This window comes from Sorex fumeus, unplaced genomic scaffold, assembly GCF_029834395.1.
Source record: "Sorex fumeus unplaced genomic scaffold, SorFum_2.1 ptg000061l, whole genome shotgun sequence".
NCBI classification, from domain to species: domain Eukaryota; kingdom Metazoa; phylum Chordata; class Mammalia; order Eulipotyphla; family Soricidae; genus Sorex; species Sorex fumeus.
The window spans coordinates 47,063,995-47,191,729 of NW_026606118.1; the positions used below are offsets into that span (position 1 = coordinate 47,063,995).

At 37.6% G+C, this 127,735-nt stretch overlaps 1 pseudogene; it reads right to left on the reverse strand.

Annotated features, from left to right (window-relative positions):
• Positions 1–23,503: 23,503 nt before the first annotated feature.
• Positions 23,504–121,691, reverse strand: LOC130034385 (presenilins-associated rhomboid-like protein, mitochondrial; annotated as a pseudogene).
• Positions 121,692–127,735: the final 6,044 nt, after the last annotated feature.

Consider the following 127,735-nt stretch of genomic DNA (forward strand, 5'->3'; position numbering starts at 1 on the left):
GATAATTTTATTAAAATATGGTAATAGCAGCACTACCATGTATATCTTGAAAATTTATGTAACTGGAGACAGGAGTAAAAAAAAGTCATCTGCAAATATTCAGTATTTCTCGCAAAATTTGCATTGACGCTTATTTATTTTCCAAAGCCATCCCTTCTCCTAGTCACAGCCATCTGGTTTCCTTCTACATTTTGCTATCTCAGTAAAGTGAAAGGAACAAACTGATCTGCCAGGAGCAAATCAATTTCTCATTATCCTTAATGTGTGAAGATGAGTCTAGTGACAGTGATCAGAGTCTTTGTCTACTGATATGGTGGAGAACTTGTGTTTACATAACAGAAAGTATCTTTATATAGAAGAGAATAAATGGTCATGCATGGCTGTGGGATGCTGTTTTAATACGGAAAAGTACTCTTTTCAACAAATAAACAGCATTTCTCTAAGAATAGGGAGTTGTGCCTTTTCTGAGAACAGGAAAGGATTTGACAGAGGTGCCCATTTATCACACTTTTCAGAACTCTTTGAAAGAATCTATTTAAGACAATTAGGAAAATACAAGCCAGGAGGGTAAAAATAAGGTTAAGATATAGAAAAATATGGAGGCTAGCCTAACACATTATTCCCTTACTCCATTCAAATGCTAGTGCTTATCTGATATACCAGCTATTATTCAAGATACTGTTGCTAGTGTATAAAGCATAAGTTATCTTGTTACAGAATATTCCTTCTAGTGGAGGACAACATTCAACCAGAAAAGATGCTAGTGGTAATTGTCCTGTGAAAATTTTAAATAGGTACTATAATTAAACATGACTGGGAAGCTTCTTATTTTGATAGGAAATAATTTTCTGAAGAAGTGACAGAGTGGAGTTTAAATACATAAATAATACAACTTTATAAGGTCTTATACAAATTAGAATTGTGTTTAAGGAATAGGAAGGAAACTATAAAAATGCAAAGAAATTTTTGGATTTGGAATGATAAAAATGTTGGAGAATGTGCTCCTGGCTAGTTGCTAGTGGGTAGATGAGCACAGATGTAGTGAGAAAAGTTCTCAGGAAGATCTCCAGGTATTCTGTAGGCAAAGTAAAATTTTGATTTTTGTTCTATGACCGTAAAAACCATGTTCAACAAGTTGGAGATGAAAGTAATGTGATTTATGCTGAAAAACATATAGAGGATGGGTTTCTGGGAAATGGCTATATTAGCAAAAAGAACCTTTAGAGTGCTGCATGATTACCTGTTATATACTTGATCTGTATGCAAATTATATATAACACATACACACACATGCACACACACATGTGCACACATAGAGTGATTTTTGGGCCACACCTTCTGGCAGTGCTCAGGTAGGGCTGAAGGTACCATATTTGGTACTGAAGCCAGCATTGTGCAAGGTATCTTAAACCCTGTTCTATCTTTTCACATTAAAAATATTTTAATGTGCATTTAAAAAAATATTATGCTGTTAAGTAAGAAGTTGGAAAATGACAATGCTGTCTTTATCAATATATCAACATTATAAAAAGAATTACCAAAACTGTGATGTCTACCCAAATATATTCTGCTATGTGTGATACAGGTATCTATGGTTGTTCTTTGCAGCAGACATGAATAATTCACTCTATTGGTCTATAATATGCATGCCTATGTTACCAGTTCGCTTAAAGTTTCCAATTTACTGTATTTCTTAGATGCTTTATAAATTTCCATTTCTTTCTTTGCCTGAGGCTGTTAAAGTTTTTAGTGATGCATTCAGTGATTTTAAGGATGCCAGCTTTATTTCTATTCTTTTTTCTGAAGTTCATATTGTATAGCCTCAGGAAACTGTGCCCAGCTGTAAAAAAAGGTATAGACTATTACATTTCTTTTTGTAATTCTCAGTGAGACTTCTAATTTTTCAAGAATACCTACTGAGACGTGTCTTTGATCAAGATACATGGACACCTGAGGTCTTAAAAGCATAACACATCTGTAAACATATCTGTAAACGAGAGTCATAAAAATGCTTCATGTATTGTTATGGTTATATAATAATTATAAAAGATGAAAGATATTTTAAGGTTTTTCTGTTCTGTTTATCACTAGAAATCAGTCAGCATTTAATCTTCACCAGCTATGATAATAAGTTAATACTAAATATTTCCTGGGCTGGAGCAATAGCACAGCAGGTAGGGCATTTTCCTTACATGCTGCCCATGCAGCTGACCCGAATTCAATTCCTCGGCCCCTCTCGGAGAGCCCAGCAAGCTACTGAGAGTATTTCACCCTCATGGCAAAGCCTGGCAAGCTACCCATGACGTATTCGATATGCCAAACACTGTAACAACAAGTCTCACGATGGAGACGTTACTGGGCCCGCTCAAGCAAATCAATGAACAATGGGAGGACAGTGCTACAGTGAATATTCCCTATGTACCAGTTACCGGAATAATTCTAATAATTCTTATTTAACTTCCGAACAATGTGTCTCTAATCACTATTCTAATCCCCTGTGTCTTAAAGTATTCATAATCTCTGAAAGTAATAGGTAAATAAAGGTATCTTCTACTTTTAAAAGCTCAAGTCAGACCACTTCACTTCTAGATTAACCTTAGTACTTGTTTTTGTAATAGAAAGGAAACCAAAGGAAAGTGTTTCCTCTGGCCTAGAGAGATAGTACAGTGAATAAGACCTTGGGTATTCATTGTGACCAACCTGGGTTCACTGCCGAGAACTCCATGTCCCCATAAGAAACCCTGATACCCACCAGGAGCAAAACCTGAGCACAGAATCAGAAGTAAGCCCTGTGAACATCCAGGTCTGGTCCCCAAACAAACAAAAATTGTTGCTTCTATGACAAACCCAAATCAACATCGGTCTGTAGTGTCAGTTTCAAAGCGAACTGACCCCTCCAGTCAGAACGGCCTTACACAGGCTGTGTCTTAACCACAGCATTTCTGATTTTATTATTTGTGAGTGTTAGGTTTTATGTGTTATTTGTTATGATTTATAAGAAAACTTATAATTGTACTGTGGTATGCAAATATTTTTGCACAATGTAAATTTGAATTGTGAACCTTTTTCTTTTTTCCATGTGGGGGGGTTTCACATTGACAAATTCAGCCCTCAGTTTAGGGATATAGGAAGCTGCCACTTGGAATACCTTGCGTTGTCCAAGGGTCACTGTTCTTCAACAATTTTCTATTACAAGGGTCTGAGCTTGAACTTGACATAAGGCAGTGAAACTGCTCTGCCCACACAAGCTCCTTTGTCTTCCCGGAGAGAGGCTCCCTCCCAGATTTTTATTCATTCTTGACTAAAATCTAACCCATTCTTGGGGTAGGAGAGAAGGAATATAGAAAGTCAGGCATTGCCTATAAGAGAAAAACATTGTTTGTAGTTTGAAATGATCAGAAATTTTCCCTTTTATCCCTATCTAGAAGAAAAAATGAAAGGGGGATTACATACTTTTCTCCAACATAGCTAACGTTGACTTCTTCCAACTCAAACAAGACAGGGCACTTATTCATAGATTAGAGCAGGGGTTATATTAAAACTCTGGCTACTAAAATATAGTATAAAATATAACAGATTATATTTAAAATCAAATAAAACAAGTACTCTCTGGTCCTTTTGAACCAGGGAATGCTTTTAGGAGTGGTAACTAGTCTTGGATGAGGGACTAGCAGTGGATGAAGGTGAAAGAAATAAATTTAACATTTAATTGGAAAAATGTGACGCCTAAATTGTCATCAAATGTGAGAAGATATCTAGGTAGTGAAAGGTGAGGACATTCCCAATAATGAGAGATCATAAGAAAAGTAATTTTTAGTAACTTAAAAGAGTTCATAACAGGAAAGAGGACAAATGGCAAATTAGAAGATTGAATGTGGAAACCATAACAGAACTTATATGATATGCCAAATTTTTGAATTTCTATCTCCTTCTGTAGCATATAGAAGAGAACCACTACTTCTTTATAATTATTCTCGCAGAAGGTTTTTTTTTAAATTTCGGAGGATGTTGTTCTTTGGGTCACACTTGCCGATACTCAGGGGTTACTCCTGGCTCTATACTGGTGAGCTTGGGGGCAGTATCAGATGATGGGGAAAGAACCTGAGCTGACCGTTTGCAAGGAAAGCCCCCTACCCACTGCATTATCTTTAGGTCCGTCTGACAGAAGTTTTGAGAATATTTTAGCGTTGGAATTATAGATAGGGTGTCAAAAATGGCTCAGAAGCTTTGGTTGATATTAATGGATATGTGATTATGGATAACTTCTGACACTTTTTGAAAGCTCTATTTATGCCACTCAGTTTTATGAAAGCACTAGCTGAAAGATATCCTTAGGGATTGAATGTTACACAAAATTATGGGATAAAATGCACTCAGGGTCTGTTTTCAGCAGCTTCTATGGAGGTCCTAGTGTCCTATGCTGTGAGAACAGTGCTACCAGCACCTGTTTGGAGCTGCACTCAGTACCAAGTGGAAATTGTCAAAGATGGTGTTTAAGAAACTTCAGCATCCTATGACCAATAACTGACAAATGAAGAGTTTATGTAATTGCAAGAGGGAAGGATATAATTGGAAACTTATTACCATATTAAATAACCCAAAAGTGAGGTCATCAAGGAACTGAAGGTAAAGCACTTGTGTTGATAGTTTCTCTATGACTAACAACATAGCAATGATTGCAGGAAGAGTGTAGCTTTAATTTTTCAAGGGCACGTGGATTTAAGGAGTTTTCAGAAATTTTGATTGCCGCCACAAAAATTTATGATCTAAAAATGTGTGAGGCATGATGTACAAGCATATTGTCTTGTGAAAATCTTCTGTCTTAACTGCATAAGCCACAGTTGATGGTCAGCCTTCACTGAAGTAGGCAAACATAGAAGATAAGAAGATACAGATGTTAATGATCTGCATGCCTGGATGGATTTAGACATTAATGGAATGTTAATAAATTCACTTCTTCCTCCCTCATTCTCTGCCCCAGTTTTCTTCTCTTTTCGTTTTTCTGTTTTTGTTTTGGGGTCACAGCTGGAGGTATTCAGGGCTTACTCCTGGCTCTTGCTCAGGGTTCATTCCTGAAGGGTTGAGGCCCATATGGGGTGGTGAGGATCAATCCCAGGTTGGCCATGTGCAAAGCAAATACTTTACCCACTGTACTATTGCTTCGGTCTCTCTTCCGCAATGTTTTGTATCTCCTACCCCACCCCCCCACCCCGCCCATTTGACAATTTAGTCTTACATCCCAGTCTATCACCACATTTCGGCCTTCCAATGTGTTCAATGTCTACACAATTTTGTTAAGTGCAGCTGCACTAGACACATTATTTCTGCATGACATGAATTATACAGTGATCCTGCCACCCCTGCTTTTAGTATATAAGAATATTAATTTAGATTTTAGACATTATTTCATATGATTTGTTAGGTTATTTTTTTGAGTCTGGGGACACTGAAATTTTTTTTATATAAATTAATGGCAATTACGTCTTAGGTTTATATGTGCTATTTCAATTTTTAAAAAGATTCCAAGGAATGTTCTACTTTTAGATAGCTAGAGAAATTAGACAAAGCTGAATTTAAAATCATAGGCAAATTTTCCCGTGTAAAATATCCTGCATATGTACTGTAGCACTGTCTTCCTGTTGTTCATCGATTTGCTCGAGCGGGCCCAGTAATGTCTCCATCCTGAGACTTGTTGTTATTGTGTTTGGCATATTGAATACATCACAGGTAGCTTGCTAGGCTTTGCCTTGCAGGCAAGATACTCTCAGTAGCTTGCCGGGTTGCATACAAAAAAAAACTTTTTTGTTTTCGCTTTTGGACCACACCTGGCAGTACTCAAGACTTAATCCTGGTTCTGTGCAGTGATTACTCAGAACAGTGCTCAGAAGACCATCTGTGATGCCAGGGATAGATCAGCGGCATGCAAAGCAGGTAGTTTACCAGCTATACTATCTCTACAACCCATGAACAGTTTTATAATAAGAAAAGTGTTTTTTGCTCTCATTGGAGAAAGAGTCCTTTGTTTGCAATAAGAACCATAGTACATTGAAATGGAAATATGTTAGGAATCAACCAGGCCTGATATGATCATTTTGAAATATACTCAAATATTAAATCATTATTTAATTTATTTAAATTATGTATTTATTTAAATAGATACATACAAATACATAATAGTAGTTATAAATTATAGTTTAACAAAATGGAAACTATTTATTTGATCATAGTAGTAATAAATAGCTGGAGCGATAGCACAGCGGTAGGGTGTTTGCCTTGCACGCAGCCAACATGGCCTACCCGAGTTCGATTCCTCCTCCCCTCTCGGAGAGCCCATCAAGCTATCAAGAGTATCTCGCCCACAAGGCAAAGCCTGGAAAGCTACCCGTGATGTATTCGATATGCCAAACACAGTAATAACAAGTCTCATGATGGAGACGTTACTGGGCCCACTTGAACAAATTGATGAACAATGGGAGGACAGTGATACAGTAATAAAGAAGTAAATTAGCTTAAACAAAATGAAAATATTGAGCACATTTATGAGGAAATAATCTTGAGAAGGAAGTAGATAAAGAATACCAAATGGTGTCGCCTTCTCCTCTCTGGAAAGAAAGATGGCGGCCGCATGGGAGCCTTGTGGACAGCAGGTATGAGCCGGGGGACTGGGGGCGACTAAAACCTCATGGGAAGGGGGGCGTTTCGGTCCGCCCTTCACGCCCTACCGAGGCCACCAGTTGCCCCCCACTAGCGGCTCTCCAGCACGGCCACGACTCCAGAGCACAGAAACCAATTTCTTAACTATCTGACTTTCAGTAGAAATACTTCCAGGGTCAATAAGTAAAATAGCAGAAATCCAAAACCAACATTTAATTCTTGAACCCAGCTGTAGAAAGCAAATCACTTCACAATGCTTTTTCAGCATGTCTGATTTGGGGGGGGGGGTAAACTCTAAATAATAGTGGTGAATCTTTTATTGAAACAATGAATCTAATCAAAGCAGATAGAGTGTTAACTAGAATTCATCTGCCCCACAGGGACTGGGAGGGGTGGGGGTGGGGTTTTATTGGGGTTCTTCATGGTAAAAAATAAGTATTGGTAAAGGGAAATGTGTTTGATATTTGCATGACTGAGACCTAAACCTGAAAGCTTTGTAACCTTTCCCACGGTGATTCAATAAATAAATAAATAAATTTTTTAAAAAAAGAATACCAAATGGTATACTGATTTTGATATTCCTATGAAATATGCAACTAGAATATACAATAAGCATTTGAATACATTTATCTGGAGTGTCTCATAGAGAGGGCTAGATTGAAATATATCATTGAATTATGTAAGTATGCACTGTGATTAAATCCATGAAGTTGTATATAAAAAGATAGTGGCTTAACTTACATGATGGCTCATCCTAAGATACTTTGTTAACCAAATATATATTTTTTCAATAGCTTTTATCTTAAATATTGCTCATATTCTTGGGTTACATTCTTTACTCATTTTCTTCTTTGCACTAAAGAGTTTTACTTTTAGTGGCTTCCCGGGGAGTATGGCAAAAGGCAACAGTGAACAGAGAGGCCCCTTCTGCAGACACAGGTATACACATGAGTGCCTACTCGAGACAGGACACCTGCATTTTTAGAAGTGGCAGCAGTGGGACTTGAACTACAATCTCAGGATCTGCACCAATTCATCCCCTCTCCACACACACACACCAGTGGTGGGTGGGGGGGCATGCTTCCCCAGGTGGATCACATGAGTGGCCATCTGTTAATTTCCCCTTTCATAGTGCATTGGACCCATATCTCACACATGGCACACAAGTCACACAGGAGAACCAAAGAGGAAGGCAATGTCCTTGAAGGGGAAAGTGAAGACCACCATCTACTGAACTCACTTAGAATCTTCCCTTGCAGTTCACTGGTAGTGAACTGAAAGGATCCACCTCCAGACCATCACGGCATCATGGGGAAACAGCACAGATGCCCACCATGAGGAGTGGATGAAGAAAAGAGCCCTGAAATCTCAACAAGAAATACCCACATATGTAATCTCTCTGATAAAGAATTCAGAGACAAACTTGTGAGGATACTTAATGAGGTCAAAGAAGCAGTGGGGCAGACAACCAGTAAAATACATGAGGAAATGAGAGCAGAAATAAGGAAACTACAAACACAAATGTCACTAATAAAAATAATTGGTAGATGAAATGAAAAATTCAGTGGGTTCCCTCAACAGTAGAATGACAATAGATGAAGATAGAATCAGTGAGCTCAAAGATGAGCTGCAGAAAGCATCCAGGCAACAACAGAAGATGAAAAGAGACTTTAAAATAGCTCAAGGGTGGGTAAGAGACTTATGGGATAAAAAAAAAGAGGAATAATGTAAGAATCATCAGAGTACCAGAGGGACAAAGAGGCAACCCCAATGAGGTAGGGACAGTTAAAGTCATCTAACTGAAAAGCTCCCTGAACTGATGAATGCAGGCATCCAGATCCAAGAAGCCTAAAGGGTACCAGATTAAAGAAACCCCACTGAAAAGACTCCAAGGCATATCATAACCAGAATAACAAATACCATAGATAGAGATAGAATACTGCAAGCAGTAAGATTGAAGAAGGAAATTACATACAAAAGAGCATCCCTTAGATTTACAGCAGACTTACCAGATGAAATCCTCAGGCTGGAAGACAGTGATGGAATATACTGAAAAAAACTCAATGAAATAAATGCCTCACCAAGAATACTTTACCCAGTAACACTCTCATTGAGATTAGAAGCAACAGTGCACGAATACAGCTCAGGAACTTCATAGACTGAAGACCAGCTATAAAAGAAAGACTGAAGGGGCCACTGTAAAACAATACAAACCCCACATACACAACAAACTTTTACAGAAAGATGGCATAAAAACCCATAACAATAATCTCTCTTAATGTTAATGGTCTAAATGTACCAATTGAGAGTCACAGAGTGTCAAAATGGATTTAAAAACTAAACTCTACTTTCTGCTGCCTACAAGAAACACATTTGAACAGTCAGTGCAAATATAGACTCAAAGTCAAAGGCTGGAAAACAATTCATCATGCTAACAACTTCTTCAAAAAATCCGGAGTGGCCAAACTCATATCTAAAACATAGATTTCAGGCTGAAAAATAATAACCAAGGCATATGTATATCAGGCAGAAATTTACTCCTAAACATATGCACACCCAATGAGGGGCCAGAAAAATACTTAAAACAACTACTAATAGATTTCAAGGAGGATGTTGGTTGCAACACAATAGTAGTCAGAAACTTCAACACCACCCTATCACCTCTTGATAGATCAATGAGACTAAAACTCAGCAAGAAAGTACTGGGTCTGAAGGAAGAAATGGAAGAGAGAGGGCTAGTAGATGCATACAGGACTTTTAATCCCCCCAAAGCCCAATACACATTCTTCTTCAACGCACATGGGAAATTTTTCAAGATACACTGCATGATGACCACAAAATAAACCTCAATAAAATCAAGAAGATAGATACTGTATCAACTGTTTCTTTTCAGATTAGGAAGTACTTAAAATAGAAGTTAATTACACACAAAAATGGAGATTCAAAACAAACATTTGGAAATTAAATAGCTCATTGCTGAACAACCAGTGAGTTAAAGTAGACATCAAAGAAAGAATAAGAGAATCCCTGGAAATAAACGAAAATAAGGACACGAGCAACCAGAACTCTTGGGACACAGCTAACTCAGAATTAAGAGGAAAGTTTATAGCTCTACAAGCATTCATCAGGAAGGAAGAAAGACCCCACATAAATAATTTGACTTCACAGCTTAAGATCTTATAAAATGACCAACGAAAGGAGCCTAGACTAGGCAGAAGGAAAGAAATAATAAAACTTAGAGCAAAATCAATGAGCTGGAATAAAAAAAATCCAAAAGATCAATAAAACTAAGAGTTGGTTCTTTGAAAAAATAACCAAGATCCATAAACCACTAGCAAAACTCACAAAGAAAGTAAAAGAACCCTAATAAACCGAGTCAGAAGTGAAAAGTGGTCATCACAACATAAACCAGAGAAATTCGAAAGATTACTTCGAGAGTCTGTATTCCATGAAACAAGAGAACGTAGAAGAAATGTATAAATTTCTGGATTCTTATAACCTCTCATCTGGGAGGAGCAGCCATGAGTACTGGAGGGTGGTCGATGAGGAGATTATCTGGTGGCGGCAGAGTATGGCTTATGGGTGTGAACCCTGGATAAACGGAGACTGGGGGAAGCAGGCAGAGGATCTCTGCTCCTGGGTCCCATTGAGTCCAGAGTCCATGGTCACAAAGTTCTGCATTACTTGGGTTCCGTGGGACTTCACTCCTGCGAGAGGCTTGGCCGAGCATCCGGAAAGTGGCCTGGAGCGTGGCTGCAGTTGGGTAGTGGAGATTGGTTGCTGGGGCTGGGTCCCTTGGGGTGGGGAGGGCCCTTGCCCGCCTCCCTCTGAGGCGCCTCAAGTAAAAACAGCATAACCATGCCAATGGATTCTGCGCCAGGCTGTTTTCACTGTTTTCGTCATGGGACACTTCCTACCCATTGTTCATAATTATCACACCATGTTTGATGAAGCTCAGACAGTAGGTAACAGATCATAAAAAGAAATATGTATATATATACATATATATCACTTAATCACTTAACTTCCCATTAGTCGTCGATTTGCTCGAGCGGGCGCCAGTAACGTCTCCATTTGTCCCTGTCGCGTGCTAGTGTAGCCCAATGGCATCTCTTCGCTCCGAGAACATGGAGGGCCTCAAACCGATCGTTCATGATCTTGACAAAGAAGTCTGACCATCTGGTAGGTGGGCGGCCACGCGGTCTCTTGACATCCCGTGGAATCCAATCAGTAACAGCTCTAGTCCAACGGTCGTCTTTAAATCTCATTACGTGACCAGCCCATCTGATTTTCGACACCTTGGCATATGAGACAGCGTCCCTGATCCTTGATCGTTGACGGATGTCAGAACTCCGGATTCGTTCTCTCATTTGAGTGAAACGTGATATTCCAAGCATAGCTCTTTCTATTCTTCTTTGGGAGACCTGAATGGCTTTCTCATCTTGTTTGCGTAGGGCCCAGGTCTGTGAGGCATATGTTAATGCAGGAAGAACAGTGGAATCAAAGAGATGTGCCCGGAGCCGGAGGTTCTTCGTCCTCTTAGCTATTTCTTCGACGTTCTTGAAGGCGTTCCAAGCCGCTCTCTTCCTCCTGCGCAGCTCGGGTGCCAGGTCATTTCTCATGTTGACCTCTCGACCTAGGTACACATAGCTGTTGCATTCGGAGATGGTCGTTCCATTGAGAGCAAATGGGGCGTCAGGAACAAGGCTGTTTCTCATAAACATTGTCTTCGTAAGATTCAGCTGTAGTCCTACCTTTCCACACTCACTTTTTACATATATATTTATATGTATATATGTATATACATGTATGTATATATGTATATACATGTATTATACATTATAATGTATAATACATTATAATGTATAATTATAATTATACAGAGTGCCTGGCAAGCTTCCTAGAGTATACCACCCACACTGGCAGAGCCTGGCAAGCTACGTGTGTCATATTCAATATGCCAAAATCAGTAACTATAATGGGGTCTTATTCCCCTGACCCTGAAAGAGCCTCCAATCATTGGGAAAGATGAGTAAGGAAAGACTGCTAAAATCTCAGGGCTGCGATGAATAGATATGTTACTGGCACCTGCTTGAGTAAATTCACAAACACCAGTATGTACCACAGTGATACGGTGGTACAGTGATATAAGCTCTGAGGGCTCAACCAAGAAGATTTGGAACACCTGAACAGACCTATAACTATGGAGGAAATTGAAGTGGTAATTCCAAACCTTTAAAGACAACCTATTGCCAGTTCTTTTCAAGGTTTTCCAGGAAATTGAAGAAAGAAACACTCCCAAACAGTTCCTATGAGGCATATATCACCATGATACAAAAAGCAGACAGAGAAATTCCCCCAAAACAAAATTACAGGCCAATACTCCTGATGAATACAGATGCAAAGATCCTCAACAAAACATTAACAAATAGAATCTAATGACACTTCAAAAAGATCATACACCATCGCCAAGTAGGGAATGCAAGGATGGTTTAACATTGACAAGTCAATTAATATAATTCATCATATCAGTATAAGTAAAAATAAAAACGATATGATCATATCAATAGATGCAGAGAAAGCATTTGACAAGATCCAATTTCACTTTTTATAGTGAAAACTCAACAAAATGGAAGTTGAAGGACCTTTCTTCAGTATAGTCAAACCATCTACCACAAGCCCATGGCAAGAATTATTCTAAGTAGGAAAAAACTAAAAGTCTTCCTTCTAAGATGAGGGACAAGACACAGCTGCTCACTCGTGCCACTTCTTTTCAATATAGTACTGGAAGTACTTACCAAAGAAGTGAGGGAAGAAAAAGCCATTAAGGGCATTCAGATAGGAAAAGAAGAATTAAAGCTCTCACTATTTGCAGATAACATGATACTATACTTAGAGAATCCTAAAGTCTCTATACCAAGAAGCTCCTAGAAACAATAGATTTTTATTGTAGAGTGGCAGGTTATAAAATCAATATCCAGAAGTCTATGCTTTCCTATTAACAAAAAAAATGAAATATAAGAAAGTAATATAATAAAAGCAATTCCTTTCATAATTGTGTGTCAGAAAACCAAATAATGCAGAATCAACTTAATGAAGGAGATAAAGCACCTATGCAAAAAATTTACAAAATCCTGCTTCAAGAAATAAAAGATGATATGAGGAAATGGAGAGACATGCCCTGATCATGGATTGGGAGAAACAACATTGTCAAAATGGCAATATTCCCCAAAGCATTATACAAATTCAATGTGGTCCCTATAAGGATACCTATGAGAATTTCAAAGAAAATGATCAGACACTCCAGAAATTAATATGAAACAATAAATCCTCATGAATAGCTAAAGCAATCTTTGGGAAAACGAAGATGGGAGGTATCAACTTACCTAACATAAAACTGTACTACAAAGCGGTAATAATTAAAACAGCATGGTATTGAAATAAAAACAGAACAATGGAATAGAATTGAATATTCTGACATATACCGTCAAATATATTATCATTCAATCTTTGATACAGGAGTAAGAAATATAAAATGGAGCGAGAAAAGCCTAACGAGTGCTGCTGGGAAAACTGGACAGCTACATTTAAAAAAGAAATGAAGTCAGACCTCTATTGACTCCATACACAAAAGCTAGATAAAAATGGGTTAAAGACCTCAACATCTAACCTGTATCCTTTAGGTGCATGAAAAGAAAGTAAGCAAAACTCTCCATGGCATTGAATCTAAAAGTATATTCAAAGATGAAAAGCCATTGACCAATCAAGTGAAAGTGAAGATCAACAAATGGGACTAATTAAACTAAGAAGCTTTTGTGCCTCAAAAGAAGCAGTAATCATGATATAAAGATAGCCTATGGTGTGGGAAATGTTATTCTACCAATATCCATCTGATAAGGGGTTAATATCAAAGATATACAAGGCACTGGTAGAACTTGACAAGAAACAATTATCCAACCCCATCAAAAAATGGGCAGAAGGAATTTATTCAAAGAAGAAATTCAAATGTTCAAACAGCACAAGAAAAAATGCTCTTCTTCACTGATCATTAGGGAGATGCAATCAAAACAACGATGAAATATTGTCTCATACCACAGAGACTAGCGCGTCTCCAAAAGAAGAACAACCAGTGCTGGTGTGGGGTGAAAGGGACTCTAATTTATTGCTGGTGGAAATGCAGATTAGCCTAGCCTTTTTAAAAAAATACTATCTTCAAGAAACTAGAAATTGAGCTCCCATTTGACCCACAATACCACTTTTGGCAATATACCCTGGGGCCCAAAAACACACCATAGAAACACCATCTGAATGCCTATGTTCATTGCAACACTATTCACAGTAGCCAGAATCTGGAAATAACCTAGTGCTCAAGAACAGACAAACAGATAAAACAAAACAAAACAAACAAACAAACAAAAACTATGCCACATCTACACAATGGAATACTACATGGCTGTGAGGAAAAATGAAGTCATGTTACTTTCCATGTTCCTCCTACAAATGGATGGACATATGTTAAGGGGCCAAAGATATCAGTGGGACTTCCAAATGTTAAGTGGCCACTGAGCTCAGCTTCTGACTGTCATACACAGAGACAGGACAGAGTTTTCAAGATTTTATTCACATACAAAACACACTGATACAGGGGACTCTGTGCTGAGTGCACTCATACAAGGGATTCAGAGCTGATGGTTCACACTCCTAACAGACGTGGAACCCTGATTGCTATCTGGGAGAGGTTTTTAAGCCCTATGTCCTATGTGCCAGGGCGCATGCCTGGGTGCATTCTCACAACATTGAGCAAGCAAGCAGAAGATACAGAAGCAAAACAGAGCAGTTAACACATTTTGTTACATTTACTTGAATTATCCTTGATATCTGTGGTCAGATGTCTGGGCATTTAATATAATAAAAGCAATTCCTTTCATAATTGTGTGTCAGAAAACCAAATAATGCAGAATCAACTTAATGAAGGAGATAAAGCACCTATGCAATTTGGGGTCTGGCATGTGTTTCTTACTTGGTTGTAAACTCATGACCCTGAGGCACAAAATGGAGTCTGGCTTTCCAAAACGGAATTCCAGTGGTCCTGTTTCTTTCACACGGAGAGTATCATGCTGCGTGAAATAAGTCAGAATGAGAGGGACAGACAGAATGCATTCATTTGGGGTATATTAAAAAAATAATATAAGACTAATATCCAAGGCCAGGGAAAACAAGGGCTAGGAAGATGGCCAATGGTTGGAATTTATCACAAGTGTGTGTGGGTGTCTGAGGGTAGATAAGATGGGGAAGAGTCCAGTATAATAATAATCACTGTCACTGTCACTGTCCTCCCGTTCATCTATTTGCTTGAGCGAGCCCAGTAACATTGTGAGACTTGTAGTTACTGTCTTTGGCATAGTGAATACATCATGGGGAGTTTGCCAGGCTTTGTTGTGTGGACAAGATACTCTCTGTAGCTTGCCAGTCTCTCCGAGAGGGGCAGAGGAATCAAACTCGGGTCGGCCTGGTCAGCCACAGCAAATGCCTTACCTGCTGTGCTATCGCTCCAGCCCTGGTTGGAAATGATTACACTGGGACAAGAACTGAATGTTAAAAGTAGGTAAATGTATATATGTGATGACATTTTGGTATCTGTGTTGCAAATTACAATAACCCAAAGAGGGAAGAGAGAGAAGAGAGAGAGAGAGAGAGAGACAGAGAGAGACAGAGACAGAGACAGAGACAGAGACAGAGATAGAGAGAGAGATGCATGCCATAGAGGTAGGCACTGGTGTGGTGGTGCAGGTGGGAGGGAAACTGGAGACACTGTACACTGGTAGAGAGGTGGGTGTGGAACACTGCATGACTGAAAACTAATGAACAGCTTTATATGGTTCTACCTTACAGTGATTTAATAATTAAAAAAAAGTCTTACTCTTTTTTAGCTCTGAAAATAAGGTTTTCTCTTTTTAATTTCTCTTAGATCAAACCTGAGGAAAATAAATTTTATTTTCTAGAATTCCTTGGTATGCATTTCCTGACATATTTTTGTTTGTTTGTTTTGTTTTGGGATCTCACCCAGTGGTGCTCAGGGCTTAATCCTGACTCTGCCTGTGCTCAGAGATCACTTCTGACTATGCTCAGGAGATCATTATGTGATGCTGAAGATCAAACCTGGGTCAGATGCATGCAAGAAAAATGCCCGACCCCTTGTACTATCACTCAGGCCCTTTTGATGCCTCATGTTGACAATAGCTTTCAGGTTCTCATTTTTTACCGTTGTGATGTGAAACTGAGCATAAACTTCTCTAAATACCCTCTTTAGATACGTGAGAGCAATTCTCCCTCGAGAACTAATCTGCAGAAAATTGTTTGCCACAGTTTTGAACACTGAATAAATTTTATGAGCACACATAATAGAAATTTCTAAATTTATTATTTTTGTTTATTATTGCACACTGAGAACATCAAACTCATAACAAGGAAAAATTTAAACATAGGGTGAGAGAAGAGAAATTATATACATGTTTACTTAGAACACCTAGAGAGAAGAAATTTAACAATAATGTCTTGGAATAATGTTTTTAATAGTTCAAAACAAACAAAACAAGATTTTTTTTGCCACCAGTTTCTCTCAATCTTAGCAGTGGCATATAATATGTGTGTTTAGAGCAATATCAATCTTTACATCAATTTTCTATGCTTGGACCTATTTCCTACCCAGATTGCATAGGTCAAGGATACTACATTACTAAGTTTGATAAAGATCAAACTTATTAATACAGTGATAAAAATTAGAGTTCCAAGATCTACAATGTCTTTTTGTGGCATTCACATTATAAAAAAAGTCATGTTTCTTCTTTATCTTATTTCTTCAATTTCTGCATAGGTGAGGGGAATTCAATATATTTTCCATAAAGGGGAGGCTCCAACATAAACTACTATTATAAAGACAAATGGCACCTCACTTCTCATTTCAATCATGGTGAGTGGCAAGACAATATACACATGTGGGATTACTGAATGTTGGGAATATTGGAGAGATATGGCAATATGGCATAGGGAATTAAAAGATACATATACACAGGTCCCTTGAGAAATTTTTACATCTTCCCATGGTCTACACAGAGTCTATGGCATAAACAGAAACCCCCTAATTGGTATGGTTGTCTGGATTGCCAGGGAATGTCAGAGCATTTTGACATTTCCTGGCAATTGGATTTCTCATTCTTTAGAGTTTTCTTTTTAAGTTCCTGGTCAGCTTGTTGTTGATTGAATGAAAATTGTCATTCAATCAGCTTCAAAGTTGGCCAATTGTCACTGATCTTTTGCAACAGAGTCTGTTGGCATTGGTTAAACTGTGATTCAGGGCAAAAAAAGAAAATCAGTTTTTGCACTTTCCAGGAAATATCAGACAGGTAAAGCAATAACACATAATTGGGAATTATCTCTAACCACATCCATCCTATAGAAGTTTCCAAGTATTGATTCAAACATAATTACAGGGTTTATAACTTCAAGGGTAACATATAAACTGTGAAGGAGGAATAGTAGTTCTGAAAATTTAAACATCATCATATTTTTTGATTTAGCATTAAACTGTTTTTCATGGTTAAACACTCTTGAGATTGTCACATATATTTCCAAAGTAAAACAACAAAACAAAACAAAAAAACTAAAAAAATTTACCTGTCTTTTATAGAGGAAAGGTTTTATTCAGCTACCCTTGCTTTTGATCCTACATGAGTAATAACTAATTCTTTAGTACAATTAGTCCAGCAACATTTTTTATTACCATGGAAAAGGAAATAATGGCTATGAGAAACAAGAAGCTATCTTTTCCTTAATAATGTCTGCTCTAAGATTGATACTTAAAATAGCTGCTTGTTTTACTTTACATGAACATTGTTCAGTTAGGAGGAGTTCAGACTTGCTTTTCAGATGTTATATTATCTGTAAGTAAAGTGTTGGCAGGGAATCAAATGAACTTCTAATTGCAAGTTCTATGTTGGCATATATATGATCAGTGACTGTGCAGTCATAGTCCTAAGAGCTATGTGACTGTTTTTTTAAGACATTCATTGAAACAGAACTTAAAAATAAAAGCTGCAACTTAGTTTGTTTTACCAGCAAAAATTATGTAAGATAGAATTTTTTTTTAATACCGAAAAGCTTAATTATAAAATATGGGATGTGGATGTAGAAAGTTACCTTTTTCTACCTATGGGGGAAAAAACAAATTTTGAAAGTAAAAAGTAAAGGTACATTTTGGTACTATGGAGACATTTTAGTGACACTTTGATTTCTGAAAATATCAAAAAATTCTGCACAGACCAAAGGATTCACTTGGTTCCAACAATGAAGGATTACTAGCAGGAGCCTCAAGATCTGAGAATCAAGAAAGCTATAGAGAAGCAGCAGACAGGGTCTGTGAGGACAAAGAATCCACATATTTTTGCTAGGAAATACATATCTGACCCTGAGTCTGTATTTATGGATTACTCTTGGCAGTGCTTGGGGGACCATGTGTAGTACCAGGGATTGAGTCCTCACTGGCTGTGGTAAAGCAAGCACCCTACTCAGTGTTCTTGTTCTGACCCAAACTTGATCACTTGATCACTTGACATCCTGTTACTCATCGATTTGCTTGAGAGGGCACCATTAACATCTCCATTCATCCCTGTCTTGTACTAGTGTAGCCTAATGGCATCTGCAAGCTCCAGGAACACGAAGAGACTCAAACTGATCATAAGGGTCTTGAGGAAGAAGTCTGACCATCTCATAGGTGGGCGGCCACTCGATATTTTGATGTCCCTTGGAATCCAGTCAGTAACAGCTCTAGTCCAGCGGTCATCTTTAAATCTCATTATGTGTCCAGCCCATCTGATTTTTGATGCCTTGGCAAACAAGACAGCGTCCCTGATTGTTGATTGTTGACGGAGGTTGGAACTCCGGATTCTTTCTCTCATTTGAGTGAAGCGGGTTACTCCAAGCATAGTTCTTTCAATTCCTCTTTGGGAGACCCAAATAGAGTTCTCATGCTGTTTTCGTAGGGCCCAGGTCTCTGAAGTGTATGTTAATGCAGGAAGAACAGTGGAATTGAAGAGATGTGCCCCATGCCAGAGGTTCTTCATCTTATTAACTATTTCTTTGATGCTCTTGAAGGCATTTGAAGCCACTCTCTTGATACTGTGCAACTCAGGTGCCAAGTCATTCGTCAAGTTGACTCCTTGACCTAGGTACACAGAACTGTTGCATTCGGAGATATTTGTTCATTGAAAGTGAATGGAATGTCAGGAATGAAACTGTTTCTCATAAACATTGTCTTAATAAGATTTAGCTGTAGTCTGACCTTTCCACACTCATGGTTGAAGTTGGCCAGCATTTGTGCCGCTTGGCTAATATTTGGTGTTATTAGAACAATGTCATCAGCAAAGCGGAGGTGGTGCAGTTGCTGACCATCTATCTTCACTCCCATTCCTTCCTATTCTAGTTGTCGCATGAAGTTCTCGAGAGTGGCACTGAAGAGTTTCGGTGAAATGGTATCGCCCGCCTGAACCCCTTTCTTGATGTCAATGATCACTTCCCTGTAGAACAGTGAGATCCTGGTAGTGAATCCCTAATACAGCTCAAGGAGAATCCTGATGTATTGACATTGAACGCCCTGTTTGGCTAGGGCGTCGATGACTGCTTCTGTCTCAACAGAATCAAAGGCCTTCTTTAAACCAATGAACTTTAGACGGAGCTGCATCTTGAACTCCCGAGAAACCTCAATGAGCCTGGTTATCATGTGGATATGATTGATTGTGCTGAATCCTTTGCGGAACCCAGCTTACTTGTATGGTTGCCCTTCATCTAATGTTCTGTCAATCCTGTTCAGGATGACTTGAGTGAGCAGCTTGTAGATGACAGACAATAGGCAGATTGGGTGATAGTTGCCAATATTGTGGATGTCTCCCTTCTTGTAGAGTAGTACAGTCCTACTGGTTTTACATTGTGACGGAAACTTGCATTCAGACAGGTAGCATGTGAAGAGCCGAGTCAGTGATTGATCAGTACCAACAGCAAATTCTTCAGGTGTTCAGGTCTGACCTTGTCTGGGCCTGGTGCTGTTCGCTTGCAACCACGTTGGCGAATAAGCTCAAGAGTTTTCAAACACAGGCGTTTTTTTTTGTGGCTATTTCTCTCTAGGCGTTCTTCACACAATCATGGAGGTGCTGAACCAGTCGATTGTATTCCTCGTCAATGTTGTCAATGACAGCATCTTTCCATGTTGCCATAATAGTGCCAAAGAGCTCCAAGTTGGTGGTTGTCCTGGGAGTTCTCTTCTTAAACTTGGCAGGGCTTTCTCTATGCTCTGTGAAGTAGAATTTTGCATGAAGGAGACAGTGGTCTGATCCCATTTTGAATTGTGGGACAACAGCGACATTGGTCAGGCAATACTGTGGATTGAATATGATGTGGTCAAATTTGTTATGGAACTGTTCACCGGGAGATGCCCAAGTCCAATGTTAGATTCAGTTTTCTGGAACTGTGAGTTACCATGGATGGTCTTGGTCAACATGATGAACTCAGACAGTCTCTCACCCTGTTCATTCCATTCTAGGCCATGGGTCCCAATGTGGAGCTCTTCAGCTGATCTTCTTGGTCCTATCTTGGCATTAAAATTACGGACAATGATCTTGTAGAAGGTGTAGTCTTCTTTATAGAACTTCTCCAGCTCCATGTAGAACTTCTCAATTTCTCCATCATAATTGGATGTTGGTGCGTAGATAACTGAAGATAGAAACTGCTGGCAGTGAGCCACATCTATTCAAGTATAATCATCTGATTCGGGTTGTTAGGCATTTGAATGAATCAATGCTTATGGCCAAGTTTGTGATGACAAGGACACCGGCACCACCGATGCCTCTTTTTTCACATGTTCCAAGGAACGCTTATTCTTCTCCAGTGTCGAAAACGGCATGACCTCCACTACCTTCACTACAGCCACCGCCACGCTCCAGGACACTTTCCGGACCACAGGGCCACACGACACATCATAAAACACTTAATACCCATCTTGAAGGTTTGCAGCACTGTATTTGATAGGGTTCAAATATGGTTTGAACCATGGGAACACTTGCAAGGGTGATTAGAGGCCTAAAAGTCTCTATCCCTCTCGGAGAGCATAGCAAGCTACCAAGAGTATCCTGCCTGCATGGCAGAGCCTGGAAAGCTATCCGTGGCATATTCAATGTGCCAAAACCAGTAATTACAATGGGTCTCATTCCCCTGACCCTGAAAGAGCTACCAATATGGCAGTGTTAAGAAGGATGAGAAAGGAGAGGATGATAAAATCTTAAGGCTGCACTAGGCTGCCAAAATGAAGAAGGACAAAAATGACTGTCTGTACTTTCAGTGCATGTATGCTGACATCAAATGCTTCCATCGAGGACCTGATAGTACAAGCGCAAAAGATCAAGCACGACATCATTTGTCTGACCGAGACCAGAGGACATTATCACATCACGCCATTTTCGACACTGGCCCACACAGTAAATATTTTTGATCAACTATCCATTTTTTGACAAAATGGCATGTTGGATTTCGGAAGGGAGAATGTTGGGAACAACATATCCATCCTGTGGAACTTGGTATGTCAGCAAGTGGACATGGCTATCGAAGAGATTTGAGTAGAAGTCATGGATAATCTTCTCCATTGCCATTCTGGAGGATGTGATGGATCCATCAGGACGTCAGAGGGCAGTCATCTTGGTCTTGTAGTTGACGAAGGACAGGCAGGCGTTACGAATACTTTTCCCGGCTTCTGCCGCATCTACCAGCACTTCTGCTCTTCTCTCCTTGAGGTCTTCCTTGATCACATCTCTGCACTGCTTTGCGAGCTTGGATGTTAGCTTGCGGTTGCCTGAGGAATGCGCCAAACCACATTGGCGAATAAGCTCAAGAGTTTTCGAAGACAGGCATTTTTTTGTTGCTATCTCTCTCTTGGTGTTCCTCACACAATCATGGAGGTGCTGAACCAGTCGATCGTATTCCTCGTCAATGTTGTCAACAATGGCATCTTCCCATGTTGCCGCAATAGTGCCAAAGAGCTCCCAGTTGGTGGTCATTCTGGGACTTCTCTTTTTAATCTTTGCATTTCGTCAGTAAAGAAACGAACAGTACCCGGCCCAGACAAGGTCAGACCTGAACACCTGAAGAACCTGCCATCAGTACTCATCAATACACTGGCTCAGCACTTCACACGCTATCTGTCTGAATGCAAGTTTCCATCCCGATGGAAAACCAGCAGGACCATACTACTTTTCAAGAAGGGAGACATCCATGACATTGGCAACTATCGCCTGATCTGCCTATTGTCTGTCATCTACAAGTTGTTCACTAGAGTCATCCTAAATAGGATTGGCAGAACACTAGATGAAGGACAATCATGTGAGCAAGCCGGATTCCACAAAGGATTCAGCACCATTGACCATATCCACACGATAACCAAGCTCATTGAGGTTTCTCGGGAGTTCAAGATGCCGCTCTGTTTAACGTTCATTGATTTAAAGAAGGCCTTTGATTCTGTTGAGACGGAAGTGGTCATTGAAGCCCTAGCCAATCAGGGCATTCAAGCCCAATACATCAAGATCCTCCATGAGCTGTATTGCGGATTCACTATCAGGATCTCACCATTCTACAAAGAAGTGATCATTGATGTCAAGAGAAGGGTTCGGCAGGGTGATACCATTTCACTGAAACTCTTCAGTGCCACCCTCGAGAACATCATGTGATGACTGGAATGGGAAGGAATGGGAGTGAAGATAGATGGTCGGCAACGACACCACCTCCGCTTTGCTGATGACATTGTTTTAATAACACCAAACATCAGCCAAGCGGCACAAATGCTGGCCCACTTTGACCGTGGAAAGGTAGGACTACAGCTGAATCTTAAGAAGACAATGTTTATGAGAAACAGCCTCGTTCCTGATGCCCCATTTGCTCTCAGTGGAATGACCATCTCCGAATGCAACAGCTATGTGTACCTAGGTCGAGAAGTCAACATGACAAATGACCTGGCACCTGAGCTGCGCAGGAGGAAGAAAGTGGCTTGGAAAGCCTTCAAGAACATCGAAGAAATAGCTAAGAGGACAAAGAACCTCCGGCTCTGGGCACATCTCTTTGATTCCGCTGTTCTTCCTGCATTAACATATGCCTCAGAGACCTGGGCCCTATGTAAACAGGATGAGAATGCTATTCAGGTCTCCCAAAGAGGAATTGAAAGAGCTATGCTTGGAATATTACGTTTCACTCAAATGAGAGAAAGAGTCCAGAGTTCCGACCTCCATCGACGATCAAGAATCAGGGACGCTGTCTTGTTTGCCAAGGTGTCAAAAATCAGATGGGCTGGTCACGTAATGAGATTTAATGACAACCGCTGGACTAGAGCTGTTACCGACTGGATCCCACGAGATGTCAAAAGACCGCATGGCCGCCCACCTACCAGATGGTCAGACTTCTTCATCAAGATCATGAATGATCGGTTTGAGGCTCTTCATGTTCCCAGAGCGAACAGATGCCATTGGGCTACACTAGCACATGACAGGGACAAATGGAGACGTTACTGGTGCCCGCTCGAGCAAATTGATGACTAACGGGAAGTTAAATGATTAAGTGATTAAGTGATCTATTTTCTATTTTTAATTTTCTATCAAAAAGTTTTTATTATGTTTAAATAGCTATAGGAGATAATTTACATCATATTAGAAATGAATAAAAATATGATTTTAATGTTTCCTTTAAAAACTACACTTAATTAGCTTAAAACAAGTCATAATTTTTTACATACTATACTACATACTATATATAAACGTTTATTTCACAATTTTGCCATAATTTGCTTTCTAGTAAGATACGTACTGGGGACACAGTTTATAATAGTAGGAGGATGAATTCCCAGACCAGAAAAGTGTTGTAGGGTGTAATACACTGCCATGAACTGCTCCTGCCTCAAAGTGTTCTCTATGCTGGAGGAGAAGCTCCGCAAAACATAAATGTTGGCTACCATGTGGAACAACGAGAAATGGCTGAACGTGGACAGCAGCACTGGGAACAAAGAACCTTTAAAGCAGGATTGGAAGGAAGGTGGATGTGACCATTGTTTGCTGTCAGGAAGACACTCTCCATAAACAGAACACAAGGACGTTTGCAGGTGTGATTACCTCCATTCTGAAGTCTCCTTTTTGCAGTCTTATGCTGTTGAGCCAATCGGCTTTTATACCATCAAAATAACACTGAACTCTGGAATTCAGTGATTCATATTGCTAAATAGCAGCTGATCCAAAGGCATAGCTTAGAGATAGAGACGCTTGACAGTGCCATCACAGGCTCATAAAGAAACCAGAGGAAGCTAAGCCTAGGTTTCGGTTCCAGAATTCCTGGAATTAAGCGCAGATACCTGGAATTGAGTCATGATTTCCCTGAAGTGAGCGAGCCATGGTGAGGTCAACTAAGGGTGACCAATCAGATGCAGCCCCGCCTCCCCATATAATCCTTATGTAGCTCTTATGTAACCCTTTGTAAAAACTCTGAGGGAGGCAAGGGGGGGGGTAGCTCTTATGTAACCCTTTGTAAAAACTCTGAGGGAGGCAAGGGGGGTGGCCCCGATGGCTCTTCCCCTGTCCGTCCAGGTTCTGGGAAACTTGGGCCACCCTCCAGCCAGGGTGGCCCAGGCCATGGGGCAGACTATGGATGAAACGAGGGCCAAGCTTTTTGATTGATCAGATGTCATTTATTCCATTCTTATCCCTGCTCTCTCCTGTCTCTCCTCTGCTTCCCCCCAGGCCCTGATATGGAACCCTTTCTCTCTCTTGCTCTGACTCTGGATCTGATCTAGATCTTCTCCCCCTCCAGCCCAGTCTTACAGTCTAGTTAAATCCCCACACCACGAAGGGCTGGGCTTACACATAGGTGTGGTCACAATCACTAGGGGTAAAGTTCTTTTTCTCAGGGGATGCTGCTTCTAGGACAGATTCTCTTTCAGCAGGATGACCCACCCAAAGGCGGAATCCCATGGGTGTGTTTCTCCTTTCCGTGTCCAAGAAACATATAAGCATTCATAATATTAATCATTTTGTATGGACACAGTAAGAGATGCATTTAAGCTTATAGAATTACTCTCCTGGGGTCATCTCAATCTCAGACTACAATGCTTAGGCCAGATTACTCTTTCCTATCCCTAGCAGGGTCCTAGTCTCGTCGTTACTTTTGAATCATGACAGAATTTATCATGATCAAGCTCTTAACTTATAGTTAAGAATTGTGGCACTTTGGCCAGGCCCACCTCAATGCCAGGGTAGCACATAGCTTACCGCTTGCCCTGATTCCATCCAGTTCTTTGTCGGGACTCTGCTTTTGGGGGAGCTAGGAAGTGAGGGCAATTGAGGCTTAAGTTGAGAAAGCAGATGCCTGGGAATGAATAATAGTCAAAGCCAATTAAATCTCAAGTTACAAAAGCATAATATTAATTGTCTTCTTGTGTCTATACAAAAGGACATTGCCTTAAAGCAAACTATTCAAAAGACATAAGGAGAGGAGAAAGGCGATATTAACTTATAATATAAGTTCAGTATCCTAGAAAGATCTGACCTTAAAAATTAACAGAATCTTGGTGAATATCCTTTCCCATTCTGTAGGCTGTCTTTGTATTTTGGTCAATGTTTCTTTTGAGGTGCAGAAGCTTCTTAGTTTAAGATAGTCCCATTTGTCTGTCTCTGTTTTCACTTGCTCGGCCAGTGGCGTGACATCTTTGAAGATACCATTAGCTTCAATATCATGGAGAGTTTTGCCGACTTTGTCTTCAATAAACATTATGGATTCTGGTCTGATGTTGAGGTCATAAATCCATTTTGATCTTACTTTTGTGCATGGTGTGAGGCAGAGATCTGAGCCCACTTTTTTGCATGTAGCCATCCAATTTTGCCAGCACAGTTTGTTGAAGAGGCTTTCCCTGCTCCATTTCACTTTTCTTGCCCCCTTATCAAAAATTAGATGATTATATGTTTGGGAGGAAATGTCAGTATATTCAACTCTGTTCCATTGGTCTGCAGCTCTGCTTTTGTTCCAGTACCATGCTGTTTTAATTATTACTGCCTTGTAGTAGAGTTTGAAGTTAGGGAGGTTGATTCCTCCCATTTTCTTTTTCCCAAGAATTGCTTTAGCTATTCGTGGGGGCTTATTGTTCCATATAAATTTCAGGAGTGTTCAAGGATATACAAGGTACTGGTTAAACTCCACAAGAAGAAATCACCCAACCCCATCAAAAAATGGGGTGAGGAAATGAACAGAAACTTTCGCAAAGAAGAAATCCGAATGGCAAAAAGGCACATGAGAAAATGCTCTACATCACTAATCATCAGAGAGATGCAGATCAAAACCACAATGAGATATCATTTCACACCACAGAGACTGGCCCACATCCACAAGAACAAAAGCAACCGTTGCTGGCGTGGATGTGGCGAGAAAGGGACACTCCTTCACTGTTGGTGGGAATGCCGACTGGTCCAACCCTTTTGGAAAACAGTATGGACGATTCTCAAAAAATTAGAATTTGATCTGCCATTTGACCCAGCTATAGCACTCCTGGGAATATATCCAAGAGAGGCAAAAAGGTATAGTCGAAGTGACATCTGCAATTGTTTGTTCATTGCAGCACTCTTTACAATAGCCAGAATCTGGAAAAAACCTGAGTGCCCAAGAACAGATGACTGGTTAAAGAAACTCTGGTACATTTACACAATGGAGTACTATGTAGCTGTTAGAAAAGATGAAGTTATGAAATTTACATACAAGTGGTACTACATGGAAAGTATCATGTTAAGCGAAATGAGTCAGAAAGAGAGGGATAGACACAGAAAGATTGCATTCATCTGGGGAACATAAAGCAACAAAAAGGGAGAGTAACACCCAGAAATGGCTGAGATTAGTACCAGGAATTTTGCTCCATGAATGGAAGGCCAGCCACAGGCTCTAGGTGAAAAGGAAGCTCAGATAGAGAAGAGAGTACCAAATGAAGGGTGTTGTGAGGGTCCTCCCAGGGTGGGAGAAGCATGCTAAAAGTAGTCGATAGGCCAAACATGATTGCCACTCAAAGCCTCTCTTGCAAAACACAGTACCCAAAAGAAGAGAGAGAGAACAAGGGGGAATACCCTGCCACAGAGGCAGGATGGGACGGGGGGGGGATGAGGGTTGGGGGGGGATGCTGGGACCCATGGGGATGGATGACGGGCACTGGTGAAGGGATGGGCACTTGATCATTGTATAACTGAAACCCAAGCACAAAATTTGTAAGCCTATAACTGTACCTCATGGTTTTTCACTAATAAAAAAAGGAAAAAAAATTAACAGAATCTGATTAGGGGAAAAAACTGATTAACAGGTTGGGGAATTGGTTACAGATAAACAAAAGAATGGGAGTGACTTGGGAGCACTTTGATTGGTGTGACCTGATAAACCTAAGCTCTTTGTGGCAAGGGAGGAAGGACAAAGCAATGCTATCCTACAACCCTTATGTAACTCCAACTTATAACCAATCAGCTAAGTACAAGTAATGAAAATTCCCTCAGACTGCAGCCAAAAGGATGGTCCTTGGAAAGTTCCTATTATATAATGCTATGGTATAAAAGCCTCTCAGTTTTGAAACTTGGGACCACTCATTCCAAGAAGGCTGCCACTATGTCGGTGAGCCAGAGAGGACCCTAGCTTGAGCTAGCCAATAAAGACCCTTTGCTTATTGAATCGCATCTTGTCTTTGTGTGATTCCTTTGGGGAGATCTTGGCCTGGTTTAACACAGCCAGTGAATCAACAGTGGGGCAAAAAAAAGGCTTTATGAGAGTCCTTAAGGATAGGTGAAGGATTAAAGTCTGCTTCTTTGACAGAAGGAATCCAAGCACTTCTCTTATATGCTGACTCATTTGTTTCTGAGTCTGTCTTCAAGATTCAATCTTCCTAGGGACTTTTCTGAACCCACATTTTTACTGAATGAAATAGTTGAGCCTGTGTTCCAGCAATCATAGTGAGGCCAGGGACTCAGTGAGCTTGTGGGCTCCCCAGAGGAGTCCACTCCTGATCACAGTCCTGGCCTCTCTGCACCCAGCCCTGATTCATTTCTCAAGTACATGAAAAAATCATTGAGCAGTAAAAACTTTTAAATTCTTCCTCATCGTTTTGCAATTATTATTTCCATTTTACTTATTTTATAGAATTTTATTTACTATATACATTTAAGTTTTATGATAAGAGGTATTTCACTCATCACTTATATGTCTCCATAGTAAATACATATTTTATTATGTATATAATTTATTGGCTGGAGCGATAGCACAGTGGTAGGGTGTTTGCCTTGCAAGCAGCAGGCTCAGCCGAGCTGAGTTCGATTCATCTGCCCCTCTCAGAGAGCAAGCTACCAAGAGTATCTCACCTGCATGGTAAAGCCTGGCAAACTACCTGTGACGTATTCAATATGCCAAACTTGGTAACAAGTCTCACAATGGAGAAGTTACTGGGCCTGCTCAAACTAACCAATAAGCAATGGGAGAACAGTGCTACAGTGCTATGTAATTTATAGATATACACATAATCTTGTGTGACTTCAAGATTTCTTTGTAAGATAAGCATACATCTTAAATACTTTTCTCAGTTTAGTCAAGTAGTAAACAATTGACAAGATTGTGAGTTCACAAAATGTTGGGGTGTGTCAATGAGGGAGTTCTGTTGTGGAGAGTGGCCTCCTGGGCTTCCCAAAAGAGAGACAGAGATGAGGAACCATAGACTATTGGTAAAAATGGCCCATTTAATGCAGAGCTACTACCATACTTAAAAGAACACCTGAAGGGGTTTGAGGTATAGTACCCATGTTGATGTGATTGATCATTTGCAGAGATAAATTGTTTCAGTGGAGGCAATTCTCTTGGGGAGATTAACTCAATATAGATGTCCCAGAGACAATCTATATTGCTTTTCCTTTTCCCTTAAATTGTACAGATTAAACAACTAATGTTTCTTCTTATTAAACACTTGCAGTTATTTGGGTAAACACAGTAAGAGATACAGATTCTAAAATTTACTTCTCTGAACTTCGAGAGCAAGCAAGGTTTTTACCATGAACCACAGACTTAGTCCTCAGTCAAATTCAGCTCCATGGAGGTCCTGTCTCTTAAGTCATACAGCTTGTATCAAGACTATGCATATATGCTTTTTAGACTTTTTAGTCCCGTTTCGATGCTGGGGTAGCTTTGCCACTTGCACGGGGTCCATCCCAGTCTCACAACGCGACCTCCCTTTTTGGGGTGATAGGAACTACAGCAATCAAAGCCTGAGTCAAGTAATTATGCTGGATGCCCAGGAATAAATATATTTTGGAGTCAATCAACTCCCAAATATTAGGAGCATAGCATTAGTGGTCTTTCTCTGTATAAGCAAAGAACATTGTTCTGTGGAAAAATATGAAAAGTCCATAGGGGACATAGAAAAGCAGGTACAGAAAATTCACTTCAAATATGAAGTTTAGAGTCACTTAAGTTTTGGCTTATAAGTAACCAAGACTGACTTGGGGAATTGTGATAATGAAGGAGGTAAAACACAAAGGAAATGTTAATAATAAACGAATGGGATTAGGAATGCTTGCAAGATCATAGTAAGTTTCTCTCGGAGGAGGAAAAGAGACAATTAACTGATGAAGTCTAAAACACTTAGGCTTAATATTCAGCACAAAATGATAGAAAAATATTAGATTTCTTTGTAAAAATAAATAGAATATATAGGTGTATCCTTTAAATTGGTTAAATTAAGGTTTGTTTTCTATTAATTTACATATTCAGAGATTAGTATTAACAACTGTTAGGGTAAGACAGTAGTAACAGAGTTTATTTCTATTTTTTGTTGTATAAATATAGGTGCCAGAAAATTTTATATATGTAAGCAGATGGCAACAAGGAATCTTTTCTAATAGTAACATCAGTCAGCTCTTTGTACTTCTGATTCAAAAACCAAAAGTCCCTTGGCAATCCTCTCCACTGAGATAGGTATACAGCTGGAAAAGATGGGGAATGAATCAGAGAATTTTACATGTCATGTAAAAAAAATGTTTCCTTGTGTAGATAGTGAAAAGCTGCATTCTGTTATTCCCTTAGGCAAATAAGTGTGTGCTTATGTAAGAATCAGTTACTGTTGTACTGGTCTTCTAAAATGTCAATAACGTGTCATCTTCTTTTTCATTCCTTCCCTCCTTAGATCAGCTTTTGTTTGCAAGCCCACATGTGAAGCCTGGCATGTTTCTGCCAAAGGAGTTAATGACTTGGGTGGTAGAGTTAATACAAGGGTCAAAGCTGTTTTCTTGTGTGAAGCTGGCCCTGGTTCATTTCTCTGCACCACATATGTCACTTGGGTATCACTATGGGTTACTCCTGACATTGTGTAGAAATCAGGACACTTCTGTATAGATTGGGCTTGAAACTGCCTGAGACTTGAATCAATTCCTTGAACTCGTCCCTCCAAGTTCATCATACTTACACAGCCTCAATCATAAATTCTCATGCATCTCAACATAAATTTCATACATTTTGTTAGTGGTGATAACAATGGCTGCTTTTGGATCTTGGGTTTACTCACATCCCTTTCTGATCATACCTAATTTTATTTTGTGGAGTGTTTCCTGGCCAGCTCTCCCAACTTTCCCTTCCCCAGTTTTTAAATTCTATATTTCTTGGTCATTCCATCAAGTCAAATTCATCGAGTTGACATTTTTAACTTTCTCCTCTCTTGATAGCTTCTTCGCCCTCATTCTAACTTGAATTTCAAAGTCAACCACAGTCATTCCATTGCTTTCATATTCAATTCCCTTACTTTTTATTTCTTTGCGGTTCTTGGGTTACATAAGCCCAGTGGTCCTCAGGACATACTCCTGGCTCAGACTTCTGGAATTGCTCCTGTAAATCTGGGGAAACTGAACCCAGGAAATTGAACATCTTCAAGGGAAATGCCCTAGATGCTGTACCATTGTTCCAGCTCCTAAATTCCCTTACCTTCTCTTCATTTATTGCTAGTCAAAAACGCAACCTAAGGTTAAATTGAATGCTACCTACTTTGCACTTGCCTTCATGCAACTAACTGTGGCTGGAAGAAATCACATGACCACAGAGACAACTTCTCAGTTTTAAAGTATTTTTATAAGCTCACTGATGGGCTCTTTAAGTCTCAGGCAACTCTTTCATATTTCCAATTTTTTGACTCAACTCTCTTTAGTAACTTCTCAATTTTTTTGATGGGAAAGGCTTTGGGTCACATTCTGCAGTGCTAAGAGGTTACAACTGACTCAGACTTTGGGGTGACTTCTAGAAATACTCAAGTACTCAGATCAAACATGGAGTAGTCACATGGCAGGCAAGTACCTTAACTCCTATAATATATTCCCAGATATTTCCCATATTTTGTTTTTTAACTTCTCTGTAGTTTTTACTTTCAGCTGATCCTAGCCTCCCCTCAGCTGACTCCCCTCATTCAGTCTTAATGTAGCCATCACTCTCAGTTGGTCACAGATAATTTTTCTCCCTACATCACTCAGAAAATATGAGAGCATATCCTATTCTCTGCATAAACACTCTCTGCCTTCCTGTCTATGATCCTACAGGTTAAAATATTCATGCTCCTTATTTTTATTTCTATTTTTTTTTTTTGCTTTTTGGGTCATACCCGGTGATGCACAAGGGTTACTCCTTCCTGGCTCTGCATTCAGGGATTACCCCTGGTGGTGTTCAGGGGGACCAGATGCGGCGAATTAAACCCGGGTAGGCTGTGTGCAAGGCAAACGCCCTACCCACTGTGCTATTGCTCCAGCCCTCATGCTCCATTTTTAAACCAGTCATTATATTGTATGCTGAGATTTAATCCCTTATATCTGAGAACATCAGTTGAGTAATTCTTTTCTCTTTGTCCAATAATTAATGAACTACCTAGTAGTAGATTATTCCCCTCATTATGAAAATGTGCTGCCATGTTAAAAATAACCCGTTAACCTTACTTCTCCTGACAGAAATTGCTCATGAACTAGAAGTACATAGGTTTTCTATTCTTTTAGCATAACAAGGCAATCTGCAACTGAGAACTTTCCCATCGTTTTTCCTTAAATCTCCCTTCTTTAAATTTTAAGTTTTCTATAGCAACCTATTTTAAATGATTTATTATGTCAATCATTATTTTATCAATTATAGCAACCTTTTGTTACTCTGTCACACAACTTTGTTTATTCATTCTGTATTATATAATATTCTTCACTGTTATATGTTGCTTATATAATCATGTATTGGTCTTTGTTTTCCTTCTAAAATATAACCTTCTGTGGGTTTGTTATAGTATTTATCTGTTATGTGACATTTGCAAAGATAGTGTTTCTCGTCTTTTAAAAATGTATCACATGTGGAGTCTCTTAAGATATATATATATATTTTATCATCTCCAACTTATAAAGTTTTAATACCATGGTATATACTATAGCCCTTTGAAGGTTTCTAAATTAGATAATACATAAGGAATTTTACCTCTCCCAAGTGCAAGTTCTGTCTCTTTGGGAAATGCACTGTTGAGCATATGAGTTCTAGAAGAATTTTTATCTGACATGTGCTTCTTGTATAATATGTATTATATATTTACACGTACTCATCATCTAAATTTATTTGAAAAATATTTCCTAGAAGAAAAAAATCACATTACTAAGTAAATACTCAGAAATTTTAGCATTAAATAACTATTAAACAATTTATATCTATCTTCTATAAAGTACTAATGTGTGGTGGCAGGGATGCCAGTAGCGGTAGAGAGATTTTGTAAGAAAGACCTGTATATAAGTAATTAAGTGTATGAGTGTAGTATAGGATTGGATATTTATAATAGAGGCTTAACATAAATCTGGGGGACTAAGGAGAAGTGGTTTACTGAAATGGATAAGGAAATATTCAGTGAAAGAAAAAACAAATGTAAAGAAATCTGTCACTGTCACTGTCCTCCCATTGTTCATCAATTTTGCTTGAGCGGGCCCAGTAACATTGTGAGACTTGTTACTGTGTTTGGCATTCAAATACATCACGGGCTGGAGCGATAGCACAGCGGTAGGGCGTTTGCCTTACACGCGGCCAACATGGCCGACCCGAGTTTGATTCCTCCGCCCCTCTCGGAGAGCCCGGCAAGCTACCGAGAGTGATATGCCAGACACAGTAGCAACAAAGTCTCCAATGGAGACGTTACTGGGTCCGCTCGAGCAAATCGACGATCAACGGGAGGGCCTTTACCTTTTACCTTTACATCACGGGTAGCTTGCCAGGCTTTGCTGGGCGAGCGAGATACTCTCGGTAGCTTGCCGGGCTTTCCGAGAGGGGGACGAATTGAACTCGGGTCAGCCATGTCGGCTGGGTGCAAGGCAAATGCCCTACCCTCTGTGCTATTGCTCCAACCATAAAGAAATCTATATATAAAAAAAAAAGAAAAAAATTTTCTTGACAAGAAAGAATCTGGCAAATCTAACACACTGGCCTGAGAAAATGCAAAAGTAAATAATCCTTGGAAAGTAAATAGAGTGCTTTGTGTACAATGCAAAAATTTTCTTTTGAAGTTATTTAATTGGCATCAGAGAATTTTTGAAAGCCAAACTACACAGGGATTCAAAAAATGTAAGAAAAAATTATCACTCTAGCTTTTATAGCTTGTTTTAGAATAAAAAGATCTGTCACTTTCTGGCATTTCATATGTAGTCTTCCACATTGCCACCAAGTTTGTTTACCTAAAATGCACAACCAACTATGGCAGTTCTCTGTTTAAAGGGATCCATTGACACATATCAGGGTCTATACTAGTTCCTGAGTTAAAAGGAGATTCTTATTCTCCTCAAATAGGTATTTTCTTATATACCGGCTTTTATCTCATTATTGCATACATTAAACTCTGCTTGCCAGGAAATTCTAATTTCTTGTAAGATGCAAGAAATTAAAACAAATTGGAATTTGTCAAAGACCACCAAATTTTCAAATTTTGACTACTATTACTTTAAAGATATCTGAGTACCAGTGTAAGAAGTAAAATCTTATAGAATTTGGAAAATGAGGATATTCTGAACAGAAATACTTTTATTCTTTTTACATGCAAGTGATTATCATCTTGTCATATGCATAAAACTAATCTATTTCCAATCAGTAGACATATATTTACATTTTAATGAATTGTCAGTGTCACTGTCCTCCCATTGTTCATCAATTCGCTCGAATGGGCACCAGTAACATTGTGAGACTTGTTACTGTTTTTGGCATATCGAATACATCACAGGGAGCTTGCCAGGCTTTGTTCTGTGGGCGAGATACTCTCCGTAGCTTGCTGGGCTCTCCGAGAGGGGCGGAGGAATCAAACTCTGATTGGCCATGTCAGTCACGTGCCAGGCAAACTCCCTACCCACTGTGCTAGATTTCAAAAATTATTTTTATTGAGGTATCATGTTGCTAGTCAATCATGAATTGCTAGTCACTCAGTAGATTTCATTTACTTTTATTAGGAAAATTGCAGAAAGTCTGCAGACTAATAAATATGATAAAAGGCTACCTTATCAGATTTTTACTTCTGCAAATGTTAATGAATATTCCATTAAAAATCACTGGGAGTGCACATCTTATGTTCCATATATTTGAAATTTTCTAGATGCCTAAGCAATATAATACGATCCATTTGAATTTCTCTATAGTGAAACCATCTGGTATGGATAAGTACCAGAATTTTACAATTATTCATGAATCTATTATACACTGGCAGTTCTTTTACTGCAGGGAAAAATAATACCGCAGATAAGATATTGCTAAATCTGTAAATTGCTCTGACTGCAGATAGATATTAATAGCACTGTAGCACTGTCCTCCTGTTGTTCATCGATTTGCTCGAGTGGGCACCAGTAATGTCTCACAACAAATTGTGAGACTTGTTGTTACTGTTTTTGGCATATTGAATACGTCACGGGGATGCCAGTCTTCGATTCAGATATTAATATTTCTATTAAAATGACATATTAGTTATTAGTTTCTATATTCTTTTGGGGGCAGGAGTTTGAGCAACACCAGACAGTGTTTAGGTCTTACTCCTTTCTCAGTGCTCAGAGATCTGTGCACAGGATCACTCCTGATGGTCTTTAGGGGAACTTAAGCAGTGCTGAAAATCAAACTGGGCTCAATCTTTGGCCAAGCAAGCATCCTAATTCCTTTGCTATCTCTTTGACCCCTACTATCAACACTCTTACAGTGTTTTTATAAATGAATTGCTAGCAAAAGCATCCAGAAATTTCTTGAAGTTTCTACATATTTTATTTTATAAAATAGCCATTATATTGCAGCAGGACATGTTTATGTGTTTTGGCAAAAGTCAATATATGATTTTTGGTGTTTTTTTGGCCAATTTGTCAATTTTCAGAACTTACTCTTGGCATTAATCTTAGGGATCACTCTTGGTGGGGTTTGGACCATATATGGTGTTGGCGAACAAACCTGGGTTGGGTATGTGCAAGGCAGCCCACTGTATTATCACTTCGGCCCCAAAGTTAATATTTATATTTAGCTAATGGTGCCACTTCCAGAAAATTATTGAAGGATTAAGTGGATTTTCAGACTTTTATTATTTTATTACAATAATTTTCACAAATTGAAGGGATAAAGTGTCAGATATTATATATAGTTGGAACAATATACACATATGTCCTGCCTTCCAAAATCTGACACACCATTTCGTCAGTAAAGAAGCAAAGAGCACCCGGCCCAGACAAGGTCAGACCTGAACACCTGAAGAACCTGCTTTCAGTTCTCATCAATACACTGGCTAGGCTCTTCACATGCTACCTGTCTGAATGCAAGGTTCTGTCCCAGTGGAAAAAAAGCAGGACTGTACTACTGTACAAGAAGGGAGACATCCACAACATTGGCAACTATTGCCTGATCTGCCTGTTGTTTATCGTCTACAAGCTGTTCACTCGCGTCACCCTAAACAGGATTAGCAGAACACTAGATGAAGGACAACCATGCAAGCAAGCAGGGTTTCGAAAAGGATCCAGAAAGATCGACCATATCTACATGATAACCAAGCTCATTGAGGTTTCTCGGGAGTTCAAGATGCTGCTCTGTCTAATGTTCATTGATTTAAAGAAGGCCTTTGATTCTGTTGAGACGGAAGCAGTCATCAAAGTCCTAGCCAAGCAGGGCTTTCAAACTAAATACATCAGGATCCTCCATGAGCTGTATTACAGATTCACTAACAGTATCTCGCCATTCTACAGTGAAGTGATCATTGATGTCAATAGAGTGGTTCAGCAGGGCGATACCATTTCACCGAAACTCTTCAGTGCCACCCTCAAGAATGTCATGTGACAACTAGAATGGGAAGGAATGGGAGTGAAGATAGACAGTCGGCAACTGCACCACCTCCGCTTTGCTGATGACATGGTTCTAATGACACCAAACATTAGCCAAGCAGCACGAATGCTGGCCGACTTTGACCGTGAGTGTGGAAAGGTCGGACTACAGCTGAATCTCACAAAGACAATGTTTATGAGAAACGGTCTCATTCCTGACGTTCCATTCAATCTCAACAGAATGAATATCTCCAAATGCAACAGTTATGTGTACCTAGGTCAAGAAGTCAATTGATGAATGGCCTGGCACCTGAGTTGTGCAGGAGGAAGAGAGCGGCTTGGAACACCATCAAGAGTGTCGAAGAAATAGCTAAGAGGACAAAGAACCTCCAGCTCAGGGCACATCTCTTCAATTCCACTGTTCTTCCTGCATTAACATATGCCTCAGAGACCTGGGCCCTACGAAAACAGGATGAGAGCGCAATTTGGATCTCCCAAAGAGGAATCGAAAGAGCTATGCTTGATGTATCACGCTTCACTCAAGTGAGAGGAAGAATCCAGAGTTCCGACCTCTGTCGATGATCCAGAATCAGGGACATTGTCTCATTTGCCAAGGTGTGAAAAATAAGATGGGCTGGAGATGCAATGCAATTTGGAGATGACCACAGGAACAGAGCCATTACCAACTGGATTCCACCAGATGTTAAAATATCTCATGGTCGCCCACCTACGAGATGGTCAGACTTCTTCGTCAAGACCCTGAATGATCAGTGTGAGGCTCTTTGTGTTCCTGGAGCGAGCAGACAGCATTGGGCTACACTAGCACATGACAGGGATGAATGGAGATGTTACTGGTGCACGCTTGAGCAAATCGATGAGTAATAGGATGTCACGTGATCAAGTGATTCTTCCTATTTTCTTAATTTTTAAATTTGAAATAACTTCAAAATAATTTCTCAATTTTCACTGACCAGTGAATTCATTGCTTTTAGTGCAAATTCTTCATTGTATGTTATTAATGTTGTCAGAGTAATATTTATTTATTGATTGATTGATCATTTAATTTATTACATATTAAGTCCCCATGATTTTCATAGTTATTAGTTGTTTCAGACACACAATGTTCCAACATCAATCCCACCACTAGTGCCTTCTTCCCTGTACCAATTTCTCTAAGTTCCCTCTGATACCCTGAATCTGCCTTCTTGACAGGCACTTTTAAAAATTTGATTATTGTAATTTGGATTTTGTATTTACAGTATTGTCGGCTTTGTAATTTAGATATATGTGTATATCTCACCTCTGCACTACCAATATGCTTGTTCAAGACCTCTAACCCTTGATCCTCCCATCCCTCTCTTCTTACAAAATATCTCTCTTGGTTTCTTTCCTTCCCTTTCCTCATTTCTGTGCTCAAGGGACAAGGGTAGTTTGAGCATCCCTGCTTTAAGATCATGTGTTCCTATTTCCTGTTACATACTCATTTACTGGTATAATATATCTTGTTATATATGACAGATAAGCAAGATCATACTGTCATTGTTCTTCTTCATATGCTTAACTTTGCTTGAGATCCTCCAGTTCTATCCAAGATTCAGTGAATTTCATAATTTCATCGTTCTTTTCAGCTCCATAGTATTCCATTGTGAAATATGAACCACTCATTTTCTATCCCCTTATTGACGGGCACATAGTCTTAACATTAATTCAGTAAATTTTTCTTGAACTTAGAAAACATGCCCAAAGTTCTTTCAGCCACAGCGAGAATTACATCAAACAAAGAGCTGCATCTCATTGTTACTTATCACTTCATCTGCTGGCTCTTTGGACTTCCATTTGCTTAAAGCTTGACAGATGTCTCTAAGAAAATAATTTCTCAAATCAGGTGGTAAAAATTTCAAACTTCCATATGTTCTTAAAACACACATTTAATAAACATTTATGGAACATATTTAATGTTCTGTCTCCAGCATTAGAAAAGAAAACAAAATTAAAAAGCAAATAAAAGAAAAAATATTCTTACGAAATTTTTGTGCAACTGAAAATTATGTATATGTAAACAAACAGTAAAGTAACAAAATAATGTGTTAGAATACAGAAGGGTAGCTTGTATTTTAGTAGAATGTTGGAAGGACTAATGAATTCTTAGGTGATTTGAAGTATGTTTTTCAGAGAAAGGTTTTTTTCAACCAGATCTTAAAAAATGATTCAATATCTGCTCTTAGCAAACATAAGATTCATTTTGTATATTTGGAAAAATAGAACCTTATTGGGAAAAAATTATATACCCTGAACAATGTGATCATTTTTGATAATATAGGAAGCATAGTAAGCATGATATAACAACAGATTTTTATTTTTGCTACAAAGTAAACAATAATTGGTTGGATCCCAAGATTATAAAATACAAGTTTCCTAACACCTTATATATTTAAATATTTAAAAATAAACATGAGAGTATTTGGAAACTCTGGTATAATTATTTCTACACTTTTATTGGCACTTGATATGTGCTCAGATGAGAACCATGACCTAGACATACATTTTAATTCATGACTTTTTCTTTGTGAACCCTTAATCTCATTCTTCTAAATTATTCAATATTACCTCTCTCATCTTTATCATATATAAATGATCAATTTGAAGCTTCTTATTTACACACATATACTTGGGATTTATTAAACTCCAAATATTAATCAGTCATCATATTCTTCCATAAACTTTATTATGGGTAAGATTCTGTGTTATGAATTTGAATATATAAAGAATATAATGATATTTTAATGATTCCTGGGAGAGTTAGAATGAAGTCAGGGATGAAGTCAGGGTATATACACACATATATGGATACATGTGCCAGACACAGTAACAACAAAAAGTCTCCAATGGAGACGTTACTGGGCCCGCTCGAGTATATATATATACACACATATATATATTGTGTGTGAATATATGGGCTGGAGTGATAGCACAGTGGGTAGGGTGTTTGCCTTTATACGGCCAACCCGGGTTCAGTTCCTCTATCCCTCTCAGAGAGCTCAGCAAGCTACCGAGGGTATTCCATCCACTTGGCAGAGCCTGGCAAGCTCCTCATGGCATATTTGATATGCCAAAAACAGTAACAACAAGTCTCACAATGGAGATGTTACTGGTGCCCACTTGAGCAAATCGATGAACAATTGGAGGACAGTGCTACGGTGCTATATACGTACACACAATGTTTATATCATATTTCCTCTAAAAAAGCAATTATGATAAATGAAGCGGGCAGACTATAAGTACTTTAGAATTTAAGGGAATAAGAATCCATAAAAACTGAGAAAATAAGGTGATGATACATTTAAAGTAGCATGTATGGTAGCTTGGAGGTGAGGTGTGCATGTAGAGTGCCTACATATCATGTAAGCACTACATTTTTTAAATAGAAATTAATGAGAGAGAAAGCAACATCCCATTCTTGACTTGTCCCTCCTCCTTTTACTTTATCCTTTAAGGTAAAGGTCTTTGATTTGGATAAACAATTTCCTTAGCCTATTTACTTAAGCATAGTCACGGTCCTCCCGTTGTTCATCAATTTGCTCGAGCGGGCCCAGTAACGTCTCCATTGGAGACTTTGTTGTTACTGTGTTAGGCATATTGAATATGCCACGGGTAGCTTGCCAGGCTCTGCCGTGCAGGCGAGATACTCTCCGTAGCTTGCCGGGCTCTTCGAGAGGGGCGGAGGAATAGAACTCAGGTCGGCTGTATTGCGTGCGTGCAAGGCAAACGCCCTACCGCTGTGCTATCGCTCCAGCCCTACTTAAGTATACTCTTGCATTTTGCCAATATATTTATTATGATGTTCAACAAATATACTTCTATTCTATGGTTATATTATTGTCTTTTAGTATGAGTTTATTGAAGAGGATTCTTTTTTGAATTTTGGGCCACACCCAGTATTGCTCAGGACGTACTCCTGATCATAGAGGACCATACGTGGTGCTGCGGATCAAACCCAGGTCAGTCACATGCAAGGCAGGTGCCCTACCCATTGTGCTTAGGAGAACTAAATAATTAAAAATTAATTACCGAGTGATACTGTGGAAACCTATGTCAAGCCTGAAAGCCGAATTTGACTATACTTCACTAGATATCTTTGCATTTAGTTTAGTAGACTCTGACATGGGAATTATTTCACTTGAATTTATGACACAATACAAAGAGAATAGCACGGTATAATTCAGAAGATGACAAATGCTACTATTTAATGTTGATAAATAAAAACAATGAATACTGAGTCTTCGTATCTTTCCCCTATTTTGTTTGGTAATGCAAAAAAATTGAAAACATATTTTAGTAAAAATTTAATTAAATAAAATGAAAAGCTATGAAATACCAAATATAATGGAATAATAATATGGAATCATTGCATAAATATGTTCCATTAAAACAACAGACTATAGAACAAGACTATTGTAACAAATATTCACAATCATTTTTCATTTTGTTTGAAAGTAATCAAAACTGAAGAACAAAACTGCACATCTAAAAAAGTGCAAAAGAAAATTGGAAAATTAGTATTAAACTAAATACAAGATGTAGAATGTCTATATCATGCTTTGACACTCATATACTCACTGGAGATTTGATATTGTTTGAGTTTAATATACAATTTAAAATATTTATCATTTATATGTTTATATAACTCATTTATATTCCATTCAAAATATAAGTATGTATTCATATGGTTGGAAAAAGAAATTACAGAGATCATATAGAAGATGTCTTCCCTTCAAAGATAATAAAATTTTCAGGAAACCCTGAAAATTAAAATAACCTGGCTGAAAACAATAAGCTGATTTGAATCAAAACAATATGGTAGTTTTAATTCCATATGGAGTTAGCACAACACAATCTCTCTCCTTATCATACATTATTTCTGATGGTAATGTTCTGACCCCAACTCTCTAACACTCAAAATCAAATTGTATTTTATTTTCTTCAAGAAAGCCTTACCTGATTAAATAAAAGAGCATAAAGAACCCTAAATATGTTCAGGTTGCTGTGAAGGATAATTTTCCTCAAGTCTTTTGGCTCCAGTAGGCCAGCATATTACTTTGAATATGTCCAGGAGGCTACATAGTCCTTGGAATATTTAGCCAATCTTCTCTTATTTTCTCAGTTCTTATGGGTTTTGTTTCCTTAAGGTTGCCCAAGAGACAATGAAAAGATAAACTTTATGCACATATGAAATCACTTACACCGAATAAAGGAATTTATCATTTGGCCATTTCTGTAAATTCATAAAGTCACTAGAAAAAAAGAAATAAATTTTAGAGGGCAAGCAGAATGAAAAAATTAACAATTTATTTATTTTTAAGTGTTTTTTTTTAAAAAGTTTTGGAGTTTTTGTTTATTTGGGTCACACTAAGTTGTATTTACAGATTTTTCTCTGGCTCTGTGCTCAGGGATCATTCTTGAATTGATCAGGGCATCAAATTCTGTGCAGAGAATCAAACCCTTATCAAAATCTTGCAAAGCAAGAGAGCCATTACAGCTGTACTATTTCTCTGGCTGGAATTTGCGATTTAAAGACAAAAACTTGCAGATTTTATCTATCTATGCATCTAAATAGAAGCTGGAAGCCAAAGTATGAAGTGATATGACTCTAAGACTGTCATTGTTCTCTAGGAACAGCATAGTGACTAGCTTTCTATTTTAAGGGAGATAAAAAGGCAATACCGTCATTCTTGGATTACCTATCCTTTAATTTTTTATTTTTTAAATATTTTATAAGGTAGTTCACAATATTTTATTACATTTAATATTCACACACCAGTCCCATCACCATACACCTTCTCACCACCATATTTCAGGTGTTTCCATTCTGTACCTCAGTGCCTGACCCAAAGCAGAACCAAAATAATATAATATTTCCCTCGAATGTTGGTTGCCTTCTACTTTGAATTCCATCAAAAGTGGTGTGGTATTCTTGGGGTATTGGGTAGGGTGTGTCCTGGAAAGTGTCACGGGTACTCGGTCCAGGAAAATGTTCACTCATGGGTGAGGCTCAGCCCAAGTGTGTGGAGAGTGGCTAGGAGCATAGTGGTAGTTGAGTTCTGGAGGTTTTTAGCTGCTGGGGCTGGGTCCCTCGGGATGGGGAGGGGTCTCACACTTCCCCCCTCTGGGGCACCCCGAGTGAAACAGCCTGGTATGGGGTCTGGTGGCATGGTTATGCTGAATGTCATGTTATGCTACCTTCTGGGAGAGAAGGACATTCGATCTGATGGGGGCTTATGACTAGATTACCTGGCACCAGCCAGAGGTAGCTAATGGGCGTGACTGCTGAGTTGCTGGAGATGGGGTGGGGATGGAGGGGAAGAGTTAAAATATGAGTGAATTGATATAAAATACAATAATAAAGAAAACTAGGAAGGAAATCACAAATTCAGTTAACACAAATAAAATTGGCAATGAAAGGTGTAGAAACAAAAATTGCACCAATGAATTGAAACTCAGATAACTGAATTAATTCATTGAAAAGTCAGTTTACATTCCCAGCTAAAAAAGTGACTAATAAATAATCTTAAACTTTCAGGATTTAATGAAAATACAAATTTTGTCAATGCAATAATATATTAATCTTTAAAGGTGAGAAAGTTTTTAGATTCTTAGGAATTTTGTTTAAGTTAGAAAATATGCCAAAATTAACCATGAAGAATAAACCAGTGGAAAATGTATATAAATAATTTTAAGGAAATTACTGTGGGGAGGGTTTTTGTAAGTGCAAACACAACATAAATAGGACATTAAAGAATACCATTAAAGATAAATAACTACTAAAAGTTGAAACAACTGTATGATGAACAACTTTGTAAATGATTGTGTTTTTAATAAAAATCAATAAAAATAAATTACTAAAGAGGCAACATCTAATTTATTAATTTTTTGCAACATCTAATTTAAAAAGTTTGATAAACATTTGTAAACATATGCTTTATTTCAATTTGTCATGCATTAAAAATAATAACAGTTTCTAGAAAGGATCAGCTGCTTCAAATGCCTGGGCCAGTATAAGGTCACGAGTTGAATCCACAGTACCTTTGCCTGAGGTATGGTGATAGTGACTACTTCACTGTCTGGGGTCCCCAGAAGGAAGGTCAATGAATGAATATTGATTATACCTAATGCTGGTGGAGGGATTTGTCAGTTATTCTAGGACACACTTGATGGGAAAGAAAATTGAAATGTTTTAGAGTGCTACATGAAATCTAAAAAATGTTCCTAAAAAGTAGATTCCCTTTAGCCAAAGATTTTTTTCTCTAGTCTTATTGAAAGAAAATAATTGGGAAATTACTTGTATGAAGATAAACATCACAGCTTGGTTTCCAGTAATAAATAATTAGAAACAAATGGTTAGCAAACAAAGACTGGTTATTTTAGTGTCATATAATGAAAATGAACAGACACAAACATTCACTATATGATACCTAAACTTCATACAGAATTATTGCGTATCTTTTGCTATAATTTTATATTATCTGTTATTTGATGAATATGATTTTGTTAAACTGCCATGATACATTGTAAGCTGTAGAGCAATGAGATTATTCAGGTTTCCACTATAATAACATTGATCATATGCATTTTATGTATTGTCTTTCCACATCAGTCTTCCCTGTATTAGAATGTTGTGCAGGATTTAGGCATGAAATTGTATTTATTTATATGGAAATGTGATTAGTGTTTAAATGTATGTGTCTTCCATTTTATCTCTATGTTCACCTATGTGTCATGGTGCATTTGAGTTGCTTTAGCAACAACAAAGATTTATTTCTCACAGATCTAGAGGCTAGGAAACCTACTTCCAAAGTGATGAAGGTGCTGACAGATTCAGGGTCTGTGGAGAGACTGCTTCCTAGTTCAAAGCCAGCTGTTCTTTCACCGTGTCCTCACATTGATGGTAGCGAGTAGGGAGAAGCAAGTTTTGTGGGTCCATAGGGAAAGAACATGAATAAAATACAGGAGGGCACCATTCTCATGACTGAATTATCTGTCACAATCTGGCCTCCAAATACAATTCATTGGGAATTAGACATCAGTACACTAAATTTAGGAATGTACAAAATTTGACCTATAGCAGATTTCTAGTCTGTGAATCTATTAGTCAATTATGTTTTTGTGTATGTGTGTGTGTATGCACTTATATGTATATACTTATATCTCAAAAGTATGAGTATGAGCTTTAATACATATGTATGAGCTTTAATACAAAATATTACCAGTGATTGATGACTACCTGGAGGTGGTAGTCATAAATATTTTTATTTCTGAATATTTCTTTACTTTACTTTTGATTAATGAAAATAGTTCTTATCTTATATATTTAAAACTGACAGGAAGAGCTAAAATATTTGAAATGTATAAAAACATACATTTTCTGAAAGTATATAAAAACATTAATAGTAGTAGAAATCTGGTTAGTTTCACTTAAATTTTTGTCTTTTAATTGTAAAATTCTACATAGTTTGATATACTATCATGTTACATAATGAAAATACCTTTCAAATTACCCTGTACTACTCAACACACAGCATTTATTAGGCATCATTAAGTTTGTTTATATAGAACCAAAGAAAAAATTTGTTGTAAACTCCTGATAATTATCACCTTACCAGGCATTTTCATAAATTCTAAGAATTATTATTATGATAAAACAAATATGATTCAGACAGAGTAAATAAGTACTGACCTGAATTTATAAATACTGACACTTTGTATAATTTTTTACCTAATAAAATAAATGATATAAGCTCATTTTTACATATTTAAATAAAATCATTTTGCTTTAAACCGTTCACAAACCCTACATTAACTGTAAAATACAAGATTTTAGTAAGAATATCCCAGAATTAATTATTGTCTTTCAAGTTTCCAAGGGCTGGGTCTATTCCTTTGAATACCTAATGCTCCTAATATTTACTAAAAAACCCCACTGAATTCTTCTTTCATGAGTATTTATTGTATAAATCTTTGGAGATTTTGACATAAATCTTCTAGGATGCAAGTATTCAAAGAGCAGCAGAACAATGATTTCATTAATATCTCCCAGTACCCTGAGAAGTAAATGGCAAGTCTGACCTGTGAGATGGATTCCTGAGCACTTTCATTATGTCTGTGGCAGACACCAAGGGAGGTTGCCAGCATTTAGTGAGATGGAATTAAAAAGTGAAAGTCACTAAAGTGACTGGATGTCACAAAATGAAACTTTTTGTGACTGCTTCCGTGATAAAACAAGAATAAATGAATACTGGAATCAGAGACAAACAACTTTTAATGAAAATGAAAAGAAGGATCACTTGATCACTTGACTTCCCATTACTCATTGATTTGCTTGAGCGGGCGCCAGTAACATCTCCATTCGTCCCTGTCGTGTGCTACTGTAGCCCAATGGCATCTGTTCATTCTAGGAACACGAAGAGCCTCAAATCGATCGTTCAGGGTCTTGATGAGGAAGTCTGACCATCTCGTAGGTGGGCGGCCACATGGTCTTTTGATGTCCCGTGGAATTCAGTTGGTAATGGCTCTAGTCCAGCGGTCATTTCCAAATCTCATTATGTGTTCAGCCCATCTGATTTTCAATGCCTTGGCAAACGAGACAGCATCCCTGATTATTGATTGTCGACAGAGGTCGGATCTCCAGATTCTTTCTCTCATTTGAGTGAAACATGCTACTCCAAGCATAGCTCTTTCGATTCCTCTTTGGGAGACCCAAATAGAGTTCTCATCCTGTTTTCATAGGGCCCAGGCCACTGAGGCTTATGTTAATGCAGCAAGAACAGTGGAATTGAAGAGATGTGCCCGGAGACAGAGGTTCTTCATCCTCTTAGCTATTTCTTCAGCGCTCTTGAAGGTGTTCCAAGCTACGAGTCGGCAACTACACCACCTCCGCTTCGCTGCTGACATCGTTCTAATAACACCAAACATTAGCCAAGCGGCACAAATGCTGGCTGACTTTGACTGTGAGTGTGGAAAGGTCGGACTCCAGCTGAATCTCACGAAGACTGTTTATGAGAAACAGTCTCGTTCCTGATGCTCCATTCGCTCTCAACGGAATGACCATCTCCGAATGCAACAGTTATGTGAACCTAGGTCGAGAAGTCAACAAGACGAAATACCCGGCACCTGAGTTGTGCAGGAGGAGGAAAAGAAGGAAAAAACAAAAAACAAAAAAAGATACGTTGGGCTGAAGTGGTAGTAAAGCAGGTAGTAAAGCGGGTGCTTGCCCCAAGTGACCAACCGGGGTTTGATCCTGACACCTGATATGTTCCCTTTAGCCCTGATAGGGATGATCCCTGAGCCAGGAGTAAGCCCCAAGTACCACAGACTGTTGCCCCAAATCAAAACAAAAAATAATATCCTACTGTTTCTAGGATAACATTGGTTTGTCCTTTCTCCCTTGCCACAGGGAGCTTAGGTTTATTGGGTTACTCCCATTTCTTTGTTTATTGGAATATGGCTCTAAAGAGTTTTAGGCTTAACATTGGTTTGTCCTTTATCTATGGCCACAGGGAGTTTAGGTTTACTGAGTAAACCTAAACATTGTGATTTACTCATCACAATGCTCCCAAGGCACTCCCACTCCTTTGCTTTATCTGTAGCCTCTTTCTTTGCTCTATTTCCCCCACTGGTCAATCACCTGTATCCCTTATCAGATTCTGTTAACTTGTAAGGCCAGATCCTTCTAAGGACACTCTACTTGTATTCGTAAGTGAAATATTGCCTTTATCTTCTCCTTATGTTCTTTGCATAGTACTTCAGAGCAATATTCTTTTTGTATAGACGCAGGAAGACAGCTAATGCTATGCTTTAGTAACTTGGTAGTTAATTGACTACTAATAATATTCACTCCTGGGCATCTGCTTTCTTGACGTAAGCCTCAGTTGTCCTTAGTTCCTAGCACCCCCAAAGCAGGGTCCTGACGACGGGAACTGGATTAACCCAGAGCAAGTTGTGAGCTACTCTGGCATCAAAATCGGCCAGGTCATAGCAGCCTTAATACTTAATACTTAATTATAAGTTAAGAGTATGATCATGTCAACACCAGGAGGATTACTCCATAGCTTAGAGGCCAGACGGGTATTCTAGGGGAAAGGACAGTTCAGATAGAGAAGGGAGCACCAAATGGAGGGTGTTTGGAGGATCCTCCCAGGAGGGGAGATGCAGGTTGAAAGTAGACTGGACTGAACATGTTTGCCACTCAATGCCTCTTTTGCTGATCACAACACCCAAAAGGAGAGAGAGAACAAAAGGGAATGCCCTCCCACAGTGGCAGGGGGGGATGCGGGGGAGGGATATTATCCTGGTGGTGGAAAATGGGCACTGGTGGAGGGATGGGTATTTGATCATGGTATGACCGAAATCCAAGCACAAAAATTTGTAAATCCACAACTGTACCTCATGGTGTTTCACTAATAAAAAATGAATTAAAAAAAAGAGTATAGTAAAGTAAGTAAAGGCCCTCCCGTTGATCGTCGATTTGCTCGAGCGGGCCCAGTAACGTCTCCATTGGAGACTTTGTTGTTACTGTGTCTGGCATATCGAATACTCTCAGTAGCTTGCCGGGCTCTCCGAGAGGGGCGGAGGAATCGAACTCGGGTCGGCCATGTTGGCCGCTTGTAAGGCGAACGCCCTACCCGCTGTGCTATCACTCCAGCCCAGTATGATCATGGACAAATTCTGTCATGATCCAAGGAGTAAGAACTAGATTAGGACCCTGGGAGGGTTAGGAAAGACTAATCTGGCCTGAGCACTGTAGTCTGAGTTCTATAGCAAGATACCCATCAGGAGAGTCATTCTATAAGCTTAACGTATCTCTTTCTGTGTCCATACAAAATTACTAATATTATTAAAGAGTAGAGTTAAGATGAATGTTTATATGGTTGCTGCTCAAAGGGAAGGAGAAACGCACCCATAGATGGTATTTTGCCCATAGGCGGGTCCTCTTGCTGAATGAGAATCTGTCCTAGAAGAAGTTTCCTCTGAGGGAAGGATTTTACATCTGTTGATTGCGTGACCACATCTATGTGTAATTGTTACCCCAATACTTCATGATTTGAGATATAACTAAGTCTGTGACAGTGGGCAAAGGGGGATGAAGAAGAGGAATGGAGATGAGATTGAAATAAACTTCAATTGATACCAAACAGCCTGACCTTGTTCCCTCCTTCGTCCACCCATTGCTATAAGCCATGCCAGGGTGTGGGAAGTGGCGCGAAACCACCGGAGGAGGTGAAAGAGAGAGCAGCAACTTTCGTATTTGTTTGTTGAATACACAATTGTTAGAAGCAAACATTCAATAGTATATTTAGTATTTGTGATGATTTCTAGGAAATAAAGTTTTCAGTTTGTCTCTAACAAAAGGGAAAAAATGAAAAAGGTTTGAACACATAAATAACATTTTCTTACTGAAGGAAGGCAAATTGACATGTGATGTGTTAGAGAAGAGATTAAAACAATCCATGATGTGTTGTATGATAGAAAATCAATATCTGTAATAAGTTTAAAGTCTGAGAAAGGTTATAAAAAGATGGAGACTTTATAATTTTAGACTTGACAAAAGGTCAAATGAATATAAATAACTTTAAAGGGCAACTGTAGTTACTGAATTCAACAATGAATTCTGAAGTGAATAATGTTGAAAAGGTTCAGATGAGTTGGGAAGATTAGTTTTGGTATGTGTTGTTTTGGGGCCACAACCAGTGGTGCTCAGAGCTTACTCTCTCTCTCTCTCTCTCTCTCTCTCTCTCTCTCTCTCTCTCTAAGTTTTACAAATTTTACTAATCTACTAATTTTCTAATCAAATTCCAGTTTGGAATTTGGATAAAAACGTGTACCTAGCAGATCATTTCTGTCTCTCTCAACACATTCACTTTATTTTATTATTTCTATATTATTTTTTATTTACTTTTTATCGAGTCACTGTGAGATAGACCCTTACAAAGCTGTTCATGACTAGATTTCAACCATACAGTATTCCAACATCCAACCTCCACCAATGTACATTTCTCCGCACCAGTGTCCCCAGGTTCACGCGCATCACCCCTCTCTTGACTCTTCTCTCAGGGATCACTCATAGCAGTCTGGGGGAGACCGTCTTTGGTGCCAAGTATTGAACGTAGGTTAGCTATGTGTTAATCCATGCCACCATGCCTGCCCAGAGGAGAAACGGTGTTGGTCCCTTCCGCTTTTTTCCCTCTGGAAAGAAAGATGGCAGCATTAATCACTTTTTATCAGAGTCAGAGTTTCAAAAAATTGATTTGCCAGTTTCATCAACTTTGTATCAAACTTTTAGTTTTCTTTTCTTTTCTTTTCTTTTTTAATTCTATTGTAGGAGTATTGCTATTTATTCAGCCATTGATTAGGCTGATTCAATTGGGCATGAATTCCACCTTACCTTTTTTTTTTTCATTTTATAAATGTATTTATTGAAACACCATCTGTCAGTTACAAAGCTTTCAGGTTTAAGTCTCGATCATACAATTATGAAACACCCGTCAATTTACCAGTGCCCATTTTCCACCACCAAAAACCACAGTATGTCCCCCATCTCACACCCTCCCTCTACCTGTAGGGCAGATGATTTCCACATTACTCTCTCTCTCTACTTTCATTACTAGTTTTCTTTTTACTTAGAGTCTAGAGTTTCAAAAAGTTTATTTTGTCAGTTTTTATGAACTTGGCTTCTCTGAAGACTCAAATTCTTTCTGTCCCCTACTTGTTCCCCTAATAGCTCTTTCTTTAATTTTAGAAGGACATTTTTGCAATTTAGAATTCTTGTCTGATAGTTGTTTTCTCTCAGGACATTGACTATACCATTATCTTGCCTCTGGACTTCAGGTTTTTTCTAATGAGAAGACATTTAGTAATCTTACTGAGGACCTGTTTTACATGATGTTATTTTTATCTTGCTTTCAATATTCTATCTGAAATTTAAGTTTGACTATTATGTGTTTTCTCATGCATATCATTGTATTATTTGAGTACATATCTTTGTTGTTTTCTGAATTTATTGTAGATCAATATTTTTCATCAAGTTGGAAATGTACTGCTTTATTTTCTTCAAATATCTTTTCCTTTTAATATTCTTTTATGTTGGACTCAAATGTATGTTGGTAATATGTTGGAATGCTTGATAGTGTTCAGATGCCTTCAGGGCTATATTCATTTTTCTTCATTAATTTTTTCTGTCCTTCAGATTGTTCTAAAATGACTCATCTTCTTAGTTATTGATTACTTTGTCAACTCAGATGTGCTGTTGAAACCTGATAGTGATTTTCATTTTAACTATAAACATTTTTCAATTCCCTAATTGGTCGTTTTGTTCTTTTTAGATATTCCTTATCTTTAATGGGATTAGCCTAAATATTATTTTTTAGGAATTTATTTAATAGCTCACTTAATGTTTTTATCTGATGCTCCCTATGTCTGGGGTCCTTCAAAAACACTTTCTTTTAAATGATTTTTATCTTGTTTCTACTACATGTGGTCAACTCTTTTATTTAACTGTCTCTTATTTTTGCTTAAAAATGTTTTAGATATCATAGTGTGGAAATTCTGGAAACCTTATTTTCCCTTCTCCTTACAGTTGGCTATTATGGTTATTTTTGTTGTTGTTGCTACAGCTGCTATATATTTGTTTTTTATTTTCCCAGACTAACTTTGATACATCTTCTATTTTTTGTATGCATCTTGTATTACTTGGTTGCTGAATATGCACTAAATTTGATTAATCACCTATTTATTAATCAGATAGTTCATCATATTCTTTGAATGATGATCAAAGAATCTTTGTAAAAAAGCTCTGTATGATTTTATTAAAATATCTCTTCTGCACTTAAGTGGCTTTAGACTTTGACTTTTCTTCTTTCTTATTCAGGGCCTCAAGAGCAGACCCTATAACTTAATTCAGACCCTCTCTCCTGACAAGCATTTAATCCTGCACATATGCTGAGTTTATATTGCCAAGTATATGTTAGAACTTCATCTTGTCCTACAGACCTACCCTTTATGTTTTGACCAAACTCGAATTTATCCCAACCTCTTTTGCAGACTTTGGTATTTGAAATGTTATTGCTCTTTTTAATTTTTTCCCAACAAAATTCCTGGAAATGGGATTATTTTATGGAGTAAACTCACTGAGGGTTAAATCACAACATCCCACAGAACTTTTCTCCAAGAGGTTGATTGTTAAGTTAGGAAGTAGCAATGTTGTGGGGGAAAAAACATCGTTAGAAGTTCCAAACTCATCTGCGTCCTTACATGGCTGTGACATTGCTACTACTCACAATCCAGTAGTTGCAAGGTTACAGATTTTCAAGGCAAGTTTGGAATTAGGGAGTGAGATAGCATAGCTCAAAATAGAATGCCATGAATACTTTTGGTCTCCCTGATTTTTAGTAGATTCTCCTGTGATTATTGCATACCACTAGTTAATTCTCAGAATTCCACAACTTCATCTTGACATGGTTTTGTTAGGGTGTTTGTAACTTGTATATATGGACTTCAGAGGTTCTCACTGTACCATTCTGGAAGAAAATAATGCAGTTTCTCAGTACTCATTAAAAATTGAAATAAACATATATCCTCTTCTCAGGGAAAGAAAGAATCATAGAGACCTTTTTTCACTCAGAAGTACAATCTCAGAATTTTGTTCAAAATTGTTTTCATTACTATCCTGGCATATTTTGAAGTACTATAGCAACCAATTCTTTTTTAATGACTGAAGAAAGAAATGTCTTTGATAGTTCCTTAGAAAATCCACCTAAGTTCCCAGAAAACAATTTCTTGAGTCACTGTCACTGTTCTCCCATTTTCATCGATTTGCTTGAGTGGGCTCAGTAATGTCTCCATTGTGACACTTGTACTGTGTTTGGCATATCGAATATGCCACAGGTGGCTTGACAGGCTTTGCCAGGCTGGCAAGATACTCTCGGTAGCTTGCCAGGCTCTCTGAGAGGGGCGGAGGAATCGAACCTGGGTCGGCCTGGTTGGTCGCGTGCAAGGCAAACCCCCCCCTCCGCTGTGCTATCGCTCCAGCCTAATTTCTTGAGTACATGAGAAAAAAAATACTATTTATAGAGGTAAAAATCTTCATCTTTGGAAATTAGATTTTCAGATTCAAATCTTGAGCAATGCAAGGCTCTCTTACTAACTGTATGAATTTAACCAGTGTATATGCATTCTTTGTCCCTAAAGAACTCTCATTAATGTAATATTCTTGTAATATGTTTGCCTTTTACAGTTTTTAGAGGGTTTAATGAATATTTTATGTATCTAGATTATTGCCTGGCATATATAAAACTGTATAAACATATTTTACTTAAAACTTAAATGGAATAATGATATGCAGGGTTCATAACTGTACACACATTTTTCTATATAGTTATGTAGAATCAGACAAATGCTTTTGGTTAGTCATTCTTTTACCACTCATGATTGAGGATATGTACTTACCCTCTTGTAACCAATTTTAAACCATTATGTGGCTTAAAATAAATGAAATAGTGATGGAATCATTTATGTATTCATTGTGAAACAGAAAGAAATGACTTTACTTCCTGTTAAATTTCGCATAATAAGCTGGGTTTATTTTTCTCTGCTTTGAACTAAAACTTTAAAAGAACTATCCGAAAAACTTCACGTAAGTATGTGCTGCTATTTTTATAGCTGCAGACTGGTATATAAAGAAAATCTTGTCAATGAAAGAATATTTGTATAAACTAACCCTTTATTAAACCAGTTAGCAGAAATCGTTTGACTTACCAGTTTAGTGATTAGAGACCTACAAATTTAAAATTTTGGACACGTTTAACTCATCAGTCTAACAAAGATGAATTAATTGTGCAATCGGGTTTGTAATAAACAATAGAAAAATCTTAACATCATAGTGTTCAAGATAAAATTCTGACAATCAAAATGCTCAACAATATTCTTATTGGAGTTGGGGTTGCAGTTGAGAAGCAGAGCCTATGTCTTCACTGTGTGAAGCCCTGGGTTTGATTCCTGGCAACACATGTGCGTACACACAATGTTCTTCGATTTTCTATTGACTATAATTTTTATGGATTCCTCAGTTATAGTCAAATGTAAAGCAGAAAAAATTTAGTGGAGTGTACAAAATCCTTGAATAACTTCCACTATGTTTATTTCTTTCCCTTTTAATTATAGGAATTTTGCAGATGTTAAGCCAGATGGGTCTTGTGCTTGAAAAAACTGGTATCTTAGAAAAGTATATAATTAGTTTGTAAGCAGTGTTTTCTCTCAATTACTCTTTTCAGTTACAGAGCAAAAGCTGGGGGTCCATTTTTAGTTTTACTGTGTCATGTGTACTGGTTTAGAAAAAAGCCTAATTTTCTTACTTAAAAACAGCTTTCACATTATCCATATTATGTTTAAGAAAAAAAATCAATTTGTCAAATATATAGCTAAAGAAAAAAAGTTGACCTGGACGTATTTTCATGAATTATTTTTGTAAGAAAAAAAATAGGTCTTATGCTACTTACATGTGCTAGATCCTTTCTTACATAATCTACTCTTAATAATAACAAAAGTTGCATCAGTTATTAATAAGTTTTGAGATGAAATAAAGTAACAGTAGTAATTATTTTGATATTTACTATGAGCCTAATAAGTAAAATTTAAAGTACCGTTAGTTAAAAAAGTAATATTCTTGTGATTAAGATTTATGAATGTTAGGAATCCTCGATACCTTTAGCTTTTAAAAATATTTTTATAGTTTAAAGCGATCTCAAGTTTTTTCTTTGATTATTTCTTTGATTAGTTTCATGTAAAATTGACAGTGACTTATAACAGTTTCATTGATGATCAGTATAAAACTTTTGTTTTGATAACTCTTTTGTTTGAGGACTCTAGAGAGGGAGCAATAGCAACTTGGCCGACCTGAGTTCGATTCCTCCACCCCTCTTGGAGAGCCCTGCAAGCTATCCTACGCACAGGCAAAGCTATGCAAGCTACCTGTGATGTATGTGATATGCGAAACACAGTAGCAACAAGTCTCAAAACAGAGACTTTACTGGGCCAGCTCAAGCAAATCAATGAACAGTGGGAGGACAGTGCTAAGTGCTACAAATAAGAAAGAAAATATGAGGTCGATTCTCATCTTTCTAAATGAGTGGGCAGTATTTCATTTTAATTTTGAGCTTCTTGGGCTGGAGCGATAGCACAGTGGTAGGGCGTTCGCCTTACAAGCGGCCAACATGGCCAACCCGAGTTCGATTCCTCCGCCCCTCTCGGAGAGCCCGGCCAGCTACCGAGAGTATTCGATATGCCAGACACAGTAACAACAAAGTCTCCAATGGAGACGTTACTGGGCCCGCTTGAGCAAATCGACGATCAACGGGAGGGCCTTTACCTTTACCTTTACCTTTGGCTTGGGGGCTGCATCCTGCAGTGATCATGGCTTACTCCTGGCCCTGCCCCCAAGAATCACTGCTGGAGGGCTCCAGGGCAGCAGGGTGAACCCAGATGGGCGGTGTAAAGGGTGAGCACCCTATCCACTGCGCTATATCCTTGACCTCTCAGCTGTTAATATTTTAAAAATGTGTTGCAGTGTCTTTAGGCATTTTCTTTTGTGGTCAATTGGTCTCAAATAATTTTCTTCTCTGCAGGTGCCTAATATTTTCCTTTATACTAAAATTTTTCATTTGTGATAGATTTTTGTTACTAATATAACTTAAGATACATATTTTTAAGTTTTCCCCTTTCTTGTGCTGGATCAGTCCCAGGGATTCACACATGTCAGGCATGCATTTTACCACCAAGTAACATCCTGATCCTAATATGCAATTTTTATAGAAATAACAATCTATTCTGTACTTTATTAATAACCATATTTTCCCTCAGGGATTTGTACACCAGCCATATACCTCATGTGCTTATGCTTTGGATAGAGGTGTCTATAAATAACATTTTTTTTGTTTTTCTTTATTTTCCTTTTACCTCATAACCATAACAAACTAGTCTTAAGATTTACTACTAGATTTCATATGTGTGTTACAATTTTAATTATTATATTTCAAAATTTCTGGAAACCTCAATATTAAATATGAAATCTAAGGAAATAACAATGATAATAAATTATTATATAAATTCTTCAATATATTAAATATCAATAATAAAATATTAATTCTGGCCCCAATGAAATAAAAAATTTATAAAATAAAAATATTGCCACATTTAAAACATAACCAAAATAAAATGCTCTTTAAAGAGGCATAATTATGGAATTGACTTAGGTGAAAAAGGTAAAAATGATTGTCTGGAGTACAGAAGATAGGGCACTTGTTTTAAACAGGGCAGATCCAGGTTTGATCCCAGGCACCCCAAGCATGTTCAGGAATAATTCCTGAGTACAGAACCAGGAATAACCCCTGAGTATCACTAGGTGTGCTCCCCCCAAATTAAAAGGTAAAATTCTCTAACCTGAACAAATGAAATAAAATATATTTGACACGTATATAGATCTTCAAAGATTCATGCTGTAACACCATGCTTGTGAATATCTGTGGAATAAAAATCTTAACAAGAAAGAATAATAGATTATAGCTTTCCAAAGTTGATAGACATCTACAGATTTATAAAGACCAATGAAGTCTAAGGGGAAAAAATTTAGAGTTGTCACCTAGACTTGTCACAATCACACTGTGAAAATCCAGAGACTAAGGTTTGAAATCCAAACTAGAACTGAATCTTGAAAACAGCAAAAGAAAAAGAAAAACTCTTTACATATTGGAGAGTATCAGAGTAATTAATGCTTGACTTTTCATGACAAACAACAAAAAAACAAAGCAGTGGGAGACATATTTAAAATGCAGAAAAGTATGCAAAATAATACTCCCTTTGATGTCCACAAGGTAATCATCGAAACATTTTATTATATAAAAAATAAAATTAAGTTTGGTAATGGAACTGGGCTTGTAAATCAGTTAATTTTAAAGTTATATATATAAATATAAATACATATAATATAAAACCCAGTGAGTTCATATAATCACAGAGTCCTTTCTTAAAAAGTGGAAACAGAAGAAGCAGAATGTGGCACTATGAGAAGTCAGTCTACCATTTCCATCTTCAAAAATGGTAGGCTTAGTGATGTAGAGCATTTTCTCATGTGCCTTTTTGCCATTCAGATTTCTTCTTTGAGAAAGTTTCTGTTCATTTCGTCACCCCACTTTTTGATGAGGTTGAATGTTTTCTTCTTGTGGAGTTCAACCAGTGCTTTGCATATCCTTCATATCAACCCCTTGTCGAATGGGTATTTGGAGAATTTCCCATTCTGTAGACTGTCTTTGTATTTTGGTCACTGTATCTTTTGAGTGGAAGAAGCTTCTTAGTTTAAGATAGTCCCATTTGTCTATCTCTGTTTTCACTTGCTTGTCCAGTGGCGTGTCATCTTTGAAGATATCGTTAGCTACAATGCCATGGAGAGTTTTGCCAACCTTGTCTTTAATGTACTTTATGAATTCTGGTCTGATGTTGAGGTTTTTAGTCTATTTTGATCTTACTTTTGTACATGGTGTTAGGCAGAGATCTGAGCCCATTGTTTTGCACGTAGCTGTTCAGTTTTGCCAGCACAATTTGTTAAAGAGGCTTTCCTTGCTCCACTTCACATTTCTTGCTCCCTTATCAAAGATTAACTGATCATATATTTGGGGAGAGGGTGTCAGTATATTCAACCCTGTTCCATTGGTCTGCGGCTCTGCCTTTGCTACAATACCGTGCAGTTTTAATTATTACTGCCTTGTCGTAGAGTTTGAAGTTGGGGAGGTCGATTCCTCCCATTTTCTTTTTCCCAATAATTGATTTAGCTATTCGTGGGTACTTATTATTCCATGTGAATTTCAGGAGTGTTTGCTCCATTTCTTCAAAGAATATCAACAATGAGATATCATCTCACACCACAGAGACTGGCCCACATCCAAAAGAACAAAAGCAATCGGAGTTAGCGCAGATGTGGTGGGAAAGGGACCCTCTTCTCCTTCGCTGCTGGTGGGAATGCTGACTGGTTCATCCCTTTTGGAAAACAGTATGGAAGATTCTCAAAAAATTAGAAATTGAGCTCCCATTTGACCCAGCAATACCACTCCTGGGAATCTATCCTGGAGAGGTCAAAAAGTATAGTCGAAATGACATCTGCACTTGTTTGTTCATTGCTGCACTGCTCACAATAGCCAAAATTTGGAAAAAACCTGAGTGCTAGCGAACAGATGACTGGTTAAAGAAACTTTGTTACATCTACACAATAGAATACTATGTAGTTATTAGAAAAGATGAAGTCATGAAATTTACATACAAGTGGTTCTACATGGAAAGTATCATGCTAAGTGATATGAGCCAGAAAGAGAGGGACAGACATAGAAAGACTGGGGAATATAAAATAATACAAAGTAATCTGGGGAATATAAAGTAACAGAATGGGAGTCGAACACCCAAGAATATTTGAGATAAGTAGCAGGAGGTCTGCTCCACGGCTTGGAAGCCATCAGCACATGCTGGGGCAAAAGGCAACTCAGATAGAGAAGGGGACACCGAGTAAAGGATATTTGGAGGACTTGGGATGCGAGATGCATGCTGAAAGTAGACTATAGACTGAACACGATGGCTTCTCAATATCTCTATTGCAAACTACTAGACCCTGAAGGAAAGAGTGAGCAAAAAGGAATGCTCTGCCACAGAGGCGGGGTGGAGTGGGGGGTCAAAGGGCTACTGGGTTCATTAGTGGTGGAGAATGGGCACTAATGTAGGGATGGGTACTTGATCATATTATAACTGAAACCTAAGCACAGAAGTTTGTAATTCTACAACTGTATCTCATGGTGTTTCACTAATAAAAAAAAGGTAGGCTTTTTTTTTGAGGTTTTGATAATGACAGAAAGGAATGGATTATCATTTAGAACCTCCAGAAGAAATCAGCCTATCAACTTAATTTCTGGGGATATTGCACAGCGGGTAGGGCGTTTGCCTTGCACGCAGCCAACATGGCCGACCCGAGTTCAATTCCTCCACCCCTCTCGGAGAGCCCGGCAAGCTACCGAGAGTATTCGATATGCCAGATACAGTAACAACAAAGTCTCCAATGGAGACGTTACTGGGTCCGCTCGAGCAAATCGATGATCAACGGGAGGGCCTTTACTTTTACTTTACTTTATTTAACCCATGAGAAATTTAACACCCACATAGAGATGTGTTAAAATTCTTAGCAGCCTGTGTGTGGTAGTGAGGAAATGAGAATGGCCCTCTGGGTATCTACTGACCAATGGATTAGAGAATAGAGTGTGCATTATCTTTTGAGCTATAATCAGGTTCAGTTGTGTTGGTGGGGAAACAACACTGATGTATTTACCTGTGAGTGAGAATGTATGACAGATAAATTTCACAAGCAATGCACTAGATGAAGGAGAGCAGACTTAGCAGACCACTTCATGATCTACTATTTATAAAATATACAGAGGAAGAAACTTGATGAAGATACAGGATAGTTTCATGTTTTCACAGGGTTTGTTGGTGGTAAGATAATGAATGATAGGAGATCTTATTGGAGAGATAAAATGCTCTAATTTTTTTTTGTTGTTAATAGTTGTATGGGTTGGTAGATTTATTTAAAATTTTGAACTCTCTATTTGAAATGATTAAATTATATTATATGTAAAATATTCTTCAATAAAGTTTTAAAAATGAAATTAAATAAAGTTTAGTTTTTTTTTAAATAGGACTTAAGAGTTCTGTTGCTAGGAAAATATCTTACAGGATGACTAAAGGCCGTTCTTCAGTTTGAAAGGGAACAATTCACATTAGTGACTAAAACACAAAGGAAGAAATGAGTAACACCTGAAATGGAAAGCTTGGGTATAAGCATAAAAGACTGTTTAGGCTTGTTTTCTATTTCATATTATAATTAATTTAAAAGCACATGGGATAACATCAAAAGTAATTGCGGTGCTAATGTCGAATTTAGATTAATAAATAGATGTAATTATGTATGACAAGAATAGCGTAAAGAGGAGAGGAGGTCATACATGAAGTTATGTTGAAGCAATGCTTGTATGTTTTGATGGAGTTAGTAACTGTCAGAAGGCAATTGAGATAAATCAAAATGTGTTCTGCAATTCTTAGATCACCTGCTGAGAAAATCATTTAAAATTGTACAATTATAATATGAATAAAAGTGAGAAAAGAAATGAAAATCAACCCTAAAAATATTAATTTAACATAAAATAGGGCAGGCAAGGAGAAACAAAAAGCAAAACCTCAGAAGATATAGTATTATTCTAAAGACAATGAATTCCATGACAATGCAGGGCCAGCTAAATCAAAGGCATCTTTTGGTTTAATTCAGATTAATAAAAGGGTTAGGATTCTAACCTCATCAGATTCTATTCGGATCACCATATGCAAACTTTTTTATTTTACAATTACATTTTTTAAAACAGGGATATAATACTTTACAGTGAATGGGATATAATTAAAATGTAAAGATACTATAAAATGTTAGCATGTTGGAGACTTTTATTAAGTGGAAAGCTACGATGAAAATGCTAATTGTGTAGACAAATATTGTGGCTGCTCTTAGTTATTTTGTTTTCATTGTACTATTATTTTTTAAGTCAAATTTCTGATTTCTGATTGTCAAAGGCATCCTCTCAACATAAAGGAAGATGGAAGATTCAACTTCTGTTGTTTTTAGTAAGACCCACACCCTTCACACTCTGAATATTTCTCACTTTATCACAGCAGCTTAGATGTTGAGTAATAACCATTTTGTATGGTTTGGGGTTGCTTCTGGTAGCCACTGTGGCTACATCTTTTGCATTGCAATGCTGATCCCTGCTACATGCAACTTTAGTATGTATTGCAAATTTTTTATGTCCATGAGAATTTTAAAGAGGTACTACAAGAAGTGCTTTTGAAAAAACTCTTTTTTAAGTATTCATTTGAAAAAGCAATGGATAGTATATTCTTGCATATAACACATATTCTCCTAGATGGTGGAAATTTGTAAACTAACAAACTAACTTACTAACATTGCGGTGATCAAATACTTCAGTGAAAACCTGTCTGTGATGGATGCACAAATCAATGCACATCTAACTCCAAGGACTTGTATTTACCGAACAGATTATTCATTAGGCTGAATTGCTAACTGGGGAGACAACTGCATTTGCCAACTTGCTTAAATTTCTGTAAAAAAAAAAAAAGGCTTAATGAGTTTTTTACAGCAAAATCTCGCAATTGAATGGTCTGGGCAATGAAAGCGAAAGGTCACAAAAATAATTATGTCACAATGAAGGAAGTGAACACTTTTGTTGATTTCCCACTCCTTTCTTGTAGAAGTCAGATAGCTCTACTGGGTCCTAGAATGTCCGGCAATGTGCTGGTAGGTGGCTTGTCGCTAGCATACATCCCTGAAACAAAGTCATTCTGGATTACAATTAAAGGCATTTCTAAGTGTAGCAGAATGTCTTCTGGGTATGGAAGCAATTAGCTAGAAGGACCTTACTGTTAATGGAATGTTCTTCTCATTAGTCCCTTACTTTAGTCGAAAATTGTTATACTTTAAAAAATTTGTGGCATTATTTTTGTTTGACCATTGGCTATTATCTTGTTTTGGCCAGCTAATGTAGCTGTGAGACATGTTCCAAGCTTCCTTTTGTTAGATACCCCTAGGAGTTCCTAGATCTCTTGTTCCCAAGTGTGACTGAAATATAAAATAACATATTGAATTTTTAAAAATACAAAATTCTGGGAACTACTGTAGACATACCAAATCAATCTTCTAGAGTTGATTATTACTTTCAGGAAAAAGTATTTTGATTGTGATAATAGATTTGTCAAAACTACAAATAAAAGCTCTCAAACACTCATAATTTGATCATTTTATTACATCACTTGAATTTTATTTATTATGTGCGATTTAAAAAATGTCTTTCTCAGAGTAATTTTCAGGGGAAACAAAAGGTAGAACAGATAAGAGACCCTTCAAAATGAGTAAATCTGCACTCATCCTTCAAATGAATAAATCTGGTTGGTCCCTCTTGAACCAATTGTATTTGTGAAATATTAATATTAAATCTGTAATGACTTACTGGTCTCAAATCAACACTGAGATCAGTGTCCTTTGTAAGGAGTCAAATTTACACTTATAGTTTCCTATTAAACTAAGATTTTTCCAACTATTTTCTGCAGATGTTACAAGTCTACCTAAGTACCACATCATCAAGCTGATATTGACAAAAGTGACACATTGGTAGGGTGCTGAGTATCTGCTCACTATTTATTTCTGATCTAAGTCATTCTCAGCAAATTCGATGTTTGGTGATTTTCTTAAAAAGGTAATTTAAAATAATGGTCTAACCTCCTGAGTCTTACCATTGCAGACTTCCCAGATACATACATTTTCTGATTTATAAATGTTGAAATTCTCTGAAATCTGGCCTTTAAGTTATTCAATTCATCTACTTTTTCTATTCCCTAGGTGGTGTTAATAATTCTCTGACCCAAATCCTCTTCTCTATATTGTTTGTGTTAAGGTAGAAATGCAGGGGTGGAAAGGGGTACCAGGCAATCTAATTAATTTAATTGGCACTTTTAATTTTCAACCGAAGAGGTTATCAGTTAGATAAATAATGGCAGTAGCTAGAGGCTAGGAATAGTGTAGAAGAACACAGGCAAAACAACCCCTCTTGGCCTGCACACTTTGGCTCAGATGACAGCAGCTTCTCTTTGACCCCTCCTGCATGCCCAGTCAGATGGCAGGACAGCAGCAATTCTTATGCACATAACAAGAGATCAAAGCAAAGACAGAAGAGCAGAGCGCCACTGGCAGATTACAGTGTAGCAAGCATCAGAAAGGGGACACAGATTCCAGGATTCTAGCCAGACACCATACTCTGAACTGTACTTTGAGTCAGAAATAGCCTGGGCACGACCTCATCTTTGTACACTAGTGGCAAGAGGGCAGTGAAGTGACAGGACCTGGCCATTGTTTACTGGAGAAAGCAGTGAGGGAACAGTATGAATTTCATTGTACATGAGAGAGAGAGAAAGGAGAGAGAGAGAAAGAGAGAGAAGAGAAGAAGAGAGAGAGGAGAGAAAGAGTGCTGGAAAATGGGGGGAAGGACTAGAATCATTCACTTAAGTTTATTGTAAACCTTTTTGCTTCATAAAGAGCTGAAGTTTTTAAACAAACGTCTTATTACCCAAGAGTCAGGAATTAAATAAGTTTTACAGGGACATCTGTGGTCGGTGATGATGTCCAAATGTATATGAATACTTCAGGTCACTTACTGAGCATCCGACTATCCAACTACCTAAGTCTTGGATAATTAATGCATATTTCATAGTTAATGCTCTCCTTCTCAATCAACACATCCCCCCAAAGAACACTTCTTGTCTTCAGAATATCCAGAGTGCTATTCAAAAAGGAAATCAAATTGTAGCACTACCTCGCTAAAATTTTCTAGTATTATAATATTACAAAAGAGCACAAAGTCTGCTTGTCATCCTTAGGCTACAACATATGAACTCTTCCTTTCAGGGGTCTCTACACCTTAAACTCTCTCTCCTATGTTATTTATAGCTCAGGGGATGGAGCTGTGATTAGCAAATGGGCAGTCATCTGAAAACAGTATTATAATATAAGTTGTGAAAAAGACTGTGGGACAGAGTATTTTTGTTACCTGAAATGCAATTTTTAAGCCCTGTAGAACCATAGTCCTCAAACTACTTTCTGAAGTTGTTTTCATTTTACACAGCATCTCATCATACAAAAGGGACTTTAAGATCTCAGAGCAGACTGTTCTTACTTTAAGTGACCAAATTTTTCATAGCCAGGATAGAGAGAGTAGGATATAAGAAAAGGGAGGTGGGAGTGTATCCTTTTATATATCTACCTAAGAACCTATTCACAGAATTTTTGGAGTCTGCCTTTACTATGTTGAGATCTGCTGATGTAGAATCTTTGTGACCAGTAGAGGAATATCTTCTCCAAGGGAGCCAACAAGAGCCAGTTGGTAGAACTGGAGACTGTTATCTGACTCCTGAGTTCCTACAAGATAGAATGAATATTTAAAGGAGGTTTACTCTATTGAAAGGGTTTATTATGCTAACTGCCAATGGTAAATTGTGCTGCTTTTAAATAGTTCTGGGCAGATGGTCTGAGTATTACCACAGCAAGGTCCCTTTGTTAATCTTACGTCCACTGGAAAACTAAAAACCAGAAATATTGTTAAATGAGACCATTGGAAAATAGCATTTGAATTAACAATTTTAGCTAAAATAGAGGTCCTTAAACATATTTTAAAACAATTTAAATAAGGAGTACATATGAAAGTATTAACTAGAAATATAATAATTCATATCATTTTTGGACTTAAAACCATTTAAGAATAGACAATAGCTGCTGAGAATATTTTGTCTTCATTTTATATTTTTGTTTATACTGACAATCACTTCTACCATTCGTTATTGTAAATAAGGACTATTGAGTTTCATTTTGTGATTTCCTTTTTTAGTTTCATAACATTCAGTTGGGATTGCTATTGAAATTTGGGGATAATTCACACCTCGCAGAGTGGAATCTGTGATTATCACCCAGCAGTGTGTGCAGTGACTATTGGGACTTACTGACTCCCGGTTAGGAAGAGAGTATATCAATGTCTTCATTTGTTCAAGAGATAATTGTTAGGAGAAATTTTTAGTTGAAAGCATAAAACTGATGGCATTAGAAAGATGATAGACTATATATTAATGGAATTTAGAATAGTCAAAGAATGAACTCTGTTAGTAGATTGCCTAGAGCAGGCCCCAGTAATGTCTCCTTCATCCTAGCCCTGAGATTTTTAAGAAAGTGCTATATTCAAGGCTCTTTAGGAGAATGAGACCCATCATTGTTACTGGTATTTGGCATATTGGGTACGCCACAGGGAGTTTGCCAGACTCTACCATGTGGGCAGGTTACATTCAGTAGCCTGCCAGTTTGTCCAAAGTAGGAATGAGATAATAAGATGTCATAAGATGTTGCGCAGCCGCGAATGCGGCCGCGCGGTTTCGGGAGCTGGGTTTTATAGTCTCTGAGTCTTGGCTGTTGATGGGATTACACGGCACCAGGGGGCCAATTGGTGGGTGTGACCCCCGCCTACTGGAATTCGGAGGATCTGGCTGGAGGATGCTCAGCCCCGATCCGAGTAGGCTTGGAGATCTCAGCCCTTGTCGCTGTGTAATCCCATCAACGTCCAAGACTCAGAGACCATAAAACCCAGCTCCCGGAAGAGAACAGTGCAGTCTCCTGCCTTTGCGCCTGGCTGTCCTCGCTGGAGCCCCTTAGAGGGGAGCGAGTTGAGCTTTCCTCCCCACCCCGACCAGGGCTCCGGCAGCCGAAGACCTCCAGAACCAGCCACCACCATGCTGAAGACCACTCTCAGCACACATGAAGGTACCGGCAGAGGAACTCTGTTAGTGATTAACCTTTCATCTCACTTCCACACCCACGATCTCTAGAAGCAAACCTGAGACTGAGTTGGGCCAGCAGGAAGTAATAATAGAAACACAAAAAGGAGGAAGGGAAGGAAGCAGGACTATGTTCTTGATTATGACATTCTAGCATCTGTCAACCTTTGAATTTAATATAAAACTTAACAGTAGGGCGACAGAGAAATAGCACAGCAAGTAGGGTTCTGGCCTTGCAACTGGCCAACCAGCTTCCATTCCCAGGATCTTATATGGTCCCCTGATCCTGCCAGGAGTAATCCCTGAGCACAGAGTTAGGAATAACACCTTAGCCCCACTGGTGTAGCCTCCAAACAAACAAAATAAATAAATAACCAAAATTTTACAATGGTTTCTGACTGCTAGAATTTTTGTATGGAGTATTATAAGTGTTTTTTTTAAAGTTTCTCATGTTTTAGCTATACAAATTGTTATGCAAGCTGATTATGTAAATATCTCAATTGTTCTCTGTCACTAAGATTTGCTTCATTTCAAAGAGGGAACAGTGACAAATTTTGGTTTGATGTACATAGAATATTGCTTTCTTTGAAAAGTAATCCTGCACCAGAAGTTTACATTGCCGGGAAAGTATTATAGACTCAGTTGGAGAGACCAGTTATTCATAAAATGATTTAAAATTATAGGTTTTTGATGAAAAATGGCAGTCAAAGTAAAATGAACAGAATAGGAACTGTATATAGATAGGAGTAGGAGCTCTTTAATGGGCAGAGTAACATGGAAATGAAAAATGATTTAACCAGGCATAAAATTTTAGCTTAAATGTATATTAACTGAGGACCAATATTGCGGCCCAGTGACAGAGCTGCGGGCTTGCATGGATGAGGTTCTGAACTTGATTCCAAGCATCAGTAACATAAATTAATTAATTAAATTCACTAGTTAGAAGCTTAATATGAAGCAAAAATTTCTTATCAAATGCTGTATTTAAAAAGGCACTTTTATTGATTTCAAATTTACATAGCAATTTGGCTGAAACCACCACTAGCATTCTGCCAACTACAAGCAACTAGACTTCCTTAAATGAACAAATAAGATGCATAACATACATTAATAACATAGACATTTCTAAAGTGTTTAAATAAAAGCATTTACTCTTAAAATGGGCCAAACTACTTCCTTTTGATCTTTCATGGTCTAGAATAGTTCTTTTAAATGTTTCTATTGATAATGCCATAATTTTCTTTGACATTTTAATGATTCTTTTGCCCTATTCATTTGCATGCCAAATAAATTTTTTGTGACTGCTAGGCTTTGGAAATATTGACCCTGGAGATTCCATTCAGGATTTGCTTAGATTGGGCTGATTCCAAGAAGCAGTGTTACCTCAGGTTTTCAGATCTCTCTTTAGAAAACTATCTTTTTTCCCCCATTTTAATTCAACATTATGGTTTACAAAGTTGTCCATAATAATTTGTTACATGCATTCAAATTTCCAACACCATTGCCACCACCATTGTCTCCATTTTCCCAAGCCTGTCCCTGTAGCAGACTCACAATGCACTGTAGCACTGTCACTGTAGCCTGTTATCCTATTGTTCATCGATTTGCTTGAGCGGGCACCAGTAATGTCTCCATTTGTCCCTGTCACGTGCTATTGTAGCCCAATAGAGTTTGCTCGCTTCAGGAACAAGAAGTGAGACTTGTTGCTACTGATTTTGGCATATCAAATATGCCATGGGTAGCTTGCCAGACTCTGCTGTGTGGGTAGGATACTCTCAGTAGCTTGCCAGGCTCTCCAAGAGGAATGGAAGAATCAAACCCGGGTCTGCCACATGCAAGGCAAATGTCCTACCCACTGTGCTATTGCTCCAGCCCAGCAGACTCACAGTAATTTATTTTGTTTTGCTGGTTATCAATAAATGGCTAACGGAGTTATCAAAAAATGTTTCTGTAGAAGAAAATTTGTGAAAATTGTACCTCACCATTGGTGACAATTTAAGTCTTTTCTGGTGGTTTGTTAAGCTGTTCCTACAAGTTAAGCCTTCTGTGCTAATGCTTTGGTTAGTTAAGATTGTTGATCTTCTGCATTACATCCCATCCAATCTGGTGTGCTATTACTGGGATGTCAGTGTTACAGAGTTTGGAGTTGTCGCTCCAGAAAGTCCAGAATATTTAATTGGGTAGTCCAGCTGGAGTCATGGCGGTGGCTTTGGAGTGTGGGAGCAGCTGCCAGGGCTTTGGAGGGAGTTGGCACTGCCAAGATTGCCCCAAAGGTCTCAGTCAAGAATGGGTGTCTGAGAAATTTTTGACATTAGTTGATCTCTTTCAAGACTTATATATGAGTCTCTGGAACAAGGTTGGTAGATGAGCTTATATGGCAATGGCAGTGGGACTTGGGCCTAGCTTTACATTTTAGCTCTTTCCTTTCTAATATCCTGCCTAAAAAGTCTAACTTTTTGGGTGTTTCAACTCTCAGTTCTGATTCTTTAATCAGGAAGAGCATTGATATGTATTTTTCCCATAGTCTCTCTTACATTGTGTCCTACAAATCCTTTTAGATACTATGTGGAGCATGCATAGCACTCATCTTGCTTAATTCCCCTCTATCAAGGATCAATATTTTTTTCAGCTCACTTTTTAAAACTGCAAAGGACTAGTTTTTAGTTAAAAGTGTCTTGACCTGGGGGTATGGTGCCGCCACAGGTCAATCTGTACCTATGAGGCGAGTGCATCAGCAGCCTGATGGCACCGCCAGGCTTTCAGATACCCCAAAATTGCTGCTGTGCCTTTGGCCAGACCCCAAAAACTTGGGGAAAAGTTTACCAAGAAAGTAAATGGTCAAAAGTTAGGTATGTGGGAGACACACCCACAAACCACCTCCAGCTCAGCTATATAATTGGAGGCATGGCCTCTCTGGTTCCTGATTGAACTACTTAACAGCCATGATCCCAGAGACTCAGAAACGAATCTCGGAACCCTAACGCTTTTGGCAGAAATGCATTCTGTTCCTGCAATAGGTTACTGGCACTGGGCCACTCCCTGTGGGAATAGGTTTCATGCCTTGGCCTGTTCCCCCTGGCGGCCCAGTGACCACCATCCTACAGAGGCCACTAGACAGTCAGGTTTGGGCTTGCAGTGATGAGACACACAGGGCCTCACCAGATTGGTTGGGACCAGCCCTTTCCTCCCCATCCCAACAAGACCCTGAGTCGCCGCCTACAAACGTCCTCTCTGGCTCCTGATCAAGCAGATTAATGGCCATGATCCCAGAGACTCAGAAACAAATCTCGAAACCCAGCGGCTTTTGGTAGAAATTCATCTGGACCGCATATAAGGTGGCTGCTGCCTCAGAGCTTATTGGAAAACCAGGAATGGGCAGGTGGAGATGGGGCAACTGCAATCTCATGGCAAAGGGGATGGTATCGGCTCGTCCTTCACACCCTACCGAGGTCACGAGTTGCCCCCCACAAGCAGCTCTCCGGCACGGCCATGGCTCCAAAGGCAAAAGGACTTAATCCAGATCCCGGCAGCTGGTGGCAGAAAAGTGAATGGACCATGTGTTATACTATGGCGTCATGCCTCCCTGGGAGGAAAAGGGTGTTGCTCCTTTCCACCTCCCCCACTCCCCACCCCGGCAGCAAGGTGGCCGCTGCCTCAGAGCTTATAGGAAAGCCAGGTAGCAAGGTGGCCACCGCCTCAGAGCTTATAGGAAAGCCAGGTATGAGTGCGGTACTGGGGCAACTGCAGTCTCATGGGAAGGGGGGTGGTACCGGCTAGTCCTTCACTCCCTACCAAGGTCACGAGTTGCCCCCAGTGAGCGGCTCTTAGGCACAGCCGTAACACCAGACGCACAGAAACTAATCTCTTAATAATCTGGCTCTTTACAGAAATCCAAAATCACGGCCGCATGACATTATATGATTCTCATAACCAGTTATAGAAAACAAAGTATTTCACAATGCCTTTTTAGCAATTCTGAGTGTTGGGGGGGGGAGAAATTCTAAACAATAATGATGCATCTTTAGTCAAAATAGTGAATGTAATCAATGTAGAGAAGAGTTAGGTAAAAATCATCTGCCTCATGGGCATTGGGAGGGGTCGGAGGGGGGTATATTGGGGTTATTGGTGGTGAAAAATGAGTACTGGTGAAGTAAAAGGTTTTTGATCATTGTATGACCGAGACTTAAACCTGTTAGTAACTTTTCCCACAGTGATTCAATAAATAAATATAAGAAGAAAAAAACTTATGAAAAAAAAAAGTAAGGATGGAGTTCATGCTCAATTCAATCAGCTAATCAGTGGCTGAATTAATAGCAGTACTCCTACATAAAAAAGTGTATTGTACCAAGTAAATTCAATTTTTGCATGGATATAGTTATTATAATTACACATATGACTATATGAATAGTATATATTGATATATAGAGAGAAATTATATAGAAAAGCAAGATAATGCTAAGGAGAGACATAGAATAAATTTTTAAAAACTGAAGAGATTAAAAACAAAAATCTGTAATTTAAAATAAGAGTATAATTAACTATATATTAGTAAGGGCTGGAGTAATAGCACAGCAGATAGGGCGTTTGCCTTGCAGGCAGCCGACCCAGGTTTGATTCCTCCGCTCCTCTTGGAGAGCCTGGCAAGCTACTGAGAGTAGCCCGCCTGCACAGAAATATTAGTGGACAAAAATATTGCTAAACAATTAAAAACAAAATAAAAAAAACACTAGAAAAATATTGAGAGAAAGAAAAGGTGAAGCAGAAAAAATATTTATAGAATTCATGGCATAGAATACTCAAGTTTGACAAAAATTCTATATCTACATGTATAAGTTTTCACTTGAAGAAAATATTTTTTAAACTTTGTGTGGTTAATGATAATTAAGTTGCTTAACTTAGTTATAAAAGAAAATATCCAAATAAAGTTTTAAAAAAAGACTTGTCTGGAAACATCAGAGATAAGAGTGACAGCAGACAGCCGCTGTCATGTTAACTCACCCACTGGCCCTGCTCTACTGATTCCCGAATAAATCTCTCAGATCTAGAGATGCACACCAAGCAGCTCAAATTCATAGATACACCAGTTCCTGTAGTAGAACACTCCAGAGCGCTCTCAGGAGGGGAACGGGCATACAAAACAGCCGCATCCACACCCAGCAGCTGCAGCCACAAAGAGCTCAACTCCATCAGTTCACAAATATTCTCTGCAGAAAACAACAAACTACAAATATCTCAGGTACCAAGTGCCTAGGTGGAGAACTCTGGTGTTTCTGGGAGTGGAGTAGGCAACCTTCCCCAACCTGCCCATACTTCCTGAAGCCCCAACAACCACACCCACTTCCCACTTTGCCACCATGTCAACTCATCATAGGCCTAGACTATAGATTCTGAAGTCTCTGGATCAAGATACCTCCTAATTCCTCAGCACTAAAATTCCAGTGGAAGCACACCAAATTAGACGTAAAAGTAACACAGGCGCCAACTAAACTCAACAAACAAAATCATTAACACAGATGGCTCAACTAGCAAGAAACAACTTAATAAATTCTTAGACAAGGACTTAACAACCCCATGATCAGATATAACAATTTTCCCATTAAAATTGATTTTTGGGAGCCAGAGCAATAGTACAGCATGTAGGGCATTTAACTTGCATGCAGCTAATCCAAGTTCAATTCTGGCATCCCATATGGTCTCCCAAGCACCACCAGGAGTAACTCCTGAGTGCAGAGCCAGGAGTCCCACCCTGAGCATCGCTGGTGTGACCCCCAAAATAAAATAAGGTAAAGGTAAAGGCCCTCCCGTTGATCGTTGATTTGCTCGAGCGGGCCCAGTAACGTCTCCATTGGAGACTTTGTTGTTACTGTGTTTGGCATATTGAATACTCCCGGTAGCTTGCCGGGCTCTCCGAGAGGGGCGGACGAATCGAACTCCATTTTATGCTTACTGATTTTAATACCGAGGTTAGTTATCTAATCAATTTTAAATTGAGAATTGGATCAACAGTTTTGTCTTTTGTCTACATTAAAATAAATTTTAAAAAATGTTGAAAAGAATGACACCAGACTTCTTACTGGTAATACTCTAGATAGAGATCTTTATGAGACTGAGAAGGGAAAATTGTAAGCCTAGAATTTTATGATCAATATTTTGAAAATGTTCTTTAAAAAAATGATGAAGCAAAGGCATTTTCAAAACAAAAGTCTTGGGTTGGAGCGATGGTACAGTGGGTAAGTTGCTTGCCCTACAAAGAGCCAAGTCACATTCAACCCCCAGTATGGCATATAGACTCCAACTCCAACCAGGACTGACTCCTGCATGCAGAGTCAAGACTAAGTCTTGAGCACAGCTGGGTGTAACTACAAAACAAATAAATAATACAAATAAAAATGTGCCTTAAAGAACTTTTCTAGTTAATCTGTAATCAAGAAATGTTAAAGGAAGAATTTCAGGCAGAAGGAGAACGACGCCAGATGGAAATCTTCATCTACATAAAAGAATGAGAGCAACAGAAATGGCACATATGTGAGAAGATATGAGATGCTTCTATTTATATTAAAATATTTTTAAAGATACTTTACTTTTTTGACGACTTTATATTTTTAGACTTCTTTGAAGATTACAAAAAAACTGAAAGTAGAATTCCCATATACCTTTAGCCCTCATGCATGTATATATTTTTCATTAATAATATTACTCAACAAAACAGTGAACATCCCTCTACAACACCACTGACATTTAGCAATGCAGCCCAGTTAGCCAAATATCACTTGGGGCCCCTGAGCTCTGCTTCAGAAGCCCACCCCCCAAAAATTGCCATGTGTCTTCATCATAAGGTCATGCAAAGTATATTTGTGGTTCCTAAAATATATGAATCTCTTTGCCATTCCTGTTTTTCTTTATAGTTTTCTATAGAGAATTCTAGGGGAAAATTACATTGGGTTTCTTATGTGTAATCTATTTTTCTTCCGATGTTTGTAGCATTTTATTCTTATGTTTAGTTTCCAACACTTTAATTAATGTTCCTTGGGTGTGTTTGTTTGGATTTATTTCATTTTCAATTCATTGAACCTCCTTTACAAAACAAACAAAACTAGTGTGATTACACACAGCAGTGCTCAGGGATCTATGTGGTAGGAGGGATAGAACCTAGCACCTTGCATCAGTCTTGCATATGCACTACTCCATGAACTGCATCCCTGGTCCATCTTTAAGTTTCCTATGCTTCAATTTTAATAACTTCTCAAAATTGAGAAACGTGTCAGGAGCGGGACTCGAAATCACGCCTCTAGGGCAGACTGCAACCTGAATGCAGCACCTTAGACTGCTCGGCCATCTTGATGTCGGGTTTGATTCCTCCGCCCCTCTCGCAGAGCCTGGCAAGCTGCTGAGAGTATCTCCCCCGCACGGCAAAGCCTGGCAAGCTACCCGTGACGTATTCAATATGCCAAACACAGTAACAACAAGTCTCACAATGGAGACATTACTGGGCCCACTTTAGCAAATTGATGAACAACGGGAGAACAGTGCTCCAGTGCTCCAGTGCTCAAAATTGAGAAAATTTTCAACTATTTCTCCAAATATGGTTTTTATCTTCTCTTTTGTTCTCTGGTTTTTGGGCAATACCTGAAAGTGCTCAGGGCTTACATCTGGCTCTGAGCTCAGGGATCATTCCTGAAGGTGTCTGGGGAGTCATATAGTGCTAGTGATTGAACCAAGGTCAAGTGCCCTACCTGCTGAGATATTATTCCAACTCCCTTTCCTCTCTCTTTTCTCTCGTAGCTGCATATAGTGCATATAATATAACTTTTTAATAATTGTTTTGAACTCTTTTTTATACAGAAAAGAGTTAAGGCCATTAAGTTCTACTTTATTTAAACTTTTTCCTTTTTGTTTTGCTTCATCTATGGTATGTTCCTTTCTTTCCTCGTTTAGTATCATTCTGTAGAGTATGACCTAATATTATAATTTTTGTCTAATGTTATGGGTGAACATATCACATATAATGTATATTGACTATTGACATATAATGTATATTTAATATTGATTGTTGTATATCATGTATATTGAAAATGTGTGTTGCATATTGAAAATGTGTATTGAATTGACTCCTGGCATCTCTTGGCTTGCAATTAGGCCTTAACATCAGATTTGAGGGTTGTAGGATGTAATTGTAGGATATTTACGTAGACAGTGGCACCACTTTTTACATACATGTACAATTAAAGGACTTGTGCCTTGCCCAGACTAGGAGTGAGTCAGTGGATAGAAGTTACTGTTACAGGTGATATCACTGTACCTCCAGCTATCTCTCATTCCTTATTTTAGGGTTTATATTTCACTTCAATAGTCATTTAGTTGAAAATGCAGGTAGGAGAATCTAGAATCTTCACTTGTCAGTCATCTTTTCCAAGAGTCTAAGTGGCAAAGTTTTCAGTTCTCTTTTCTTCTGTTTACCTAATCTATCTATTATTTTGCCAATATTACATTGTCTTACAATGAGATTGTAGTAAATCTGGAGTGGAACAGATACTTTTCCAAATGCTTTTTTCATTCAAGATTGTTGACTATTCTGGATCTTTTGCCTCTCCTTGATAAACTTTAGAATGCACTTATTAGTAGTAAAAAATAATGCAATGGGATTTAATTGGGATTGCTTTGTATCTGTGGATTAAATTGGGAAGAACTGACATCTTAAAAGTAATATTTATTATTCAATAACTGAAATAATAAATAATAAATAATAAATAAAATAATAAATAAAAAATAAGTGAAATATCTCTCTTTTATTTATTTCTGGCTCAGCTCTTCCACATGCTACCTGTCTGAATGCAAGGTTCTGTCCCAATGGAAAACCAGCAGGACCGTTCTGTTAAACAAGAAGGGAGACATCCATGACATCGGCAACTATCGCCCGATCTTCCTGTTGTCTGTCTACAAGTTGTTCACTCGAGTCATCCTAAATAGGATTAGCAGAATACTAGATGAAGAACAACCATGTGAGCAAACTGAGTTCTGAAAAAGATTCAGCACGATCGACCATATACACAAGATAACCAAATTCATTGAGGTTTCTCAGGAGTTCAAGATGCAGCTCTGGTTAACGTTCATTGATTTAAAGAAAGCCTTTGGTTATGTTGAGACTGAAGTGGTCATCAAAGCACTAGCCAAACAGGGCGTTCAAACTCAGTACATCACGATTCTCCATGAGCTGTATTACGGATTCACCACCAGGATCTCTCCATTCCACAAGGAAGTGATCATCGACATCAAGAGAGTGGTTTGGCAGGGTGATACCATTTCACCGAAACTCTTTAGTGCCATCCTTGAGAATGTCATGCAACGACTGGAATGGGAAGGAATGGAATTGAAGATAGATGGTTGGCAACTGCACCACCTCTGCTTTGCTGATGACATAGTTCTAATGACACCAAACATTAGTAAAGCGACACACTTTGACCGTGAGCGTAGAAAGGTCAGACTGCAACTGAATATCACCAAGACAATGATCATGAAAAATGAACTAGTCCCTGATGTTCTATTTGCTCTCAACAGAATGGACATCTCTAAATGCATCAGCTATGTGTACCTGGGTTGAGAACTCAACATGAGTTCTACTTGGCACCAGAACTGTGCAGGAGGAAGAGAGCAGTATGGAGTGCCTTCAAGAGCATCGAAAAAGTAAAGAGGAGAAGAATCTCTGGCTCTGAGTACATCTCTTTGACTCCACCGTTCTTCCTGCACTAACATATGCCTCAGAGATCTGGGCCTTACGAAAACAGGATGAGAACGCTATTCGGGTATCCCAAAGAGTAATTGAAAAAGCTATGCTTGGAATATCACATTTCACTCAAGTGAGAGAAGGAATCTGGAGTTCTGACCTCCATTGATGATCAAGAATCAGGGATGCTATCTTGTTTGCAAAGGCGTTGAAAATCAGATAGGCCAAACACGTAATGCGATTTAGGGATGACCACTGGACTAGAGGTATTACTGACTGGATTCCATGGGACCTCTAAATGATGCATGACCATCTGCCTACAAGATGTCAGACTTCTTCATCAAAACTCTGAATAAACGGTTTGAGGCTCTTCGTGCTCCTAGAGCGAGCAGACGCCATTTGGCTACACTAGCACACGACAGGGACGAATGGATTCGTTACTGGTGCACACTTGAGCAAATTGATGAATAACAGAATGACAAGTGATACAAGTGATATTTATTTATTTCATTACTAAATTCTTATAATTTTCATATATAGATACTGTACATAATTCATTACTTATATAAGTAGGAACTTTATTATTGGATATGCGAATGTAAATGTTTTGCTTTTTTATTTTCAAATTTTGTTTCTTCATCTCTAGTATATAGTAAAGCAATTGATTCTTGAATATAAACTTCACATCATGCAATCTTGCTATTATCACTTAGTTTCAGGCATTTTATGTAGATTAATTTGGATTTTTTTACTTAGATAGTGATGCTATCAGAAAAAAGGCAATTTTGTGCTTTCCATTGCAACATATAGATTTTATTCATTTCTCTTGACTTACTCCCAGGGAGTTGTGGGAGGGCAAATTTTTGCTGTGTATCTGATAATAATGGGAAAGTTTTTCAATTTCACCATTAAGAAGCTTTTGCTATAGATGTATTTATCATCATCTTTATCAGGCTTAGAAATCCCCTCTTAATTCCTACTGTTAAATTATGTCAAATGTAGTTTTTGTGTTTTTTACATGATGTAGCTGTTATTTTTTTAGACTGATAGAATGAATTGCAATTGATTTCCATATGGTAAGCCAGTGTTGCTTATCTGAGATAAATCCCACTTGATTGTGGGGATTAGCTATTATTGGATTTGATTTTCTGGTAGTTTGTTGGACTTGAATTTTGAACTTTGTTAATAATTTTCCTCTGAGCACTGCCAGGTGTGGCCCAAAACAAACAAAAATAAAATTTTTGCCTCTGTTTTCATGAGAGATATTATTTGTAATTTTATTTTTAAATCATTTTTCAGTTTTATAAGTAAGATAATACTAGTCTCATGAAGTGAAAGTATTCTTTCTTCTTATATTCCCTAAAATATTGCAGATATTTGTATATTTGCTTTTAAAAAATATTTGATAGAATTTAGCAGTGAATCCATCTGGGTCTGATACTTTCTGATTTTAAGGTTAACTATTGATTCTTTCTGGTGTACATTCTTCATAGTGTGGGCTTACATAGATTTGTTATATTTTGTTTTGGGGCTATACCAGGAAGTTCTTGGCACATATTCCTGGCTTTATGCTCAGAAATCACTCCTAGTCGGTGGGATTTAGGGGACCATGAGAGTTGCCAGAGACCAAATGTGGATCAGCTGTGTGCAAGGCACAGATTGTACCCACTGTACCTTTGCTCTGGCCTCCCATAGATTGTCTTTTTAAAGAATTGGCTCATTTCATTCTATTGTCAAATTTGTGGGTACAGAGTTCACATTAGTTCTTGATCATTGTTACAGTGCTGAGTGTATATCCAGCAGTACTTGGAATCCACAAAGTGCTGGGTGTCAAATGCAGGACCTCATATGTGCAAGGCACACGTTCAACCAACTCCCAAACCCTATTCCTAGCAACCATCAAGTTAATCTTTGCATATGAGTTTGTTTTTCTTTTTTGATGTTCATTTGCTTTGTACCTTTATACTTCATATTTGTATGAGATCATATGTTGTTTTTTCTTTTTCCATCTGCCTTACTTCACATAGCTTAATACCTTCAAAGTTTGTGCATATTGTCACAAATGGCAAAACTATTTTATTTATACTTAGTATCATTCTACTCTATGTGTGTAGGATGCATATTTTATATATGTAGCTCATATTATCTTTGTTTATTATTCAGTGATGGGCATAGTCTATTTTCATGCAAATGAAATACATTGTTATGTTTTGAAAAAATATATTATAGGTTTAATAAATTAAAATAAGAAATATATCTTAGCCTTAATTTTACTTTAAATTATTCTTTTTCTCATATAAATCTGAACTTTTTTTACTTGTACTTTTTCCCTTTATCACTACATATTCTTTGAACATTTCTTGATAGACAGGTCAACTGAAATAGGGCTTCTTTCTTTTTTTCCTCTCTTTTTAAAATTTTTTCTTTCTTCCACTCTTCTTTTTTATCCCTTTTTCTTCTGTTACTGTGGGGATGCAAGTATAATTTTTACATTTATCTTGCTTAATATTTTCCTGGATCTCTGATTTGGTGGTTTATAATAATTTAAAAATTGTTTGGTAATTACTTACTCAAATATGTCTTGAAATTCCTTCTCTTTTTAATATTACTATTATCTCAATCTTAGAACATGATACATAGATTACACTTTGTCATTCTCCAATAGTCTTTGCGTATTCTGTTCTTTTCACCCTTCAAGTTTGACTTGTCAGCTTTCAAGGATTCTATGGATATATCCTCTAGCAAGTGTTTCTAGTCTACTAATGAACTCATTAGAGGCATTTCTCATTTCTTTTAGGTGATTTTTATTTGCAAGATTTTTTTTTTGTTTCTTCCTTAAGATCTTTTTCTCTCTGCTTGTACTGACCATCTGTTCTTGTATGAAATCCATTTTGTGCATTGGAGACACTTGAATACTAATAATAGTTGGCTTAAATTTCCACACTGATCATTTTAATTCTCTGCCATATGTACTTGTGATACTGCCTATCACTCCAGTCCTGTTCATTTGTTTTTTGCTATTCTTTGAAATACTTTATTAATAGTCATCATGATATACCAGGTACAAGAAAAAGCAATAAGTAGGCTTTTAGTAATGTGGTTGTGAGTTGAGAGGGGAGGGGAAGAATTTTATAAAATTATGACTTGTTCTTATTCTTTTTATTTTCTCATCTACTGAACTGTGAACCTTCCAAATGTTTCTCAGTTATTTTCTGCCTCCGTACATGGTATACGCTGCTAGAACAAGATAAAGAACTAAGTTGTTTCTTTAGTTAGACCAATTAGACTTTGATAATAACTCAACATTTCAGACTCTGGCTAACTGATTTTACCTAAGGACTGCCCTCATAAGAACAAGGTGCCCCATATATTTTAAATTGGTTTATTTTCCCACTCTGTCAGAAACAAGAGGCAATTCACATCCCTACCTCCATAATTGCTATAGCCTCCAAAGACTAGATCTCATCGCATCAGAGCTGTTTACACTGAACCTGCAGTCGTTTAGACTGAGACGATTTAAGATTTTCTAACCCCACCATTGGTTGCCACAGGGCTACGTTTAGGCATATCATGTAAATTGTTATTTTCTTTTCTTTTCAGTCTGTCTGTCCCTCTGGGGGCAGTGGTTTTCCTGTTGTCCTCTTTCAGGGATCCACATTGATTTTTTTTTTCAGTCTGCTCAGATTTTTACTTGTTTTTAGAACAAAGTGGTAACTTTTTCCTATATGTGGAAACAAATACTAGAACTCTCTGATCCTTGACCTTTAAAGGCAAAAATAATAAAATGTAATGTGGTATTAATGATATGTGTAGAAGTATTGTGATAAAAATAACAGAGCATTTGGGCAAGAAAAACAAAAGTATCTATTTTATGGCTTTTCTGTTATGAATCAAGCAATATAATATTGCTTGGTGGTAGACCAAGCCATGATTACTAAAGATTACTACTATAAATCTTGTAGCAATCTTTCCAAAAACCAAACATTGAGTTATAGCCCACAGACCTCCAGAGAACATGAAATGAAATAATAAAAAATATCCAACAACAGAATTTTCAAGGAAAACTCTTTTGTCATATAGACTAAATTTAGAGAATCAATCTATAAATTGGTTATTGCTAATTTTGTATAAGTAGCAAAGACATTCACATTTCTCAGTCTTGTTGCAATTATTAATCTTAATATATGAGGAATATTTCAATTAAAACATAAAAGTATTTGTAGTCTTCAATAGTAATTATATGTGAAAAATTATTGAAGATCCACACTGAGTATTCCACATTAAGATTTATCTCTTAACAAATTAGACCATGTTATTCATTTTGATTCAAATATAGCTATATTAACTTTTGCTGGTTTTCATTTTATTCTGGAATGTGATGAAAGCTTGATATTAAGTTAGCATGAAATGTGGGTTACATTTCTTATAGAAAGCCCAATTAATTTTTAACTTCAATTTTTCATATAGTAATGCAGAAGTTGGTATATTATTTAATAAATATAATTAATGTCACTAATTATTATTCTACATCTATAAAAATTAAGAATCTTAAAAATTTACTTCTGTTTGCATTAAAGAGCAACACAGTTTATCTTAAATTAATTTCTAAAATGTGAAAATTATACTGATACAAAGATAAAGGCTTACTTTTACATATTTAATAATCATATGGGATTAATTTTATAATATTTCAGTATAGTTAATGTAACTTTATCAATTCCCTCTGGATATCTATCAGTATTATTTCTGTGTTTTATGTCATCAAATTATCAATATTTGTGTCAAATAATGGAAAATATTTCTATTCCATTAGGCACTATTTTCTTTTGTGATTTGTTCAGGGTATTTGCTGCTATAGAGGCTCAGGGAACATTTTCACCTTAATCTTTGGGTTTTTGAGGGTGGTGGGAGCAACAAATTAATATCAGATAGATGAGTAAAGAAAAAAGATCAAATTTAATAAATGTGAATGGAGAGATTTGTTATTAACTTTAGAGTAAATATGATAGAAAGTTTATTTTAGAAGGAATACACTAGTGGTTTGGAGTGTGGAAAAGAAGAAAGGGGAATTCATATATATGATGAGGAAAGGATGCCTTCTTATGATAAAACCTTGCTTTTTTGGAGTTTGCTCTGGCTTAAGAAAAATTTCTCTGATAAAGTGGTTATGTGTAGAAATCGTATATAAACTCCCATAAGCAGTTCTCTGATATTTTTTTTTTATTCTGGAGAAACTTTAGTCCTCTCTGAATACCTCTTTCTATCTCATCTCCCCGCTACATTTCTTTAAGTAAATCTCTTTAAATGAAGCCATTTTACTTCACAGAAAAAAATATCATTCTGGAGATTATCCTAAATAAAAGTATATCCAGATCTTAAGGTTTGGGGAATAGTTTCTCGTAAGGTCCTCAGGACCTTTACTGACCTTACTCACATACCCAAGTGGCACATGATAGAAAAGTATGTTCCGAACAATTTGGAAAAAGCTAATTTAAACATTTTTGAAAATTTTAATCCCACACTGCTTTGGTTCTGATCCTCAAATTAGTGGGTCATTATTATGCAAATGATATCAGACACTTTGAATGGCAACTGCCATTGATCTAACTTCACTGAAAGAGTGTTACAAATCTGGCATTTCTAAAGCATAAAGCAGAGAAATAAAATTGTCAGATTAATTTTCTAGTGAAACATGGTAGTGCCAAGATTTTTAAGTGATCACATTGTCCCCCACCTTCTGGTCTGCTTTCATGTAATCTCCCTTGTGTGACTGAGAAATTCGTCTTTTCATGATCAGTGAACAGTCAGAACATGGCTCTGTAAGACAAACACAGACTACAGGACTGTGTCTAGTAGTCCAGAAACTCTAGCAACTAGAGCATCACTTTTCTGTCTTTTTAGACAGGTGTATCAGCAGCTCCTGGTCCAGATGGTCAAAAACCACTGGTAAAGACGTGTGTGTGTGTGTGTGTGTGTGTGTGTGTGTGTTGCGGGGGGGGGGGGGGGGGAGGTGCCTATTAGCATACTTTTAAAGATTTAAATGCCAGTATAATGTCTATTGCCATAAAGATAGGACCAACTGAGAGAATTTAGAAGCAGAGTGTTTTGTTTTTTTCCTCAATGGAATCTTGTTGAAACCTTAGCCCTATACACTGGCTGGCAACTCTATTCCCTGGGCTCCCACCACTTTATTGAAACACTGTCTTTTACAAAGTTGTTTATGATGATTTGTTATAGAAATTCAATATTCCAACCACCAGCACTGTCACCTTCCTTCCACCATTGTCCCCATTTTCTCAACCACTCCTAAGGCCTGCCTCCTTAAGCTAATCCTCTAATGTATGATAATTATGCAAGAAATTTGAAAGATAGTTACTGAGCTTTTTAGAAATAGAACTGAGATGATGGCTAGCTATGGAAAGTTTTCACATTCCTTTACTTTGCATGTTTTCAATAAGAATCAGTCTTCTCTACCAGGATATAAATGAACAGAACAGTTACATAACTAAGATCATCAAAATGTGACATTTCTAAAGATGCATATTTCTTAATAGGGGACTGTGGTCCTGTGTCACCTAAGGATCAGGTGTTGTGTTTCAAATGTGAGGACAGAGATAATTATCTTCTATCAGTAACCAAGGTCTCAAGACTCACATGCTGGAAATTGTACAGAAAGTCAATTTCTGGGACAATTTTGTGAACATAGAGAAATTAAATTTATCCTCATAACATTGGTAGAGCTGGAAAAAAACATTAAGAAGACAAATTACCTGCACATTTCCTCTTTTCAGGTTTTGATAAAATAACAGAGTGGCAAAGAAATTTTTGAAATATTACAAACCATAAAGAAATCACGTATATTCCTTAAGCTTATTCAGCTAACAAGATTACCGTCAGTACTGCATGTGATTAGATTTGCTAAAGGTATATATAACTAAGAAGTTTAAGTATAGTTAAGAATGCCTTTTGGTAAAAAAAAAATACACAACATAAATTCCTAATTTAAGACATTTACAAAACAATTACCACATAGTTCTTTGACATACTTCTTTTCCCAGAAAGTCTTTTCTAGGCTTGAATACTTAGAAGGAATAAAATCAAGACACTTAAATCTCTTTTTTTAGTTCTGTTGACTATTGTGTAAATAAAGTTGAATCAAAGTTTCATTGTCCATAACAATTTAATAGGAAATAAAAAACTTTACATGGCCAGAGAGATAATAGCACAGGGTTAAGGTTAGTGACCTTACACCCCACTAACCCTGATTTGCATTCTTAATACCCTGGGATCCCCAAGCACTACCAGGGGTCACTCCAGAGCATAAAGCCAGGAATACGCCCTGACCACTGTTGGATATACATCTTAAAAACAACAACAAAGAATTAAGTTTTATAATAATTTAATTTTTACTAAGCAACACATTCCATGTGTTTAACAAAAATGCAATGACAGTGACCAACAGTGAGACAGACATGGGGAAAAAAATAGAACACTGCTAGATCCTAGAGAGTTGTCTTTTTTTTTTTTTTAGGAGATATCCGCTTCTCTCGGAGAGCCCGGCAAGCTACTGAGAGTATCTAGCCCGCACGGCAGAGCCTGGCAAGCTACCCGTGATATATTCGATATGCCAAACACAGTAACAACAAAGTCTCCAATGGAGACGTTACTGGGCCCCCTTGAGCAAAATCGATGAACAACGGGAGGACTGTGACTGTGACTGTGACATTTCACTAACAATGCTCTAAATAACTGACCCCTTTTTGACTAGTGTGGTAGCTCTTGACTTACTGGGGTTTTTAAAAGGCCAGGAATTCTGGTTTGAGTCTTTTGATTAGCATCTCAATTCAAAGTGCTTATGCTGTAATTCTCAACTGTATAGCTCACCTTTCTGAGATTTTTCTCCTCTGTATGCTAGACATTATGAAGGAGATATTTGGCTTGTTTAGAATTTTGCTAGCAGGAGAGATATATAAATTGAAAGGGATCTCCAAATTTAAGGGAAAACTCTGCACTGGCACCTAAATATTTGCCCCTTGAGGTCACTGTCACTGTCACTGTCCTCCCGTTGTTCATCGATTTTCTCGAGCAGGCCCAGTAACATCTCCAGTGTGAGACTTTGTTGTTACTGTGTTTGGTATATGGAATACCTCACGGGTAGCTTGCCAGACTTTGCCGTGTGGGCGAGATACTCTCAGTAGCGTGCCGGGCTCTCCGAGAGGGGCGGAGGAATCGAACTCAGGTTGGCCATGTTGGCTGCATGCAAGGCAAATGACCTACCCACTGTGCTATGGCTCCAGCCCATCAACAAAGGATGCATGGAAATACTCTGCAAGAAAAACAAGGGCACCCAGACACATAAATAAAATTTGCTGATTTTAAATAAAAATAAAAAAAATTGATAGAATTTTTGAGAGGCCAGAAAAAAATATACTACAGGTAAGGCTCTTGACTCCCCATAAACTGACCAGGTTTTAATCCTGGAACTACATGTGGTCTCTGGAGCCCTGACAGGAGTGATCCCTGAGCACAAGAGTAAGAGTATATTTTGAACAACACTGAGTGTGGCCCCCAAAATAACTTAATCACTTAATCACTTAACTTCCCGTTAGTCATTGATTTGCTAGAGCGGGCACCAGTAACGTCTCCATTTGTCTAATGTCTCCACTTGTCCCTGTCGCGTGCTAGTGTAGCCCAGTGGCATCTGTTCGCTCTGGGAACATGTAGAGCCTCAAACCGATCATTCATGATCTTGACGAAGAAGTCTGACCATCTGGTAGGTGGGCGGCCACGCAGTCTTTTGACATCCCGTGGAATCCAGTCACTAACAGCTCTAGTCCAGCGATCGTCTTTAAATCTCATTACGTGACCAGCCCATCTGATTTTTGACACCTTGGCAAAGGAGACAGCGTCCCTGATTCTTGATCGTCGAGGGATGTCAGAACTCCGGATTCTTTCTCTCATTTGAGTGAAATGTGATATTCCAAGCATAGCTCTTTCTATTCTTCTTTGGGAGACCTGAATAGCGTTCTCATCTTGTTTGCATAGGGCCCAGGTCTCTGAGGCATATGTTAATGCAGGAAGAACAGTGGAATCAAAGAGATGTGCCCGGAGCCAGAGGTTCTTCATCCTCTTAGCTATTTCTTTGGCGTTCTTGAAGGCGTTCCAAGTCGCTCTCTTCCTCCTGTGCAGCTCGGGTGCCAGGTCATTTGTCATGTTGACCTCTCGACCTAGGTACACATAGCTGTTGCATTCGGAGATGGTCATTCCATTGAGAGCAAATGGGGCATCAGGAACGAGGCTGTTTATTACTGTTTATTACTGAGCACACGAATGAGAGTAAATTTTGAACAACACTGAGTGTGGCCCCCAAAATAACAAAAAACACAAACTTTTTTAGATGTGAACACTGTCATAATCACTGAAGAATGTAATATGTCGACAACTACTCCATTCTTGCAGGTCCCTGTGTATATGTGTAAAAGTCATTGTTAATAACCTACATATTAAAGGATTTTCTCTATTAAGTTAACAGTCATGACTCTGGAAACAGACATCTCATGATAAAGAAAAATACTTTGTGTGTTGCTGGGCGGCATCTCTGTGTCTCTCCTTTTTGCTTTTATTTTTGATCACATCCAACAGTGCTCAAAGCTTATTCCTGACTCTCTTTCATCAGGGATCACTCCTAGTGGGGTTCAGGAGACCTGATGTGGTGCTGGACCAGGTGGCGGGGGGTGAGGGTTGGAAGATGTTGAATCTGTGTTGGATTGTTTAGAGACTTTTAATGGAGGAAATAATCCAAAAAGAAACATATGGAGTACCATTTCGTATGCACAACCAAAGGTTTTACATATTTTTTTTTTTCAATTTTAACTCAGTGGCCTTTGAAATGACTTGATAATCTAGGAAAACAGTTTTCTTGTATGTTTTACACAAATTATCCTCAACATCAGAGGATAGGAACTCCTAGGGGGATACGGATATAAATAAAAACATGAGAGACTCTCCTTTCCCAATATTACATTTAAAAAATCTTAAAAGTGTTAAGATAGAGAGATGTGAGATCAGAATATCAAGAATTCTCCTGAATCTAGACAAGAAGGTTTATGTATTTTAGAACAAGGTAGACATTTGTACAAAATTTTACATATACAGCATATATATTATATATATGTATAACAGCATATATATATATACACATATATATATTACAGATTGTATTTAGGGCAAAATTGAAGTTTTTCCCCCTAAATTAATATGTTCTTATAACACAAGTAATTTAGAGTTACATTCAGGAAAAAAACTCATGCAAAGAATTAGAAAAGAAATGAATCATTATAGATTTATAGATTTAATATAGATTAGGAAATAGACTCAGTAAATTAAAGAAAATATAATATTTTTCATTTAATTTTATGCTTCTGAGTTTCAGAGTTTTTGAAGCAGGAAAAATACATTCTTCTTAGTCTCTGTAAAGTGTCTTGAAGTTATGACGAGTGAGGCCCCATCTACTACCTTGACAGGTTCCTGTGGATTTCTTTATGCCTTTTTCATGAAATATGGATGGATTTAGTGGCAATTTTCATTGGTGCAAAACAGATGATTGAAATCGGTTGAGTGATAGATTACAGATGACAGAATAAAATCAGACTTATTTTAACATGTGCATATAAATGCTCTAGTTTTAAATGACAAGAGATTGGGGTGGGGGGAATCAGCCTATAAACAAAACCTGTAATAGATGATGAGTAACTGTATATTAATAGGTCCCAAAGTTTTAGTCAAATGGTTTTCTAAAAATCAACTACTAAATTGTCAAACAGCAGAATTCACCATACATAACAAGAACATATATGATATGTAGATAATTACTATGCATGAAAAAATTATTTTTCTTATGTGCCCTTTTAGTTACTTTTTGCATCATTGGAAATTGCTTCTCAACAACTGTTGATTTCATGTACTTTGATATTTTTATTACATTTGGAACAGGTGAGGTACATATCCTCCCTAGCTCCAAAGTAAGAAAGACCTTGACTGATAAGAGTTTATATTTGATTCACAAAAGAATATCAGAAGAGAGCAGCACACTGCAGTGATGTCGTCCCACCCGGGTGCCAGGCTGATTTCACTGGGGTGTCTCCGAGGGGGTAGACGTATTCCTTTGCCTGCTCCAAATGAACCCCGGTAGCTATGACCCTCCAGAACTTAATCGCAGTCACTCTCAATCTGATCTTCAGAGGCTCATCCTGAGCCCCCCATATATGAGAATGAGTTTGCTAAAAAACCCAGGTATGCGGGACATGTGACTAAAAACTCCAGGCTTCACAGAGTCGGGGATTGGTGACCTTCCCTCATTTCCTCGCCCTTCCAGTTTCCTGGCAGTCGTGCCCAAGAACTGTCTCTGGGCACAATTTGAGCTCGTTAGCGGGCAACATTCAGACTCACAAATGAATCTCAGAAAAGAGCAGCTAGCTGCAGAGCCTCAGGACCCCAATTATTTAAAATTTTAAAATTCCAGGAGCATGTGAACACAAAAGCTGCACCTCATCCTATTAAAAACAAGCAATACAAAAATAAATTATTTAGCATCTGCTTGTGGGGCAGGCTTAAGTGGTGTGGGAAAATTAGAAATAATGGTTGTGGGAAGATGTAATGGTGGTGGGATTGGTGTTGAAATATTGAATGTAATAAAATTTTGTAAACATCTTTATGAAAATAAAATTGAAAAATTGAGTTCATATTCATTTTATACTGATGTTTTTGAAAATTGGTATTTTAAAAATATTCTAGGAACATAAAATACTAATATCATATATTATCTATGATATATAAAGTTATGAAGGTAAAAGAATAGAAAATCAGAACTTATAATTGGTCACAATTATTAAATAAAATGTGTTCGAGATATTATATATATGCATATATATTCTTAAATGTTAAATTGGGGGGTGAAAACATAATTTTAATTAAAGAATTGATTTAAGATCTCTCCTTATTGCAGACTTACAGATACTTCTGCTAGTTTCCAGTAGCAGAGTAACCAGTTGTTCCTTCAACTCGTTCTCTTAGGTCCATTAGCCTCTATAGGTATCTACAGGAATCCTGTAAAATGTCAAGGTTTATGAAATAATACCACTGCCATTCATTATAAGAACTTGGCATTTCTCCCTGAAGTAATCGCTTCTGGATGGATTACAAACAGTTCCTACAGGAAATCACCTGGAGACCTTGAGTAATTGAGAGACATTGAGTGATTACTCCCAGTGCATGAATCAATTCCATCTACCTTTTCTCCCTGTGACATTTTCTATAACTATCCCAAGAGACTAACTGCTTTCTAGTAGCCTTAATTAAATTATATATCACAGTCAAATTCTTGCATACTAATTACATTTTGCATTAATATACTTTGTTGGATAAATAGTTTTAAGCATTTTAAGAAGTAACATTGGTTTGTCCTTTCTCCCCCTACAGGATCTTAGGTTTATTGAGTTATACCCAACACAGTGACCTCAAGGTAAACCCAAGTCCATTGGGGGAAATTCCAATCCTTTGTGTTTATCTTTAACCTCTCCTTGTGCTCTTCTTTTCCTATCTGTTCATCACAAATATCTCCAAATCATATACTGTAACTTGTAAAGTCAAATCTTCTGAGGGCTCTGGATTTTGTATATGTAAGTGTAATATTGCTTTTCTCCTTCCTTTATGTCCTTTGCATAGTTTATTTTAGAGCAATATATCCTTTTTGTGTAGACACAGAGACAGTCAATGCTATGCTTTTGTAACATGGGAGTTAGTTGGCTCCAAATAAAATTTACTCCTGGACATCCATATTTACTTGATTTAAGCCTCAGTTGCCTTTAATTCCTAAGACCCCAAAAGGGGCGAGTCCTACTGAGGGACATGGATGGACCCAAGCAAGCTGTATGCTACCCTGGCATCGGAAAGGGACAGGCTAACAATAGTAAGAAGTATAATAAATTAAGAGTACATTCATGGAACAAACTGATATGACTCAGAAAGAAGTAGCTGAATAAGGATTCTGTTGGGGTTAGGAAAACTAACCTTGCCTGAGGACTGTAGTCTAGGATATTTAGTGATATGTCCCCAGGAAAAGCCACCCTTTAATCTTAATGTATCTTTTGCTGTGCTCATACAAAATTACTAGAAATATTTTGAGGGAAGTAGACTTAATACTTTTGTTTAAATGGATTACTAGCAAAGGAGAAAGCAATATGCCCTTAGAATTTCTGCCTTAGGGCAGATCTCCTAGTAGGAATCTAGAGTGCTGGGGCCCTAGATGAGATTCTGTCTTTGGGTAGATCTCCTAGAAAAACATCTCCTGAAAGAAGGGCTTTTCATCTGTTCATTGTTAATGTTCAACCACACTTATGTGTAATTTCTACCCCCAACCCTTCAAGATTTCTCTATAATTAATGCTGTGAGACTTGAATAAATGGCCAGTGATTATCAACCAGCCTGGTGACCCCCATTCCTTCGTCTGTCCTTTGGCCTGCCGTGGGGGGGGGGAAGAAATGATCAGCCCCAAATGCACTAGGGGAACCCCAGGTCACCACAGTGCATTTGCCCGGAACAATGACAATAGTTTAGTATCATGTGTAAGAGATAATTTTAACTGGGCAAGAGAGATAGTACAGTGGGTACGAAGTTTTTCTTGTATGCAGCTGACCTGGAATAGCCTCCAGGCTACATTTGGTCCTCTGAGCATTGTCAGGAGTAATCCCTGAGCACAGAACCAAGAGTCAGTCTTGAGCACCTCTGGGAATGGCCCCCAAACAAAACAAAACAAAAAGAACATGGTGGAAAGGGGATTCTTTTAAGAATTTGTTCCAAATGCAAATTAAAACTCACTAAGGTACATTATTCCTAATAAGTATAATTTAATGGGATAATGCCTTGATCAAAAAAATTCTTGCCATTTGACCTCAGTTTTTAGGCTTTGGTTTCTTTTTCCTGTTTATAACAGGATTTGAATTTCTGTTTCTAATCTTATGCAGAAGCTTCAAAGGAATTTGCATATGAATGAAAACAAAAGTATGAAAAAAAAGCCTCCTGGCTTCTAAGCAGGCAGCCTTAGTACTTATTTCAGACTTAGTACTTATTTCAGACTTAACACTTATTTTAGCCTCCAAGTACCCTCTGCGTCATGCATACCTAGTGTAATTCATTAGAAAACAATGAGTAGCTAATCTGATACACAGTTTTGGAGTTAATGTGATAGAATTCAAGTAGAGCTAGGCATTAAGATACTTGCTCTTGTATCCTGGTATTTGCTTTGCTTTGTTGTATTAGAAATCAGAATCCATGAATTAAGTAAGGTAAAGGTAAAAGGTAAAGGCCCTACCGTTGATCGTCGATTTTTCTCGAGCGGGCCCAGTAATGTCTCCATTGGAGGCTTTGTTGTTACTGTGTCTGGCATATCGAATACTCTCGGTAGCTTGCCGGGCTCTCCGAGAGGGGCGGAGGAATCGAACTCGGGTGTGCCATGTTGGCCGCTTGTAAGGCGAACGCCCTACCCGCTGTGCTATCGCTCCATAGGTAAAATTTTCCTACATTCTTTTTTCATACCACTAAACAGGCCTGAATATTTATATCTGATGAGACCAATTGAAAAGGATCCCAAATACTGTTCTCTGATTTGATCTCCTTGTTCCCTGTGAGATCTTACAATCCTCTGCATCCTTTAGCCCAGTAACCATTTCACCATCTCAAATTTTAAGGAAAAATCTGTATTATAGTTGTAGTTGAGGTAGCAGTCTTAAAATAATTTTACCATTCGTGGGCTGGAGCAATAGCACAGCGGTAGGGCGTTTGCCTTGCACTCAGCCAACATGGCCGACCCGAGTTCGATTCCTCCGTCCCTCTTGGAGAGCCCCGCAAGCTACCGAGAGTATCTCGCCCGCACGGCAGAGCCTGGCAAGCTCCCTGTGACGTATTAGATATGCCAGACACAGTAACAACAAAGTCTCCAATGGAGACTTTACTGGGCCCGCTCAAGCAAATCGATGATCAACGGGAGGGCCTTTACTTTACTTTTACTTTACCATTCATACTTTTGATACATAGTTATTGCTCCTCCGCCACTATGGAAATGCACTGAAGTCTTAAATCACTGAACTTGTCTGTTTTTTTCCACCATTGCCTCCACATTCTTGGTTACCTCAGTTATTGAATCAAAATCCAGAGGTTTGTTGTCTTTATATGCTATCTATTCCCTTTCTTTGTTTTGCTATATACCCATGAGTCAGATCATCTAAGATTTGTTCTTAACCCACAAATTTATTTCACTTGATATAACCTTCTCTAATTTTGTCCAAGTTGTAGAAAAAGATAAGACTTCATCATTATTTTTATAGTTGAATTGTATTCATAATGTTCACATTCCATAGCTTTTTATTGTTTCTTTTCTTTTTGATATGATAGTCTCTTTGGTGTAGGGTGGAATCTCATTGTTATTTTGACAAAATTTTCTTGACAATAAGTGATGTTGAGCACTTTTTTAAAAATACGTATGGACCATCATATGTATTTTACGTATGAGAGGTTCAGGAATAGAACCGTAAGAGTGATCAAGAATAGAACTTTCCTGAAGTTTTATAACTTCCAAATACAGAAAACTGTTACTAGCAGTTTCCCCAAGTGTCTCTGGAAATCTATCTGACAAGAACTCTTGGGACGCCCAAGGATATTTACTGTATTTGTAAATCTTCCAGGTGAGGAGTCTCTTCATCTGGGTGTCAGTGTTTTGTCATCTTAAAATTTTCCAATATGAAACCTTTTTTGTAAATATTTCATTCTTCTTTTTCAGTGTTAAATAATAAAACTTTTAATTTCTCCAAGTGGATATTTGTTTATAATCTCAGAACCTGGGACCTGTTCAATATATTCAATTCATCTCATAAAATAAATATAGCATCAATTGTTTTCTGTACTCACCTTCAAGCCCATTCTCTCGATCCATTTTTGCTTCACTGATGGTCAAATACAGAATCTATAAATTTCATTCTAGTGAGTCCCTTTCTAATCAATATATAAAATTCCAGTCACTTTTGGGTAAATGATGCCCATTAAAGTTAAATGGTAACATAAATTTGCTTTATAAGAACTTCTTTCTTACAATTTGTTACTACCTATCACAAGTATTTTACTTCTTATAATACTTTGTTTTTACTTCTTTATAATACTTTGTTTCTTTTATTTACCATCACAGTAGATCTATAAAGATATGAGTTAAATGTGATTAGGTTGTCTTCTCTATCAATTCTTAGTTTTGGTTTGATTCTTTGTGATGTTTAGGGCTTACTCCTGGCTCTGCAGTCATTGATCATATTTGGTGATGCTTGGGAGAATATATGTAGTGCTGGGGATGGGATTCAGGCCAGTCATATGCAAACAAAGTGCCCTGCCCACTATCTCTCCTGTCTCTTTATCAATTCTTACACAATCTTTGTCTCACAATTAAAGCTATTTTCTGTGCCTTTCATGGGTCCTGGTAGAGAGAGTGGGACATAATGGTGGAAAGACTGGTTAATAGTTTGATAATTTAGCTTGCAACATTTCGGATTATCACATCTCTGAAACTCACTCTTCACATCTTTGGCTCTGGTGAGTTCTCAGGAGAGATTCTAAATTCAGTAATCACCAATTCTAATTTACGGTTTCTTTGACCTGGGAAGCTGTGCATCTGTGCTAAGACTTAGGATTCTTCGAGACCTTTCAAATTCCCAGATGTGCCACTTGAATGAAGTTCTCCTGAGAGTGCTATTTTTAGCTCCCTTAATAAAGCTCATATCTAGCTATAGAAAATATTATTGTATTGTATTGTATTATTGTATTGTATTATTGTAACACAAAATCCTAGACTTGGATGACTAATTTGTCTTTCTATTCCCAAAGTGTCACCTGTTTTATATCTAAAATTTCCACATCTTTGTAAATACTGCCATGCTGGGAAAATTGAGTCTGTTAATCTGTGTGCCTAGAGGTACCTAGACATTCTCTCTTCTCTGACGTGTGGAAAAATTACAGTCATGCTCACAATTAAAAATGTACTGGGGCATGAGTTCCACAGGAAGAAAACATCCAATCCCATCAAAAAATGGGGCGACGAAATGAACAGAAACTTTCTCAAAGAAGAAATACGAATGGCTAAAAGGCACATGAGAAAATTCTCTACATCATTAATCATCAGGGAGATGCAGATCAAAACAACAATGAGATATCATTTCACACCACAGAGACTGGCCCACATGCAAAGAACAAAAGCAGCCAGTGCTGGCAGGAATGTGGTGAGAAAGGGACCCTCCTTCACTGCCAGTGGGAATGCCGAGTGGTTCAACCCTTTGGAAAACAGTATGGAAAATTATCAAAAAACTAGAAATTGAGCTTCCATTTGACCCAGCAATACCATTCCTGGGAATATACCCCAGAGAGGTAAAAAAGTATAATTGAAGTGATATCTACCCTTGTTCATTCACTGCATCACTGTTTACAATAGCTAGAATATGGAAAAAACCTGAGAGCCCTAGAACAGATGACTGGTTAAAGAAACTTTGGTACATCTACACAATGGAGTACTATGTAGCAGTTAGAAAAAATGAAGTAATGAAATTTACATACAAGTGGTATACATGTAAAATATCATGCTAAGTGAAATGAGCCAGAAAAAGAGGGACAGACTAGAAAGATTGCATTCATCTGGGGAACATAAAGTAACAAAATAGGGGACTAATACCCAAGAATAGCTGTGATAAATACCAGGAGGTTTACTCCATGGCTTGGAGGCCAGCCGCACACTCTAGGGGTAAAGGCAGCTCAGATAGAGAAGAGAGCACCAAATAAAGGGTGCTGGAAAGATCCCCCCAGGATGGGAGATGCATGCTGAAAGTAGACTATAGACAGAACATGATTGCCACCCATTGCCTCTTTTGCAAACCACAGCACCCCAAAGGGAGAGAGAACAAAAGGGAGTGCCCTGCCACAGAGGCAGGGTGGGATGGGGGGACGGGGGGGGGGTGTGGGAGGGATACTGGGATTAGTGGGCATGGATAATGGGCACTGGTAGAGGGATGGGTACTTGATCATTGTATAACTGAAACCCAAGCACAAAAATTTGTAAGTCTACAATTGTACCTCATGGTGTTTCACTAATAAAAAAATGTAATGCACTGGGGTAGAGTCAAATATGTGTACCTATCTCACTATTGCTTATCTCTCTCAAATAGTTCTTCTGAAGTTCCTTTATTCTGACCTATTGATGAGACACCCACTTCCTCTTCTCATTTAGATGGAAAGATAGAACAGTGACTGATATACAGTCTGATTATCAGTCTCTTAAATAATTCATTGACTTGGTCTTGCACTTAATAATATAGAGTTTCCTAGAATCAGTTATGGAGCTGCTTACGTTTAAGAGTTTGTCTGAGGTAACAATAATCATATTTAACTTCATTTTGGGTTAGATTCTCTAAATTCTGGTGGTTAATTTTTAAAATTATTTATTTCTTGTTTCAGACAGTTAACTGTCACTTTCACTTTAAAGTGCATTGCATAAACCATACGGAGTGTCCTTTGTTCCTTTTATTTATGAACTCGAGGTTAGAACAAGTACATTTATTTTCATTTTCCTCATTGTTGGCTAATTAAATTCAATCCAAGAGGAGAAAAAATTTTAAGCTTTTTAATTCTCTTTATTACATAGCAAACTACTGTACACATAATGGAAAGCCAAAAATACATTCCACTGAAGAAATATTTTCACATCATATATTCAACAAGTAGTTAACATGCGAGAATAAAGAACTTATATGTCTCAAACAACCCAATCCAAAACTGGGTAGAACTGAATAGATGTCTCTAAACATATACAAATGATCAACAGGCACATGAAAAATATTTATCACCAATTACCAGGGAAATACAAATAAAAGAAAAAATTAGATATCACCACACACCAGACTGGTTTAAATGTAAAAGACCAGAACAAGCTTTGGTGACGATATGGAGAAAAAGGATGGAAAGCATAAGAAGATGTGCAATTCTGAACACTTAAAATGTACAATGTTTTAAATTAATTCTTGTTGGGAGGGCACTCTGTCTGAGACCCCAAGAATTAAGTTGTCCACAAGCAACTACCTTGTGCCGGTTTCACAGAGGCAACCGTCAAGTAGGTTTGATCCTCATGCCTGGAAGCTTCTACCCTTCCACCAGACAACATGAACTTGATTTAGGATGTCTTCACTCTATTACACAGTGGTATAGATCGGTCTTCCCTTCAAATCCTGGCTGCCCAAGAAGAGAGGAGACTTTAGGTGATCATAGGGATTAGTTTTTGGAGATAGGGGACCTGTCCTGATTGTAGAGCTGCCAGCTGCTAAAATTCTTGCTGGGTCACCAGTTTGTGGTCCTTTGACATACACACGACTCTGAAAGCACATTCTCAAAGTTTCTCAAGGAATAGAACTGAGGAAAATATTTAAGTAAGCTGATTCTATTACTGGAGTTTTGTTATCTAATCAATTTCAACTTTAGAACTGTAGCAAGAATTGTGGCTTCCCATGCCTGCCCGGAGGGGAAAGGGTGTTGCCCCATTCACCCTCTCCTCCCTGGAAAGAAAGATGGCGGCCGCACGGGAGCCTTGTGGACAGCAGGTTTGAGCCGGGGGTGGGGGCGGCAGGGACCTCATGGGAAGGGGGGCGTTCCGGTCCGTCCTTCACGCCCTACCGAGGTCACAAGTTGCCCCCCACGAGCGGCTCTCCTGCAAGGTCACGACTCCAGAGCACAGAAACCAATCTCTTAACTATCTAACTTTTAATAGAAATACTTCCAGCGTTAATAAGTAAAATAGCAGAAATCCAAAACTGCACGGCCTACATCATTTAATTCTTAAAACCCAGCTGTAGAAAGCAAATCATTTCACAACGCTTTTTCAGCATGTCTGATTTGAGGGGGGGGTCGTAAACTCTAAATAATAATGGTGCATCTTTTATCGAAACAATGAATCTACTTAAAGTAGATAGATTGTTAACTAGAACCATCTGCCTCACAGGAATTGGGAGGGGTGGGAAGTGGGGTTCTATTGGGGTTTGCGGTTAAAAATAAGTATTGTTAAAGGGAAATGTGTTTAATATTTACATGACTGAGACCTAAACCTGAAAGCTCTGTAACTTTTCCCACAGTGATTCAATAAATAAATAAATTATAAAAAAAAAAGAATTGTGGCTTCTGTGTACTTAAAAAAATAGTGTCCAGAATGATAGTGCAGTGAGAGGGATGCTTTCCTTGCATGCTGCTGACCCTGGATTTTATCTCTAGCATCCCATATGGTCTTCCAAACATCACCAAGAGTAATTTCTGATTGCAGAGCCAGAAGTGACCCCTGAGCATTGCCAGGTGTGGCGGACAGGAGGCGCCTCTGCTCGCAAGCATCAGATCCCCGCCAAAGCCCCGGGCAGGGGGGCTGGGGAGTCCACTAGCGTCGACGGGGCCTGGGGAGTCCACTCCAGTTCACCGCTCCACACAGCTGTTTCGCCAAGGAGAGGAAATTTTTAAAGCAAATTTTATGTTCATCTTCTATTCTAAGAAAACATCAAGATACAATATCTTTTCTTCTTTTTTTTTTTTTCTATTTGGGTCACACCTGGCGATGTACAGGGGTTACTCCTGGTTCATGCACTCAGGAATTACTCCTGGTGGTGCTCAGGGAACCAGATAGGACGCTAGGAATTGAACCTGGGTGTCCGCGTGCAAGTCAAACACCCTATCCGCTGTGCTATATTGCTCCAGCCCTTTAAACAGAAAAAATTTTTCTTAAAACCTCCACAGATCATAAAATTCTATAGACAAAAGTTAATATATAATATATACACATATATTACCTGATGTATAAAATTACCATCAGGTCAAGTAACTAATGATATACTGTCTATTCCACCGACTATCTAATCAAAGTTTTTTGAGAGATAGCTTTGTAGCAATGTTATAGTTTATTCAGAAAGAAAGTATAAAATCTATTCATTTTAAAAGTTATGTAATTCTAGCTAAAATATGTGCTAGTCTTAGTTGTTCAAGTATATTATTATGCTTCAGTTATAATTATTTGTAAAGGGAACACCATAGGTGTTAAAACTTCAGAGAGCACAATATAAAAGCACATGAGAAATTTGTAGAACTAAAGACTTTGTTCTTAGGTGCTGTGAAATTATGGGTAACCATTTCCTCTGTGCTTGGTGATGGACAAAGGGAAAAAGGTTTTGTCTATGTTTATGAATAGGAATTAACTGTACCGAGCTAGTTATAAGATATTTGAAAAACAATCTCAAAGATTATTATAACTCTTTGCATTGAAGAATATTATTTTCAAACATTAAGAGTTCATTTTCTAGGGAAGAAGTATGGCTACTCTCCAAATATTCAAGAGTTCAGGGGTCACTCTAAGCTCTACTCAACCAATCTGGTGGAATTGTTCAGTGCTCAGATATGAGAGATGTGCTTTTGCTTAAGTGAGTGATGATGGGGGCCATGAGGGCCATGCCTGGTGGTTCTTGGATGTCTCTAAGGTGACAAATGAGTGTTAGGGAGGACATTGTGTACGCAAGGAATGCACTCAAGTCATTTGAACTGTCTCCTCCAAGAATCTTTTTATAACAGCGTATAGTGACAATGATATGGGGAGCAAAGGATGATACTCTATGAATAGTAGATTATCAGCAATTTCATATGTTAGCAAGCTTTTTCTCGGAAGTATTGTAGAGTGACTTATCATCATTAGTAACAATGTGGTGACTGTGATCCTGCTTCTCTCATAATTATGGGATGTAAATTTGTGAGAATCACTGAACAAATCCCTGGGTGGAACACTGCCCCCTGTATTCCTGGAATAATCTAATCAGTGTTCTCTTTGGAGCACAGGACAGATTCTTACAGCAGTCAAGATTTTATGTTCATAAAAGTTCAAAGTACAGAGGACAAAAAAAAAAAACTATGAGGGTAAATAGTTCATACTAAAAGAATTGAGTGCTCAAAGGAAGTAAACAGTTTTTGAAAACAACACCGGGAGCTTTGAGATAATGGAGGGAGCTCTTTAAAATTTGGAGGCAAAAAATACTAACCAAGAATACAATACTAAGCTAACATTAGTCTGACGTAGAATGAAGATAATGTGTGTGTGCGCGCGCGCATGTGTATGTGTGTATGTGTGTGTGTGTGTGTGTGTGTGTGTGTTGATGAAGAGATGGACTAAAAGTAACATAAAAATATTGGTGGAATGTCCTGGGATCTTTGGTTTGGCAGGAGAGTGGGTGCAGTACCTTTGTACATCAATACCATAAATGTTAACATTATAACCATGTTATCAAAATATGATACATGTTAAATTAAGATTAATTTATGTGTATTATTTCTGAGAAATCTATCAGAAGTCATTCCACCATAATATAGAAGTAAACGATAAGTAGATGTATACAAAATACACAGAAGAGATCAAAATGACAGATTAGGTATATGTCACTGTCACTGTTCTCCCATTGTTCATTGATTTGCTCAAGCGGGCCCAGTAATGTCTCCATTGTGACAATTGTTACTGTGTTTGGCATATCAAATATGTCACGGGTAGCTTGCCAACTAGCTTGCCAGGCTCTCTCCCAGAGGGGTGGAGGAATCGAACTTGGGTCGGCCATATTGGCCGCTTGCAAGGCAAACACCCTATCCACTGTGCTATCGCTCCAGCCCATGTAGGAACATTTATACCAGGGAAATGACTACTTACTTTCATAAAGAAAAAAGCTAAAAATGAAGTATATCAGGAGCTCTAGATATTAAATAGTTCTGGAAAATTAAAATTTAAGGTTTTAATTTTCTTTCCAAATTCATTAAAATAAATAAATAAGAAAGAAAGAAAGAAAGAAAGAAAGAAAGAAAGAAAGAAAGAAAGGTATAAACATTATTAGACGGAGGAATCTGAAAACACTGGTACAAGAAAGGAAAACCAGTTGTGATACATATCCCAGTTTTTAGTACTATGTATGTATTATTAGTAATGAAACAGAGAATTGTGCATATGATTTGTTTTGCTTTTTGTTTGTTTGTTTGTTTGGGGGCCATGCTTGTCAGTTCTCAGCACTTACTCCTGACTCTGTTCAGAGATCACTCCTGGCAGGCTCTGGGAATTTTATGGGATGCTGGCAATTGAACCAGGGTCAGCCAAGAGCAAGGCAAGTGCCCTTTCTGGTGTATTGTCACTCCAGCCCCAGAACTAAACACATTAAGAGTATAATTATGTCTGGTGTGTTTTTAAAAGTTTTTAGTGAGATTGGGTTTAGGGAAAAAATTGTCTGCTATTGGAAAATAAAAATAAGTACAGTAACTAATAGAGATATGGAGATAAATATCAAAATAAGTTATACATGGCATGTGCTTTGAAGGGAGGAACACAGGAAATAAAAAAAAATACCATCTTTTAAAGGAATCATTTGATGCTTTACATTCTCTGTTATTTTCTGTCCTCCTCGACTTTGATGAGACTGTTTCAGAAAATCCAGATCCCTTTACCAACTGCAGTGCAACTGAGTGTGTAACTGAGTTTGCCTAATGGAAGAGACCAACAGGAGAGCTGAAGGCAAGAGGCATGAAGGTCAGTCTGTATTTAACTCACTCTGCTTCATAGCTCTGTCTTCCTCCTATCTTGCATGGCATCATATAGATTGGGCGTCTTGGCCGACTAGATTTGGTGAATAATTAAAAATCATACTTGAACTAGTAAATAATATCATCTATGTTTACTTTTCAATTTTATTATACTAAAAATTGAATTTTTGGACAATTGACATTAAGTTGTGTTTAGCAGAAATACATATATATTTGCGTAATGTAATAAATAAAAGTTTAGCTTTTTTTCAGGAGAACTAAGAGATCGAATTTTTCCCAGAAACTAATTTGTAGAGTTGCATCTGTCCTCTGATGATGCCGGCAGATAGGAGCAAGTTTGAGGATTTCTGCAAAGATTCCTTATATCAAACTCTATACAGATAGCAAAAAATTTCATACTTGGAATTCTTCCCTGATATAACTTTAACTGCAGTATAAATATGCATTCAGGCACGTGTGTGTGTGTGTGTGTGTGTGTGTGTGTGTGTGTGTGTGTTTGTGTTCATTGTTAAAGAAGAACAGTTATATCAGTATAGTATTCTGATTGGGTTGGACAGTAATCTGACTGGGATATTTACCTAAAGCTCCCCTGAGGTGGTGATGCTGAAATAAGTGTGCTGACTTTCCATACACATAGGCACCTATATAAAATCATCGAATATGTAAATTGTAATACTTTTCAGGGCTTCTGGGAAATATTGCTAAAATAAGTTGCATTAAGGAACCAGAGAGAAAGTGGTTAGTGATGCCTTGCAGATAGCCGACATGGGTTTGATTCCCAATAGCCCATATGGTGTCTGGAGCACGATCTGGAATGGTTCCTGAGCACAGAGCCAGGAGTAACCTCTCAGCATCACTAGTGTGCCACAAAAATGAAACAGAAAAGCACAATAATAATCCATAAAAATAATTTATATAAATAGGGCATAATGAGGTGAGTGGTGGTGATGAATTTAGTAACAAATATTCCAGGAATGGAGAGATAGTATAGGTGCTAAGATTTTTGCCTTACCCTCGACTGACCCTCTTCAATCCTTGAGCACAGAGACAGGAGTCCTCTAAACAAGCAACCAGGAAAAGGCCTGAGCACCTCTGCATGTGACCCCCAAAGCCCCTGAAAACCTCCCTAAGCAAAACAAAAGAAAACTATTCCTTAAATACTCTTTCTTAACTTTAATATTGTATTATTTATTGTAAACAGCGATTATTTGCTTGATTTTTCCATTCTCCAAAGACCAACCTAAGAATAAACTGGCAAGTTACCAACATATCCTGTTTAGAAAATATTCATATTCTTAATTAAATAATCACTTTTCATTTTGCACCCAAATAAAATCAATTTTCCTTAGGATACAGATTTTCTGTTAATAGATGAGAATTATATTTTAAAAAATAATGAACTTTACATGGTTCATTAGCTTAAGGATACTAAAACTAAACCCATTTTTTTGGTATTTTTAATCTCATTGTGCTATTATTTTATTTGGAAAACTGGAAATTGGGGAGAAGTTCAGTTCAAGAAGTATACTACGTCTTCACATAAAACATAAACTGTTTTTGTCTTTTCATTTTCTTCTTTGCAACATGTTTACTGTTTTATACAACTCTAATTTTCTGTTTTTTGTACTGCCTTTCACCTCTTGCAATAGTATCCATTACGTACTTAGTATTTCCCATATAATATGACCTCAAGTTTAGAGCTTAATCATGTATCCTATATTTTCATTCTGAAGGAAGCCCAATTAGTAGTCCAGGGCATTTCATCATCCTGAAAGTGAAACTCAAAAGTAATTGCCTGTTTATAGGATAATATGGAAGCAACAACAACCAGAAAAGATTCTTATATTCTTTGCCTGAAGTTTAGAGAAGTAGAGAGACAGAAGATTCCTATGGTTGCCAAAATACTGGCTTCTCCACGATGGTCATGCCCTAATCTCCATCAATTCTACGCAGCAAAAGAGACTTTGTAGATGTCATTATTTTAAAGATAGTGCAACAGAGAGATTATCCCATATTATTCAAAAAGATCCAGTGCCAGAGAGTTCCTTATAAAAACCTTAGCAGGAAAGGCAGACTCAGAATAAAATGAGATGGCAGGAGAAGAGGCTCAGTGAGGACCAAGAGGCAGTGACTTAAGGCAGTGTCTAAACACTGCAACAGGCAAGAACTGAGGAGATTTTTCTCCAAAACCTCCAGTTTTCTCCAAACCTCTTCCAAAACTTGAGCTTCAGCCTACCGAGACTCAGTCTGACTTCTCAGAAAATGAATTTGCTTTATTTTAAATCACTGAATTTGAGTAGTTTTCTTGCAGCAGTTCCTTTTTGGTCAGTAAAGTACAACTGCACAGCTATTTTTATGTTTATGTTTGACTTGTCTGTTTTTGGGAGTGCAATGCAGACAAAGAAAAAAAGAATTTTGACTTCTAGAGGCTTTGTTTTCTCTCCACTTACCTTCTGTTCCAACCCACCAGCATGTAGGATGTTTATAGCATATATTATTATTTTGTTTCTCTGTGTGATTAACTGTTATGTTTTAAAACCTCTTTTGAAATATTTTAAGATTCAGATGATGTGACTATATTGGTGAACACAGGAAACTTTAACAATAAGTTAAAGGTAAACTGAACATATTTCCATGTATTCTAGTAGCCTGGAAAACTCTAAAAACAACAACAGCAATAAAATAAAATAAAATAAAATAAAACAAAATAAAATGTGTTGCTGGGGAATAGTTTTTCTTCAACACATTGCACACCAGGTCTAGGCAGACATGGGATGAAGGATGATGGGAGCACGGAGAAACAGAAGCTGATGGCTGTTCATTTTATTGCCAAAAGGCACACATATTTTATAGAGGGTCTTGGTTTACAAGAAGGTCCAATCACATAAAATTTAGCACTATTAGGCCTATCACCTTTTCTTCTCTTCTTTGCCCAGTCCAATTTCATTCAAGACTAGATGTTGTGGCAAGGATGACCTGATAAGTGTACATGGCAATTTCTGTGTTCTTGGTGCATGTGACTAGGAGGTTAAGTGAAGCTCAAGGTCAAAAGCCAGTGCTGACACCCTATTCTTGCCAATTTTGCCCAGATACTCTCTTCCACCAGGACCTCGCTTCAGGACCACCTTGCAAAGTTGGTTCTTATCTGTTCCAGTGCCAGTTGCCATGCTCCACATCGTGTGTTCCATAAAGTCTTCAAAGAATAAGAAAAATATCACATGTTATAAAATTAGAGTTATTTTTAAATAATAAATATGGCATGCCAAATTGTCATAGTCAATGGTAATCAAAACACTCAAATCATGACTATAGAAACATACTCAAACCACTGGAATAGAATTGAGAGCTCAGAAATAAACTCTCATATATATGTGTGTGTGTGTGTGTGTGTGTGTGTGTGTGTATTCAGAATACACACACACCTATATATACTTAATATAAAATAAAGGATCCAAGAAAATATAATAGACAAAATAAAATTTTAACAAACAATGTTGAGAACATGAGATATCCATGTGTAAAAGAATGAACCACACACAAAGATTAACTAAAAATGGATTAAATATTTAGATATAGAACTTATTCCATAAAATAAAAAAGAAGCTCACAAGGAATTGTTTAAGGGTATACAGTATATTGAAAATCAAAGCAAGCAATACATTTATGAATATTTAAATAATTTCAAGTACTTTTTCTTATCACAGTGGTATAAAATTAAAACTAAACAAAAAATAGAAAGTTAGAAGAACTACAAACATGTGGGGACTAAATTTCATGAATCTCAGCAACTTCTAAAACATAGCAAAAAAGTACTGAGACAAGTTAATATTAATATTGGCCTCCATAAAGAAACCAAAAATAATTACCAAAACACAATTCAATCTTACAGATATAGAATCTAGATAAAGAAAAACAAAATCAAAAGTTAGTATATAAAAAAGCACTTTTAAAAAGAGCAGAAATAAAACAAAAAGAAACTAAAGAAACATAAAATATGAAACAAAGGGATCACTTTTTTAAAAAACAATAAGTAAGATTGATAAACCTTTAGCTAGTTGCATGAAGAAAGAAGAGGGGAAATGGATTAAGGAGTGAAAGAGAAAAAAATTACACAGACACCAAAGAAATATGACTACCATTAGAAGGTATTGTGAACAATGATATGATAATAAATTCAAGTAGTATTAAACAAATGGACAAGAGTTTAGATACATATAGCCTATCAAGATAGAAAAATAAATAGCCCAAATTTACCAATCAAATATATTGATATTAAAACATTAATCTAAAACTTTTACTTAAAAAATATTCCTGAAATCCTGCAATTCACAACTGTATGAGAGAAACTAGAAGGTATCATACTGAATTAAGTCTTTCAGAGGGAGAAAGACAAATACAGAACTTTGTTTCCCATTCCTAGAGTAAGGGAATAAAGAAATTCAATGTTAACAGCCCTCAGAGTGAGGGCACAGACCTAAATTTGCTAGGGAGTATATATATATATATATGATGGGGGTACAAGGGAAGGGACCAAGAGACAGTGATGGAAGGATGCTGATACTCCCTGGGGTGGTACTGAAACACTGTATGTCTGAAGCACTACCATTAAAAGTCTTATAAACCACAATGCCCAAATATAAATTGGGTGGGAAAATCCTGGACCAAATGGTGTTGCTAGTAAATTTTGCTGGATATTGAAATAGAAATGTAAGACCTGAAGGAGAGAATAGTGGGTAGGGCGTTTGCCTTGCATGTGCTCACCTGGGTTTGATCCCCTATACCACATGTGGTTCCTCAGGCTTCACCTTGAGTAATTCTTTCTTTTTTTCTTTTTTTATTAGTGAAACACCATGAGGTACAGTTATAGGCTTACAAATTTTGTGCTTGGGTTTCAGTTATACAATGATCAAGTGCCCATCCCTCCACCAGTGAGTAATTCTTAAGCACAAAACCAGGAGTAAACTCTGAGCACCCCTGTGCGTGGCCCACAAGCCAGGGGAAAATAAGAAAATTTAACCCTATTATTCTCAAACTTAAAAAAAAATTAAAAAGGAGGCATACTTTCAGGCACAATATTGGCTTCAGCCAATGCAAGAAAAGGCCAGCAAACAAACAAACAAAATGAATGCACTGCACTGCACTGTCCTCCCGTTGTTCAGCAATTTGCTTTAGCAGGCCCAGTAATGTCACCATTGTGAGACTCATTGTTACTGTGTTTGGCATATATTATACTTCAAGGGTATCTTGCCAGGCTTTGCTGGGTGGACAAGATACTCTCGGTAGCTTGCCGGGCTTTCTCAGAGGGGTGGAGGAATCAAACCCGGCTCCTCTGGGCTTGCTGCAAGCAAGGCAAACGCCCTACCGCTGTGCTATTGCTCCAGCCCAGCAAAATGAATAGTGGATGAATATGCATAATAAGTGAAGATCAAAATTTTTTTCAACAAAAAACCTTCCAAGTCAAATTCAGCAATACCATCAAAGTGATTATATAGCATGATCAAGTATAGTTTATTACAAACTTTCAAGGAAGTTTCAATGTCTGACACTATTCATGTAAGGAAATGCAAAAATCATGTGAAAAATATCAATAGAATTGCATAAAGTACTTCACAAATTTTAAGACATATTTATGGTAAAGACTGAATATAAAAATACATAGTGCAGTATTAAAATGTCCATACACTATAAACACTCAGTTAATATCATACAAAGTGATATAAAAACAGTTTGATTTCTTATATTTATGAAAAAGAAAAGAGTGCACATCCTCAAAACTTGTATTTAATTTAGTATGTGCTCCTAGCCAGAGCAATTAGACAACAAATAAAAGTTTCTATTGGAAAAGAAATAAAACTATTGTTATTTGTAGAAAATGGATAATATGTATATAAAAACTTAAAAATTTCCATTTAAAGCTCTTAAAAAGAATTATTGGGTGTAGCAGAGTAATTACAAAATCAATATATAAAAATCTAGTTGAATTCTTATATGCAATGATAAACTTGAAAAAAAAAGAATCATTCCCAAGTACAGTTCATCCAAAAAGGCAAATTCTAAGAACAAATTTAATAAAACAGATAAAGCATTGCATCATGAAGCTAAAAAATACTGTTTAAAGAGAACATGGTGTTTAGAGATGGCAAGGCATTCCATTTACATGGGTGGGGAAAACTAATACAGTCAAAATATCATTTTACCAAAATCTTGATACAAATCCAATGCAACCCCAACAAAAATTCTAATAATTTTTAAGAAAATAGAATAAAAGCACTCAGATTTATATGAAATCATACAATAGCTTGATTACGCAATCCTGTGAAGATGAGAAAGAAAAATGGTGGTTTCATTTTGCTTTTCTTTCAAGCTACCCTACACAAAAATAGTTATTGTACAGGTATGGGATGGGACTGGATCAAATTGTTTTGTGGATGTTGATGTGCTGGGTATACACCAGTAGTGCTGAGGTATTAAGAGACAGGCATAGCAGTTACATACTTGGTAGAAACTCCTCACTAAAAGCACTGATTCAAATTAACAAAAACAAGATTTGGCACTTTTTTATTACAAAGAAATAATATTTAGCTATATAAAAATTTTGTCATTTGCTGCAAAACAAAAGGAAATCCAGAAACTTATGTGAAGTGACATAGTGCTCTATTTAATTTTTTTTAAATTTTGATATAATTTGAGAGAGAAGTTGCAGCAATCATGCAAAATTCCCATATATCCATATGCATGCTTCTCTTTGCAAAAGTACAGATTTGTTTTCTTAACAGTTTCAAAGTAAATCATAGACATGGTGCCCTGTTACCACTGCATACATCAGTGCATATTTTGCTCTAACAAAAATATATTTTCTTACACAATTGGAATACAAAATCAAGAAATTGACTTTAATGCATTGCCATTTTCTAATATAGACTTTATAGTGTTCACTAACTATTCTGCTGTTTTGATAACACAATTTGTTTCACCTGTCTGCATAAGAGATTCCCATGAACTACCTGTAGTTTCCTCCTTTTCTCTAGTCTCATTTTAGTCTCTCTCAAATGATCTCAAAGTAAAATTCACAGAATTTCTGGTAAATCTTTTTATTTTTGACTGAAAACTCATTTCATTTCCTTGTCCTTTCTTAACATGGATGATTTGTCTAACAATCTATGTTACACACTTCATGATCACTATCTTTTTGTCCACATTTACTACACCGTCACTGTATCACTGTGTCACTTTAAGCCCGTTGTTGATCTATTTGATGAACAGGCACCAGTAACATCTCCATTTGTACCAGCCCTGGAGTTTTAACAGCCTCTCTTTCCTCGTCCTTCCCAACGGTGCCTTATGGAGGCTCTTTTCAGGGTTAGGGGAATGAGACCCATTATTGTTACTGTTTTGGGCATATCAAATATGCCACGGGAAGCTTGACAGGCTCTGCTGTACGGGCAGGATACTCTCAGTAGCTTCCATGGCTCTCCAAGAGGGACAGAGAATGTATATAAGAGAATACAAGCAAGCATGTTACTATGTCTTAAGGTATCTAAATATTTTGGACTAAAGAGTGTAGTGTATTTTGTTCTGTGATAAACTCACAGATTATATATTATTCTCTCTCTTCTATTGTGAAAATAGCTGTAATTTGAATTTTTATCTGTTCACAGTTAATACCAGGTAATACCTTGTTTACTCAGAATAATTTTTTTGCCATCTGTCTACAAATTCACTTTAAAACATCATTATCAAGCTATTTATCTCTGGAATAATTTCCCCATACAAATGGCATATCTTTTTGGCAAGGGATAGAAGATATCAGTCTGGTATCTTGAGTCATAATTTGGAAATGTATATTTTTTAAATTAAATTTTCATACCCAATGTTTTTATTCTCATATATTTCTTTCCTTCCCAAATTTCTAACTTCCAGAGGGAAGAATTTCTATGACACCACTTGTGAATACTTGTCTTTATTAATTGCCAAAGATTTTATAATATCTAAATCTTTTCTTCTATTTTTTCACTTAAACCTTAAGAACAGTGAGCAATTGATGACATTTCAGTACCTCAAAAGGTTCTCAAATTTATATATCTCTAAATTGGCATACCCATGGATTCATCATTTAGGGTTTTCATTTATTTGATATAGTTCTAGTAATATTTAAATTCTCAAATCCATACAACAGCCTGAAACTTTGAGAAGTGCTTTACTTTAGTAAAGAAGTATCTAGTACCTAGTACCACTAAGTTTATATTAAAGGGCTTTAGACAATAAAGGAAAAGAAAAATAACGAATGTTAAACTGACACATCACAGCAAAGCCTGGCAAGCTACCTGTGACATAGTCAATATGCCAAATACAGTAACAACAAGTCACAAAATGGAGATGTTAGTGGGTCCGCTAGAGCAAATCGATGAACAATGAGAGGACAGTGCTACAGTGCTAAACAGACACCTACTAGCATAATGTGACAAGATAGAAAGCGTCTATTAGGAAGGAATTTTTTTGGATAGAATGAGTTTGGTAGTCTTTCCAGAGCTAATAGAAAATGCAAGTATATGAAAAAATAAAGTCCAGTAGAGACTATAAAACAATTTGTTCTTTAGAAATTAAGGGTTGTATAGGTATGTTAAGTATTTTGATTTGACCAGTAATGATCAAATTGTTGAGATGCCTGAATTGTAGAATAAAGATGGTTGTAACAAGATTAAAGATAACCTATGAAGATAAAGTTTCAATGGGGATTAAATAAGATCATTCTTATATATTTGACTACTTTGTTCAATGATACTGTTACCAGATAGTGCCTTCCTCTTGATGATGCAGTGTAGTGTAGTTCTGTGGAGGGTTGCTCTGCTATTGTATCAGAAAGAAAAACAGTTGACTGTCAAAAGTTAAATGCTTTCCCAGAATTACACAAGTTGTGGTTAATGAGAACACAAACCCAAGAGTCTCACTGTAAATATGTGTCACTTTACAGTTTCTGTTTTCTTATTGTCTTAAATATATACATACATACACACACACACACACGCGCGTGTGCGCACGCACACACACACACATATATAAAAGAATGGCATTTGGAATCTAGTCTTTGCATTACAAAAATCTTTAATTTTTCTGAGTATAATTTTCTCTTTTTTCTCTTATTCTTTCTTTTCATCCTTGTTCATACGCCCATTTGCTCCCAACAATATGTTGTGAAACTCATTCGATACATTTCGTGACTTTTCAATATATTTTGTTTATACATTGCAAAAACACTATTATTAATACTACATAGCATTTGGACCAAAACCACAATTTTTCAAAATATGTTAGCACAGTGGGTAGGGCGTTTGCCTTGCATGTGGCTGACACAGCTGACCTGAGTTCGATTCCTCTGCCCCTCTCGGAGAGCCTGGCAAGATACTGGGAGTATCTCACCCGCACAGCAAAGCCTGGCAATCTACCCGTGACGTATTCGATATGCCAAACACAGTAACAAGTCTCACAAAGTTACTGGGCCTGCTGGAGCAAATCGATGAACAGCGGGAGAACAGTGACAGTGATGTGAGCTATCATTTTTGTGATGAAATTCTTACAGTTAGATTTTTCCTCTTTTTCTTCATCATCATTTTAGTTCATATTATTGACCATGTTATTCTGAGAAATTGAGTTATTTTATTAAATTCATTTCACTTTTCATCTTTTACCATTTGTTTTTCAACTTTACTAAAATATGCATTCAAATTATGCATGCAATCTAAGTCAAACAATGAATTAATTTTCTGTGGTTCCATGTTGTGGGGTTTTGACCACCCTTGCCAATTAAGGTGATATAGGCAGGCAGGTAGATAGGGAAGCTCCAAATGCAATAGCAGTAAAATTCCTGGGAAGTAATATCTGATAGCCAACTTTGCTGAAAACAGGAACTGAGGCTTCATCTGGATCACTTGGCACCAGCAACGGACTCAAAGAAGGCCAAGCATCTACAGAGGGGACAGACTTCAGCAGATACCAGAACAGCAATAGGAGACTTATAGAAGAATCACTGGAAACTTCAAATCTGTCCCTTTGTGACAATATCTGATCAAACCTCTAGCTCCAGCAGAAAGCTCCAGACCAAGGCAACCTAGAGAATATGCGTGTAAAAACCAGCCTTTAAGGCCATTCAGAGCTTCTTTTTCTTTGGGGAAGCCCTCGCACTTTCTCTTGAGTGCATTACTCTCATAATACCTCTCCCACTTTTTCTCCCTCCTCCCTTCAAAATCTCCAAATAAAGTCCGTTTTATTTCACTGCTAATCTACTCCTGAAATTCTTTCTTCTTTTTTTTTTAAATGCTTTTTGGGTCACACCCGGTGATGCACAGAGGTTACTCCTGGCTCAAGCACTCAGGAATTACTACTGGCAGTGCTTGGGGGATGCTGGGAATCAAACCCACGTGTAAGAAAAACACTCTATCCGCTGTGCTGTTGCTCCAGTCTTACTCCTGAAATTCTTTTCTGCGAGAAAATAACCCTGAGATCCTGGGTAAGTCCTGGAACTGCCTTCTCCTTTCTTGCAAAGAGCAATTCCTCTCTCCAACCCCAGTGCTTTGCTCCCTGAAAAATCCTGTCCCGGGAATCAACTCCCTTGCATAGAAAACAAAGCGGGTGTCAGGTGTGGCTCTATGGTTACCCAGCGCGGCTCAGACCTGTGAGGAGCAGGGGTTCATCTTGGACTAGTTCTAGTCTTCCCAACAGGTCGCAGAGGGGCAGAGGCGGAAGGGGAGAAAGTGATTGTCTCTCCCCTCTATGCCTCACATAAATCACCAGTGGTGCCCACGGACATCAAGGGGCTAAATTAATTTTATAATGTAAACAACCATACAACCACCTCCTTCATTAAGAGTAGTATCTCGGGGCTGGAGGGAGTCAAGGAGATGCTTGCTTTATCAATGTACTTGCTGTATCATGTGGCTAACCCCGGTTTAATCCAGGGTATCTCATGTGGTTCTCTGTGTGCCACTAGGAGTGCTCTAAGAGCATAGAGTCAGGAATAATCCCTGAGTATCTCAGGATGGGAACCACCAAGCTCAAAAAATAATAGAAATCCCAATTTAACGCTTAGTAACTACCCTTATACTCTATGTCACTTTTTTCTGTTGTGAATTAAACAAATGAATTTTAAAGTATACCTTTGATTCCTTCTAGCCTTTTGCTGGCTATTGTATTTAACGTTTTGTATTTGCATGTTGTTCTTTCCACACTGTTGCATACAATAGTCTTTTGTTAGTTCCCAGTGCTGTTGAGCAAATGTCACTAAGTATAGCTCAGGAGTCAAGTCTAAGCTACGCCTATTTTCCTAAAAGTTTTACTTGAGCACAGTTATGATTTGCGTGCATAATGGTAAATCTTAGCAGCTGGAGTAGAGACTGTATCCCTTAAATCCTTACAGTCATTTTCTTTTTTATTTATATATTTATTTACTTGCTTATTTATTTTTTCTTAAATTTTTATTAGTGAAACACCATGATGTACAGTTGTAGACTTACAAATTTTTGTGCTTGGGTTAAATCCTTACAGTCATTTTCATGGAAAGTTTGTGAGCCATTTCTAGTTCTAAGAGAATTCAGACTGAGCTCACATTATCTTCAGCTGGAAAGTGTTAATTGTGGGGTGAATCCCAGGTCATGTAACCTGAGAACAAAAAAGCAAGCCAAACTCTGCTATAGTGAGGAAGTAATCTAGCCTGTCTAAAATGTCACACTTTTGTTTCTGTTGTGGTTAACGCAGTGCAGTGATGACCACAGTACCTTCTTGTGTGGTATTTGTATTTGTGAAAGGCTTGCAAGTTTATATGTGATATTGACTGCCCATAATAGTTGTGCGACATACAATAGGTTTTTTAAAGTTTTGCCGCTGAGGCAGGCAGCTAGGCAGGTAAGGAAAATGGAATTCCTGAGAAGTAATAAAACCAATAGCCCCAAGGCTACAAAAAACTCACCTTGTGAGCACAGGAATTAAGAACTGACCTGATAATACCTTCCTGGTGCCTGTAACAGACCCTGAGGAGACTGTGGGCCAACCCTCACCCCCCTCCACACACGTACTCACACACAGAGGACAATTCATCAGAGACAGAGACTGTGATAAGGACTTGAAGAAGATCCATGAAAAACTTTAAAACTCTTCCTTTATGACATACAATATGGTCAGCTTTCATCTCCAATAGAAAACTCCAGATCAAGACAACCTGAAGAATACCCGTATAAAAAACACTCTTAAAGGCCATTCAAGGTTCTTTCTGCCTTTGGAGAAGCTCTCCTCTCTTTCCCTCCTTCCTCTTCCTCAAAACCTCCAAATAAAATATGTTTTTATATCACTGTTCCTCTACTCCTGAAATTCTTTTCTGTGAGACGGACAAGGACCCAACAGGCTTTGGTAAGGCCTAGGAACGTTTTCCCTTTCCTGCAAAGAGCGATTCCTCACTCCAGCCTGAGTCTATGACTCCCAGATTAATCAAGTGGTGAGGATTAATTCCCATGCTGGGCAGAACACCCATGGACATAGGGTGTGGTTGATAGCTACCTCATGGGGCTTGTGGGGGTCAAATTCTGTGCCAAAAAGGGTCTCCTGACAGATCAGTCCTGGCTGTTCCAGATGATTCCTGGATGGCAGAGGTGAATTGGAAAAAAGTTGCCTTCTCGCCCCTCTCCACCTCACAAAAATCACCTTGGGGTCCATTGACATTATCACAAAGTCCCCAACAATAAAAATAAAATTACTGTTGTTACCCCCCCCCCCAAGGCTGGAGCAATAACACAACAGGTAGGGTGTTTGCCTTGCACGCAGCCAACACCACCAACAGGAGTTCGATTCCTCCACCACTCTCGGAGAGCCCGACAAGCTACCGAGAGTATCTCGCCCAGCAAAGACTGGCAAGCTACCCGTGATGTATTCAATATGCCAAACACAGTAACAAGTCTCACAATGTTAATGGGCCCGCTCAAGCAAATTGATGAACAACGGGAGGACAGTGACAATGATCCCCCTACAGAATCTTTTGAGGATTGATGAGTTTATTCTTTCAAAAGTTCTGATAAAAGCATTGACAAAAGTGTCTATCAAAGAGCAAACAGAAAGTGCTAGACATTCCTATCACCACTATTTACATAAACTGCCAAAACAAACAAACTGCCCTCCCGTTGTTCATCGATTTGCTCGAGTGGACACAGTAACGTCTCCATTGTGAGACTTCTTGTTACTGTGTTTGGCATATTGAATACTCTTGGTAGCTTGCCAGGCATGGGTGGTTCAGTGGTAGAATTCTCCCACTATTTACATAATGTTCTACATTATTTCTATGTTTGAATTTAATGGGCTGGAGTGATAGCACAGCGGGTAGAGTGTTTGCATGCAGCCGACCTGGGTTCAATTCCTCTGTCCCTCTCAGAGAGCCCAGTAAGCTACCAAGAGTATCCTGCCCCCACGACAGAGACTGGCAAGCTTCCCCTGGCATATTCAATATGCCAAAAACAGTAACAAGCCTCATAATGAAGACGTTACTGGTACCCACTTGAGCAAATCGATGAGCAACGGGAGGACAGTGCTTGTCGACAGTGCTTGTTGAATTTAATAAAAATAAAACATAATGAAATGGTTTAACAATTATACATATCTTCAAAATGAAGACAGAAAAGTTTTCTCTCAGTTACCAAAAGTTTTTTCTCAAGTACCAAATGTATCAAATTACTTTGCTTTATAACTTATTTCCTTATGCTTTATACATTGCCATATACTTTTATCATTTTCTAAAACAGATTAAAAGGGGATGGGTATCAGCGAATAAACTGAAAATACTGGGCCTGCCATGGTCTCATGTAAAGTAAGGATTCAAATGCTTAGGAATTTTTTTTTAGATTCCACATATAACTGAACTCATTCATATTTGTCCCTGTTTAACATTTTTTACTTAACATAATGCCTTAAAAGTCATCAAACTATTGTAAATGGAAGGACATCATTCTTTTGTAGGACAGACTACTATTATTTTGTGAAAATATTAAACATATACATAATACTGTCTTCATTAATTTATCCATTGAAACACATGTTGATTATTTCCATATCTTGACTAATATGAATAGTGTTACAACCTACTTAGAGGCATAGACATAACCTACTATCTATTTCTCATTTCCTTTGGATATATACCTTACAGGAGAATTGCTGGATCATGTAGTAGTTCTTTGTAAATATTTTACCAATCTGCCTAATTCCCTGAATGTTCTATGAGTATAGAATTTGATACTGTCATCACAGTGAAGAATGATAGGGTGTGGCGGAGTTACAGCTAATACATTACAGGTAGTAATATTATAATAAATAGGTGTGTCTCAAAACATTGCACACCTACTCACACATTCTGACATGGTTCAGAAGAGATTCCTCTTACCAAAACTGTGAGATGAATTTGTGAGAGTTCTGTGATCTTCCTTTGCAGGACAAGATTCCCCTTAGAAGCTGTAATAACTAAATTGAAATCATTGAGGCAATGGGAGTAATTAAATCTTAAAGTAGCATGGACTGAATGGTGGCAACTGATAACAAAAGATACAGTCACTTTTGTTAACATAAAAAGAGCAAAATAGAACTGAGTGGTAAACTTTGTATAACAGAGACACCGTTGATTGCCAACACTGCATGCACCACAAGAATCAACCACCAGCAACCAATCTGAGCGAAGAATAGCCCCTGAGTACCAGTAGGTGTGACCCAAAAACCTAAATCAAAACTGGTAAAGGAATAGCAAAGAAGGAGTAATCAGAATAGTCGATTCACAGTAACAAATAACACTGTTTATTTAATTGTGGTTTTCTTAAATGTGAAAGAAATAGGAAGCCTATTAAATATTTTTATCTTTATTAGCAGGAAATTTTTAGGCTAGTGAATGAAGTGTAATTTGAAATATAAAAGTAGCTAATCAAAATCTCTCAATCTGTTCTCGAACTGGAATCAGTTCATAAGTATAAAGTTAACTCTATGCAAGGGAAGCCTGATCCCCTTGAGAAAGGACTCTGGTACTTTGTTACAAATGCATACCGTTAGCCTTTTTCTCATCTTTTATAAAAAGAAAACTACTCCTTTTTATAAGGGTAACTGTAACTTGGGTAACAGTATATGATCAGACCTTTCTGGACTATTGGAAATGGTTCCGAACTAGCACTGATTTCAGAAGACCTAAAATGTTATTATGGTCCCTTGCTGGGAATAGACAATCAAACCAAATTTACGATTATTTCCCCAATTTCAGAATGCATGATTGAAACAGACATACTCAACAGCTGCCAGAGTCTTGATATTGGTTTCCTGACCTGTGGAGTAAGGGCCATTTGCAAGGAAGGCCAAATGGAAGCCAATAGAACTGCTTTACTTAGGGAATTGGTGTACTAAAAGCAGTGTCACATTTATGGTGGATTGCAGGGATTAATGTGCCATCATTGTAGTTTGGGGAGATTCAGGGGTAATGATTCTTACCACACATTTATTCAACTTTCCATTTGAACCTATGAAGAAAAAAAGTGAATCTTGGAGAATGACAGTTTAACCAGTTTCTAATTCCAATGTAGCTTCTGCGCCCAAATGTAATTCTATTGTTGGAACAAGTTAACAAATCTGATACCAAGTGAGCATATTTTGAGGAAGCAAACACTGTATTTTTTCTTCTTAAATCTCTCTAATAATAACTACTGGAGGCAGTTACTTCCAGATCCTCCAGTATATCCTCACTTCAGGGATATATCAGCTCTGGAGCCTTATGTAGAATGCTCTCAGGAATCCTCATCTTTCCTTCACGCAATTTCTCCCACTGAATCATTATGTTTATGATAGTCTGCTATGTTGATTGAACATAGTGAACAAGAAGGATCTACTACTTAAACTCATTGGTAAATATTTGGACACGGAGAGTGACAAATAAATTCAGTGTGAGTTCAAGTGTGCTTTATCTCAGTCAATTTCTAAGGTCCAGTGGTGTGTGGCATGTTGAGATCTTCTGTCTGATAAATGTTAAGTGGTTGTTATCAGGCCTATCCTTCAAGTGAAAAGAGCCTGCAATCTCTGCAGTACAAATGCTACCCAGATGCTTCATTTTGAGCCAGTACACAAACAGATTTGTCAACTTCTTAAGATTCTCTTTTTGGTCATTCAACTTGTCTGTGTGAAACAAAGCTGCCAAAATCTTGGAAATCAGGACTAATTCCCAGGAGGACTAATTCCAGGCAATGTGTGATATTTCGTGGGACCAATGTCAAAACTTCTTGGTGTGTCAATAACTGATTAAAATATGCTAATGGAGTATGGAACATTCCTGTTCTCTAGCTTCGCTTTGCTGTTGAAAATCTGACAGAATCAAGTTAATGTGACAAGCAAGGAAGCAAGTTCTTACCTGTGGAACTTAGATTAACTCAATGAAAGAGGATTTTGTCCCAAAAGAGAAAATTAGCCTTTCTACTAAATATAAAAACTCTTGAAAATTCTAGTGATTTATTACACAAATAAAAATAGCATAGTACACACCAGATTGATAACACAGTCTCATAACACAAATTGTTAACATAAAAAACACACATGAAGCCATTGTGTGTGTGTTTTGTTTTCATCTATATAAAAATTAAATCTCTAAACTGCTTTGATTAATATAGTCAACCCCTCTCGGGTAAGTATAAATAAATTAAAATTCCACATATGCAATTAAGAAAAGTTCTCCTATGTATTAAAAGAAAGAATGCAGGTTATGTTTTGAAAATTAGTGAGCATTCAATAGAAAAAAAACTCATTGTTTTGAAAATTTGTGAGCATTCAATAGAAAAAAATGCATTGCCTGGTTGATAGGCAATTGATTTCAATTCAGCAGTACTGAGAGAGAATTTCTCTCATATCAAATGGCAAAGGTTTCTTAGATAATTCTCAGGGAAATAAGACTGACACTATTATCCACTGCCAATTAAACTGAAAATTGGATGTCACAGAAGCTGTAGAGTGGGTTAAACATTGCTCATGCTTCACCTGTGTGGGTTCTATCCCCAGCACCCCAGCTATTGTCCCCCAGGAACTGCCAGGAGTGATCCTTGAGGACAGAGTGCTGAACATTGCTGGGTGGGACCCTAACAACGAACTAAATAAAAATTGGTACAACCTGTAGGGAAAAGAACTTATATATTCACTTATATTTATATGTATACATAAGAAACTCACATTCATCTCTCAAGAATTGATAAGAATATTTTTTTAGAAAAAGTTTGTGTAAAAGACATTAAAACTATATTCATAATACCAAAAAGTTGATGTCTTTTAATATTTTCTTATATTCTTTAAAATATTTTTGCAATAACAAGGACTTATAAGACTGTGTCTTTATATACTTTAAGTGTTACATTGTTACCACAACATATTCAATACCAAAAAGCCAATATACCCCATGAGAGTCCCTTGGATTCCCTCAGTCCTCTTTGTCTTCTTTACTTCCACCTTGGAACTTCAAGTACACAGTCAGAGTCCAAAGGTTTGTTTTCAGTGGGCTTATTTCCTTGCTTTATGTCTTTATATTTATGACTATCTATAGGGGAGTTTGTCCTTGGATATTCTATTCTGACCCATTGGTCAGAGAATATTTATTCCAGCTCCATGATGTTTTGATTACTATGACTTTATAGTATAGGTACGAGTTAGGTAGTGAGAGGCTATGCCCAAATGAATGTTTGGTTTTTCATGGACCACACAAACTTTAAAATATAAAATGTTCTTAGTACTTGTAAAACGTTGTTTGAATTTGGATAGGGTCTGCATTGTATCTATGTATTAATTTAGGTGTTTAAAGATTAATTTGGGGAACTAGAGAAACAGAATAGTTAGGGATTCCCAATACCACATACGGTGCCCTAAGCATCATCATCAGAAGTGATCCTTAGGCACAGAGTCAGGAGTAAGTCCTGAGCATCCCTGGGTGTAGTCAATAAATTAAAATAATAAATAATATATTTTAGATATAATTTTTTTTGTCAGATGAATGATGTGTGAATATTTTATGCCAGTCTGTAGGATTTTGTTTTTAGTTTTTAGTGGTAGTTTCATAGTATAAAACTTTTTATCTTGATGTAATCTTATTGTTTACCTCTTTGTGGGGACACTGGCTGTGCTCAGGACTTATTCCTAATTCTGTGTTTAGAGATCACTTCAGGTAATACAGAGGTAAGCGGTGTTTGGCAGAGCATAGAACCTGGTTGGCCCATGAAAGGTCAGCACCTTACCCACTATACGTTCTGCCTGGTCCCCCATTAGATTTTTATGTATGGCAGCCAGGCATTTATTATAATAGTGTTCTTTTTAATAGTCTTCCTAGTTAGGTCTTTGCTCTACATATTATATAATATTCAAATTATAATAAAATTATTTACTTATTTTTCAAGTTTGATCCCTTTTATTCTTTTCCTTGCCTAATTACACTGGAAGGACTTCCAATACTATGTTGAATAATTGTGATCACAGAAAATATTGTTTTATTCTGTTTGATGATGGAGAAAAAGCTTTTAATTTTTGCCTTTGAGTATGACATTATCTATGTGTTTGTTGTATATGGACTTTAGTAAATTGAGCTATTTATTCTCTTCTATTCCAAATTTTGCAAGTCTTTTTAAAATTTTAAATGGGTATTGGATCAAATAAAAGAAATGTTAGCAAAAGGAATTAATTTTTAATAAATGCATATATAAATATCTAGGAATTTATATATCCATTTTTGCCTTGAATCCATGGACTTAAAAGCAAATCACACAATTGTATGTAAGTACTATACATATGATTACATGTTCTAACACACAAATATTATATATAACATACATAGTTTTAAAATATAAGCTTATATGTTAGAATGATATGTAATCTTATTTTTTCTCAATGTTTCAAACTATTTACATTTTCTTCATTTTTATATATATAAATAATTTCTCAATCAAATCATCAAAGCAACAAAAATAAACAAATACTTTAAGAAGACATAGATTATTACCATTTGTCTATTTTAGCATTTTTATTAATAACAATAAAGCTGTCGGTAGTTTGTTTTTACTTTTTATACAAATCCTAAGTTTGATAGTCAAAGCCATTGCTTTCGTTTTCAAAACAGTATCCAGATTGCTAAGTAAATTGAACAGAAACTGACTACTCTTCTTTGCCAACAAGTAAAACTTTTGTAAGTAGTGGCACTTATGACACTAAGCTACAGAGAACAGCTTATTTTTTAAAATATAATTTAATTAATTTTTTTACAAATATCTCACCAAATGGGGCCAGAACTATGCATCTGGGATTTACAATAAATTAAATGTCACCACTGGGTTTGTAAGAGATCCATATTGCAAAATGTTCCTTCTCGGAGTTTGTCATGGGGCTGTTGTTCTGCAATTGTATATCAACTGGATGTGCATATCCTGAAACAGTGGGAGTATATATTTCCAGCTTTTGGCAGACTTGTGCGTTTCTCAGTAAGGCAGACAGTATATTCAGCAATAGCCATGGAGATTCCATTCTGTGAGGAAACTGTTTCACAATTCTTTCTAACAGTCCCCCTTCATTCTTTAGATATTTTTGCTTTCATTTTGCTGTTTATAAAGGTCCAATATCACGGACAACAAGTGTACCTGTCACAGTTGAATTCACATAATACATTTTACATATATTACATGAGTATTATTATATAAGCTTTGTAAAATCCATTTAGAAAAATACACAAAGTCAGAATGTGCCATAAAAAGTATAAAAATCATTTTATATATAATGTGTTGGTATTCTCCATACATATATTTAGCGGACATTATTTAAAGTGAGGAAGATTATTAGGAGATTATAATCTCCTTTGAAATTGTCCTGTGTCACTGCAGTTAAATACTAGCACATTATGTGCAGAATAAAGCCCATTCAGTGTATTTCATGGACCCTTTTTTTTTTATCTCTAGCAGAGTCCAATTCAAGTGACCAAATTTGTGATTTTTTCAATTTTCATTTAAGATGATTGGCTCAGTATCTATATCCAATCTATCATCCATATTTCTAAGATTTATTTATTTATCTCTCATAAATCTGTTATCTATATCATTTTGCACTTCAACGTATCTCAATTATTTAACATGGCAAATTTTTAAGGGTTTGTTTTGCTCCCCTGACAGTTGTCCTATAAATAAGAGTGCAATCTGCTTCAGTGTAATCTGTATTATTGGCAGAAATCTTCATGTTTATGCATTATATTTCACTAAAAATACGTAGTATATTTTCACATTGTGAAAACATTAACCTTTGGGTATTTATAATGCATTTTGTAAACATGAACAGTTAATTAAACAAAATCTAGAGATCTTAAATATAGACTAAGTGGATTCACTAATACCTCAAAAATTAGATGAAATTAGATTTATAGAATTTAAAACATAGTGCTTTCTTGCTTTAGTAAACATGATAATGAAATAGTTCTATAAAGAAATTATTAAGATACAATTCATTTTATCACAGAAACTATGAGTTTTGCCTTAATAATCTTCTTTTTCAAATTTTCATCCTATTAGCTTGGCCTTACCTTAAGTTTTTATTAGTACCATAGACACTATACATATCCTACTTAAATCATATCTGCCAATACTTTTAGTTTTTAAATCCAGTTTCATTTCTTGGTTAGTGGTTTAATAATTACAGGAAAATCCAGATAGAGCATATACTTTAAAACTAATATATGAAACACAAATGAAAAAATTAATAATTTTAGTATATAAAGGTACACTGAATCAGCTTTGTGTACTAAGTCTTTTACTTGATGATAGAAATAATTTTTCCAAATGGAGAAATTATCATAGTTGTTTTGGTGCTATCCTCACAGTTATTATTTGCCTATTTTTGTGAATTTTTAACTAATAAGAAAGAAGGTTTTCACCTACACTCTGTTGGCTAATCTGATCAGTCCAAATCTTTTGCCCTAATGCTCAATTCCATGAATGCCTAAAATCTATTTTTTGGTCAGTTACTCTATTTCACTTTTAAAATATTGCAAGCCAGGTTTATAATGAGATTTCCAATGAAATGTTAAAGTTTCTCTAAACTAGTCATTTTCATACTGTGCTTGTCAGAGTCCCAATATGCTATATTAGATATGTGAAGGACTGCTGTGATAGGGAATGAGGTAAGGAAGTATGAGAGAGAGAGGGTGAGAAAGAATTTCCATTTTCTATTTCAATAAATGATTCCCCTATGTTCACGAGTGTTGGAAAAGAGCATTACTTAAGGTACACTACACACCTTGCCATTGCCTTCTCATAAGTTTTTATTAGTAGCATACAATGAAACACATTATTTTTGTTACTGGAAAGCAGTATTCTTTGCTTTTGAGTATAAAAATGAAACCTTTTTGGAAAAGAAATTGTCAGAATGTCTCATAAGATGGGGATCTAGAGCTGGGAGGACACCTCAAAATCTTCTGATCCAATATTCCGAAATAGCAGGATATAAATTCAAGGTAAAGATAGGCTGATTACTTATTTAACTTCATAGATTATATCCATCAACAAGCTTTTATTAAAAATGTACTGAATGGAGCTTTATTGGAAAGCCAGGTATGAGCCGGCTGTGATGGAGCAAGTGCCGTCTCATGGCAAGGGGGGTCGTACTGGCTCGTCCTTCATGCCCTACCAAGGTCACGAGTTGCCCCCCACAAGCAGCTCTCCAGCGTGGTCATAACACCAGATGCACAGAAACCAATCTTGTAATTATCTGGCTCCTGGCAGAAATCCATCCAGACTTACCTAGTAAAATATCAGAAATCCAAAATTGCGGCCACACGACATCATATGGTTCTCATAACCAGCTATAGAAAACAAATTATTTCACAGTGCCTTTTTAGCAGTTCTGATTGTTGGGGTGAAATTATGAACAATAATGGTGCATCTTTTATCGAAATAATGAATATAATCAAAGTAGAGAGAGTTAAGTAGAAATCATCTGCCTCACAGGCATTGGGAGGGTTAGGAGGGGGGTATATTGGGTTTCTTGGTGGTGAAAATTAAGTACTGGTGAAGGAAAAGGTGTTTGATCACTGTTTGACCGAGACTTCATGTTGAAAGCTTTGTAACTTTTCCCACAGTGATTCAATAAATAAATATAACCAAAAAAATGTACTGAATGATTGTCCTGTGTTAGACATTAACTGGTCAATGTCTGGAAATTATAAGGGTGTAGAGGGTGGAGGCAGTTAAAATAGAGGAGAGTCCATTATGGGAACATAAGTTGGAAGTGATCACTCTGGACAGAACTGAGTGTTAAACGTAGGTAAATGGATGTATATGATAACCTTTCAGCATCTGTAAGGGCTGGAGCGATAGCACAGCGGGTAGGGCGTTTGCCTTACAAGCGGCCAACATGGCCGACCTGAGTTCGATTCCTCCGCCCCTCTCGGAGAGCCTGGCAAGCTACCGAGAGTATTCGATATGCCAGACACAGTAACAACAAGGTCTCCAATGGAGACGTTACTGGGCCCGCTCGAGCAAATCGACGATCAACGGGAGGGTCTTTACCTTTACCTTTTACCAGCATCTGTACTGCAAACCTTAGTGCCTAAAATGAGAGGTGAGGAAAGAAGAGAGGTGCCTGCCATAGAGACAGGGTGGGGTAGGGGGTGACTTGAAGGGGTGGGATGGAAACTAGGTACACTGGTGCTAAGAAATTACACTGGTGGAAAGATGGGTGTTGAAACATTGTATGACTGAAATGCTATCGTGAACAATTTTGTAATGCTCTATTTTATGGAGATATATATTTTTAAGTAGGGAAAGACATTGACTTTGAACTGAGAAAGAAGAAGCAGTCATTCTTTATGTCCATATTGTATCACTGTATCACTGTTATCCTGTTGTTCATTGATTTGCTTGAGTGGGCACCAGTAACATCTCCATTCATCCCTGTCACGAGCTAGTGTAGCCCAATGGCGTACTGGGGGCTCTTTCAGAGTCAGGGGAATGAAGACTGTCATTGTTACTGTTTTTGGCATAGCGAGTATGCCACAGGTAGCTTGCCAGGCTCTGCAATGTGGGTGGGATACTCTCAGTAGCTTGCTGGGCTCTCCTAGAGGGATGGAGGCTTTTGGGTAGCCTCTAATAACCTTTACAGGAGTTCCCAGTCAGATATATATATATATATTTAATATACATATATTAAATTCTTTCTCACCCTCTCTCTCATACTTCCTTACCTCATTCCCTATCACAGCAGCCCTTCACATATCTAATATAGCATATTGGGACTCTGACAAGCACAGTATGAAAATGACTAGTTTAGAGAAATTTTAACATTTCATTGGGAATCTCATTATAAACATGGCCTGCAATATTTTAAAAGTGAAATAGAGTAACTGACCAAAAAATAGATTTTATTTATATATATAAATATGTATTGGATATATATATATATAAGTATATATATATATATATATATATATATTTCCCTCTATGATCTGTTGCCTACTGTCTGAACCCCATCAAATATGGTGGGATAATTATGGAAAATTGGTAGGAAGTGTCTTATGATGCTTCCAGGAATATGTTCACTCATATGTGATACTCGGCCTGAGTGTGTGGAAAGTAGCCTGGTGCGTGGTGGAGGTTGGGTAGTGGAGGTCGGCTGCCGGAGCTGGGTCCCTCCAGCTCTCACCTGCCCCCCTCTGAGGTGCTCCGAGTGAAAACAGCTGGTATGGAGTTCGGTGGCATGGTTATGGGGGCCTCATTTTATGCTCCCTTTCTGGAGAAGCAGCCATGAGTTCTGGAGGGTGACTGATAAGGAGATTATCTGCTGCTGGCTGGATATGGCTTATGGACATGACTCTTGGGTTGCTGGAGACTGGGGAAGGCAGGCACAGGATCTCTCCTCCCGGGTCCCATTGAGCCCAGAGTTTAAGGTCACAAAGTTCCGCATTACCTGGGTTCAGTGGGACTTCACTCATTGTAGTTCTAGAAAAAACTTCATTTCTATATTGTAGCCCCAGAAAAACATTTCTGACACCACCATGGAGGAGAAATGATTTGGTGTTGAGGAAACTAAGCAGAATGTAGATAATTATGAGATGTGTGTATGATAATCACATAGGTACCAATACAATTTTTGTGTGTTTTATGTACCAACATAGAACAACTGTCATCAGGCAGGGCACAATTCTGAAAGAAAGCTCCTTTTAGGATTCTGGCTGTGAAAGAACTAAAATTATTAAGATCTTATAAAGTAAGAAAAATTTTAGAAAAAAATGTTCATCACTAATAAAATTGAATTCAAGCTCAAAGTGATAATTTCACGTTTTAAAAGGTGAAATGACCCCGCTTGGAATATCTACCTGCAGTAATTAATTTCAGTGTTCCAGGCAAGAGATGGAGAAATCCATCTTTGTCTATGTCATACCTTCCTGATTTTAAAGATATGGAAGTTAAGATCTAAGCTTATAACTAACATTACGTAAAAATCACAATAGACAGCCTTTCCTTCCTCATGATTTGCTAGCATGTTGAAATATCACACAATTATTTATTAAAGGTTATTCATATGCAAGTAAGACAAAAATCATTGAATAGGTTGAAATGACAAACTGACTCTTTGCAAAGAACAGAACTGAGAGAGAAGTAATGAGGGATGGTATTTAAACATGTTCAATGTACCACACAGGAGGAGAAGAAAAAAAACCAAACAACAACAACAAAAAAAACAAAATCAAACAAGACAAAAATGGGCCTCTTCCAAATTTTCCATCTTTGGACTCTGATTCACAAGAGGGTCAAAGCTTAGACTTAAAATACAACAAGCAGCTGTTATCATCACTGAAAAAATAATAAAAAAAACCTCTTGGAAAAACACCCACTGAAAATACAGCTATTAATGACTTTGCTTTTAAGAGTAATTTATCATCATTACAACCAAAAATTTTTAGAGTGTGGAAGTATTATGTCTTATTCCCCTCCCTTTTACTCAAATAAGATCAGCTTATTTGAGACGATAAAGTTGTTAATCACTCTTCTTAAAATATAGAGGTCCATCACTGGAGTGTGTGGAACTGAAAACAATTCTTATAATCATGAAGTCTTATTAATTCCTAGCTGTCATGTCTAGTGATCTAAATTTAAAGTCATTAAAGAAATTTCACTCTATTTCAAGGTGTTTGCTTGTCAGGAATGTATGATTCTTGTACCCAATTTATGAAGCCTCTATTATTTTAATAAAAGGATATCTGATTCCAGTGAATCAGAAGGTCTAATTCCTATCCCTGCATTTTGATCATTTCCCCTGCTCTTACCAACTCTGTGTTCTGAGTTGTACTACAGTATTCATGTGTAATTTTAGTAATTCTGCCCCGTCCCTCCCCCGCCACAAGTGCAGACCATTGCCCAGCCTGGGAATTTGCCTGCACAATGTGGCTTGAGTCTCAGGCCACTTGCTCAACCTTTGGAGGTGACTACTATGAGGCTGTATGGGTGTAAATAAACTCAGATTTTTCTTGTTCACCTAAATTCACATCTTTGTCTCTTTCCCTCATCTGGAATTCTTCAAAAAGCTCACAAGGAAAGCACAAAGGCAAATTTTACCCACTAAATTTCTTTTTCCTTTATTTAGAGTTTATGTACGTTATATTAAATTGATATTGAATATATGTGAGATAGACTATTACAAACCTGTTCATGATTGGATCTCAGTCTGCCTCTGTGGCAGCCCTTTTTATCTCTCTCCTTCTGTTCATTATGGTTTGCAATACAGGTGCTGCAAAGTCATTCTGTTTGTTCAGGGCTTTCAGGGAAGGTAAGGCTGGAGAAGCTTTTTAAACTGGGTGGCATCTTTTTTTTTTTAACTGGGTGGCAGCTTTTGGGTGTGAACATGAATGATGATACTTCCAGAAGTACAGGGAGGTTGTGGGAAGGTAGTCCATCCCGACCCTTAGAAAGTCTGGAGATTTCAGTCACAAAGGACACATATCCAAATTTTCAGCAAATTATATCTCGGTGAGGTTCGTTATGAGATGGTGGACTCTGGCCAGGAGCATGGTGGTGATTTTGGATGGTAGAAGCAAGTGACTGCTGAGGGCTCTGCTTGGACAGAACCAGGCTGACCCCACCCCTCTGATTTACTCCCATCTGTTTAGCCTTGTCCAGGTCTGATATTAACTGTGGCTTGTGATCTCTTTCAAAATCTATTTATGGGTCTCTGAAGAAAAACCTATCAATGAGCTTGTATAGCTGAGGCAGAAGTAATTTATGGCTATGGCTCCCACAAACCTAACTTTTGGCTGTCGGAAACTTGGTCCTGAGTTGTTAGGGTCTGGCAAGAGGAACAGAAGCTATTTGGGAGCATCAGGAAGCCTAAAGGCAAGATCAGGCTGCTGATGCACTCACCCTGCAGGTACAGGTTGAAGTGCTGGTGGCTCATCACCCTTTATATATGACTGTATTACTGTCATCCTGTTGTTCATCGATTTCCTTGAGCAGGCACCAATAACGTTTCCATTTGTCCTAGCTCTGAGATTTTAGCAAGTGCCACATTAGAGTCTCTTTCAGGGTCAGAGGAATGAGATTCATCATTGTTACTGGGTTTTGGCATATCGAATATGCCACGGGGAGCTTGCCAGACTCTGCCGTGCAGGCAGGATACTCTTGATAGCCTGCCGGGTTCTCTGAGAGCCAGAACTAGACAATAAGAGGTTGCACGGCCGTGAATATGAGCAGAGCCCTGGCAGCTGAAGACCTCTGGAACCCAGCCACAACCATGCTTAAGACCACTCTCCACATGCTTGGACGTGCCTCATGCATGAAGGAACTGGCAGAAGAACCCAGGTGTGAGGGACCTGGGGCTGAGATCTCCAAGCCTGCTTGGATTGAGACTGGGCCTCCTCTACCCAGATTCCCCCATCTTCCAGTAGCTAGGCAGATATACCCACCCCTTATAAATGCTATTTTTTAAATGTTACATTTTTTACTTCTTTGGTGAGCTTTTTTCTTGGCCATTTCAGTGGTTAACACAAGAGATTATATACAGGGGAGTTTCTTGGTACTGGAGCTATCTCTATTTTGAAAGAAAGAAATCAATATTTTAAAATGGCAAAGAGGGAGTTTGTGGGAGGGGGTTAAGCAGGAGAGAGAGAGAAAGAGATAAGAGAGAGGGGGAGGGATGGAGGTAGAGAGGGAGAGAGAGAGAGAAAAGAGAGAGCATTTAGAGGAGCAAATCTTATCTTACTTTTGTTTATTATTCCTTTGTATTCTCTTTTCTCCAGATGAATGAATAGCCTTAAGAAGTAAAGAAAATTCACCTTACACTGAGGTTTAGAAAGGGCAGCTCAGATAGAGAAGGGAACACCAAATAAAGGGTGTTTGGAGGATCCTCCCAGGAGGGGAGATGCATGTCGAAAGTGGACTATGGACTGAACAGGTTTGCCACTCAATGCCTCTTTTGCAGACCACAACACCCAAAAGGAGAGAGAGAACACAGGGGATTGCCCTGCCACAGAGGCAGGGGGGGATAGGGGGTTGGGGGTGGGGGGGGGATATTATCCATGGTGGTGGAAAATGGGCACTGGTGGAGGGATGGGTATCTGATCATTGTATAATCGAAACCCAAGCACAAAAAATTGTAAATCTACAACTGTACCTCATGGTGTTTCACTAATAAAAAAAATTAAAAAAAAAAAGAAGGAGCTTATTAGAGAAAAGAGAATTATAGGGGACCAGAGTGATAGTACAATGGGTAGGGCGTTTGCCTTGCATATGGCCAACCTGGATTCAGTCCCCAGCATCCCATATGGTTCTACAAGTACTGCCAGGAGTAACTTCTGAGTGCAGAGAGGAGTAACCCCAGAGTACCACTGGGTGTAACCCAAAAAAGTAAAAAAAAAGAACAAAAAAAGAACAGAGAATTATAAGCACTGAAGAACTGAGTAAGTGGTAGTGTAAATAAGATTGCCATTTGTCAAAGTCGGAGACAAGGTTGCAAATAAATCCAAAATATGACAAATGCAGATTGAGCTAGATCTGCCTTATAACTTTTCTGAGTAATAATACTTTGTTTCATATTATAAATGGGATTAACTGCCACAAATAAGTATTTGAATTAAGTATTTTACTTTTAAACAGTATGAAATTAAGTATATTCCTTCTTTCAGTGTAGTGGTCTCTTCCTTAATCATTTCCTCTTTCGAAATAATCTCTTCACAAGGTCATTGATGGCAGGAATGAATACTAACTTTTTAGGGAAAACTATTTTCTACCTGGTGGTCCCAGCAACAAAAGTGCCACCAAAAGAGACAATCATTATCAGTAACTTTTGGGTTTCTGAGTTATCTGTTCAAAATGAAATAATCCAAGTACATTAATATAGAATTTTGTTTTCTTATTTAATGACACTTGTATTATAATATATTTTAAATGTTTGGTGTGTGTGTGTTGTGTTGTGTATATGGAGTGAAATTTTTTTATTGTATTTTTTGTTTTGTTTTGTATTTTGGTTGATGCAAAGTAATGCTCAGGGATTACTCCTGGCTTTAGACTCTGGAATTACTCCTGGTGGTCCTTGGAGGACCATAAGGGACCATATTGGATGCTGGGGAACAAACCTGGTTTGGCTGCATGCAAGTCAAATGCCCTGCATTCTGTACTATTCCTCTGGCTCCCTTTTCTTGAAATCTCTCTCTTTTCTGGTGGGACACGAGTTTATAATTGTGTATGTTTTTCCAAACCTCCATTGTCTCAGTTATTCCTTATTTCCCATCATTTCCTCCCTATTAAGCTCTAAACATATTTTAAATACTCACAGACCCCCCCCCACCCTACCTCCCCACACACAAACATCCCTTCAGAAGGACACAATGTCCTTGTCAATTATATATGTGTTATCAAGAAGACACAAAATCAGAGGCTGGGTAGATAGTTCTCAAATCAAACACTGAGTGTTTCTCTACAGCTAGAGAAAACTCTTGTTCAAAAAAAAGAAAGCAGTAATATCAGCATTAGATGTAAAATACCCTATCATACCCACCTATATACTTCAACAAACAGAAATTTATCTTTTAATTCTAAACCATGCATTTGGAATACCAAAATGTGACAATTCATAAAGGTAAAGGTAAAGGCCTTCCCGTTGTTCTTCGATTTGCTTGAGCGGGCCCAGTATCGTCTCCATTGGAGACTTTGTTGTTACTGTGTTTGGCATATCGAATACGTACCAGGGAGCTTGCCAGGCTCTGCGTGACAATTCATAAGTCTAAAGAATTAAACTATTTCACAAAACCAAAATTTTATTAAAATTTTACTTGAACTCAGGGCTGGAGAGATAGCACAGCGGGTAGGATGTTTTCCTTGCACGTCGCCGGCCCGGGTTCGATTCCCAGCATCCCATATGGTCCCCTAAGCACCCCCAGGAGTAACTCTTGAGTGCAGAGCAAGGAGTAACCCCGGTGCATCGCCGGGTGTGACCCCCCCAAAAAAAAAGCAAAAAAATTTTTTACTTGAACTCACCATAAATAAATCAGAAAAAAAATTGCACAAAATAAGAAGGTAATGCTTGGCAACTTTTATTTATTTAAGTATGTCTTGCATTGCTTCCTAATGCTGCTGTCTCTTTTTGAATTTAGATCCTTAAGGTCTTAAGTGACCCTTAAACTAAGTTGTAATATATTGACTATTTTTATGTAGTTTTTCTACATAAAAGTTTCATAGTATTGCTTCCTAACTCTGGATGTAAAACATTAGAATAAAATGGATTTATAAACATGAAAAAGCCAGATCTTAAT